The sequence below is a fragment of the Lytechinus pictus genome, chromosome 1 (genome assembly GCF_037042905.1).
Source record: "Lytechinus pictus isolate F3 Inbred chromosome 1, Lp3.0, whole genome shotgun sequence".
Taxonomy (NCBI): Eukaryota; Metazoa; Echinodermata; class Echinoidea; order Temnopleuroida; family Toxopneustidae; genus Lytechinus; species Lytechinus pictus.
In genome coordinates, this window is record NC_087245.1 from 2,543,123 (window position 1) to 2,687,301 (window position 144,179).

The window sequence follows — 144,179 nt, forward strand, 5'->3', positions numbered from 1 at the left end:
CTGTAAAAATCAAGTTTATTTCAGATTTCAGTAAATATAAGATTCATGAATAAATACAAGCTGCCACAAACCTAAGTGATGTTGATATTTTTCATTTTAATCAGACCAATTTGACAAAATTGATCCCTATCTTCCTGGAAATGTGGGCTTTTTTCTTTAGTTCCCCTAGACAGTTCTGATTTGTGAACAAACTAAAATTCCCTCCTTAGTGACCTTGTATCTTGCATAACTTAGGTTTTTTTTACTATTGAGATCAAGAATATCATTGCAAATTTCATTTCTTTGTGGCTTTAAACAATTGCAGTGCTCGGCATATTCCTATAAATAGCTTATGGTATCACCGGTTTTGGATTTGCAATTTTTGAGGTTTAACAACGCAACTGGACTTAAAGCTAAATGAACGTAGTTGCAGTAAAACACTGATTTCGTGAGAAAGTCTGTAAAACCAAGGTAAAGTATTGATATATCATCGTGGATCTAGATCTGGTACAGTTACATAAACTGAACTTTGTGAAATCATAATATCTAGCTAAAAAACGATCACACTGAAGATCGCCGACACAAATAGGCACACGTGGGACAGTGTATTATTATTGCTGGAATAAAGACCCGACGGAAGTGACCGAATCCGCGCTTATTTTGCTTATTTCTCAGCAATTACACAATTTTTTCCAGAATCCTTTGACACATATTTTTTATTCATACAAACAGACACTTTGGTGATCATTATATTCAATTCTGTAAAAAGTCATTTTGAGATCGTTCCCAAAACTGGAATTTACCTTTAAGAACAAAGTGTTTCAAGCACAACAATTTCTTTAATACTTGTAAAAAATATTAGTGAGAGAAGATTGTATGTCAGATGAATTTGATTTCAGTTGACAAGCCAGGAGAATTGGTGATTTAAGGAATACCTCAATTTGTACATTATCATCTACATGTATTACCATATACCAGTCTTGCTGTATACCATATACGCATTTTGCTGCATTCATGTATATAAGCTGCATGATTTTCTGCATTTTAGTTTGTTGATTGCAGCTGGTTCATGCTGATTGTGTCTTATTCTAATTTTCATCATATAATTTCTAAACAAAACTTGAGACCATCAAAAGTTATTACGTTAATTGCCGTATTATCAGGTTATTTGGAGTAAGTTTCATAGATTATGTGACTGAAGTATATCTCTCTGGAAGTTGTATTCAAATTAATATGCAGAATGCTATGGTGTCTCCTATTGATATAAAAGGGAAAAAAATAAGTGCATTTTCACCTACATTGCTCTATTTTTTCCTTTTATACCACCATATGGGTGAAGGTTTTTTTTTGCATTAAAACAAAAGCACTTTGTGGTTAAACACCTCATTGTTTTCATTTTAAACATGGATTCATACTGTTGGAAAACATGTTCACACTGAATTAAAGCACTTTCATTACATCTTGTATGTAAATCACATATAACAGCAAGAATATTATTGTAGCAGTTGTTTTGTAGAATTGCTTGTACATTCTTCATCTTGGTACTACTATTACATAAGGGCATTAACTTTCTTTCCGTCATTTTTCTTTACATGTCATCTGTCAGTACATTGGTAGCTCTTCCTGATCATTTTGTTTCCATCCTTTTGTTTTCTTGGATTCCATATCCTCATATTTTCTTGGCATTAAATGAGAATCTACTGTTGTCTAGTGGATTGTATTTAGGGTAATAGACATTAGTTGTTGTTACATAGTTGCTGTACTGTAGTTGCAATGGTACTCTCATGTAATCACATTTATCATTAGTTTAAGTTAAACAATATCCCCCCCCAACAATCATGGTTTTAACATGAGTTTGAGGGATTAAACAGGCATTTTGAAATCCTTGTTCAAAATGTAGTTTTTGTGTCTCACCTTCATTGAAAACCACCATGGTTCGAAATCCAAAATGATTGTTTTCTAATTCGAAAAGAAAAAAATGAAAAATATTGGAGAATTGTATATCATGGAAATTCTAACTCCCTTGCTTGGAACAACTCATACACCTAGAAAAGTTGGGCATAAATTAAACTTTTTTCAAACTTTATTGTCACTACACACTCTTTGTGTGAGTGTGTGTGAGAAGCAAGGATATAGTGGTGTTTATATTCCATTGCCATGGTAACAAATTAAAATAAACACTAAAGCCCATACATACTGTTCATGGAAGAATAAGAGAACATTGTTCTCTTTAAGTGCGCTCTGCCATTTTTCATGCTGACAGCTTAAAAATTATTATAGAAAATTGTGTGTCTATGCAATAATGTGTTAAGAAAATGTTCATGTATATTTGGTAAGTGAAAGGCCAGTACAATTACACTGTAGCAGTGTTTGCATTCTCAATCATTTTTTGTTTCCAACTTCATCAACCTTCCATACTATCTAGTCGTGCTTCAAGACCACAACAGCTGATGGCATGCTTCATGTTGTATTATTTTGTAATTAAATCTGTATGATAAGCTATGCAAATAATGAGAACATAAGAAATGGTGGTGCCCAAAGGGCAAGAGACTTCTACATTCATTTGATTTGTGCTCTTTACTTTCAATAAGCTCTATGTTTGTACATGGTTCAACATTTAATTCATGCTGATTTGAGCTTTGATTGGCAGGGAAGTTTAAAGTTCTTTATTACCCTCCATGGATGTACTATATCATGAATGTGAAAAAAAACTATTTTCTCAGAAAGTATTGTTGTATGTGGTGTCTTAAACTGCAGCTTACTCTATGTATAGTCAGTCTGGTCAGAGATTAACAAACTAGTTGTGGGTTTAATAACAAATATACTGTCTAACATATTCATTTTCGTCTGATCCATTGTTCTGTCATTGTAGAAAAAATGGGATATATAAATATATATAAATAGACTAAACAATGTTCATTATAACTAGTTATATTTTCTTCAAGTATTTTATAAATGTGTACATATAGTGTACATAGCTGTTTTTATGTGTTCTTTTTAAGCTTGTGCAAAGCACTCATTAGATATCAAACAAAGAAGGGTAATGAAATATAACAAATTTTGAAACTTTTTGTTTTTAAAGATTATCATAGATTTACTCTGTGAGAGACAATATAATAGGTGTATTTGTCATTGCTATGGAGTTAATTTGCCTGTGTGTTATTGAGTTTTTATCAGTTTAAGTAAATCATCTTGCTCATTTTACATTTTGGGGGACATCCAAGTTGTAGATAAGAGATATCAATCTATGTCGGTATTATGCCCTGTCATCACAAGTTATCTAAAATAATTTTCCATAACAAAATTCTGAGGTCTGAATCATGATTATGATTAATGAGCAAGTGAGTTGTAAATCACGAATGATTTTTTAAATTTTTTAAATGAATATGATCTGAAATAATTTTTTTTTAACATATGTTATGCGATGTTAATTTTGATCTTTCCGAATAATAATTATCTGGAGTAAGATATATGCAGGCATGTGAACATTAGAATTCTCCATTTATTACAAATACAATTATTGCCACTAAAATGGTAATTAATTTGGTAAGAAGGATATATAAACAAAATTGATTCCCAGATAACATTTGGTTAATTTTACCATAGTATAAACATAATACGAATGTATTTTTTTGTATTAATTACTAGATCTAGAATTGTAAGGTTTTGCTGATTTATTGATAAATAGTGCATGGTATGTGGACTTTTTTTAATTTAAATCAAAGGCATCTAACAATCATTTGGTTAATGTATAATGGCATTAATGTGGTCTGTTTTAGAAAGATGTATAACTTAAATTATGGCATTCCATATTGTTATAAATAGAGTACTAGTGTAACTGTGCATGCTCATCTTTTGATTGTGCCTTATGTAAAAAAATAAAAATAAAAAATCAATCTACACATGTCTGTATACATGAGGTATATCTTTTGTAAATAGGGGAATATATATATGAATATATATTACAAAATCTTGTGCATATAATTAAACTGACCAACATGAAAACAATCTTTGAGTTTTGTATTTTGTTTGTAATATGGGTCCACAGAATGTGTATGAAATATCAATATACTTGACGCTTATTGAAGGCTGACTTATGTAGATTTAACTGTTCATTTACTTGTCTTTTAGTATTCTCTTTTCCAAATACATGGGTCCGTATTCTGAAGTCAGGTTTAAGTTAGACCACGGTCTAACTCTCTGCTAAAATTACGGGGAGCCAAAACTTCAAAAATTATGTTTATATTGTATATTTCTTATGTTTACTATTTTGTTTCCTTTTGCTTTCATAATGAAGAATACTTCAGTTATCATTCCCAGACAATTATGAACAATTTGGGTGTCATTAGTTAATAAATGGAATGTGTTTTGATAAGGATTTATGCCCCAATTGGCTTTTCATAACCACAACTTTAAACCAGGGTTTAATTTAAACTCAAGTTCAGAATACGGGCCATAGTCTGTTGAGCAAACTCTTCACTGGAGTTCACTTCACTGCAATGACTTATCCAGAAGGTGCTTTCAAACAGCAAGATTTATATGCAATATTCTTTTATGAAAACCCCCGTGTTGATCAAAGTTTCAATCAGGGTCTATCCCTTCAGACCTCCCACCCCCCCCCCCATACCAATAAGTAATTGAGGCATACCATTTCAGACGAGGCTAAAAACTGAGTTTGAGGCCCCTTGGAAATCAACATCTTGTGTGGATGTTTAATATCCATGTTTTCATGTTGAATAATATTATGTGGGACAATAAAGTTTTGCAAAGAGGGTTTTTTTAAGTGGGTCAGGGACCTGAAATGCGCTTAGGATTTTAATGTTTCCATTCAAGTCATCAGATGTACCTTCTTGCATCCAACACTTTTAACACAAAATGGAAATCTGAATTTATGACAGGACCAATAATAAAATGCTCCCCCCCCCCCATTTCTCCTTGAAACCACATCATAAAAGGGCCAGACTGGGAAAAACACAAAATCTTATGTCAATAGATCTTTATACCAGTTTGTATCTGATTTTGAAATTTCAAAATAATCACTCTTCACCGCATTCCTCCATACACATACTCGCATTTCATTTTATCTTAACTACACCCTGTTACTGCACATTTTCAAATGTGTAATTTAACAAAATATGCTTTAATGTGCAGTAACGGGTCCCCTTTTTAAATGTCACACATTGCATCACCGATCATTAAATTCGAGATAAATTTGTTCTTTCTGAGAGGAATGTAAGTTTATAAAGAAATTGATTTCTTCCGATATTATTGGCCTCAATAAATCATTACACTATTCATCATAATATAGTTCGCTTTTGTAATCACTTTTGTGAATTATGATTGTTGTCCTGCTTATTCCATTTCGATGTCTTGGTAATAAGGAATAATGAAATTGTTTCTTACAATGCATTTCCTGTATATAAACCAGGTTCCAAAAGAAAGGGATCCATTTTTACAAGGGCACTGCACAAATTCCACTGAATCAAGCTGAACAATGTTCTTTCACATGCTAGCTTCAATAATCTTTCCTAAGCACATGTCAATAATTAAGAGATTGGCCGGAGATTGGTTAAATCACAGAGAAGATATAGCCTCTCACATCAATTGGTTTCAGAATCCAAAGTGATAGATTGATTGATTTCATTTATTTTCCATTAAAAATATACAAAGTCAAGATATACAAACAAACATTACAAAGTATAAAAATGAGACATTATACATATGACGTATCATACACATACTTTTAGAAAAACACAACAGTTCATTATATGTATATATATATCAGGAAAATTGGATGCCCATGAAAGCAGTATGCTTCTTAAGTTGGGTCACCCCAAAAAATATATTAATCGGTAAATGATAGAATACAAAATACAGTCATTTGAAATACTGAACGGATAAAACTTCCATCAATGATAAAGATATATTGCATTTATATGATACTTACAACTAATAACCCAACCCACCCGCCCCCCCCCCCCCCCCCACCATGCATGTATTTATGTAAGTATGTAAAGAATAGTTATGTACATATTAATAAGCGTCAAGGAGTTGCCTTTTTAACTGTTGTTTGAATGAAGATAATAAAGAAGAGTTTCTAACATTCATTGGTAAAGAATGCCATATGTCATGTATGTCTGGACCAGTGTGGTGAATAGACTTATGTGCTGTGGTTGTGATTGGATTTGCTAAATGAAAATTGAGAGAATTTCTTGTGTCATAGGAATGAATATCACGATTTAGTGTAAACATGGTATGAAAATAATTGGGTAGCATATTCTATGTTAGTTTATACATGAATATTCCGATTTGTAATTTATTAATATCGTGAATTTTTAAAAGACCGAGATTTTTTAATATAGGATTTGTGTGTGCTAGATAATGAGATTTTGTGCATAGTCTAATAGCTTTCTTTTGGAGTAATAATATCGAATCTAGGTGTGTTTTGTTCCCAGCTCCCCAAACGATATTGCCATATGACAAATATGATTAAAATAAATGATTTATATAAAAGTAGTAAAACATTTTGTGGGAGCAAGTCTCTTATTTTATAAAGAATTCTAACAATGCGAGATGCAAGAATCGATATATTATTAACATGGTTATTCCAATTCAAAGTTTCATCGAAGGTAATGCCCAAAAACTTGACATGGTCTTTCCTTTCTATGATTGTATTATTAATGTTGATATTAGGGCAAGAAGTGATCTTCTTATTTTTGGAGTGAAATACAATGAAATTTGTTTTGTTGATGTTAAGAACAAGTTTATTTAATTGAAACCAGTTAACAAGTTTTGGGAGTTCGTGGTTGAATGTGTCTATTGTACGATTTAGATCAGAATGAGAAAATAAATGTGTTGTGTCATCTGCAAATAAGAAGTGGGATAATTTTTTTGAATTGTTCAAAATATCATTAATATATATCAAAAATAAGAGTGGTCCCTGTGGAACACCCGTATTTTGCTTCACGATGTTTGATGATAGATGATGATAAGTTGTTGTCACAAAATGGCCAAAGAAATGGCCAACGAAAGACCAATGAAAATGAGATGGAATTAAACAAACTTCCAAGTTTATTACACATGCCCTTCACGGGCATTTTTAAGTCATTGCATCCATCACAAAGAAGCTATAGGAAGTCTGGGTAAAAGCAGGGGATAACCTGATCACGGTGTGTATCTGTGTGACGCTGACTCGTGGTCCTGGGAAGCGGGGGTGCTGGGGTATTATTCTCCATAGGCAGCACCCCTTGGAATTCATGTAGGTGTTAACAAATGGAGAAATGTTAGCAAAATGACTTGTATTTTGTAGTGAAACTTTGCATCACCACCCCAGTCAAAAAATCGTTCCGAGGGCCCTGGAGACCGTGTGGGATATGATAAACAGCTATTACGTGTAATCAATCGCAACTTCAAACAAGATGATGTCCACCAATCAGAAGCCATACAATAAAAACTTAGTTTTGACATGGACCTGTATGTCCATGGTTTTGATCGCAAACGGCATGTAATTCATCTGTAAGTGCTTAGATATGCAAATAATCAGACTATTATGATTATTATAACACGTTGTCAGAATTTGAAAATGGCTGAATAAGGCTGTAAGCTAAGCTAATATGTGAATGTATAAGGTTTGGAATGATGTTGATTATACATGTATCAAAATAATTACTTTTAACCTGGTGATGAGATTCACAAATGGTTGCAGCTATTATTCCAGCCATTTTTTTTATTCTTGTTTTGTTAATCTTTTTCGCTTACAACTTATGTCATCTCATTTTATGACATATTAATTGCACTTGTAACTTTTTTCTCAACATTTTTTTTTGGAATGGGTTGTCATTGTTCTTACTGAAGCATATGGACCAATATTGTTAGGAGAAAGGGTTATAGATATAGGTCAATGTCTGAAAAGTGTAACACAACAGGATATGCCACACTGACTATGCTTTTCATGTTTTTGCCGAAGAAAAACAATTTGTTTTCTTTTTTCTTTATTACTAGGTGTCACAGAATGTATCTTGTCGAGATAGTACATATAGTTGTAACTTCATTGTAGCTGTCTTGTATTTCTTAATGTACAATCATGTTTTGGCTCCGGATTGGACCTGTGGAATATCCCTTATTATGAATCATTACGTTTCAATCAAAAGCTTCTTTATTACTAAATTTATGAAAACATTAAACATTTCTTATTATGAATTTAATATGTATGTGCACCGTTATTTGTTCTCTTTTTCGCATACATGACTTTGATATGAATATGGAATTAATGTTTTGTGAAAATTAGGTGTTTTTTTTTTTTAACATGCCGTAACTTTCTTTTCGATCTTGATGAAATTTTCAGCGTTGTGTTAATCATTTCATTTTTCATATTGATTCAATTCAACTAATTGTTCAAGCGGTCTTGTATTTCAAAATGAAACATTGCTTAATCCGTAATCACATCCATGTGTATTTCAGTTCTATTGGCATGTTTGATATGTATGCCTAGTAACACTGAAAGGGTGCCCTCTCACTGTGCTATTGGGCAAAGAGAAAAGGAGGGATATAGATTTACTGAGTGGCGAGTGCCTTCAAGCGGAGCAGATTAATGATTTCGCAAGGGTTTGTTATTTGTGGGTCGATATTTGTGGTCGCTTCAGCAACACCATCCCATTACAGTTTCCAAATTAAAAAAAAAATGTTTAAGAACTTTTTAAAACCTGTTACGTGTTACGAACATTGTGATACCTTTTACGCACCTCGGCGAAGTCTCAAATTTGCTACTTTTGCAATCATTTGCCACTCATACACAAGAAAATTATTCAATAAATTTTATTGTCGCAAACAGCTTTCTTTTCACAGAAATTGTTATAACATTTAAAAGTTCAAATGACTCCTACACCGGCTAAATGAGAAAAAAAAATCGGCGAACGTTTGCGACGAAATTATCGTCCGTTGAAAATAAAACACAAATACCTATTAAAATTTTCGTTAGACATTGATTTATCATGCAAGATACTCTTTATATTGATGGATTGGAGCTTAAGTGTGTACTACATAATGTATAGACTATTTTATATGTTTGGAATATACGTGGCTTTCAATCCCGAAGTTTTCTTAAAACGTTCTGAGCTTGTATCATTTTTAGTATGCCCGTCCTAGACGGGACGTATTATGGTATCACGCTTGGTGTCCGTCCGTCCGTTAACTTTTCCTTGTAAACGCGATAACTTCAGTTTGACTTATTCTAGGCTCATGTACTTTGGTGTGTATGATACTAGCATGGATCCAAAGGAAGCCTATTGATTTTGAGGTCAAAAGGTCAAAGTTCAAGGTCACAGTGATTGACATGTTTCATCTTACCCTTCTGCAGTCCTTCAGTTTTACTTAATCTAGGCTCATATAATTTGTTGTGTATGTAACTAGCATGTATCCCAGGAAGCCTATTTATTTTGAGGTCAAAAGGCCAAGGTCACACTGACATGTTTTCATCTTACCCTTCTGAAGTCCTTGTAAACGCGATAACTTTAGTTTAAATTAATCTAGGCTCATATAATTTGTTGTGTATGATACTAGCATGAATCCCAAGAAGCCTATTGATTTTGAGGTCAAAGGTCAAGGTCACAGTTACATTATTTTCATCTTACCCTTCTGCAGTCCTTGTAAACGCGATAACTTCAGTTTAACTTGACCTAGGCTCATATAATTTGGTGTTCATGATACTAGCATAAATCCAGGAAGCCTTCTGATTTTGAGGTCAAAGGTCAAGGTCAGAGTTACATGTTTTCATCTTACCCTTCTGAAGTCCTTGTAAACGCGATTACTTCAGTTGAACCTAATCTAGGCTCATATAATTTGGTGTGCATGATACTAGCATGGATCCCCGGCCTTCTGATTTTGAGGTCAAAAGGTCAAAGGTCAAGGTCACAGTAACATGTTTTCATCTTACCCTTCTAAAGTCCTTGTTGAACTTAACCTAGGCTCATATAATTTGGTGTGTATGATACTAGCATAGATCCTAGCAATTCTTTTGATTTTGAGGTCACAAGGTCAAAGGTGAAGTCGCCATCTTCCACTTTTCTTGCTTGACCAGTAACTCCATTTTCCGCGTTACAGACGGGCGTATTATGTTCTCGCCTTAGCGACACTCTTGTTTTAGTATTTCATTTATTGACTCTGATGAATTTCGAATCCCCAATATAATAATTATATTTTCGAATATATAATTACATTCAATGAGGTATTTCAGGCTCAAAATAATACGAAAATATTGAAATCTTTTCAGTGAAACATTTCTATGTGACTTATAGAAGTGTTTAATATTATGCAAGTATATTGCGAATATGCTTGATCGAACTTTTTTTTCTTATTCTAATTTTGAAATATGAAGCTTTTAATTTTGATTCGTTGTTTTGATCTTACACAATAAAAGACACAATAAATCCGACCATTCGAGAAAAGGGCTCCATAAATTCTCGAAACATCGGATCCAGTTTACCCGACCATTCGATAACTTTGCTATAATTTTCATCGGGTAAACTGGACTCGCTCTTTTAGAATTTAGGGTGCCTTTTTCTCGAATGGTCAGGTTTGATGACACAAGCCCACTACTTATCAATTCAGACCATGATGTGCATACGACTGGTCCGACTCACTTAATCGGACATTTTCTTTTGGTCCGTTGATGACTACTCCTCGTAATATTTACCTTGTTAATTATCATAAACCCGATTCGTCAAGCTTGCAACGACTAAAGCAATGTGGTACTGTGGGAGAACCCTGCGCTTACAATGACGAGGGTCTGGCTTCGAATCACAGCAAGGGCAAGAAATTATTTCCCAAATTACTCTCTTTTTGTTTGAAATTGATGTGAGACTTTGAACAAATACATGTCTTTCTAGTGTGAAGTCTTCAAAACAGATTATCTATGGCATTAAAAGAAAAAAAAAATAATCGCCTCCCGCATAAAACAATGCCGAACTTTAAAATGAAGTATACTTTTTCAGTTTTAGTTGATTCTTCATGCATGGCCATGAGGCCTGTTTGTTATTTGTTCGACATTGATTCTTCTCTACTCATATCTAGATTGGACCTAAAAATAGGATCAGGGATATTGAAATTTCCATGCTCCATCATCAGAAGAATTCTAGAAATAGACTAGATTGACGTCAACAGCCCCTTATCCGGTCGGCCGGCAACAGCCACGCGAATAAAGAAGGCACTTATAATTGATCATGGACCTACTACAATATTGATATACATGTTTTGTTCAATTAACATTTTACGGAATCGTCCCAGAAACCACGACGTGCGACATAAAAATCTGTATACACCAGTCTTAACTGTTCCTTCTTCTAAATTCAGTCAAGTCAGATATCGTCCGCCCAAAACATCCAGTCCGACATCCAGTAGCATTTAAAAGGAAAACGTCTTTCAATCTTCCCCTCTGATACAATGTTGCAGCTGCACTCGACATGGTTTCAACTGACACGAAATCTTCAAGTTCTTGAAGTACCTCTGGAGTTCAGCTCGTGCCTGTCGGTTCATAAAGGTATAAATGGCTGGGTCGAGTAAAACGTTTGTGAAGGCAAACCACATAGTCATCACACCAAACCAGTGATTGTCGGGCAGTGGTATGATATCCAGATGGACAAGAAGGTATGGTATCCAGCAGATGATTGTTGTGATCACTAACACAGCACCTGCAAAATAAAGATGGATTCTTTGAGGTGAATATAGAGTGTGAATCTTATCAAATAATTTTGATTTCTATATGCATGACAATGATACACAGGTCTATAACAGTTTCAAATTGATGAGGCAAATATCAAGACTTTATCAAGTTACTCAAATGGGCTCAAATGTTCTGTAGATTAATTCTAAGATTGGAACAAACCATGTACATCCGGATCGAGGTACGACTGGTACGACTATTGATGAGAAATAGAATATGGTAATATTGTTTCGTTTCTCCCAGCCTCTAGCATGACCGATGAGAGCCCATATGTCATTTCTAACAAAAGTGAAAAGTGGTCCACATTTTCCATTTCATTAAGGTGACGATATCTGAGAAAATCTGCCACAGAGGCAACTACAATAAGAACTCACCAATCGTAGCAACCCTTCTCTGTGCAGACCATTGCCTTTTCCTCGCTCCAAAACTTTTCTGCTTAAAAAGTCGCCTCCCTTTAGTCTTCAAATTTGCTCGTATCTTTCCTCTCGTTGTCTTAGACTCTACTCCACTTGAGGATACAACTGTACCCTCGGTTGAAGAGGTAACATTTGGAATTCCATGAACAGTCTCTGATTCAACCTTAGGATCATCCTCGAGCGGACGTGAGACTGAAGGTGGAGGCGAAGTGGTTTCATCACCTGTGGCGGAACACTCTTTACAGGATTTATCCCCCAGTCCTGTCTTTTTCAGTTTGGTACCAGTTTTCTTGAGATTGTAGATTATGGCGGCATAGAGGAGCAGCAGTAAAGGGATTTCAACTACGAGTAAGCTTATCCCAGCGACGTAGAAGACGGGGTCAAGCCAAGGTGGGGAACAGTGTCTGGTTGTTGGGATATAGGTGTAAGATGATATCCAACCGGTCAGTGGTAGGATTGCCGAGATCAATGATGTCCCCCATGATATCGCGATGAATATGTAAACGCGTCTTCTGTTTGGCGGGAATCTTTGAGAGAGATTGACGACCAGGAATCGTTCTAATGTGATGGTGAGGATGAGTGATGGGATAGCGAATGTGAACAACACAGCAAGGAAACCGTTTACCTGAAACAAGACAAGACAGTAACTGAATTCAAATGGGTGAAATGAAATAAGTAGATCAACTAATCTATTTCAACAAGCCTATATGAGTTTTAGCCAAAGTTTATGGGGATTAACTATGGTAAGATCATTACGCAACTGTTGACCCCCCCCCCCCCCACTCCCGCAAAAAAGTGTTCGCGCACTGTATGAATTGAATTAAAACTTACAGAGAAATACAAAATTAGAGACACACACAAGTAGATGAAAGTTCCACTAATTCTGACGAATAATTAGAAAATTACGAAAGTGGTAATGACTATCGGGAGTTGAAATGGCATAAGAGAATTTATTACGATGTAAGAAAGGGATTACTTCTCTATAGACCCCTCTCTATTTGTTCCAATACATAATTATGATCACGAAATTACATTTTTTTCAAAATATTTTCTCATAATAATTATTTTTTCGTTTACATTATGGTCTTATGAAGATATACTAAGATGAGAACACACCAAATTCCTGATAATTATGTCGGCCCTACACGGGAGATGAGAGATTTTTCTAGTCTTGTCGCAATCTATTTACCAAATCGTTAGACCAAATTAACATTATCGCTGTGATCCATTTTTTTTCAAAAAGACATTCTCATTCCTTGTCCGATTTCTTTGAAAATATTACCATTCTGATTCTCTCATTTCTATCACTTCACGCGAACCAGTTGTCAGAAAAGAAATGTATGGTTTTATTCAAAGTTACATTGGATAATTACCCTTGGAAATGCAGCATATGAATGGGATGAAGGAACTTTAGGTTAATTTACATCAGAGAGAGAGAGTATAGATCAATATGGCTTGATATGTTCTTATGTATGTTTCAGGAAGTATGGTTCATTCGCATAATAGCTAGGTGTCTTGTCTGTTTTCCCAAATAAACATATTCACTTTCTAGTAGTTTCTTTATTTAATCAGGGAATGTAACTTGAGAGCAAGACACAAATCCTGTATGTCCCATTTTATTCGTTAGATTTTCACATGGTGCTCATGAAGTCTGCTATGCAGACTCTGAATGGCTCGTGAATGGCTCGTGAGGTGGGATCTGCTGGTTTGCGAAGCAAACCAGCCTGAAAGGGCGAGCGAAGCGAGCCATTTCTGCAGCCTTAGTAGACCTAGTCTGCTATGCAGACTCGTTGAATCAGCTGTGATACACACACTGCAGATGTGGGTCTACATTTGTAGACTAGTGCTCATGTAGGCCTACATACCTTGCATGCGTTGGTATTTCTCGTGAGATATTTTCCACCATCAAATACAGATATCATCGCGCATGGCATGGTGAAGAGGGCTACTCCTAGGTCCGCAATATTCAGAGAAAGAATGAGAAGATTGTGAGCGTGTTTCCGTAGACTACGTGTGTTGAGAATGACAAACGTGGCCATACCACTCGCCAGAATGGAACCAGGCATGATGATGAAGAGACTGGTGATTGAAAAAAAAAACATTAGAAGGAAAATTGGGTTGCTGCCAAAATGCATTTTGTTCGATATCACTTATGCTTATGTAAATTACAAATAGTAAAGGAATTAAATGTGGGTTAGGCAAGAAACAAAATTTCTTTACACATGTGCACCACCCCCACAAAAAAAAAATCTTATGAAAAAACAAATTCAGAATGGAAATATTTGATTGGATGCTTTGTCGTCCCGCATATCTGCACCAATGTTGTTGAATATTGGTGCAGATCCGCCCATATCCCCGGCCCACACACATACAATGATTTTTTGGATTATATTTTGCCGTTTAAGGGCAGTAATTTCGTGTTTTCACACTACAAAAACGCCGGTGTTAATTTAACACCAGCTTGGTATATATATACCTGTCTACACCAGAGAAGCGTTGAAACAGTTAAGAATCAAACCGATATTGGTTTAACCATGGAGCTAACACAGAAGTAGCTCCATGGCTTAATACTTAACTTGGTGTCGCTTAAATGCCAAATTGGTGTTAGCCTTACACCAAACCGGTGTTGTTTCAACACCTCTCTGGAGCTAACACAGAAGTATCTCCATGGCTTAATACTTAACTTGGTGTTGCTTAAATGCCAAATTGGTGTTAGCCTTACACCAAACCGGTGTTGTTTCAACACCTCTCTGGAGCTAACACAGAAGTAGCTCCATGGCTTAATACTTAACACGGTGTTGCTTAAATGCCAAATTGGTGTTAGCCTTACACCAAACCGGTGTTGTTTCAACACCTCTCTGGTGTGGAACGATACAGATACCAGGCTGGTGTTAAATTAACACCGGCGGATTTGCAGTGCATGGAAATAATTCATCGTAAAATCAAATGTAAAAAAATACGTCACATCATGGACCTATGGTCACATTAATAAGGTTATGCTGAGCAATAGTAACATAACGCGATTGTACTGAACAGTCATGTCACGATTATAAATCATTATTGGTTTTATAAATAGGTTCAAAATAGATTGATATGTAGTACTATACGCCCTTGTAATATTTCCTGGTATCTGGATATCTTCCAATCGGCATCGTATACACGGTATGTGCCATTACGGATATGTGAATATTAATTGCTGGATTTCCTTTTTTCTTCTTTCCAAGCTTGGCTTATTATGGAAAAGGGAGTGAAGAGACCTAGCCGCCAAACACTATCACCATCATCACCAACATCATCATCATCACCATCATCATCATCTTCATCATCAACACCGTCATAATCATCAACATCATCCTCACCATCACCACCATCATCATCATAACCATCATCAACAACACCGTCATAATCATCATCATCACCATCACCATCATCATCTTCATCTTCCTCATTATCATCATCATCACCATCAACATCTTCATCATCATCATCATCATCATCATCATCAACAACAACAATGTCGTGTATAGGATGAAGTTTTTATAATTGCTTCATCTGTATTAATGATTTTTTGTTTTGTTTTCTCATGTACATCGGGTAATGACTTAAATTTGGATTTGACCGTTAATTGGGCATGTTGGGGGCGTGTTGCTAATATGTCTCGTCGTGGGAAAAGTGTTTCCAAGAGTCGTCCTATATTTTGTCTTATTTTCGTGATACAAGCCCAATGACGTAAGTAGAATTATTTATTACTTTCAAATTAATCACCTGTACTGTATTTTAAGCAGAATGGCATGATGAAAAATAAACGTTATAGTAAGTAAATGATGAGTCAAATTTATGGCATGGATGAGTTGTTCAAGTAAGGAGATTACATTACGTGTATACGTGAATGTTATGTAATGAAAGTGTGAAGTCGTACGTAGTCGTGTAAAGCGACATGAACGAGGCGCCTTCGGACATGAGCTTGTAATTTACATAATAAAGAGGTATAAACAAGACACCGTTGTTGAAGATGCATACTCAGACATTTAGGTAAATTGTAGTTTCTTTGACCAAAAGATGAACTAAGGCAACATAATGCATGATTTATGTAGTGTACTTCAGCGGCGTAACAGGGGTCGGTGGCCAGGGGGGGGGGGGGGGGCAAGAGCCAAAAATTTCCCGGTCATATGGTGGAACAGGCAATGGCGTCATAAGGCAAAAATTTTGAGGGGGCGATATAGGCCTATATATATATAAAAACGAGCGAGCGAAGCGAGCGAGCAATAAAAATTGACATTTTTATTGCAAAAATCCAATTTTATGATAGATTTTGACATAATGTTAAAAAGATGATATCATATTTCACCCTCCTCTCTTTCCTTTTTTTCTCTCTTTTTTTGTACGCCACGGTGAACAGGATTTTTGTTATGATTGAGCATCAGGGCGAAGCTCTATATGCTCGAGGGGGCCGAGTATGGCGCTTCTGGCAAAATGTAGCTTAATATAGGTCCCGAGCGAGCGAAGCGAGCGAAATAAAAAAATCACCTTTTCATGAGAATCTAACATGAAGATAGATTTTAACGTGATATTCAGAAAAATATAATACACTTTCCTTTCTTTCCTCATTTTTTTTGTTTGGTTGTAGAACTTTTGGGGGCCATGGTCCAAACTCATCCATATAACAGTGCTTTATGGGTGAGGTCCAGGGCAGAGCCCCGGAACCTCTTGATATCAAAGCCATTTTGAACCTTACAGATGGCCACTTATTTTAATCAAATTGCGTGTATATTTATATAGCTTTAACACAACACATAAATTCAATGCAGTTGTGTATCGTAATCATCCGAATATTGTGAGGGGCACACCATAGCAAATATGTGAAAATTTGTAAAAAGTCGCCAGCGAGCGAAGCGAGCCAGAAAAAAAATGGCCTGTTAAAATGAAATTCTAATTATGTGATAGATTTTTACATCATTATAGCAAATATCATGTCATATATTTTTTTTCATTCATCTCATTTCGCTGCCTCCTTTATTTTCTTTTATTTCCCCTTGGCTGTGGAACCACCCCCCGATACGCCAGTGCTTCAACGTAAAGCTTAATGCAGGAAGGGTCCATAAAGGGGCTCGTTATAGAACCCATTAAAGGTTACAGATGAAGAGCCCCCACTGCACGGGGTCTTGACTCTTGGACAGAGCCTTTGGAGATTTAGCAAGTTTATGATAGACTTTCATACGACATTATGCTATATACCATCCATTTTTCTTCCCGCTCGTTATCTCAATCCTCGGCAGCCCGGTGGTGTACGTTATCTTGTCCCTATTCTTTAATTTCCAAATTAGATTTTGGCTAATTCCATTCTGCATTTATTTCCCGCTTTTGTTTGCCTTTTTAACATCTTTAATTTATTTCCCTGTCTTACTAACATGACTAATCATGCTAATGTATTTGTATATCGGGGCGAATTGTTCTTTCTCACTTGTTCTTTTTTCCTTCCTTTTCCCGTTATCTTTCCGTTTTCCCTTTTTTATGTTTTTTCTTAGTTTTCTTTTCTTTTCTTCCGCCTGTTACGCCACTGGTGTACTTGACCTTAAAGGAAGTCTTCATAATTTACTCGGGGTTTTTAGAACAATATGTTGTAATGGGGGGGGGGTATGAAATCAGGTGCAACGTAACATGTTTATGCTCAAGTCGGGTTATCAAACCATTGTTTATTAAATTGCAGATTGATCTGCATGTTATCTGCATGTTCACTAAATACAACAAACTGTGGTCTGTTGGTTGGTTGGTTGATTGGGTGGGTGGTTGATTGGGTGGGTGGGTGGTTGCTTGCCTTGGTTGGTTGGTTGGTTTGTTGGTTGGTTGGTTGGTTGCATTGGTTGGTTGGTTGGTTGCATTGGTTGGTTGGTTGGTTGGTTGGTTTGTTGGTTGGTTGGTTGGTTGGTTGGTTGCATTGGTTGGTTGGTTGGTTGGTTGGTTTGTTGGTTGGTTGGTTGGTTGGTTGCATTGGTTGGTTGGTTGGTTGGTTGCATTGGTTGGTTGGTTGGTTGGTTGGTTTGTTGGTTGGTTGGTTGGTTGCCTTGGTTGGTTGGTTGGTTGGTTGGTTGGTTGGTTGCCTTGGTTGGTTGGTTTGTTGGTTGGTTGCCTTGGTTGGTTTGTTTGTTGGTTGGTTGCCTTGGTTGGTTGGTTTTAGTGATGATGGCGCTATTCCATCGATATCTCTGATGATCTACGCCAGGCTATGCGAGTGGGATTCCACCCTCCCCTGAATAGCTCTCGCTCGTCATTCGATTCTGCTATTTAATTGCACTATGTGCGAGATACAGATTCGCCTAAAGGCGTATTGTAATATTAAAAATAATTACTTTTTTAAATTTAATAACCATCGGTTGTTAGATTTGACAGTTAGTACTTGTGCTTGTATTTTCCCTTCATGGACATAAGTGTTAGTTAATTGGTTTCAATGATGTCTTTCGAAAGCATTAAGCGCTCCTTGTATAAATAATGTACTCCATAAATTATCTTCGATTTATCAAAGGCCTGAGGTATAAAGAATACAACAGAAGAAGGAAGTAAATCGTGTTATCTACATGAATATTTTTTTTCTTCTATTTACATATAGGAGAGGGTGCACTGTAAAAATATTGGGTAAAATTTTAACCAGCACGAGAGTAATTATGTTTCCAACCAATTATATACAGTATTTTACCCAATGCGGGAAGCATATTGTCCAGTAAGGTTAAAGGGATGGTCCGGGCTGAAACTATTTATATCTAAATAAATAGAGTAAAATTCACAGAGCAAAATGCTGAAAATTTCATCAAAATCGGATAACAAATAACGAAGTTATTGAATTTTAAAGTTTATCAATATTTTGTGAAAACAGTTATAAGCACATTGTCATGAATATTCATTAGTCGGGCTGATGATGTCACATCCCCACTTTCCTCTTTTTTATGTTATTACATGAAATCATAAATGTTTCATTTTTCATGCATGTGTAAATGATGTGTCTCCAGTATGATGAAATAAGTTGCAGCAGTAATCACTTATGCAATAATCACTTATCAATCCAATTGTTTTAGTTCTTGGCAGAATTTTTTTGAATAAACCTAATTTCATATAATAAAATACAAAAGAACAAGTGGGAATGTGAAATCATCAGCCCACCTAATGAATATTCATAAAGACATGCCTAGAACTGTTTCACCGGAATAATGCAAATCTTTAAAATTCAATAACTTCGTTTATTTGTTATTCGGCGATTTTGATCAAATTTTCAGCATTTTGCTTTGTGAATTTTACTCTATTTATTGAGATATAAATATCTCCAGCCTGTACCATCCCTTTAAATATAAGCATCAATTACTTTAGAATGGGCAAAACTTTCATCACACTGGATAAATAGAAATGCCCAATGTTAGTTGGACACATAATTACCCTCATATAGCATTTTTACCCAATATTTTTAGAGTGTGGGGTAAATAAGGCCACCTGTTAGTTTTTAGCTTACTGCTCAAGAATGGTAGGGTCAAATAGATTACTGCATGTTTGGGTAGTATTTGAGACAATTCTTTAGCATAGATCTTGAGCATAGAGAAAGTACCACAGCGCAGTGCACATGGCCAGGAGGAGCACAAACCAAGCAGGTTGAAAGTAGCATTGCCACTTTAGAGATGCGAGTACTGTACATACCCAGTAATGTGTATTAATTTTTATCTTAGCTTACTTGTGTAAGGTATTATTGTGCATGCCAGAACTGTATGAACTCAACATGTCTGATTGGGCAAATGAGGCCACCTGGATTAATACACAATTAAAACTCTATGGTTACATCTGTTAAAACTTAAAAATGCAGTGTAGACATCACCACACTTGATTATACTCCGCCACACTTGTGGAGGAGCCGTGGTGTAGTGGTTCTGACTCTCGCCTTGTAAACAGAGGGTCTCGTATTGTTCGAATACCAGTGCCACGGTCTGGCGTCCTTTGGCAAGGCGTTAATCCACACTTTGCCATTCTCGACCCATGCTATATGGGTACCCGGTAGGATGTGAAAGTCGTTGTAGCTTGTCCAGTACTGTGTGCGCCTCACCGGCGACTGACTGGAATACTCCTCAGGGAGTGGAGGATGTGCACACATTGTGTGAGGGAATGATTGATTGAATCCGATGACTGGGGTAATAATATATCTGTATAAGCGTAAAGCATTCCGATGTATTTAGCGCTATATAAAAGCGGATTATTATTATTATTATTATTATCATTATTATTATTATTATTATCATTATCATTATTATTATGTATGTGTCTACTGCCAATAAAACACGTAGATACACAATAATATAACTGTGATAGTAGAAAACACAATCTGATAATCTTTTTCCCATATTATTGGAAAGGATTAATAAATTAATCCTAATATGGGGTGTTTTGGTAAAAAACTAAATGTTAATAATATGATTGTTACTAGTAAATGTTTAGTGATTGTATTAAGCCAACTAAACTATTTTTACTTCGAAAACAGCAACATAAAATCGGTTTTGATCAGGAGGCCTCATTTGCCCCATTTAGGTGGGGAAAATATGGCCACCCGACAGAAAATATTAATGGCTCATTAATATGCAAATTAGGCTGATTAGTTCTAACATGTCTAATGGATAATGTAAGTCTATTTATTCTAGATCTAGACAAGTAATAGACATCTAATCATGTTTCTACTGCTCTACATTAAAAAGATATATATAATTGGAATTATAAAAAAGGCGGCCTTATTTACCCCTCTATCCCCAATACATATCACGCAACATACAACTATAAAATAATGTAAAAGTAACCAGCCTAATAAGAAGACCTGAATATGAATATATACAAAATATATAAGTAACCAGCCTCAAATATAGGTACACATATATAAATGCATGCACACATTATATAATTGGTTAAATTTTCCACTGCGGCCTTTTATAAAAGCTGTATATTTAAAAATTTATTTCTCGTTTGTCATATTTTGAGGAGCCCACTATATACAAGATTTGCTTTTTAGTGGGATCCTCCATTTTCACAAATTATAAATCACAAATCCTTTACACATGATTATTTTGTATGTAACTTTCTTATAACATGTCTTTTTCAAGTTGATTTAATGACCCTGGTATATTTCTTATGATGTTGACAGTGACTTGTTATAATTGTATTTATTTGATTTATATTTTGTTGAAAATTAAATAAATGAAGTGAATGAAATTAAATTAAAGCTAAAATGGCTGAAAAATGTTGTTCTTTAGCAAATAACGTAGTTATGTTCGGATCAATAACTTTCAATTTGAGAATGATGAAGTCGATCCCTTTGTCTTGCATATAAAGGAGATAATAACATAACATGCTTTATAAGTCTGACAGTTATTACAAAGTCTTGTATCATGTTTTTATTCAAATAATCATAATAGTTTAACCTGTATTTATCAAGACGGAATTGATGACAAATTGTTTCATCTTTCCTGCCAAAACTTTTTATGATGCATTTGTATTTCACCTCTTGGGTCAGAATGTAGTTCACCGCATCACATGCCACAAACATCATCATCATCATCAACGTCATCATCATCACCATCATCCTCGCCACAATCATCATCATCATCATCATCACCTACTTCGATTATATCATTTTTTGAACGGAAATCTATCAATCTAAATTACTAACATCATCATAATTCATCAAAGCTGTGTGCGCTATGAACGCCTAGCTTAGCCGGGTAATATAGGAGCGCCTTGAGCACCTAACAAGGTGGATATGTGCGCAATATAAATACCCTATATTATTATTATTATTATTATAATTATTTATATTTTGTTCATTTGATAATATTGATGATTGCGGGGGTGACTGTATGCTGCGTTTGATCTGTCGTTTCCTTTTTCGAAACATGGACTGTGCTCCGGTTTGCTCGGCCAAATACATGTATAACATATCATGATAATTAAAAGAATGAACATTATATGATCTTGAGCCAATATAAACAAAAGACAAACGCATTTTATAACGTACGAGAATCGTCTTCCTCCTTCTCAGCCAAAAATAGAATATCAAAATTATTATTATGCCTAGACCGATAAAAAAGTTCAACTCAACTTATTTGAATGCACGAATATGACTAATACATGAATGAATATGTTCATTTTTGTTCTCTCTTTTTTTTTGGGGGGGTGTCTATATCTATTTCCCCAATCCGAAATATTTAAAACGCAAAAAAGGGGAAATTTCAGATATCATACCAGACAGCGTAATTGTGGAAAGCATAAATTATTTAGTTCAAATGATATTAGAATATTTCCCTTGCTTGTGAAATCAAGAAGGTGTTATAGTTTGGGAGAGTAATCATTAACAAGTCAGGGTCACATCACATGGAGACCAGATGATTCTTGTCTTGTATTTCGTCGAAATTTTATTTACCATAATTTATCGGCCTGCGAAGCCCTTGTCTTTGTTCTTTGAAACTTTTGTTAGATATAAAGTACGGAGATGATCCGGTGGAAAAAAAAAGAGACCAGTCACTGATAGCTAATTACAGGTAAGATGTGCTTTGCAGATGAAAGTAATATGTAAATGTCTCTCCAAAAATATCAATATTCTCTCTGAATTTCGGATAGAGCCATTAACATGTCCAAAAGACTATCTAATTTTCACACCCCCTTTTCCTATCAACGATGACCTGCTATATCAAAATATGAAATTCCATCGACAATTTAGAAATAACATCCTTACCTTAGCGATTCCAGGGCGACATTGGCTGCACTGTTAGAAGACTGATTATACATGGTCATGATGTTTTCTGATATCCTTTCCATGCAGGAATTAATTATCCCAAATTATTCCCCTTTTGAGAACTTAGGATGATTTTTGACCTGATAAACAGCGTCCAGTTCATAATTACATATACAATTCTTTAACTATACCACGCAAATTACCGCGATGTTTATCGATGCGTATGTGACTAGTCCAACCAGTAAAATGAAAGTTATACCCCATACTTTCTACTCCTCCGCGATCAATAACCTTTCAATATTAGCGCGTTCACACAATGGTTTTATTTTTTGGCTGACATTCAATAAGCTAAAGTAACACACTCATTCAAATTAAATAATTCTAGTCGGTCCTTTTAGAAGTTTCAATAAAAACGGGAAGGTGAAAATTACAAAATTTATATCCGAGTAATAAAAAAAGAACGTATATATATATATATATACAATATATATACATATATATATGTATATATGTATATACATATATGTATACATATATATATATATTATATATATATATATACATATATATATATATATATATAGTATTTTCTTTACCCATTTCTTTCATAACATTTAAATAAAAAAGAGTTGATAAAGATGTTGTACATGTACAGTATAATTTTTCACACTATTTTATAATATATGAATATAGCGCACAATATATTGGCTTTAATCACAAAATGCAGATAAATACACAATAATAAAATAAGAAAGTTGAGTGTGCTGGTTTTAGGAAGTAGTTTGTTTTTTTAACTGAGTGTCGCATGACATCAAATCACTGCCACTATTGTCTTACATACTACATGATATACTTGAAGAACCTCAAACCAAATTAAATATCGATACAAATGTTACACGAAACTCGCTAGTGTAAATGGACACATCGTCACGATAACTGTTATTTGAAACCCGAAACAAGTTTTTATGTGCATTCATAAAGCAAAAACATCGAAACCAGATACAAGGATTTGTAAAAAATAAAACCTGCCATACTTCAAGTTACTGGTATTAGCAAGTAGTGAATCAGAATACTATTATGTTTTAACAATCAAAAGATAGAGTGGTTGATAATGCTCCCCACCCTTTTTACCAACAACGAACTTAAGGAACGTATTGAAAAAGACAGAGATCGCACGATGGATAGCATAATTAATATGAAAGTACTTGTAAGTAGTGATCTACGCAATCAGAAATCAGTCGTAATATAAATTGATAAAATTATTGGTAATTGGTGAATATCAAATTGATAATCTTTGCGCTTCAATTAGTAATTGAATTCAAAGAATCCAGAATGTCGAATCCATTAAATTTGTTCGTTTAATAGCATTATAAAAACTTGTTTTGCTTTCGAACAAACAAGACCATGAATAGACATCATGCCTTTCCCCATGACTATGGTTAATAGTGAATTTCAAGAAATATACGCTTTGTCTACATAATTATTTATAATCCCCTTTTATTATACTAATGGTCTAAGCAGCGGGGTAGACAGCCCGAAAATCTTGAAGGGGCCAAAATGGCGTATGGGACAACATTTCTAAAATGGTGTGAGTGAGCGAAGCGAGCGAGCAATTTGGTGACCTATTTAATCCAAAATTATAATTGTGATAAATTCTTTACAAAATATTCAGAAAACATTTCACCCCTTTCCCGCACCTTTATCTTATTTCTCTGCCTTTCTTGGTCGTGACAAAATGTAACGTGAGTAACCGTAACGTGAGTAACCACTTTATCTGCACCCCTAGTAAAAACCATGTGTTCTTTATTTTTTGAATTATATACAAAGTTTGTATCCCTAATATACTTCTTTGAAATGGATATAATCAACTTTCATAAAAGCCTTATATGTAGACACTTTTCACTTATGTCGACTTTTCATTTTATGCATGTCCAAATCATGTAACGTGAGTAACCGACACATTTCAAAGATTTGCCAGGAGCATAATAAAATTTCCCAAGTTTTGTTTTTATACAAAGGATAGTCAGACTGCGTACTGTGTTGTGATAAAGAGATGTTTAGTTCCTATCAATAATAATGGAGTTACAGCTCCAAGTATGAGTCAAGGTGTCTCCAAATGTAACGTGGGTAACCGTGGAATAGCCCATATGCATATCTGAGTTTATTCTTCATATAAAGAAACGTGTGAAAATGTTATGTTTTCAAGTCAAAATATCAAAAGTTCTCTGATCGCGCTTCTGTACCGACAGTGATAAGAATGTCCTGGTTTAAAGTCTAAACCTCAACAAAAATTTCAGGTCGCGCTTCGCGCTCGCATTAAATATTTAGTGAGATCAATATTCTCTCCACACTTTTCCTTCATATTGATGTTGGAGAGTGATTAAAATTTTCCTTTCTGGTCAGTACTTTACCAAAAATTTCAGCTCGCGCTTTGCACTCGCATTATGTTTATTGAGATATACAGCTTGTTTAATTACAGATCCAGAAACTGAGTTTGTTTTAATGTAGAAACATGTAAAAACGTTTAGTTTTCAAGTCAAAATATAAAAAAAAATCAGCTCGCGCTTCGCGCTCGCATGAATGTTTATTGAGATACACACCTTGTTCATTTACATATGTGGAATCTAAGTCTGTTCCTTATACAAAAACGTGTGAAAATGTTAAGTTTTTAAGTCAAAGTTGTCAGCTCGTACTTCTGTACCGACATTGAACCATTTTCCTTCATGTTTAACAGTGCTTAAAATGTTCCATTTCGGGTCAATAAACTAAAATTTGCGCTCGGTCTATTTGAATAGTGAGAAATGTATTATATTCATGAGTCCCTGTAAACAGTTGATAAACACGTTTTTTTTCTTCAAAAGGTTAATTAAAAGTATCAACTCGAGCTCATATAATTTGCCATATATGCATTTTATTCATGCAAAAAGTGCTTACAATGCCCAGTTTTCTTGTCGGAGATAAAAATTTCAGCTCGCGCTTCCCGCTCGCATTTGGTTGTTTGGTTGATATGTCTATATTACAATCAAATTTTCAGGTCGAAATATAAAATTATTTAGCAAGCGCTTCGCGCTCACATTTTGGGATTGGAGAGAAATGTATTAATTCATGGATCACTACAAACAGTCTTTAACAGGTCTTTGTGCTGGCCAGTATATTAAGATTTTCAGCTCGCGCTTTGCGCTCGCATGGATCGTTTAGTTAAATACCCATGATGATTACAAACGCTACTCACAATGTTCAATTTTCAGGGCTAAATGTATAAATTCTCCAAAAATATGAGCTCGCGCTTCGCGCTCGCGTATTCAGGTCACATGAATTACCTTGTGAAAATTTAGTTAGGACTGACCCCTTAAAAAAAATAAAAAGAAAATCAGATTTCGGCGGCCAAGACGGGAAAATGTTGATGAAAATATCCCCCCCCCATCGATAAAAGCTGAAACTGATCCTGGGTATGACGAAAGAAAATGTGACTAAGGAGAATGTAGAACACTTCCAAGATTCATGGTTGCCGGACGTCGGTAATCGCTACCGATATTTGTCGGTTATCAGGGCCTCCACACCCCCCTACTGGAAAAGGCCTAGCGACGCCCCTGCACGTGAACATAATGCTATTAACGACTGTTCTTTCATTTTCATATCATCGTATTAACGGTGGATCAACAATACTCTGTTTCCTGAGAGTGAACAACATGAAAGTATCGATAATCACTTTCATATCGCATGCTTCCTCAGTCCAATGCCCTTTGTCTGAAAATAATGTTGAAAATGGCTTCAAATGCAAGATTAGATTTTTTTTTCTTTGCCATCTCCTAACTATCCTTTCTATTTATTGTTATATTTCATTCATCTTGGAGTTGTCGACCATTTTGTATACATGAACCTTTTCGCTCCTATCAGAGCAAAAGAAAATGAATAGATTGTTTATTATTTTCTTACAATGGTTACGAAGAAAAATGCCTTAAAAATAGAAGTTTGGATCAGGGAACTATCAGCGAAGCAATCAATAATGTGTTTTACATTTTTTATGTTTTTATATTTCATATATTCTCCAAAACTGCTTAACATGTAACATGTGTAAGAAAAAAAAAAACAAGAGAGCATAATATGATGAACTACGTACATTAAAATACAATAAATTGTAAAATAATGACGATTTATCTTTTTATGTTATACCTGACATCACGATAAATTTTAAGCTCGAAATTATCCTTTTAATCATTCGTGTAACTTTGGTTATTATTGTCGCATTTTTATAAGAGGAATAAAGTTGTTGGTCATCTGATTACTTACTTCCAAACATGTTATAACGGTGTCATGTGGGTAAAATTTTGGGTAACATGGTACACCCCGGGGTGAAACTGGACATAGTAGAACTTCAACGTGCTGGTGATAAAATGGACAGCGTGAGGAGAATGTCTCCTTTCTCCTTTTGGCAAAAATAAATAAATAAATAAAAGAAATGGCTGCCACTATGTTTAACCTGTATGTTTTTGTTTTGTTTTCAGGACTTTGCAAACTAAGTTAACAGCTAGCATAATATATGATCTACCAGATCTTTAAAGTTTACTTAATATTTTTACCTACTAGAAATATCGAAAAAGTATCAAAAGGGATTTTAAAAAAACACATGTAACTTTCGCCGGATATTTGTGGAGAAATTGAAAACTATACATTTTTGGAAGCGTTATGGTATGAGCTATCAGAAAAACAATGTTTTCATTTGCACCGAACCTATTATGGCCGCCATCTTGGATTTTTTTTAAATGGCCGCCGTGAAAGGGGTTTTCGGCAATATCTCGGCTTTTAAATAACCTAGAATCATAATGCTTGCATCTTAACCACCATTTCTGAGGTCAATGAATGCAGTGGTATAAAAATAATCGAAACATTTTTTTACTATCATTTTGATAAATTTTTTGGTCTTTTCTACGAATTACGAGAATCAAACTTACGTCAAATTTCAAATTATGTGTTGCAAATGATGTGACAAAAAAATCACAATCATAATATGGTCATTTTCATGTTTTGTACATGGTTTTTTTAAAAAAGTAGGGGGCTAAAGCCCCCCCCCCCGCCCCCCACTTCCGCGGCCCCTGATTTCAGTATTTAAAGTAACACCAGGATGTCGTACACGCTTTCAATTTATTTAGCATGTTTTTCTGTTCATAATTATGATCAAGTTCAAAGGTCAGTTAGGATCAATAACCTGTGAAAATATCATGGTATCAATCTTATCAAGAATACTTTTTTGTATGGATCTATTTCATGAAACTTGGACATGAAATATCAAGTATCGCTGATCATCTTGTATGAAATTCGGGTTATAGCATCAAAATCAAAGGTCATTTAGGATCAATTAAATTTGACCATGTTGGGGGCATCAATATTAAAATCTTAACCAAGGTTAAGTTTTTGAAATGTCAATAGGTTTATATATACGGACCTATATCATGAAACCAGGACACAAGGATATTCAAGTATCAATGATCATGTACAATCTCATTTTAATTAAATTGAGATTTTAAATACTAAAAAGGTGTTTTAAAAAACATTCCATATGTTACTTAAGATATACGTGATTAAATATATAGCAGCAGTGCTGACTTTGAAAAAAGCTATTGAATAACTATTCACACACACAAAAAAAATCATATGATAATAAAATACTATGTCCATTGACCGAAAATGAGCTTTGACAATGATCATGTGCATGACCTAATTAAGACGTGTGCAAAACAATCATTCATACTTGATTACCCTTATGTTTCATGAACTAGGGCCAACACTATGACGTGCAAAGTTCATTGGCCGTTAATAAATGACCTTTGACCTTGATTATGTGACCTGAATCTCGCGCAGGATGTTCAGAGATACTTGATTGCTCTTATGTCCAAGTTTCATGAACTAGATCCATACAATTTGTAAGTTATGATGACATTTCCACAAATACCCTCAACATGGCCAAAGTTCTTTGACCTAAGTGACCTTTGACCTTGGTCATGTGACCTGGAATTCGGGCAGGATCTTTAGTAATACACCATCAACTCTTATGTCAAAGTTTTATGAACGAGATCTATATACTTAGTTATGCATGACGACATTTCAAAAACCTTAGTTAAGATTTCGATATTGATTCCCCCAACATAACATGGTCTAAGTTCATTGACCCTAAATGACCTTTGACCTTGGTCATGTGACATGAAGCTCAGGCAAAATGTCTAAAAATACTTGATCACCCTTATGTCAAAGTTTCATGAACTAGGTTTTTACTTCCTAAGTTATGATGACTTTTCAAAAACCTAACCTTGGTTAAGATTTCAGTGTTGACAACGCTGCCGCCGTCGCCGACGTCTGAAAAGCGGCGCCTATATAGTCTCGCTCTGCTATGCAGGCGAGACAGAAATGCAATGACTTTAACTTTTGTATGATTAGGATGTTGTTGAAATATGGATTCAAAACTTAAGAACTGGTGTAAAATACAAAACATTACACTAAACAACAACAGAAACTAGGAAATTTATGATTAAAAAAGTTAAGTTGTACTCATAGGAAGATGAGGAAAATGAAAGATGGAGAGAGAAAGAGAGGGAGAGAGATGTGTTTGTTTTAAAATCGAAAGTTAAAATGGAGATAAATGAGATCATATTAGTTTTGAAAATGAAATGATAAAATATTTGCAGAAAAGCAGACAAGACAATTTGTTGGCGCTGCGTTATTTTTGTACCATCATGCACTTTGTATATACATGTATAGTGTCCTATTTACACGGTAAGTTAAACACAATTATTTTTTGTTCAGTCGCAGATACTTTGAAAGAGTTTGCTCGAACCCCCCCCCCCCCCTTTACAAGACAGTGTATTGTTCATCCAAGCATATGAACAATATTTAGTACAACATTAATGAAAGTTCAGTATTCTTTTAGATAAGACCTTTGTAATGCAAATCCATGCCTTTAATGGGAGGGAAAATAATCCGATCATCGCATTCGAGAAGAAATGTTGTAAGCTTAAACGGATCCAGGAGGGGTCGAATAGGCCGCCTAATTTGTATGACTAATTTTGACAACCATCATCAATATGCAAAGTCATAAACATTAAAGGAGAAAGAAACCTCTAGAACAAGAAAGCTTGTGTGAAAACAGAAAAATCGAAGAAATAGATCAACGAAAGTTTGAGAAAAATCGGACAAATAATGAGAAGGTTATGAGCATTTGAATATTGCGATCACTAATGCAGCTATGGAGATCCTCACATTGGCAATGCGACAAAGATGTGTGATGCATAGAGATATATACTAAGTATATATCTCTATCATAGAGATAAATACTAATAACATCTATATGATCTCTATGGTCAGATGGTGTGATGTCACTTGTGAACAACTCTCCCCATTATCACATCTGTCAGTAGATCATATGTTCTTTCTATAGGAGGGCATGTAATACAGATTTTGAAAGAATACATCATGGATAAAGAGTTTGTATCACCATAAGAGCATGGACCTATTACGTAATAGGTCCATGATAAGAGAAAGCAAAAGAGACAATAGGTGGTTTCAGACCGCCTCGAAGTTCGCCAGTTCCAGGTATTCTCTGATCGGGAAATTTACCCCGATCAGAAAATACCAGGTATTTTGGCGGTCTGAAAGCAAACTACGCGTAATATCCCCGAAAGAAAATACCCGATAAATAGTAGGTACTTGGCGAAATTACGAGAACTTTCGCGGGGATTTTTCCAAGGTCGTGGGTATTTTGGCGGTCTGAAAGCAAATTACGGGAACTTTTAGCCCAGCGTGTCGTTGGGTGCGGCGCCGTGCATGGGTTGCTGCTGGGCTAGTGATTTTGAATTTCGCGCCTTGCTGCTTATCAGACCATACTGCGCATGCTCGTAACTTCAGGAACTTATCCAGAAGGGTATGTTTCAGGGCGGTGTGAATGCAGGAATAATTAATGGGTATTTTTCAGCCTAAAAAAGTTCTCGTAATTTAACGGGGATTCTTGTGATCGAGGCGGTTTGAAACCACCTATTTTGGGGGTATTCTATAGTCCATCAAAGGGAAAGTTGTTCACATGTGACATCACACATCCTTGCAATATTCAAATGCTGATAACTTTCTCATTGTTTGCCCGATTTTTCTCAAACTTTCGTTGATCTGTTTCTTTGATTTTTCTGTTTCGACACAAGCCTACTTATTCCAAAGGTTAACTTAATAATTAACATCATTTATATAGCGCTTATCACAAAGAATGTCTCTAAGCGCTTAAAGGGGAATCCAGCCTTGGCCATTAAATGTTGTGTTGGGAAGGAGAAAAATAAATTAAACAGAATGGTGAAAGTTTGAAAGAAATCGGACAAGCAATAAGAAAGTTATAGCTGCTTTAAAATTGAGACCACTAATACTATGTACATTTCAAATTGGCAACTGGGTAAGTAAATTATGACAAGGGGCAAGGACAACTTTCCCATAGGCCATGTACTTTATTATCAGGGATTTGTGGTTTTCTCCTAAGTACCCATTCCCCTGGGGCAGTAATCTAAATATAACCCAGGTAGTATATTGTCTTATAAACCTCTCTTTAAGAATGTCGAATAATCCGTTCCTCTGATTGGTCAAAACTGAGGTCATGTAAACGACCATGCCTTCAAAACAACAAATTAAGGTGGTAACCAAGGGCAACGGGCATAGTTAACAAGATTTCTGCCCGTTGCCCCCTGACCCACCCCTTAACGACGGGCATGGCAAAATTTGGCCGAGATCCCCATTTGATTGCATGCAAAATGTTGCTTTCTGCGGTGATTGCGGATACCATAAATATCCGCGCGATTTGATCGGAAGTTTTAGACAATTCGCGCATTTACGCGCTTATAGCGCTAGTGCGCGCAACGGATATGTCACATCGATGAAAAGATGCCGATCTTTGTCTTTTGCTTGTTGATTCCTGTTAAAATATATGGCATTATTTAAAAGAAGACTAACTTATTAAGGACATAACGGATGTATCAATCATCAAGTCTTGTTGCAGTTTTTCATTGAAATGCATGCTCGCAAAAGGTGAGTCGAATGAAAAGATAATACCGTACGGTCACTGCACTTTCTAATTAAAGTTAGATTTATAAGTAACGTTAGAGTCTAACGTTAGACTACTCGTTAGGTATGACAAACGACAACGTTAGGTCGTGAAATCTACCGTTAGCTTTTATATATAGATTATAGGAGTTAAGAGTAGATTCAAGATCTAAGTTAGATCTAATTAACGTTAGGCCTAATGTTCCGTTTAATCTTACTTTGGATTTGACGTAGGCCTAGCCGAGATCTAACGTTCATGACGTCGGTTAGGCCTAGATCTAACTTAGAGTGGCACTTAGACTGTACCGTAAGGGCACTAGTATTCAACCCGTTTGGAGAGTTTCCTCAAATAAAAAGAAATATAAAATTCACCTGAATTTCAGACCCGTCTTATTTCCAAGAGCAAATGCTGGTTATTCTTTTTCCGTTATTTTTTTCTTCAACCAGTTGACTGTGTGCGCGGGCGATCGAATTATACGGCGACGGATTTTGGTACTAGTATTCAACCCGTCGGCACTAGTATTCAACCTAGCGATGAAAGATGGCCCTGTCTCTCAATCTGCCCTTGTCCCATCCGACTATGGACTAGACCATTTGAGATGAGACCAAACAGGGAATTAATCAAAGCCAGAGATTTACATAGATCTAGATCTAATTTAGCAATCTAAACCCTTTTGAGATTTGCTATCAATCCTCACTAGGTTGAATACTAGTACCATTCAGTGCAAAAGGCCATCGCCGCATAATTCGATCCTCCGCGCATACGGTCGACAGATTGACAAAAAAAATATCGACAACAGATTACCCTGGAAATAACAAAGGTGTGAAATTAAGATAAATTCCCTATTTCTAAATATTTTGGGGAATATGTCAAAATCTTTGAATTATGCCGGGTTGAATACTAGTACCCATACGGTAAGTGTAAGTAACGTTAATGGAGATTTAACGTTAAGTTAAGTTAAGTCAGTAAACTTAACTTGGAAGTTGGGGTAGCCTAGTTCAGACCCTAATTTGGTTCCTAAATAGGCCTAGTGGCAGTACTCAGTAGATCTAATTGGTATGGAATGCTTTAGTATTCGACTTCGAGACCTAACGTCAGGGGCAGGGCTAAGACCAAGTTAGGGCCTAATGTTAGCCTGTGGCTTAGGGCTTTTAGGCCTAAAACTTGTTTAAGATCTAGATCTAGCGTTAATTCGGTTCATAAAATATATATGGACTGCTTTTATATTCGAGACATGGTTGTTTCTTTCGGCTCGCGGGTACCGCATCGGCCAGACCATGCCCTCGGGCAAAGCCCTCGGGCATAGTCGCGCTGCGGCCCCCTTGAGCCTCTAGAAACAACCATGCCTCTCAAAGCAGTCCATATATCTATATTATGTCCTCATGAAAGAAAAATATAATTTGAAATAAAACTTTTGGGGAAAATGACATTTTAGCCATAATATGTATTGGAGTACATGGAAGAGTAGTCCTTGCCTTACATCACTATGACATCCCATATGCGGCCAATTTGAAGTCTCCATGGGTATAGTGATTACCAATATTTACAACTTTTAAAAATTCATAACTTTCTTGTTGTTTGTCCAATATTGATCAAACTTTCACCGATCAACTTGTCTGATTTTTCTTTTCCTTATAAAATCAAGTTTTTATTTGGGTTGGATTCCCCTTTAAGGAAAATACATAGGAAGACAAGAAATTTCAGCTAAAATCAAATTATACATGTTAACAGTTGAAAGTAGACAGTTGAAGCCGCATATGCTATGGACGATCTATTTAACGAAAATATGAGTTTTTAACATAGATTTGAATTTGTCAGTTGAGTCTGCTTGTTTTATGCTATGAGGAAGGTTGTTCCAAAGTTGAGGGGATGCTGAACAAAAAGATCGGGAACCATAAGACTGGGTGTTGATGGCAGGAACTTTTAAGAGTGATTTTTTGCATGAGCGCAAGTTGCGGGAGGGTGAGTATTCTGATATTAACTGTTGAAGATAGACTGGAGCTGATTTTATCAAACATTGGAAAGTAAGCAAGATATTTATCTCATAATCAGTGGTCAGCTTAAAATGAGCAGATCGTTATTATCTTCGGGGTATGAGGCCGGGGCATGAGTAGCTAACAGACGGATCATTAGACCGGTGTGTTGGCTCACTTGAAAGAGCGTCTGCCTCACAACTGGGAGGTTGGGAGTTCAAACCCCGGCCGTGTCAGACCAAAAGGCATTAAAATATGGAAGTTGCTGCTACCCTGTTTGGCGTTCAACGGTTCATGGGATAGAGCTACGTCGATCTGCCGCTGCGAAGTGGCTGCCGGGCACACGATAAATTTGGCAAAACGAATTTTTGGAGTATTTCTGTTTCATAATTCTATTTCGAACAATAGGGCCTAATTTTCATTTTTGCATCAGATATTTTCAATATTGTTTTTATAATCGATCAATGAGTTTAGTTCGCCCCCTTCATACCGGGTACCCGATATAACAATGTTACACTGATTTGGATATTGATCAGACAGAAATTGTGGGAATTGTGGGATGAATTGTGTCATCTTTGGTTAACATGCCATTGCTTCTATCGTGTTATTCGGATCATGGACCCTTCCATGTGCTAAATCAAGGGGTGGTGCCTGGGTATTTTGACATGGTGTGGGACAAGACAACCTAAACCTGAATTAAGTCTAGAAATATTTATGACTAAAGCCTTTCTTTTTTTAAACCGGTCCTCATTTCCTTTCTTTCGTCCTCTGTCTTTTTTTTCTATCCTTCTGTTTAACTACATGAAAATTGCAGGCCCCCAGTAGCCATGGCGGCGCTGTCCCTTGCACTCATGTTAAAAGCTGGCTTTTTTTTTTTTTTCATTTTACCAATTTATGTGAGGCCATCCTGTCGAAAATCACTTATAACTTAAAGGAATTGTCCGGGCTGAAAATATTCATATTTAAATAAATAAAGTAAAATTCACAAAGCAAACTGCTGAAAATTTCATCAAAATCGGATAACAAATAACAAAGTTATTGAATTTTTAATCAATATTTTGTTCAATCTTGTTCAATTTTTCTGCGCAACCTGATTTTTACATTGAAATTTCAAACTCGTCTTGCTCATTAACGCGTGAAGTGTTCGTCACATGGGTCTATTAGGTATCAGAATGTAGAGGAATCATTGAATTGTATGATAATGTTAAAGAAATAACATAATTAATTTGCCTTTAAAAAGGTGTGGGAATCCCGGTTTCCTTTTTTTCTGGGACGCACTGTAAAGCGATCCCTTGTCAATGTTATTTTCACATTTGGTCGCTCTTCATCCAGGTGCTAAATTCATGAAATGGGTACTGATGTCGTTTGCTTTTAACAAGTATTATTAGAGTGTTAATTGAATGCTCTTTGTTTGAATACACAGGGAGTTTGGATTATGAATTAAATGTTCCTTGATTAATTAGATCATTTGTTGATCACTTGGATTTTGTCAAGTTATATTCTCGTCTGCTATGATGTTGGTTTAACTGGGGAACAAAAGTTACACAAACAGCTTTCATTCCTTACAACCACGCCTATAATAACATGAATAACTCATATCAAATTGTTATCTGTGGAAAAGGGGAAGCTCCAGGTCAAAACAATATACAATGTACTCTTCAAGGAAATGTCTGAAAAAGTCTCCGGCACTCGTCAAAACTAAAACAAGTTGAATCCTTGACCCCCCCCCAAAAAAAAAAAACCAACCTTTTAATTGACAAGGTATACTTTTCGTGATATATTATGTATATAAGAATCGTTGGTAAAGATTTTTGTTAGTTTTCGTTTCTGTCGTTCAGTGTTTATTCTAGTTCTGGGGAGCCTTTCATGAAATGACTTGGCAGATATTGTTTTTATCAAACAGTATGAACAGATAACTGTAGGCGTACTTCTTAGCCAATCAAAACCAAAGGAAAGTTCCAGTACTCTAAGTTCCCATTCCCCTACATTTACTTAAAAGTTTTGGAGAGTCACATGGAATTTTAGTTGTAATTCTACTATTGGCATTGTGTTTTGTTCTTCTCACTCTCAACTTTTTGTAGGATGATACGATATCTAGCAAAAATAGACGAGTAACCAATTGAAATATTAATTTTTCCTTGTTTAAGTATATCTTGCCCTTCATTTTTTCTTATCAAAGTAGTTCATGCTGCATCCAACCCTTTTGAATAATGTATAATGTCATGCTGACAGTCGGGAAGTTTTCTTCACGGAAATGGGATCTGATGGTCAAGATATTGTTACGTCATTGTATTCCGATAGCATGAGCTGAACTGCAGAAGCACGGATGAATGAAATGATAGAGAAAGAGAGGGGGGAGCGCCAAATTCTCCCGTAAAAAAGCTCGATCTGAAGCAGAAATCACCCGAAACGTGATGAGACGATGTTAAAAATAAAGAAAGGAATTCTTCTATGATGTATTGGAAACACATACTGCATCTCCAACATGTTGATGGAGGATGAACTACCTGAATCATTATGTTGATGTGTCCAAATCTATTCACGTATTTTATCTCCGCCGACAGGTCCATGAATAACTTATTATATCATCACAATTTTATCGAAAACTTAATTGCTCTAGGGAGAGAAAGAAATCTTAATTTTGCTGTGAATGACGTACAAAAATAAATCATTATCATAATTTTTTTCAATATTGGAAGAGTGATCAGAAAATGTAATAAAAGGGATACCAATGTCTACAGAATTATGAAAAAATGTATCAAAGCCTTATGTCCCAATCAATCGGTTTGGATTAATCACATGTGTGTCGACTGTCCAGTTCGGTCCAGTTGGACAAGAGTCGCAACGGACGGTTATGACGAAAAGACAAGTGTTTCTGTCAGAGCGAGGCAAAAATTGATCAGTCCGAGTTTTCCCCTCATATTGAAAGACTACTTATTTACGATCTTTCGATGCACAGAAGTTTTTATTTTGTCCCAACAATCTAAAGTAAGCGGGGAAAGCATTGAATTTGCAGAATTTGAGAGAAGGATATTGGAATTTTATGTGGAGGACGCTGCTTGAAACGACTTAAAATGAATTTGGATTCGGGTTTCATTTCTTTACCATAGTTTTCAGAGTCGACTTATTTCAAGAGAAATTAATTACTCTGCACATTCTCACTGGGGCGTTTGGTGCAAATAATCCGGTAAGTCAATGTTTCTTTTTTTAATTATATGTAGCTATAAGCTTATAGTATTGTGCATGAAACAATAATTGTCAGCTGCCTATCGTTTTGTTCAGCAATCCATTCTTTTGTCTTCCTTTTTATTATTATTTTCATTATACATTACCAAATATTCCTTGCTTGGTGTAAATCAGTTTAATGTCTTAAGAGCACATGGGTTTGCCAACAAGTTAAATCTCGACAGAAATGAATACTTCAAGCACTATCTATAAAAAATTATTATAAACTCATTATCTTTGTAAAATGACTCAGATACATGACTTTGAGAACAAAATGATGTGTACTGGTTACATGTATTTCAAATTAGATTTTAAAAAAAAAACTGTCAATCAGTCAAAGTGATTTATTTCCAGCTTTAAATCCAGCATATCGGAACATTCTGTTTACACTTTACTTTCTTCTTCTTTTTTCTCTCCCCCTTTCCTTTTATTTTCTTCCACATATTCAGTTCATCTCTGTTTTACTTCCTTAACAACATTATACTAATAGAAGTTTATTTGTAACATCGATAGGTTACATTCCTCTCGCTTCTTTTCCAATGAAAACATCTTCATATATTTTTAGGTCAACTAGTTTTGATAGGTTTTTATGATATGATTTGATGCAGTTTATTCCCTTGATTTTGTTTTCTTAATAAGTATAAAATAAAATTCAGTGTGAATCTGAAATAAAATCTAAAATAGTAAATAGCTAATTAATGATCAAAATACCAGTGATCATATACAGAAGGAAAGAATGGAAGATAAACAGATAGGAAGATAGACAGATAGAAAGAAACAATTATGTATAGGAATTTGAAAATGATAAGAAGAAAGAGGTTGAAGGATGAAATAGAATGATTCAGGCAGGTGCTCGTTCTCGTAAACCGACGGGGAGATGGCGGCTAGGAAGGAAGGGAGGATGATGCCTCAATCAGGCCACTGTCATTTCATAACATTCTCAATACTGCTCTGGGCAACCGTGCTACCTGTCACAAGAAAAGGAAATGTCAGAAACTAAGATATCTCGGATTAAACTAATGTCGCATCGATCGAACCAGTCACGAAAAGGATAGAGCCAAAGCAGGGGATACAGATTCATATGCTCCAAAACATCACAAGAATACTATTTAGGGTTCATGGTGTATTTTCCTTATCCAGTGAATATGGAAATGTTTGAATAATTTTTCTCTCTCTCTTTCTCTCTCACCCCCGCGCACAATCCCCCCCCCCCCCACACACACACACCACTGGCGGATCCAGGTGGGGGCACATCCGGCCCGGCCCTTTGGGTGACACCAAAAAAAAAAAGGGGATAGGGGAATGTGTCATGCAATCGGAAGTGATTACATTTTTTTAATTCCTTTGTTGTTGTTGTTGTTTTTTGCTTGTCAAAGTTTTCCTTGGACAAATTAACCTCCATTTTGTAGTGACTTTTTTTTTTTGGGGGGGGGGGGGCGGGTTGTCAAAATTTTCCTGTACAAAAATGCCCCCCCCCCCCTTTTGGAAAATCCTGGATCCGCCCCGACACACACCATCCATCCGTCTATCTGACTTTCTCTCTGCGTGTCTGTTGTCTGTCTGTCTGTCTGTCTGTCCGTCTGTCTATCTGTCTCCTTTATCTTTATGTGTTTCCCGATATATCTCTATTCTATCACTATAGATGATTGAGCATCACGCTGAAAGTATTGTATGAGAAGAACCACTGTAATGTGAACATGACTTCAAGAATGTTCCATAACCATGGCAACCAGACTCATTATGAAGAAGAGAATGATGCCCTTTCTCAGCAAAACAAGTGGCTTCTAATGTGTGAGAGTATCAGGTACAAACATTGTTACCAGTCGAAATCAAAATTTTGAATTTAGTAAAAAAAACAAAAACAATTTTTCACGAACTAATTATTCCTCATTTGAGCTGGAACATTTAAGTTTACAGAAAAAAATAAAAATTATCCTTTTTTTCTAGCTTTTTAGCATTGGGCTAAATTATCTGGATAACACATTGGATGTACGAAAACGAAAAGAATCAGAAAATGGAATAGAAAATACATGAAGCAATCATAAAGATGATACAAGGAATTGGAATTCCAAATTTGATGAGTTCCCCAAAACTCACAAGACACAGTTTACATTTTTTTCTCTAAAGTCCGACTATTACAAGTAGGCTATGAAGTACTAGAAAGGACGAGAATATCACATTTATTTTTATGATTTTTCTTAAAATGATTTAAATGCTAATTGGGGTAAAGTAGAACTTGATAGTTCGGTTCATCGTCTGTTTTCCGATATTTGAATCAGATTATTAGGTTTGATTAATTTTCATCCTGCTTTTCAAAATTAAATATCCGTCTTAAGGAAGTCGTCAAAGGATAATTGAGACATCAACGTCAAAATACTCAACAAAGATAGTTGATGGATATAATCTTCAAATTCCTTGTAGAATAATGGATTTCTTAGAAATGAGTTACGACTGAAATAGTGAATGAGAATAATTCATTATATAAAGATGACGTCCGAAAGACTAATATTAATTGAAATTTCACTTATGAATTATAAAATTTTGTACGACTGAAAGTGATTTATTACATTGGTTTGTAAACGTATTAAAAAAGATAGTGTGGATGCTTTTATTGTTTCAGATGGGATTAGTATCTCGATAACTATTTTTATCCCATGCACGTTCATTTTCTGTTATTCTTTCAATATTTATTGAATATAAAATAACATCAATAGTTACAAAATAAGTTTTGATGACGAGATAATCAGAAAACATTTTCGTTCGAAATTTGAGATTGCAATTGCTCAAATTTTAGTTGTACATAATTATTACCTTGTCTTTTTTTACTCCCACAATAGTCTTGGGATCATTATCATCACATCTCTTGTTGCCAATATGGTTGCCATAGGAACGATTATGCGCCTGCGCAGTCTTAGGAACGTCCCTCATCACCTTCTTGTCTTGAATCTCAGTATTGCCGATTTAGGAATCACACTAACCAGCATGCCTTTCGCCCTTTATTCTATCTTCGATGGTGGGGTTCTTTTGAGAAGCAACGCAATACTTTGCAAGGTATGTCGAATTAACCATGTAATGTATCATACTATGAATATCATCTGTATTCATGGTAACACACACAAAATTAAAGTCTTGAGAATTATTACAAAAGCCTTGCACATCATATATCACATAGAATATACAAAAACATAATTAAACAAGAATCGTGTGAAGCAAATAAGTTAATGGGGGATATTGACACTAAGCTTGTGATTACTTGTTAACTTGACATTTCTCTCGTTCTCTATCGCGGGTTATATTAATTTGAATATTAAAGGGGTACTCCGAGTTGAAAATAATTGAATCTAAATAAATAAACTCGCCGAGCAGAATGCTGAAAATTTCATCAAAATCTGATAACAAATGAATAAGTTATTGAATTTTCAAAATTTTGCAGCATTTTGCGAAAACAGTTATATGCATTTTGTCATGAATATCCATTAGGTGGGCTGATGATGTAATGTCCACTCTTTCTTATGTTATTATATTAAATCGTATATATTTCATATTTTCATTCACAAGTGTGTTTGATATGTCTCCCTTAATAAGATGCACCAGTGGATATTATAATACATTAAATTGGTTGTCAATCCATTTTGTTTTATTATTGAAGGATAAAATTTGAATAAACAATTTCATATGATAAAATACAAAAGAACAAGTGGGGACATGATATCATCAGCTTGCTAATTGAATATTCATGAAGACATGCATAGAACTGTTTTATCGAACTAATGCAGATCTCTAAAATGCCATAAATTCGTTATTCTTTTTCCGATTTTGATCTTTTTCTTTATTATTTTTAGCCTGGAGTACCCCTTCAATCGAATAAAACAGTCGGGTTAATAATAGTTTTGATGTTCTGTATCTTCTGTGATTAAGCAAGTAGTGAAAAAAGAGAGAAAACAATTAAATGAAAAGAAAGGTCAAGAAAGAACAGACGTCACCTTTAGTTCGTCTTTTTGTCCCCACCTATATCAACATATCCGATTGACAAATCATGAATCTAGTTATGAGGGGTAATAATGATCCACCCGGGACCAGCTGAGACCCATCTCACTGTCACATCTACGGAAATAGTCTGGGTCATCTCGGTTGATAAGGAATCATTTACTGTTTTATGTTTTAAATATGAAATAGGAAGATGGAAATATAACATTTAAATAAACCTTTGTTATTCAGTCCACATTTCAGTGAATATAGATTATCTCCAACTAACATGAATAATAATGATTCATTATTTCGTTTTCTGGTCATTTCTAAAATAGAATTTGTGATTATGCTTAACTTGTTTTGTTTTCTTATATTTCCACTCCATTTCTTGACAGTAATCATTTCACATTATTTTACTTAAGTCTCTTTCTATTGGTCTTTATTCTTGGTTCAATACTGCATTTTACAGAATATGAATATGTTATTTTGTGGATGGTATGTGATAGAAATGTATTTGATGATTGTATTGTGCGGGTAACAAGGAAATTGCTATGATTTTATTGGTTCGTGATACTAGTCAATATAATTATCTGGTTTTGGTTTTTGTTTTTGTCTAAGACCATTTCCGCGGCGAGCGTCAGATGTGCTGAATAAATCAGAATATAGGCCTAATCTTCGTTAGAAGCTGCCTGATATGCAGCACTATATTTTAAGGATTTTTTTTCGAATGGCCATCTTTAAAAAGAAACTAAAACTACCACCGAGTGAGGGTACTGAATGTTCTAAAATGTAAAATTCAATTTATCGTTCAACGATTTTTTACCATACATGTTTCTAGACATGAGGTCATTTTCCTATAAAACAAAACACCAACGGTAATACAATTATTCTTGCTCTTTCAACATTAATTACAATGTATCAAGGTTATTTTCAAAAGAATGATGTTGCGAAATCATGATCACTAAACATAATCACAAAGTAGACTAAAAAGAAACGACCAAGGGATGCTTTGTCATATTGGCATACTATCAACATGGTCAATGAAACTCTGAGTTCAATAGGTGGTTTCAGACCGCCTCGAAGTTCGCCAGTTCCAGGTATTCTCTGATCGGGAAATTTACCCCCGATCAGAAAATACCAGGTATTTTGGCGGTGTGAAAGCAAACTACGCGTAATATCCCCGAAAGAAAATACCCGATAAATAGTAGGTACTTGGCGAAATTACGAGAACTTTCGCGGGGATTTTTCCAAGGTCGTGGGTATTTTGGCGGTCTGAAAGCAAATTACGGGAACTTTAAGCCCAGCGTGTCGTTGGGTGCGGCGCCGTGCATGGGTTGCTGCTGGGCTAGTGATTTTGAATTTCGCGCCTTGCTGCTTATCAGACCATACTGCGCATGCTCGTAACTTCAGGAACTTATCCCGAAGGGTATGTTTCAGGGCGGTGTGAATGCAGGAATAATTAATGGGTATTTTTCAGCCTAAAAAAGTTCTCGTAATTTAACGGGGATTCTTGTGATCGAGGCGGTTTGAAACCACCTAATGTTTCTTCTGAAGTTATGGTTTCAGACCGCCTCGAAGTTCGCCAGTTCCAGGTATTCTCTGATCGGGAAATTTACCCCCGATCAGAAAATACCAGGTATTTTGGCGGTCTGAAAGCAAACTACGCGTAATATCCCCGAAAGAAAATACCCGATAAGTTTCAAACCGCCTCGATCACAAGAATCCCCGTTAAATTACGAGAACTTTTTTTAAGCTGAAAAATACCCATTAATTATTCCTGCATTCACACCGCCCTGAAACATACCCTTCGGGATAAGTTCCTGAAGTTACGAGCATGCGCAGTATGGTCTGATAAGCAGCAAGGCGCGAAATTCAAAATCACTAGCCCAGCAGCAACCCATGCACGGCGCCGCACCCAACGACACGCTGGGCTAAAAGTTCCCGTAATTTGCTTTCAGACCGCCAAAATACCCACGACCTTGGAAAAATCCCCGCGAAAGTTCTCGTAATTTCGCCAAGTACCTACTATTTATCGGGTATTTTCTTTCGGGGATATTACGCGTAGTTTGCTTTCACACCGCCAAAATACCTGGTATTTTCTGATCGGGGTAAATTTCCCGATCAGAGAATACCTGGAACTGGCGAACTTCGAGGCGGTCTGAAACCACCTACTTGGCGAAATTACGAGAACTTTCGCGGGGATTTTTCCAAGGTCGTGGGTATTTTGGCGGTCTGAAAGCAAATTACGGGAACTTTTAGCCCAGCGTGTCGTTGGGTGCGGCGCCGTGCATGGGTTGCTGCTGGGCTAGTGATTTTGAATTTCGCGCCTTGCTGCTTATCAGACCATACTGCGCATGCTCGTAACTTCAGGAACTTATCCCGAAGGGTATGTTTCAGGGCGGTGTGAATGCAGGAATAATTAATGGGTATTTTTCAGCCTTAAAAAGTTCTCGTAATTTAACGGGGATTCTTGTGATCGAGGCGGTTTGAAACCACAAGTTGTTTACCGAAAACACTAGGCTCATTATTCAAGCCGGTATCAAAGGCAGAAGAAATATAAACAAATCTGCTATGTCATTGATTATTGGACCGGATGTGTGGTTACAATGCATAAAGCGAAGGAGGAAATATTATGCATTAGTGGATATTACAAGAAAAAGCAGAGGTCACATTATCCGTCAGAATTAATGTCATTACATTGTATCATTCATATTTTAGGTCAACGGTTTCTTTGCAACAATGTTCACCCTTGCCAACTTTCCAACAGTGCTTGCCATAGCCATCGATCGATTCTTGATAGTCGTCTATTCCAGTCGTTTCCCACCAAACACCTTCCGGATATTCCTCATGATCACCGTTTCATGGTGTTCAGCTTTTATCATGGCCTTCATGCCCAGTGTTCATGTCCTCTCCAAGTATTCCTACTCACCAAACACATGGCATTGCTCTCCTAGGTGGGGTCACAATATCTTCCGTATCGCTTGTGCCATTTTAATCTTTGGGCTGGCGATTCCGATGGTTGCTGTCTGCTACGCGGCGATTGTGTACTTCATCTGGAACAAGCAAAAGCTTCTAAGGTCATACAGCAAGAGGGAACAACAAGTTTTCAAGGATCGCAAAAGGATGTCACGAGATCAAAGACCGTTCGTGCCAAGATGCTACAAATCGACAGTGACCTCGCATCAGCTATCCCCATCACCTGTATCCTGTGATGGTGATGAAGATGGTGAGTTATGCAGTTTAGAACATCAATCCGGATGTCAACCAGATGATCTACAGGATGCTCAGATGAAACTCAATCAAGAGAACAAGATCATACCTTATCTCACAAAACTGCAGAATCCAACCTGTGAGGAGGATTTCAAAGAAAAAGCTTTAAATACCGAGGCTCCATTTGAATCACGCAATATTGATAAGTTGGATAAGAGATCTTTTCGCAGTGCTGCCGTAGTTACAGAATCATCGAAGACATCGGCTATTGTGAACAAGTCCCTGACACAATTTACTGCCTTGTCTGAACCAAGCTGGGAGGAATCTGATGTCGTTGATCAAGATCGTGATCAAAAGAGGCAACATGAATCCAGACAGAGACAACTCTCTGCAGACAAGAGGGTTGCAATAATGGGTATGAAAATCAACAGCAAAGCTTAATTAGTAGTATTGTCAAACACCTGTCTTTGAAGAAAATTAGGATTGAGACACGACTTTTTATGGATGTTTGTAGAAAAAAAACGCCTAGCTATCAGAGTGTTGCTATCAATGTGACGAAAACAACACTTCTTTGTTTTGTCAAACATATAAGGTTATAGGTTGTAACAAAAAGTTAAGTCTTCATTCGGGTGGTCAAAAGATCATAAATTTCAGATCTTTTTTTTTCCAAAATAAGCTCGTTTCCAGTGCCCATTAAAAATATTATTATTAACCCCCACCCCTTGCCACCATCTTTCAGAAAGTGACTACCGTGTCGTGTCTTGTTCTACAATAAGGTAATATTTGCTATTACCGATAATTACAATTTAAGTTAACAGATATAAGCTTTGCTGTTCCTGTCATGAAAAAAACCCCGAATAATTTCAACTTCTTTTATTTTTTCCAGGTGCCCTCCTCGTCTTTACCACACTTATCTGCTGGATGCCCTATCTCCTTGTCCATTCAAACTACATCCGGGTCAACGAAGGTCATTGGTTTGGTGTCTTTACCATGTTACTAGGATACACAAATGCCATTTGGGATCCGCTTATTTATACTTTTATCAACAAGCAAGCCAGGAAGGAATGTAAGAAATACTTCCGGTTCATCGCAACATCCTCGAGAAGCCTTCGCGGATCGGTCGTCAAACAAAACTGAGGGAACTTTCTATCTTCGTTGGATTTCATACGATATAGGCTTTTATATGATTATGTACTTAACTTTATTCAATGAATATACTCTGAAAGAAGTTTTCTTGCAGAGAGCGTCAGGTATCATCAACGGGATAAGTTGTGCTTATTCACTTCAAATTGTGATTAATAAGTCCGTTGTTGACCCCGGGATAGATGAGGGGTGGGGGCACTACCATTACAAGTTGTCATTTTTTCAAGCAATCTGATTATGATGACAAACCTTCTCCTGCTATTTTTTGTTAATAGTTTTAATACATTCATTCTATGATTCATGCCAAAAATAGTTAACGATTTTATGTTTGTTATGTTATGATTTTTTTTTTATACGAATCATAATAAAATGTATGCAGAAGAGAACATTAAATCAAATCAAACCAATCGTATAAAGGTAGAATACTCGTATGCACAAAAGCACTTGGGGTTGATTTTTACGGCCAAGGGGTGTACGTACGTGCAAGGACTAATGATCATTAGGAATGTGTCGTTGCCATGCTTGTATTCGGGGGGGGGGGGTTGGGCTCGTGGCCCGGCCCCCCGAGTAGGCGAAAAATGGGGCGTCAAAAAGGAAGAAAAGAAAATGGGGGAGAAAAAAGAAGGGAAAGAAGAAGAGAAAGAGAAAAAAGGAGGAGAAAGAGAAGGGGGAAAAAAGAAGAGAAAGGGGGGGGGGGGCGCCAAATTGATATTCGACTTTATTAGGGGGCGCCGAGTTGATGTTCGACATAGGGGCGCCAAATTCATGTTCAACCTAGGGAGGGGGTGCCAAATTCCGCATACATTCGTAATTACGACGCTTCGTTATTCCGAAGGTTCGTTATTCCGAAGGTTCGTTAGTCCGAAAACGAAATGAGGTTCGTAATTCCGAAGGTTCGTTAGTCCGAAACGAAATGAGGTTCGTAATTCCGAAGGTTTGTTAGTTCGAAAAACGAAATGAGGTCCGTTAATCCGAAAATGTAAAAAAAAAGCCAAAAAATGGGGTCTTTATCACCCCTATTCTGGTCCAAACAATCAACCCCCCCTCGCGCAGAGCAATTTTTTATTAAGTTTATAAGTGGTAAACATTTAATCAAGAATTGATTTTTTTAATAGACAGTTTGAACTTTGACAAAACAATTTCAAAATGCATCAACGCGCCCCTATCGATATTTGATTTGATAACTTCTATCTGCTCTTACACTGGATTTCGTTAATAGGTTAATAGTAGTTTTCTCGTTGAATGCATTTATATTTTATTTGATGTTCTGTAGTCTGTGTTTTAAGTTGTACTTATTGTAAACTCAGTTTGGTCCTTGCGCCTTTGTATCATGTACCTTTATTTACGTTTAATCCGGATAAATAAAATGAACAATCAAATAAATTTGCAGGTCTGGCAATGAGAGAAAAACATGAACTAGCCTCATAAGCCTATGATTGTTTAGATATACATATACCCACACTAGCGTACCTACGGGGGGGGGCAGGGGGGGCACCCTGCCCCCCCTGACGAGTCACAACCCATGCAAGAACGTATCTTTGCCCCCCCTGACGGGCTTGAAAAACCTTTTTTGCCCCCCCTGACGAGCTGAAGACCTTCAATGCCCCCCTGACGAGCTTGAAGACCTTTTTTTTTTTTTTTTTTTTTTTTTTTTTTTTTTTTGCTTGTCAAATTTTTTCTGGTACGAAATCCTTAATTTGTGATCGAAGACCTTTTTTTTTTTTTTTTTTTTTTTTTTTTTGCTTGTCAAATTTTTTGGTGGACGGTTTTGCCCCCCCCCTGTGAAAAATCCTAGGTACGCCACTGTATACCCATCATGTTCACGGTTGAAAAGGTGCTTACAATGTCCGAAGCATAATTATAGATGAAAATATCCCCCCCTCCCTATTGGCGAAAGTTGGATCCGGCCATGGTAAAGAAATTACACCTCCAGCACACCTAATTTTAGTAGGGCCTACCACGCTGATGAGAAGTTAATCTAAATTGAAACCCTAAAGTGCTTAAAATTCTATGCTTTTTGGCCGCATTTATTCCTTTCAAAAAGTTGTATTACAAAATATTCACATGGAATCGATATTTTTTTCATGAACACATTAAAAAAGTGGTCTTCGATTGCCTTTTTTCACGTAATAATGAAATAAGATAATTCAACATGCATTTAAGGCACCTATGATTGACTAGCGGGGGGGGGGGCACCAAAATTAGGTCGGGCCCCCGGGATGCAAAATCCTTGATACGCGCCTGGTTACATAGATGTGATCTTGAACCTTTGGAGCTTAAGGAGCATGAAAGACCAAATCATTTAATATTTTCGAAAATATCTAGATCTGTAAATAAAAGGTTATTCACTTACACCAATAAGGCACATTTTTATTTGGATTGCATTTCAGTCAGTTGGTCAATTCCTCAGAGAGAGTTGCGAGATGGTGACCTTCACGAATTAATTGCCTATTCTAATATCATGAAAAAAGCCACTGACTATTTTGTTTTCGCATTTTCTCTTCATCAATAAATTTAGTTAGAATGTTAATAATTGTCGTTCATAATATAGTAACAATTCTTCATCTTTTCCTATTCTGTTATATTTTGTATTTGTTTAGCCAAATAATATGATAACATGTAATACCATGCTCCCACCTTTCCCCCGCATACCAGGTAATATAACATAGGATCCTGGATAAAACGAAATGAAATGTGAAGCTATAAGACTTCCCCATATGTAACGGCGGTCTCCGATTCCATGCAGCATCAACTGATGGGCCAAACGTCAAAATGTCCAGGATAAGACCCCCCCAAAAAAAACCAAAGGTTTCAAAATGGACTTTGGGAGTTGGTGTTTGGAGACAGGACGAGAGAAACTCAGAGTGGTGGGGAGAGGGAGGGGGGCGGGTGTAGGGAGAGGTGGAGGGTTGATAAGGCCAAATTAACTTCAGAAAATATAGATCGAGACATGCATTTATTGTATATACATAATTATTAATGCATTTCATTTTGGAATATCTTACTTCATTTTTACAAACTCAATTAGTTTCAGCATCTCATCTCCAGTGGGAGATTATGCCACTACAAAATCAGTATTTTCTTGATATGAAATGCTATTATTCAAGGGCCAATACCCGGAGGGGCCACTTCCATTGACGGGTGGATACCATGCGCGACCACGGGGTCTTGAAAAGCACCCTAAACACGTATTTTCCATATTCTGAAAATGCACCCCTTAACAAATATTGGCGTGTGAAACCCTACCCTTAACAAGTATTGGCAAGTATTCCCAGAATTGAGCCCCTAAACAAGTACAGCGATGTATTTTCAATATTCTAAAAATGCACCCCTTAACAAGTATTGGGAACAAAACGATACTCTTGGCAAGTATTCCCTGAAATGAACCCCTAAACAAGTACAGCGATATTTTATTGTTATGTCACGGGTCCGTCCGATCGTCGGTTTTACGTTACACACCATTATTTTGGTTCAGTAAGGCCCGACCTTCCACACCTCGCGCAAATCGGACTCTAAACACGTAGTGTTGGGGCAAAAAGGACATCCTTTATGAAACATTTTGATTTTGTTTTATCATCCCTGCATATTTGACCCTAAACACGTATATTTTCCGAGCGAAATAGATACCCTTTTTTCAATATTTTTGTGTTTTTGACACCCTTATCACGTTACGTACGTAACGTGCCCTATCTTGAAAAAGACATCCTTTTTACGTGTTTTTTTGGTCGCGCATGGTATCCACTCGTCAATGTAAGTGGCCCCCCCGGGGGCCAATATGAATAGATCGTTGACAAAAGATTTAAACCTTTGAACCCGAAAAGCCGGAACAACACCGGCTTCAAGTTATGTGATTCGAAAAGCAAGGTTTCATCAATGGCTTCATTTTAGAGATATTATGTCGATGTCTTCAATTTATAATTTCGTTGACGATTAGCTTTCATGTAGGTTTTAGCATAAAAAATGGCCAAAATATCCAACCCTACCAAGAAGGCAGGTGCGATAATACACCACGATTCGTACACGGACCATATGTAAGCTATTGTTGAATTTTCTTCCGTCATAAGTAGTGATATTGAGATAAAATTTGAGATTATCGTTTGTACGGGTAGCTAAACGACATCAGCCTGGCCAGGCTGGGTATCAGCGGAGTAACGTGCCGCTGACATGGCTGGGCTAGAATCGTGACAATATGAGATCATTTGATTTATTTCAAACGTCATGTATTCCTTCATTTTGCCGATAAGCTTGATATCTGATCATAATTTAGGGTGCATGGTCATGACCGTCCCCATTAATTCAGGGTAACAAAGGGTATATAAATATGGGCGCAGTAAAAATTTGTATATCGTACGACGTACTCTGAAATATGAGATTTAGTCATGAACAGAGTTGGATAAAGCTAATTAAGCTAATGTATCTTCGGTATTTGTAGGGTCATTCTAAAAAAACGTTACAATTTACTAAGAACGTGTCTCGACTATCTTATGGCCGCTAGCTTCACACCCGTGAATATTTTCTACAAAAATATTATCAAGATAATGACATTAATAGCCTAGCTCCACAAAGCATATGCGACCAGCATGACCAGTGACTAGTAAAGCTCTAATTTATTACAAAAGCCTTTTATTTTTGCCTTTTGTTAGAATCGACAGTGTCTCTGGTCAGTTTTAGGTTTTACTATCATTCTCTTTTATAAGTAGTCTGTTTTTCTTAATTAAATTTATGTCTGGTGAGGGCAGCTTGGTCTAACCGTCTGACATATTGCGCTTATCCTAGTATTTGATGATCGCTTTGTGATTATTTTCACTTTTAACTTTGTCCAAAATTAATTTTAACCTCCGTAACGAATACTGCCACAAGTTTTTTTCTCCCTTTCAAACTGACTGATATTATATGATAACGTGTCTGCAAGTAGAGTGATATTCATTAATAAATAATTGATAGGGAATTATCATATGTGTTTCCTGTATTACACGGAAATGAAGGACTATTCTTAAAAAATTAAATGCAGGAGTAAACAGCTTTAACATCCGCAACGCACTTTAAAAGAATATGCACTTTGGCAGTTCTGTTAAGGATTCAGTATTATATAAGATGAGAGACACCTATCATAATAAATGCAGTTTTCAAAGGTAGGGCTTCTAAATAAGGACTACGTTGGACCGTAAAGCATAAAGACATTAACTTCCGTAACGCATTAACTTCCGTAACATTTTTTCTTGAATATGCTACGAATTTGTGCTTTACTGAATCACTCCGGATCATACAGATATAAATCATATAAGGTACCCTCCACCTAGGTACCCATAAATCATAGCTATTCATCCTTGTCAAATTATTATTACACAACTTATTTTCAACATCACTTTGAAAAGAGGGAAAATTGCCAACGAAAATAATCTCCCGATAACTATATACGATATTTAATGCTTTTGGAATTTTGAATAATTCATACTACAAATGATGATTATTAGCATCTTATTTAGAACTTAAAATTTTTAATTTCCTTTGCTATATAAGTTATTTCAGTAATTGTTACGGAAGTTAATACATTTCTTTGCTGAGATTGATAGTACGAATCTAGTTCCACAACAGGTGTCATGGCTTTGTCTAAATGCTGAAGTCGGCAGAAACAATGGAGAGAAAGGGGAAGGAGGAGAAACAATTAAGCTTTCATGGCCAAGGAAAGAGAAAGAAAAACTATTTGCAATGATACATGAGGATTAATATCTCACCAATCAAAAATGCAAGCGCGAAGCGCGAGCTAAAACTTTTGAATAGTATAACCTGAAAACTTGACATTCTAAGCATTAAAAAAAAAATTATCAGGATGTTATATCTGAATAAACTATTAATGCGAGTGCAAAGTGCGAGCTGATTTTTATTTTCGTATTCTGGCTGAAAGCTTGACATTCTAAAACTCTTTGTACCAATTACAAGGATGGGTATCTTAATTGATGCGACTGAAATTTTTATATTTTGATCTTAAAAAATAATTTATGGACGTTTTGACTTGAGAACGAGATATATGTCCAATAAACAATTATTGCAAATGTGAAACGCGCGCTTTTTGAGGTTTAGACCCCAAAACGGGACATTCTATTGACTTTTTGTAATCATAAAAAAGATGGATGTCTTGCTAAGGAAATGATGCGCAGCGAGTGAGAAGCGCGAGCTGAAAATATGTGTCATTCTAATATGAGAACCATACATTTTAAGCGCGCTTTCAAATAAAGAGGATATAAATCGAATAAAAAAAAACAATTTCATGCAATAAAATACAAAAGAACAAGTGGGGATTGCATGTATGTACACCATCAATTAACTCTTTTAATATTCATGAAGATATGCATAGAACTGTTTCACTAAAATAATGCAAATCTTTAAAATGGCATAACTTCATTATTCCTTGTCCGATTTTGATCATATTTGCAGTGTTTACTGTTTTGTTTGTCTGATTATTATCTGTTTAGATCATATATTTTTCAGCCTGGATGACCTCTTTAATGCGCATTAAAAGCGCTGAAATAATTGATATAGGCCTACTGACCATGAAAACATGAAAAGTGATATTTCAAACACTCACGGTTTGTTGGAATTTAGGAATGAAATACGTATCTCGCTAATCAAACATTTTGGCTATTCATCATTTTTTAAATCACGAACAGGATGCGAATTGCGTATCTCGATGAAACAAAATAATGAAGAAAAAAATTGCAATTAGATCATATAGATTCTAGTAATAATTTGTGCATATTAACTTACAAACGTGAATTTTGAGCCTCTTGTTTCATTCACCTTCCTTCTTTATTATTCATTTCCCCGTGTCCTTTTTTATTTTGAAATGTTTTCCCCCCTTTTTTCTCTATCTTTTTGGCTATTGGCAAGCGGCGGGATTCCTCTTAACCCAGAGAACTCATCCTGGTTGCGGGCATGCATGCGATTGTTATATTTTGTTTATTGCCAGAAACTTTTAAGATGAACTACAATTTTGTGGCCCGGTTATTCGGTTTTCTCATTCCAACTGTGAACAACAACGACAACAAATATTACAGTAATCCGTTTCCTGTTCTGTTTTTAACTCTTTTTTTTTTTGGGGGGGGGCAAAATTAAGCAGTGCGTTCCACATTTATCTTTAATTATTAAAAAAATGTTATACGAATACCTAAATATGGATGTTCCTAAGCTAACAAAATAAGTATTGCAATTCGTAACTTGAATTAACTTCCGTAACGAAGATTGACAGGGGTAAATGCCATCGAGAGGATTTGATGGTAAAGTATCTTGGGATTCCCAGAATTGGTAATGCATTGCTTAGGATCTCAGGTTATAGATGAAAAGTTATTTTAAGGTTGCCTCATTCAAATTATGAACATTAAACTGAACGAAAGATGTGCAATGATTTTTATGGTACTTTTTGTTATATGTTATTTGGTAAAATCCTGCTTCTCAAAAACAATATTGAATATTTTTTCTATCTTGCAAACATTTTGGCTTCAGTAAATAAAATTGTTGATACCACACTTAAACTGAATTGTGTGCATTTCTATTTCATTCATTTCAAAAGTGATATAATTTAGTAACATAAGTGGGCTATGGTAACGATTTACCTCCGTAACATTGATATACAATGCTTGAGTTAATCCGGTCAGTACTTCAAATTGACGCAACAGCGACTTGCCTTTTTTCTGTTACCACGTTCTCATACATGGTACGTTCACAGTATGCATCTTTCAACCCATTTTCGATTTCCCCCCCATCAATTGGTGCCTGTTTCTGAGAATGACCCTGTACTGAAATGCCCGGGTTGCTTATACAGACGACAGAAAGTGCGCCGTTTAAAAAAAAAATCTGCTAGCCGTTGCATTAGTCCTACATATGTTTCTCCTTTATTATTTCCAGGATAATTATAACTTAAAACATTCTATTTGATACACAAAGGAATATACCCCATCCATGGCTAAGTCAGAGCATGTTTAAATAACCCGGGGTTATAGATTTAAAGGACCGAGTTCTGGATAAGATGCATCCAAGAAGTATTTGCGAGCGAGTAAATCGAGTCAGCTAAAAAAAAAACTAATGGATTTAAAATTGCATTTGGCATGTAAAACGTCAATGAAAGTGCGATGAGTAGTGATGTATTTTTATTTTTCTTTTACAAAAATTAATCAATTTGGAAACAAAGTGGGGTGAGAGAGCTTTTTAAAGCTATACTTTTAACAGTTTGCTCCTTATGTAATAATTCATCCGAGAGTTCTTGTATTTGTTTATTTCATGTCCTTGAATACAGCTTTATGGCAAAAAAAATGACTGATTTAATCAATCAGAAGGAAAATAAAAAATATTTTCTTTTCGGATTTTGAAAGAATGTTTGGTGTTCACGGAGACTCTCTTATCTCATACATTTTTCTATCGTTAAATTATTTTATCTATCTCTGCAAATTTCAAAATAATATCCCTGACATTGCTTGATTTGTACCTTACTTAATGAGTAACAAAGAAATAATTTTGAATACAACATCGCTAAAAAGAAAGGAAACTTTCTGCTTATTTTTTGTAAATGGAGGTTTCATTTTTTTAACATTCTCTGTTCTATACTCTTTATATACTGTAAACATGTAAATTACTATGTTTGGTCGTAATTCTCTTGCTTTATTTGTAATTTTGTGATGAATGATTATGTTTCTTGATAAATACGTTATTATAAAACATCCTTGAACAGTATTTGTATTGAATCGTAATAGCAAAAATAAAACTAAAAATAATAGCAATAAAACACACCCTAAACCATTTTGTACAGGTAATCGAACTGATAATTTAATTACTTTGCATCGTTAATTCATTCATGTGTTGATTTATCGTTCGTAAATTCGTTATCAAGAACATTCATTCATAATAACGATTTAAGCGAAACAAACAAGTTTATACCCATAAAATCAAAAGATTAGTACATCGTATATCACCCAAATAAAGTTAGAGGCATTTGAAGGAAGGGAATAACTAATTATACGGTTTTATGATATCTATAATTCACGACATGGGCATGAATCAATGCCAAATCATTTCTTGAGATGTAAGACGTCATTCATTGATGTTTGGCACGTCTTTATTGAACGGTTCGCTGAAAAGCACAGATTAATTAAAGTTATCAAGATTCATTTAAAGGACAAGTCCACCCCAATTAAGAGTTAATTAGAATAAAAAGAGAAAAAATCCAACAAGCATAACGCTGAAAATTTCATCAAAATCGGATGTAAAATTAAAAAGTTATGACATTATGAAGTTTCTTAAGAGTTATACTCACATCCAGGGGCCCCTAACACAAAGCTTAGCAATGATCGTAGAGCATTTTACTACGATTGATTGCATTGACTACAATGTACAATCAATCGTGATAGTGAAGCGTACGATTAATCGCTAACCTTTGTGTTTATACGGGACCCTGGTATGTATGCAAGAGAGGGGACTGATGACGTCAATCACTCGCTATTCATTTTTTATTTTATCATCTGAAATATGAAATATTCTAATTTTCTCCTCATTGTCCGATGAAATTTTTTTTATTCCTCCCTGACCATTGCTCAAACACTTGATGGTTCAGTCAAGTCGGTCCTTATTGTCAAATCTGTAAAAATTGAAATATTGTATAACAAAACAAAAAAGAGTGAGTGATGGACATCATTGACCGTCTCATTTGCATGTCACTGAGTTGTGCATGTAACTGTAATGTGAAAAATAATCGAAACTTTGAAATATTATGAATTTATTTTTACACATCCGATTTTGATGAAATTTACAGCATTAATCTTGTTTGATTTTTCTATATTGATTGATTGGAGTGGACTTGACCTTTAATGTCGTTATCAGTGGCGCAACTACGGGGGGGAGCATGGGGGGGGGGGGGCACGTGCCCCCCCCCCCCAATCGGCTGGCAAAAAAAAAAAACGGGGAAAAAGATTAAAAAGAGGGAGAAACTGAGAGCAACGTAGTGGGAAGGAAGAAATTATTGTTAATTATGTTATATTATATTATAATTATGTCATGTTATATTAAATAGAAATGAAAAAAATATCATAACTTTATGAAACATAATTTGCTCAGGGCCTATGTCTTCATTGTCCCTGATGCTCGCATCGTCTGTTTAACGAGATATGTAATCCTGTTGTACTAAAACCTCCCGTTTTCAAGTCAATACACCAAATATATTTCCTCGCACTTCGAATTATAATTGTTTTATGTAGTGACATATCATTTTAAGGTCTTAATATAAAACATTTCACGTCCGTGCTTATGTTCGCATTAGTGGATTGGTGAGATATGTCTGCTCTTCATGAATTCCTAAAATCAGTCCTTAAAATTTCCCTTTTTCTGATCTGAATATCAAAAATTTCAGCTTGCGCTCGCTTCATTTGGTTAGTGAAATACGCATGGTCTACGTGAATTCCTACAAACAAGCCTTAGAATGCCCCTCTTCAGGTGTGAATTTCCTAATTTTTCAGCTCGCGCTTCGCGCTCGCAATATTTGACTAGTGAGATGCGTATGATAATCATGACTACAATGACTACAAAAAGTATGTCTTTAGGTGTAATTCTAACAAAATCAGCATGCGCTTGGCACCCGCATTAGAAGACTATGGTGAGATATATGTACTCTTAATGGATTCTTTTTAAAAATAGACCTTAAAATATCCATGTTTGGGGTCAATATATAAAAAAATTTCAGCTCGCGCTTCGCGCTCGCTTCATTTGGTTAGTGAAATACGTATGGTCTTCGTGAATTCCTACAAACAAGCCTTAAAATGACCCTCTTCAGGTCTGAATTTCCTAAATTTTCAGCTCGCGCTCGCAATATTTGATTAGTGAGATGCGCATGTTAGTCATGATTACAATGACTACAAGTGATTTATGTGTTTGGATGCATAAAATTCTAACAAAATCAGCTAGCGCTTGGCACTCTTTAAAATTTCCATTTTTCTGATCTGAATATCAAAAATTTCAGCTTGCGCTCACTTCATTTGGTTAGTGAAATACGCATGGTCTACGTGAATTCCTACAAACAAGCCTTAGAATGCCCCTCTTCAGGTGTGAATTTCCTAATTTTTCAGCTCGCGCTTCGCGCTCGCATTATGTGACCAGTGACATACATATCTGTTTAATGACACTGTCCTTAAAATGTCTCCATTAGGTCAGCATACCTAGCAACTGAGCGCGCTTCGCGCGCTCACTAAGTGACTCAAAATTTTTGCTAGTGCCCCCCCCCCCCATGCCATGACCCACGGTACGCCACTGGTCGTTATATTGGTTAGAGTGTCACAAGTAATCTCGTCCACACACCTTCGAATCACTCAAAACAATTAATATAGAGAACTAGACTGTCACACCCCAAACAATTGAAATTTTACGGTTTACATCAACCCACCAGTTGGTCAGTTATTTGACAGAAGGACTTTGGAATCCAATACTTATATCTGAGAGGTAAATCAGTTATCATGTGTTTATTTTTATATCCTGGTAATACGGTGAGTACAGTACTTCACTGTTGACCTGGATCTGGTTTTACCCTAAAGTCAGTGTAGCTTGTTTTGACGTTATCATCGGATCAGACGTACATGTATATAGGTCTAAAAACCTGCGACTTGGAGTCACTTGAATTTTCTTTCTTGTTAGCATGAAGGTTATTTTAGAAGGAAATCGCACTTTTCTGGACGATTTGCTTTGGATGAAAGCTGAGCACAGGTCATTATGATAGTTCGACTTGTGAAATTTAAGTGGATTTAGCGAATTTAAGCGATATTATAATTATGAAATTTACTTTCTGCTGGTACCTTAGGATGCAATGCAATCCACATAGCTTGTAGATGTCTGTCATAAAAGAATACGCTCCAAAAACATTATTCTCTTCTATAACCTAGGGGTTCGTCCGACACCACCATCACCTTCGTTCTCGGTATCATCGTCGTATCCAATGTGATCATGGCCGCATTCACTGTCAGGGTCGGTGTGTTGATGGTCTTTGTGTGTGGAGTCGTGTTCACATCGTGGAATTTGGACGTTTTAGTAACCAAGCAAGACTCTAATCATGGCAGGTAATGTCTTCGTTAATTACTTTGTGTATAGGAGTCGGTCAATCAATTTGAATTTAAGACGGGTGATATTTCCCATCTCTTGTATTTTTGAATTTCGTAAAAGCCATGGGAGTAAACATTTATTTTATTTTATGAAATGCTTGAATCCATTATGGACCAATAAAGTTATCTTGTACGATGTATACGTGATTTCATTTGATGTCCAACAAATACGAATATCAAGTAAATACAGGTCGGTCAAGTATAGGGCCTATACAATAAACAGGATTATTTATACTTTATATAAAGTTGAAGCTGTATGACAGTTATGATGAAGAACAAGCATCTAGGCTAATATGAATATAATCAATGACTAGAACTATAGCATATAATAGCCTTGCGATAATGTGATTTATATTTTGTGTAAAGCGTCGAGTTCAAAGGGCCGAATTCAATATGTAGGGCCTACATTAATTAGATAGTCATTTCTATCATACAACAGGCCTAACAGTATATGATATAAGTATGCATGGAAAACCAAGAAGGTGGTGGCAGGGGCGACCAATCCCGTAATTTATCAGGGAAAATGCCGTGGCCGATTGGTCTAGGCCCCTGTTTATGTGTCGGCACAGCCCCCAAATTTTGGAGTCGCCTTCACGCCTGCAATCTGAAAAAGCTGAAAGCTGAAAAGAAGATAGAAGAGGATTAAGAAGAAAGAGTATATTGTGTCGTTATACATAATATCATATAGGCTACCCTTTTTATTTAGAAAGAACACATTAATACCCAGGGTCCTTTTCTAAATGAATAATTGACAAAATGAAACTTTAATAAAAACGTAAACCTGTTGTGGCTTTTCTTTGCGTAGGCTAAGGTTGTGTTTGATGGATTGTTATATCACCGTCAGTGCTTGGGTATAACATAAAAAGTCAACCCTTTACATGATTTATAAAAAGATTTCAAGTACATTATCAGTGGCGGATCTACGATGTGGGAGGGTTTAGGAGGTTTAACCCCCCCCCCCTCCCCCTCTTTGGCTGCCAAGGAAAAAAAGGTAATGACCTACATTTTGGAGCCAACCCAAAATTACCTTCATTTGGTAGTGACACCCTTTTTTTTGCTTGAAAAACAAAATTCTTGGTACCATAATGACATTCATTTTGTAGTGAAACCCTTTTTCGCTTGTCATATTTGTCGGTCAAACCCCTGTTTCAACCGATCATGTCGCATCAACGCATAATGTCACACCAACGCATAATGTCGCAGATTGCGACATTATGCCAAGAGCGTCCAACGCATAATGTCACAGTCAACGCATAATGTCGTAGCTTTTCTACTAACGCATAACGTCGCAAGTCTTAACGCATAATGTCGCAGTGGTGTTCGATTCAGGACTCGAGTTAAATATAAGACATAAAATATGTTTTCACTGAGTAATGTGTGCAAGCTCTGTCATCTGAACGTTTTTTAAGAGCGTGTTTGGTGGGGCAGGTGCGGATGCAGGGGAGGGGTCAGTATCGAATTCATTGTCAGGAGAAAGGGGTATACTTTGAAAAATTAGAATGTGTGGACTATAGTGTGAAACGCAAGTATACGCATATCACCATTCATCTGTGCATATCGCTATACATGCAATTCAACTTATTTTGCAGGAGAGTAAAGTCATCTAGCTGAAAATTAAATACAAATTTAGTTACATTTCAATTGTTGTTCATGACATTTTAATAAAGAAATCATATTTCGTATTGTTACTCGGAATGTGCCATCAATATATTAAAAATTTAGCGCGCGATTCGCACTCGCATAATTATCTTATACTGCCAAAAACTGCTCAGAATGTTCATTGCTTTGGTCTAAATGCAAATCCAAAACATTAAGCTTGCGCTTCGCGCTCTCATTATCTATTTAGGCAATGTTTGTTAGAATAAAGCTAATTATATGCATTTGAAACTTCATTCTTTGGTTGGGACTGCTCTCTCTATAAACCAACAGCAAGATTGGCTTTTAGCGGCTCATCGGGGAAACATGAATGAAAACATGCGCCCCACCCCCTTTTGGCGAAATCCCGCGTAATATACTGTATTAGAAACAAGTACATGCGTGCTCTGACCTTGGACTCCAGCAGGCATGGGCGGAAATCCCAGGGGGGACGGGGGACGCGCCCCCCTACCATTTTGGAAAGGGGGGCATAATATCAAATGTCCCCCTACTATTTGTGGTATTTTATTATGGAAAAATTCATAATTCAAAATCGAAATTATACACATGTATCCTCGAATTTCGAAATATACATAAACAGATAGTTTTTCATAAAAACTTGAATAGGAAAAGAAAAGGCATACCGGCCCGACTATTCTCGAACTCGCATCTAGCCCTATATGCCAGCCAAAGAGTGATCACAATGATGACATCGATGGCCATTGTTAATTTCATAACTAATAAAAATGACAAAAAAAAAAGAAAATCGCCTCTGGATACTTATAAGTAAATTTAGTGCATAGATGGTAGACGAGAATGTTCCATACCCAGTAAAAACATACCTTTGTTAAACCAATTTATTTTCCCTTTATTCCAAATTTACTTGGAATATTAGAATATTTTCATTGTTCGCGTACTCAGTAAAAAGAATAGTTTTCATGAGTTATGATTTATCCTTCACAGTGAATTTTAACTATGTTTAATTCCCCAAAATTTGTTTTTAAATACGCTATTAACGAGACTTTTATATTCCATTTTTACACAAAATTCCTGCCGTGGGAAATGTCATCATAGGTAGATCAAGGGGGCGAAGCGGCGGCCCGCCCCCTATTGGCGGCGCAAAATAGGAAGATGAGGAGAAAAATAAGAAGAAAAATAGAACCAGGAAGAAAATTACATGATGGAGGGGAATAATTGGAAAAAATAAAATTTCAGGTCATAGTATAAAAATAAAAAATTCTCTCGCGCTTTGCATTAATATACAGCCATCTCTTTATTTCAAAACGCGCTTAATTTTTTTTTTTCACTTTTTAGATCGAAATATATAAAATACAAATAATTTATTTAGGAAGATATCCATCTTTTTCATAATTTGTTGGTTTAAATCTAAAAAAAAAAAGAATTTAGCTCGCGCTTTGCGCTCGCATTGCTTATTGAGATAAACTGCTTGTTCTTCATTTCAAAAGAGTTGAAAGATCCAGTTTTCTGATCTGAAAATTAAAAAAATCATTTCGCGCTTCGCGCTCGCATTAGTAATATGGTTGAGTCAGATACTATCCTGTTTATTGCTATAAGGTGAAAAGAAGATGACTTTTTGGTCGGAAAATAAGAAAAATCAGGATACGCTTCGCCACATTAATTATAATTTAGTTAAATAGCTACCCTGTCCTTGATTTTAAAATATGCTAATAATACCAATTTTTAGGCCGGAAATGACACTTCACACACTTCGCGCTCGAATCTAATACTGTTTAGTAAATTCCTATGCTGTTCATGATTTGAAAAAGTGTTACGATTGTCCAGTTTTTAGGTTGGAAAATACAAACTTTCAGCTCGCTTCGCGTCCGCATTAATTGTTTAGATTACTATCCTGTTCATATATATTTTTTAAAGTACTATAGAATGTCCAGTATTTAGGTTGGAAAATAAAAAACTTTCAGCTCGCGCGATTACTTGATTATTTCTACCCCGTTCATATTCTTTTTTAAGGTGCTATGAGTGTCCAGTTTTTAGGTTGGAAAATAAAAAAATTTCAGCTCCCGCTTCTAGCTCGCATTCATTGTTTAGATTCCTATTCCGTTCATTATCAAGTGGTAAGAATGTCCAGATTTTAGGTTGGAAAATCAAAAACTGGCTCGCGCTTCACGCTCGCATTAATTGTTTAGATTCATATCCTGGTCATATTCTTTTTAAAGTGCTATGAATGTCCAGTATTTAGGTTGGAATATCAAAAATTTTCAGCTCACGCCCGCATCTATTTAGTTAAATTCTTATCCTGTTGGTGATTTGAAAAAGTGTTAAGAATGTCCAGTTTTTAGGTTGGGAAATCAAAAACTTTCAGCTCGCGCTCGCATCTATCATTAAGTTGAATTCCTATTCTGTTCATGATTTTAAAAGGTGTTACGAATGTTGAGTTTTTAGGTAATTCCTATCCTGTTCATGATTTGAAAAAGTGTCTTTTTTATTTGAAAAAGTGTTACGAATGCATTTATGGTTTAGGTAGGTTCGAATCTAGTTCATGATCACAAAAAATGTTCAGAATGTTCAATTTACAGGTCACAAATTATGAAATATCAACATATTTGGGCTCGCGCTTCGTGCTCGCATTACGTATTGAGGCCTTTTAGGAATACCTCCCCTCTTCGAAATATGTATATACACTGTTGGTCATAAAGGTGGAATATTTTTTTTTCACCAAATTTTCACAGCGTAATTATTATAACATGATTTGAATATGGCATTTATGGTGCATGATAACCACTTTACTTTCTTATTCTGCCTTTTACACACGTTTGACAGTGATATTTTACAAGTTTATGTCCTAAGCGATTGATGTCATGAGCATAGAACAACAATGACGACAGTAAATCAAAGGATCATGAGATATTTATTTTCAATCTCTCTCAGTTTTCCAGATGACTTCTTTTTGTGATTTCATGGACAAATTTGCATCAAACTTGAGTCATTGTTCTTACTCAGTCACTAGTATCGGGTATGTCCACCCCTGGCACGAACCAGCGCATGCAGACGTCGTGGCATGCTGTCCACTAGCTTGTTGATGACGTCAACAGGCATAGCGTCCCATTCTTCCCTCAGAGCATCTGCCAACTCCTGCAGATTTTGAGAAATTACCTCTCTGTCGTTGATAGCTCGACCTGCGCATCCCATGCATGCTCTATGGGGTTCATATCCGGCGAACAAGCTGGCCATGGCAACTGTACGACGCCCTCTGCCTCCTGGAATTCCGTTACTGCAGCGGCCCTGTGCGGTCTAGCGTTGTCATCCTGCAGTCAGAAATTGTACCCATACACTCGTCTTGCATATGGAAGACAGTGGAACTCCAAGATATCCCTCTAGGCGGCGGCGTTGACGTTTCCGTCCGGAACGACCAGTGGCGTTTTCCCTCCATAATGGATGCCGGCCCATATCATCACTGAGCCACCTCCGCCTTGAGTCGTCTCGTGGATACATTCATCGCGAAGGTTTTCCCCGGCTAATCGACGAACTCGTTGTCTCCCAACCTTTCGGTCAAGGATGAACCGGCTCTCGTCCGTGAAGACCACATGTTGCCAATGTCCTGGATGAAGCCTTCTGTGCTCCCTAGCCCAAAGAAGACGAGCTACTCTGTGGCGAACAGACAGGCGTGGACATTTGGTCAACCGTCGTGCTCGGTAACCATGTTGGAGCAATCTGCGATCAACGGTTGACCGGGAAACGTTGATCCCATGATATCTCCTCCACAAGCGACGAAGACGGCTCTAGGGCAATTTCCGGTTTCTGCGGCTGAAATTCAACAGTTGGCGATCATCTCTTCTTGTGGTCAATCTGGGACGTCCTGGAGATTTCCGTGGCCGCACATTCCCCGCCTCACGTTGACGTTTCATGATCTTAGAGACTGCACTCTGTGATATCCCTAGGACTTCTGCGATATCAGTCTGCTTGTAGCCCTCCTGTCGCAGGGCTACCACTCTCTCGCGTGTTGCTGTTGCCGTTGGACCAGGCATAGTCCAGGGAACGTCTCTACCGATTTTTATTTCAAACGGTACAAGGAACTCGAAAAAAATTCAACCTTCTTATACACAGTGCTAAATCAGGGAAAGTGACAGAACATCATATGCATAGGCTTTTATAGTCTACAACAAAATAATTTATTACGTAATACAAATTTCTCATGTTATAAATGTCACCTGTGTAATGGGGAAACATTATGTAATCACTCAAATACCATTTTGTCTACGCGTAGCCTTTCAACTACCAACAAAACTGTCGATTTTTATTCAAAAATATTTTATTCCACCTTTATGACCAACAGTGTATATATATATGTTTGAGTTAGTAATTCTGTAGAAAATAAACACGGAAAACTCAATTGTGTCCCCCCTATATACCTTCAAGGAGAGATTTCCGCCCATGCCAGCAGGGACCCAAAAGTTGGATCCAGCGCCCTAGTCGCGCTTCACACTCCATTTTGCATGTTTTGTGAAACATACAAAATAATTTTAGTCCCCCTCTGCCCCTTTTCCTTTGCCACCCACCAGTTTTAAAATCCTGGTGTCGCCACTGCTCGGGGGCTCGCGTTATTTAGAAGAGACACGAAAACAGGTTGTCAATGCTTGTAAAACATTGTAATGCCCGGTTATTATTATTTTTTTTTTTTAAATACATACACAGATTTTTCCTGTGAGGAGGGGATGTGATCATTTGTAAAAACGAATCTAAAGTGATGTTTAAGGGTCAAGTCCACCCGAGGAAAATGCTGACCTGAATAAATAGAGAAAAATCAAACTAGCATAGTGCTGAAAATTTCATAAAAATCGGATGTAAAATAAGAAAGTTATGACATTTTAAAGTTTCATTTTTTTTCTTCACAAAACAGTGATATGCACAACAAGGTGATTCAGTCGATGATGTCCATCACTCACTATTTCTTTTTTTTTATTGTTTGAATTATACAATATTTCATTTTTTATAGATTTGACAATAAAGACCAACTTGACTGAACCATATAGTATTAAACAATGCTAATTCCACATGTTCAGGGAGGAATTAATCGTTGTATCACTTGAGAAGGAGAAAATTAGAATATTTCATATTTCATATCATATAATACAAAAGAAATAGTGAGTGGATGACGTCACAGTCTCCTCATTTGCATACCAGCCAGGATGTGCATAATGACTGTTTTGTGAAATTAAGCGAATCTTTAAAATGTCATAACTTTCTTATTTTACATCCGATTTTGGTGAAATTTTCAGTGTTATGCTTGTTGGATTTTTCTCTTTTTATTCAAATCAACTTTTTGTTGGAGTGGACTTGTCCTTTAATGATTTCGTGCACATTTTAATGAAGTTTGTAAAACTCTTCAGTAAGAAAGGAAGATTTTCACTTTTTTCCGGGGGGCATTAATTCTGCCCCCTCCCGCTACGTACCAACATGTTACTAATTTATCACGTTCTCCCCTCTCCCCCACGGGAGATTTGTATAGGACTTATCGCTTTAAAATTATTGTTCATACGGTACATTTCGAGTTACAATACGAAATATAATTTCTTTCTTAAAATGTCATGAACAACGATAAAATATTAAATTTTAAAAAAGTGACCACTTTTCATCATAATAAAGTCAATACTGCCCCCCCCCCGCATTCGCGCCTGTCCCACCAAACACACTTTCAAAAACTTTCAGATGACAGAGCTTGATTGAATTACTGAGTGAAAACATAAATTATATCTTATCTGCAACTTGATTCCTGAATAAAATACCGCTGCGACATTATGCGTTCGGACTTTAAGATACGACATTATGCGTTGACTGTGACATTATGCAAAAATCATCCAACGCATAATGTCACAATCAACGCATAATGTCGCAATTGCGACATTATGCGTCGCTGCGACATTATCGGTTGTAACCCCCTCTCTGGCAAAAAGCAAGATCCGCCCCTGATTACCATCATGTCGGACACAGTCATCGATTTCCAAACGTCCCCATCTGATACTAGGGTCCCGTAACACAAAACTTAGCAATGATCGTAGCACATTTTTCTACGATTGATTCCATAGACTACAATGTACAATCAATCGTAAAAATCAAACATACGATCAATCGCTAACCTTTGTGTTACGGAACCTAGGCCTATTTATTTTCTTCGCACATTGGATCTTGACTTATTATATTTCAATTAATGGCAGAAAACAAAACATCAACAGTGTCATCGACGACCACCTGACAACTAGCAATGGCGATAAAACGGAAAATGCGATTGGCGGAGAGAATCTTCAAAGCAGAAATCTAACCAATAGGAAACTTGGACAAAGAATGGTGATATCTGATAAAGTTCAAGGATATGTTGGAGACCCGGTCTATCCGTTCGAGGAAGAAAGCACTGGTGAAGAAAGTGAGAATGATGATGATGGAGATGAATCAAGATCAGATCATGTGAAAACAAACAATTCCTCTCATCCAGATGTAAAGACATTCTTCACGGCGGTTGAGACAACGTGAGTAAAAATGATTTATTTTTATTGTAATCAAATACTATAAAGAACCAACTAAACCACACAAGAGACTTTATCAGATTTACTGAAAATAGGCAATGAATTTGATTAATGGTTACGATCATAGCTGTTGAAATCTCTTCTTCCGAATGTTCAAAAGTAAATAAAGCAAATAAAATTTACTAAATGTAACCGATGAGTTGGCAAATAATGTGTCGGACAGAAAATATGGAAACAAAAATTATGGTGCGTCTTTTCTGAAAATGCCAATTACTTTGATCACACTTTATCTGTCAGACACATTTTCACAAACAATATCTTATTATGTATACAATGTTTATGTTGGACCCTCATTTAAATTACTATTCTTGTCACAATCTAGAGTTGAACCAAAATGGTATCATCTCAGTTCTAAAAGGAGCGTTGTGGCCCAGTGGATTAGTCTTCGGACTTTGAAACAGAGGGTCGTGGGTTCGAATCCCAGCCATGGCGTAATTTCCTTCAGCAAGAAACTGATCCACATTGTGCTGCACTCAACCCAGGTGAGGTAAATGGGTACCGGTAGGAAGTAATTCCTTAAAAAGCTGTGTGCGCTATGAACGCCTAGCTTAGCCGGGTAATATAGGAGCGCCTTGAGCACCTAACAAGGTGGATATGTGCGCAATATAAATACCCTATATTATTATTATTAAAATGAAATAAATGGCTTAGTGATGGAGATTGGAATGGATCAATCAATCAGTGACGATGTTTAATAGATCCCCTCTCATCTTCGTATGTCATCCAGGTTCAAAGATGTTCCAATTTTACCAAACCGGTCTATTCCGACGCTTGAATTTCTTGATGCCTGTCTCAATGCAGTTCAGATACTCAGTAAGTGTTAGGCCTATACTTAGATGATAGGAGAGCAAAATAAATGAGTAAATCGGTTCATGGCTCGAACCCCAAAGCCCATGCCCCAATGTTGCTTCTGACATTACCAACAGATCATTTCACTGAAACCAGAATATTTTTCCTTCGTAATAACACCGATAAGGGACAGTAAAGACTCAATCTTTGTTCAGGTCTATTATGATTCGATAGACAAATAATAATCATGGCAGATGTCTCACATGGTAATACAGGATCACAGCTAGCAAAGAATATGGTGCTATCATTTTTGTCTCACCTGCATAGCAGAGTGAGACTAAATGCGCCGCTTTTCCGACGGCGACGGCGGCGGCGTCAACATCAAATCGTCACCGAATGTTAAGTTTTTGAAATGACAGCATAACTTAGAAAGTATATGGACCTAGTTCATGAAACTTGGACATAAGATTAATCAAGTATAATGTATTACTGAACATCCTACTTGAGTGACAGGTCACATGACCAAGGTCAAAGGTCATTTAGGGTCAATGGACTTCAACCATGTTGGGGAATCAACATAAAAATCTTACCTAAGGTTAAGTTTTTGAAATGTTATCATAACTTCTAAAGTATATGGACCTAGTTCATGAAACTAGGCCATAAGGGTAATCAAATATTACTAAACATCCTGCCTGAGATTTAAGTCACATGACCAAGGTCAAAGGTCATTTAGGTTCAATGATCTTTGGCCGAGTTGGGGGTATTTGTTGAATTACCATCACAACTTTAAAAGTTTATTGATCTGATTCATATGACTTGGACATACGAGTACTCAAGTATCACTGAACATCATGTGCGAGTTTCAGGTCTCATGACCAAAGTCAAAGGTCATTTAAGGTCAATGAACTTTGGCCATGTTAGAGGTAATTATTAAATTGCTGTCATAACTTTCTTATGGATATATAGTTTTCGAAATGTGGACATAGGGGTAATCAAGTATCACTGACAAGTCATAGATCTCATGATCAAGGTCAAATGTAATTTAGGGTCTTTTATTATGAATGGTGTTTTTTGTGAATAATTATTTCATTATAGTTTTTAATGTCAACACTGCTGCTATATTGAATCGCGTAATGTAGGGGAGACTGCCAGAGGCGCTCCACTTGTTAGGAACATGTATTACTTTTTTTTTAATTGCTTGAAACCTTGTCGAATATTACAGTAAGTAAAACGGAACGTGCATTATTTGCTTGTTAACTCTCTGTGCCATTTATGTATTATTGATATATCTTGAATAAAAAATACATAATATTTGGTAGAATTATTCCCAACGAGTGTTTCCCTTTTTACCGAATGGGACAAGCTGTTTTCGAGTTGTAGAGCCTAAATTCGTTTCAATATTATTACCAGATGACCCTCAAATGTCAATTTACTCTATTAAGTTTAGTTTATTAGTTTACTCTATAAGTGTTTTGAATTATACATATGAGTAAAGTGACCGTTTGATTGAAAACAATAGAACAATGACAATCTTAACCACACTGATTTAATAACAGTTTAGAGTTTAGAATTTAGAGTTCGTTGACCCAATTTCCGTTTTATAACGGAAATCAATTACAGGAATTAATTTACTGCTCAACCAATAGCACCCTACTTCCCATGAATTCTTCATCATAACACTTTGCAAACTTTTAGCTAGTGCGATAATTTCATTTCTGACCCATTAGCTATGTTACTTCAAAACAGTGTGCTGCACTTTTATATTGAATGTTCTAGGTGTAGTAGTTTTACATTGTTAATCAAAATAATAAAAGAGTATGTAAGGTATTCCCTGAGGTATAGTTATAATGTAATCAGCACTGGTGATTTATTTTCGATGGGTATTGGAAAGGGCTCAACAAACCCTCATGATCTTGGATAGTTTTTATTTCTTTCTGTATCTACATGCTCTGGGCCATTTAATTGTATTTTCCATCCTCATATCAAAGTTGATACTATTTCTTTGAATATCCGGGGCCCATTTTATTTATTGTTTTGCGCCTCTCCTCCTTTGAAAAATATAAGCCTATATACCCACCAACGTTATGTATGAAAACATTTATAATTTATCCGAAATATCGATTGCGGGCTTTGTTTGGATAACTTACTGGTAAAAAAAATGAGCAAAGCGTTTAAAGCCCTCACCTGATGGTACTACTGGTCAGCAGAAAGCTCCAAGTATCATAATCAATCATGATTATATTTTATTTTACACTCCCTCCCCATGTAGCTGATCAAAGAACAGCACAGCAAGTAACCCTCGTCTTCTGATATATACAGTGCGTCCCACAATAAACGAAACCGAGATTTATCGATTATTTATCATAACTTAATCACAAATACAATAGACAAATGACCTACCATTGTAAAGCTTAGAATCTCCTCTTTCATCTGAAATTACTTAGATTATTTCTCATTTACGCATGAGTGAGCAAAAACAATTTGAAGAGGGGATACCAAAAAGTCATTTGGCGGGCTGTATCTGCGGTTCAAAATGAAAACCACATTTTTAAAAAGTTCAATATCTGCTCTTTAATTTGATACGTCAATTACAGAAATGGTCAAGAAATGGCAAAGTTCTGGATATATGACATAAGGCTTGAATTTCAATAATTTCATAAAATTAAGAGGTTCTATATACAGGCTAGCGTTCAAACTCACTTGACACTCCGTTTTGTTGACGATCAGCCATGCATTAAGTCTTTTGTTAACCATACGATAGCTTATGTGGGAAACCGATGAAAACACGTTTATTTAATGAAATTATGGAAATACAAGCATTGTTTCGAGGGAACATTTTTTGTGATTAAGGTATCAAATAAAAAAGCAGATATTGAACTTTTTAGGCATGTGATTTTCTTTTTGAAATTCAGATACCCCCCGCCAAATGAGTTTTTGGTATCCTTTCTTCAAATTGTTTTTGCTTACTCATGCGTGAATGGGGCATAATCTAAGTAATATCAGATGAAAGAGGAGATTCTAAGCTTTACTTTGGTAGGTCATTTGTCTATTGTATTTGTTATTAAGTTATGATAAATCATCGCTTAATCCCGGTTTCGTTTTTTCTGGGACGCACTTTACAGTGTTTGCAGTGACTTAACCATTCTGCATGGTATTTATTGCATAATTACTAAGAACACATTCATACACATCCACATCGTACTGAGTATCTACCTGGGTGGAGTGTGGCAATCGGAGAGTAATACCTTGCCTAAAGAACATAAGTTTAGGATTTTAGCCAATGCAGAGCATCATAATTTACATTTGATTGAAAGTAATCAACGACCTTTAGACCTGATGCAATCCATGATAAAGCTTATGGAATTATACGGGATGTCCGGAGTACAATGATAGAAATAACGGGTTAGAATAATTGTTCATTCAATTATTTTTCGTCATCAATAAATATTATCAAGTTTCTATATTTTCTTTAAATTCCAGAAAATATGAGAAGAGCAATATTTGATCGGGTGGAGGCTGATATACAAGGAAATATAAAGGTAATAATAAATATTTTGTGTTTTTTTACATTTAATTTTTGTATAGTCGATTTCATATGTCAATGAACGTTTCTTTATAATTGTGTGAACGCCATGATGTCATAATGGAACTAATGTATGCAAAGTGTGAATGGGGACGGGGTGTCTCTGTTTTTGTTATCATTTTTATTATCTTCCCAATGCATAATTTATCTGTGAAGATCCGAATGGGTGGTTCAGAGTTATATGCAGAAAACAAACGAAATCTTTACTTTTGCTTAATATTAATATCATTCACTGGCGTAAATCCGTGTTGATGGGTGGGGGGGATGACTGAAATATTTTGGCTTTTTTTTGCAATCATGTTTTTAGATATGCAAGGAATTGTCATTGATATGTCCACAGTGGCGTACCGTGGTTCATGGCATTGGGGAGGGGGGCACCAGTAAAATTTTTGAATCACCAAGTGAGTGCGCGAAGCGCGCTAAGTGGCCAGTTATACTGACCTAATAGAGACATTTTAAGGACAATGTCAATAAACGGATATGTACTTCACTGATGAAATAATGCGAGCGCGAAGCGCGAGCTGAAATTTTTTATATTCACACCTAAAAAGGGACAATATAATCAAATTTGTGTAATCATGATAGGTACCTGTCTCGCTAAACAATGCGCGCGCGAAGCGCGATCTGAAAACTTAGATAATTCAGACCTGAAGTGGGGCATTCTAAGGTTTCTTTTTAGGAATTAACTAGGACCATACGTATTTCATTAACCAAATGATGCGAGCGCGAAGCGCGAGCTGAAAATTTTTGATATTCAGATCAGAAGGGACATTTTAAGGACTGATTTTAGGAATTCATGAAGAGCAGACATATCTCACCAATCCACTAGTGCAAACGTAATCACGGACAGGAAATGTTTCATATATAAGAAGACCTTAACATGGGGCAATCACTTTTGAGTCATGAAAAAGAAGCATATGTCACTACATAAAACAATGATAACTCAAGTGCTAGGAAATATATTTGGTTTATATTGACTTGAAAACGGGATGTTTTAGTACAACAGGATTATATATCTCGTTAAACAGACAATGCGAGCACCAGGAACAATAAAAAAAGACGTAGGCCCTGGGCAAATTATGTTTCATAAAGTTGTAATGTAACATAACATAATTATAATATAATATAACATTATAATGAATATTTTCTTCTTTCCCACTACGTTTCTCTTCCTTTCTCCCTTTTTTCTCCTTTCCCCCTTTCCCCGTTTTTTTTGTCAGCCGATGGGGGGGGGGGGGGGGATGTGCCCCCCATGCCCCCCGTAGTTACGCCACTGTATGTCCATATGGCAAATACCCCTCCAATATTATTATCTTTTTTTACCCCATGATGGTTTAATGGTTTTATTAGAGATTACATTAAAAAAAATTTGACATTCCATCTTAATCCCTTCCCAAAGACCCCAACATTGATGAATTGGAAGAAACAGGGGTTTATCTTCAATGTTATAATAAGGACATAAGTATTTCGTTTGGAAATGGTGAAATGGCTCTTTATTTGCATTTTATGATTCAATAATATTGTTTTATTTGTTAAGCGGTATTTTAGGAAGAATTTTCACCAATAAAACAATTATCTCTTGTGATTTTTTTTTCATTTCTTTCGTAAAAAGTGGGGGGGGGGGGGATGTTTGTACAGGCCATCCCCCCCTCCTCGAAAAGTGGGGGGGGGGGGATGTATCCCCCCCATCCCCCCCCCCGGGATTTACGCCAGTGATATCATTACAATACTCATCCAGATGAATGTTCTATCAGGCCTATATACATATGCATTTTGTGAATAACATTTGTTTACGTATTGGCAGTCAGTTCACAGCCAAGACGAAGGCGCTGTAAAGTGCTTAGAGACACCATGCATTAAGCGCTATGTAAATACAATGTATTGTTTTATTATAAGGGGCTGGGGCTGTCCCTAGCTCTTATGCGGCTAATAATAGGCAATAACGATTTTTTTTTTAATATGCCAGGATATCGTAATACAGCTCCAAATCCTGCAATAACATTGACCAGTTATCAAACCCAAACGAAATATCATATTCAAATGGGGATTTATTTTCTTTCTTTTTTACCAAGAAAATTCGTGATAACTACAATAGTCATCCAGATGAAAGCTATACTCTTCAGTCTATGGTCATACATGATGTAGAAGAGTTAGATATACTAAACAACGATCCAGACTATTATGCAACATCAACCATTCTTGCCCTGAAATGGCTCGTCAGGTATTATATCACATTCTAGTGACTTTCATTTACAGTCAGAATTTTTTTTAGGGCAATAGGGCAATTTACATTTTCGTATTATAATTATGTAAGTTATATACTGTCTCAACGAATCATTATATTTTAGTCCGAAGTTTACCATAATCATGTGGGGAATACACCATTCCATTTTTTTTCTTCAAAAATTAGCCAATTCGCAACGAACAAGTATACGAATAGAAAAAAAATAAAGAGAGAAAAAGATTTCGTACAGGAATAAATAATAATGTAATCATCCTCACTAAGTCGGTTAATTTGTTTCTTTAAAAAGCGTATTTTCCATAGAGATATATACTAATAACGCAAAGTAGCAAACTAGTAATATATCTATATGGTATTTTCACATCTTCAGATTACCTTTTAATCTTACTAAAATCATGTCTTTGGTGGGGTGACATGTTGAACCGATATCGCTTGTTTGCCATCACAGGCGTTTAGATGGGGGCGTTGTTGGCACTGAGCCCTCTAAAAGTTTGACAACCTACCAAAATAAGGAGATAAGAATTGAAAGGAAGATTGGTTATGACTTGTGATGTTTATTATAAACATGATAAAGTGTATAGATTTTTGGTTTTATACTCACTTTACTCACAAGCAGAATTTTATAATTCATCGGATAATAGAAAATAAAAACATCAGCTTTCCTCTTTTTTCTTTAGTTTTATTTTGCTCTCTATTGATTTTCCGCAGAGCATTTCGATTTATATCAAGGTTCATGAAATATATCATCGAGGGAGGAGATCAGATTCAGAGCGCTAGTGAGTTACATTGTGATTCTGATGGGAAGTTATCAAATAAATTGATTATCTTGTGATAGGTCGAATGTGTGTGCTATTTTTTTGTTTCAGTATTAAAGTCTGTGAACACATTGTAAAGTACTCTAAAGTTGATTCAAGATGTTTTATTCATAATTTTTATAGCATAGTTTAATAGTACACTACAATTTTCTCACATCTATATGAGATTTTATGAAAGAGACCGCGGGGGGGGGGGGAACGAGCAGCCCCTAGTTATAACATCAAATATTTCGGTACCGGTATATGAATAATAATGTACTCTCTAGGTAAATTTATTTACTTATTTGCTTTCTTTCCACATTATGATTATCATAATTATGCGTTCAGCATATCTCCTTATGAACATATCGGTAAACCTTAAATATTATCTTTGTAATTATGACAATAATAATTGGATCTAGGTAGCATTCTTTCTTTTCATATGTAGCATAATTATCATAATTTGAAGGTACATTGTAAATGAAACCTTGAAATAATATTTTTGTTTTGGATTTTTCAACACGTGTAGATAAAGCTTATGATGAGACGCTGAAAATGCATCATGGGTTTATCGCCAGGGCGTTTTTTAAGGTGAGACCTCACACTTGATTAGAATCTTAGTATACGCACAGTGTCCTTATAGCATAAGCAACACGATATGGTCTGATAATCGTTTACATAGTTTAGAAATACATAATTCTTGAAAGTCTTTGCATAACTATATTTTCCTTATACGGTAGCATAGGCCATTCTTGTGCATCGTTTTGCTACGGGAAAAGTAGACCCCTGTGATGACAAATCATCTTTCCGCTTTTCTTAGACGCCCGATATTAGAGTGGAAAAAATCGGATCGAGCGTATAAGAGGTGGATTGAGCATTTACTTGGGCATCATTTAGCCTAGGACAAGGCAATGTATTATTCTTAACCAATAACCACACAAAACAATTGTCCTTTCAAAAGCCTGGGTCACAATTATTCGGGTTCATGAATGATCTTCGGGGGGGGGGGGGGGGTACGTGCCCCCTTTGCCCCTTAAATCCGTGCCTGCAATAATAATGTCAGTGTTGTTGTTGATGGCGTCGTTGGGTCATTAACTCGTTATTATTAGCCTGAACTTTTAACACGAGATGTCGAGTCCGCTGATCATCCGATTGCTTTTTTTTTTACAAGAATTATTATGTTTGTTTTATCTGATAAAGGTAAATCCAACACTAAACAACGTAATAATATCAGCATGGTCCCCAGTATAGGCCTGTTTATAGTCCATTTCCAAAAACCTTCCAATTTGAGTGGAAGATAAGAGAAGATGGACCGGGGGATAGGGTGGTGTAACTAGTATATGACCAGTTTTTGAACCAGCTTACAAGGGGTCTATATATTTTTTTTCCTACAGGCTCTATTTGTATGTACGCAATGCGTTTTTTCATGTTTTTTGCATGTAGTTACCCTTATTACTAATCAAAGATGTGAAGTTGATAAGCTGACAGTATTGAATGTGATTTTGATTAATTTTGTGAATTTTACACGATGCACAAAATTCACTCACGTTTTATTGATGCATGATACGTCTATGTTTTTTGATGCGTCGAATTAGATTATTCACGGACTTTGAAATTATATCAAGTTATGATAAATTGGTAAGAATAAGCAAAGTGACATGTTTTATACCATAAAAAATGAAACAAAGGTATATAATTTCATTGTTCATACAAAAAGAAAACAAATGTTTCTTTCAGACTGCATTCTTGACACTTTCAACTCGACTTGACTTCCTGAAAGAATTGTCATTGAACGAGGCTGACTTCGCTAGACCCGATTTTGAAGAAAAAGTCATCGCAGATTCCCGGGATTATTTCATCGCCTTAGATCAGAGATTGGAAATCATCGAAGGATTCTTTTTACAGCATGATATAAAACTTTAATCATCTTGAATATTATTTTATGCGCTCTTTTTATACTGAATGAATTGCTGCTTTTGAAGTATATGATGCTCATGTTTTTTTACGATGTGTTCTGATTTTTTTTTTTCAACATAAAAATGTGTTTTAAACTTGTAATCTGTATTCGTAAATATAGCCTGTTAAGAAGAACATTGAACTAACATATTTGAAAAGAGAAGGTACATACAGATAGATGGATGCGTGGAACCGGGGAGTGGACGGATTGATGGGTGGATAGATATATGGATAAAGTTTATTACATGTTGAACATTACTACTGCATTTTTTTCTGATCATGTTAGTCTATTTGCATTTATGAAAAAATCTTCCACTGCATGTTTCGGACATTTTTTTCTCTCTCACGCCTTTTGTTATTGTATACTGTTTATAGCATTTACTCATCTTTTCTGCAACTCTTATGTCATAATATTGTATACCTCTTACTTTTTTCAATGTTGTGTTTTACTAATATGTTGATTTGTGTTTTGTTTTGGCGGTGAATACATGTTGATAATGTATCCGCAAGGCCACATCGAATACCATATCTTTTCAAAGGGATACCGAGGAAAAAACAAATAATATAAATATACATGTAGATAGATCAGATTAGATAGATATGCAGATAGATATGCAGGTAGATAGAAAGATAGATAGATAACCGAAGGATCATGTTTCCTATCTAACTTTAATAAGTATTATTACGCATATGATATACAGACGTAAAAACATTCACTACAGACCTTTTTTTTTCATTTCAGGTGGAGATTGTGTAAATGTTTTACATAGAGCCCTATACACTTGCCATATGTATATATTTTTAAATATACTGCATTAAACTCATAATCACTATTAATACTGAATTTTTATAAAGTTATATCAATATTCCTATCATCTCTGTATTTAAAAATAAAGTTGGGTACCCCATGTTCTGAAATATGACTATTATTAGCCCAAGAATGTACCAACCATAATGGCAATTATTTTATGTGCCAAAACATACATTTACCAAATAATGGATAATTAATAAAATAAAAAAATGACATTGATGTAAGGAAAAGTGTTATTTATAACTTTTAAATTCATATTCCAATAATATATCATCTAAGTCACTAAAGAAGAAGGGAATAAGTGAAGAGTGAGAAACAAAGTGTGTGTGCAAGAGAGAGATATGAGAAATAAAGACAGATAATAATAATAGTATTGCACCTAAAAAAATTTGTCAAATGTTTACTCTTAATAAATCTATCCATTCCCATAATACCCGCTCATGTATAAAATACCATTACCCAAAGGTTTCGTCTCAGTCCTTACTCAACTCTCTTAGACACAACGGTCCCCGTATTTGGAACAATTTACCTAATAATTTTATGTCATGCACTACATTGTCATCTTTTAAGGTCTTATTGAAGAGACAGCTCGTCTCTTCCTATTCCTTGTAACTCTATTTTAAGTACCTATGTATCATGCGTGTGATGGTGTGTGTGTGTTTATATTATATCGTAACATGTGTTTCTTTTCCCTGTTTTGGGGGACTATGACTCACAAGTTTTTTAAACTTTCATATTAGTCTCCAATTTCATTCATTAGATTAAATCTCGATTGTTGCATGTTACTTTGTATATATGTTATGATTTTATGATTGAAATAAAATTGAAATTGAATTGAAAAATAGCGATGGAGAGTGAGATATAGTGGAAGACGGTGGATGAGAGAATGCAAGTAAAAACAAGTATGAGATTTGTTGAATTGATGAAAATGATAAAACTTTGGAGACTAGTCATTATTTTAAGGACAAAAAAAAATGGGGCTAGGTCTAGTGAGATATAAATAACATCAAGATAACTTCATGATGCTTGCAGGCACTGATTAGTTGATAGTTACCATAGTAAAAGTCATAAACTAGTCCTTCTCAGCCAATCAAAACAAAGGTCTTTATATGAAACACTCCATGGACTCAAGAAATTGTATTTTTAAGTGAATAATTGAGCAGAGTTAACTCTGCAATTCAATCAATTTTGGAGGAGTTTTTCAAAAGAAGATTGTTAATGCTAGTCGCATGTTTTCAATGGGACAACAAGAATTCAATGACAACGATCATACTTTCCTCAATTCACACTCCAAGAACAAATGCGATATTAGAATTATTAATATTTCAAAATACAAGAAAGAAATAGTTAAACAAAATACTTGCAATGAGAATGATTGTTATTCATAACTTCACACACACAAACAATGCAACACAAGAAACGAATCACACAACATGCAAGGCAACGGACACAAGAAGTAACTTAAGAATTTTTTTAGGTGTATTTTTTCTTCTGTTTTCATCTCCCCAGCATTTCACGAACCCCAAATGCACATTTTTGTTATATACGTACAAATAACAGCAGAACAATAACACTACATTCATCTCAGAGTACACAGCTTGAAATGAAAGAACATTATAACAGAAAATAAAGGCAATATATCCTGCTATGATTTTGGCATTGGATAACACAAAATAATAAAAATATGCAAGTATTGTTACTTGATACTAGCTGATCACATTATACAATGCATTTTCTTCTACACTGCAAAATACATGTTGGCATCATATAAATAAGCAATTACATTTTCACTTAATAATCTTTCATGTCTACATTCATGCATGCATCTTCTTTATTTAAAAAAATCCTCACCTCCGTTTTGGTAGAAAGTATAACCAGTTTTTCAACACTATTTTCAAATTTTACATCAATGTCCTCCATATAAATCAACAATTCCGGCACTCTAACCAAGATCTATGTGAATAATATAAAATCTGCTTGCTACTATACTCAATTTTACAAACGTGTGGAAGATAAAGATATATGATCATATATAATAGTCTGTCTTTACATGTCATTGCAAGATATTTATAAACACACAATACTAGAGTACATAACAATTTCCATACAAAATATTCACAGAAAATATACAGGGAGCGATGGATATAATATGTGGTTACAACTATACAAATTGCAGACTTCAAATGAACTAGTTATGGGCAGTAGCAATAGTAATAATCTACAACATGGGATTGTTATACACAAGATATTATAATAGTGCTTGCAAGAAAGCTCACCACTAACTAAACAATACATGCCCCAATTTTACTAACACAAATAGTTTAAGTTTACTTCAAATATTACAAGTTCAATTAACAGGGCTGTTCCAAGCAAAGGTGCAATATACTCTCAAAATATCTCAAAGTTCTTTGACAATGTTACTTTCAAAACGGATTCTCCTGATACAGCACAATAAAGCAAATAAAATACAGAAATAAATACATTTCACATGGATTAAACCTAAAAAATAATATATTTGTTTTTATTGGCCAAAGAACTTAATAAAGAATCTCAAAAATTTTTAACAAATATTTCTGTTTGAGGCAATTTCAATAACCCAATATATCATAATGATTAATGCTTTCTTTCTTCTTCTTTTTTTTTTTTTTGGGGGGGGGGGGTGTCATTTTCATGGAAAGAAAATCTTTCCTGTGTCATTCAAGTATAGTGCTGAAAGCAACAGTTGAAATGCAAATATACACAACTCCATAAAATTTGAAGAAAATTTTGTGTCATAGCATCAAAGCAGGGTCAAACAATATAAAGTTCATTTTTAAAAACAAAATTTATGTAAGACTCAATCATTGTAAAATGTATGCATTGTATGAAAACATATCAGTTATCAGAGAGAAAGAGGTCCTGAAATAAAATCATCTCTGCATACAAATATATGCAGATATTATTATTTTACTTGCTTGCATACAAATGACAAATGATATAATAATACTTCTAGAATTCAAATAGATAATACCCATCTGTGATTCTTATCATCTTCATGTCTCATGTTAAAATCTTAGTATAAAACTTCCTCTGGGTCACTTAACAATGTTCATAAGGAGATTTTTACAATTTGAAATACTTCAAATATAAAGAGGCATATAAAAAGATTTCAAAGTATAGACATCCATTTTGTTTCATAGTAGTATTAATACTTATTGACATGACTTAGTGTGCTCTAACACTTACAACGTGAATGGGTGATGATCATTATATAAATACTTTCATAGTTTAACATAGTAATTGGGAGCTTCTTAAACGTTTACAATTTAACATGATCAAGCTGCAACGACACAGTTACTAAGCAACAAATCAAGGCACATATCATTAAAGCAAAATAGATCAAGAATAAATCATAAAAATAATATGAGGTGCTCTGAGAATAATGATAAAATAACATCAGTTACAGAAAAGACTCTGTTCACATTACTTAGACAAAATGGCACAATAAAAACTGAATGATGAGCAACTGTGAACAAGTCTTCTTTTCCATTTGAACATCAATACATCAAGACTGACTGAGTTAAGACAGTGAGGTTGCAAGCCAAGATTTGTAACAGGGTCTAAGTAATGTGAACATAGCCTTACATACACACTTCATACCATATCTTATATTTCATAATTATAATTATCTTTTTCCGATCGTACTAACTACAATTGCACAAGAAACTACCGCACCACATGGTATATAATTCTTCAGACAATGAAACTGCTTTCCAAAGGTAAATCTACAGGATTAGACTTAATTGCAATATATATAGATAATGTACATATTTCAACAGGTTATACAAGAGTTACAAATAAGCATACCATCCGATAATCTTCATTGCAAATCATTGTTTTTTGTACAAAATTTACCATGTGATTGTAAAATTATACAAAAATATCACATCCAATAGCAACCAAGTCCAAGAAGTGGAAACTTCCAAACTTTGTTTCTGTACAGGTCCTTTTAAGTTTAACAAGAAATAAACCTAAATTAATGATGATCCATCATGTATCTCATCTTCTGAGCAACAAGGAAGAGATGGTACATGTAATAAGTTAAACAGATATTTCTTTCATTTTAAAATCATCATCGGTAATAATTACATAAACAACTGGAATAGCTCCACCTCACCTGTCTAACAAAGAAATATCGTATTGTAAAAACAAAGGATAGTTGAATGAAGTAATTTGTGTCTGGGGAACTGCCATATGAAAAGGGAGGGGGGGTAGACAAGAAAGAGAGAGTAAGAAAGATAATAAGAGAGATAGGGCAGAAAGAGTACAAAGAAAAAGAGAGATTCTCTGACTGATTATTACAGTGAGTATGTACATATATTGAGAATAAGATCATTATCTCTACATATTCAAGAACATTCTTCAGCTAATGTACAAATATACACAAATGAAATTAAGTAATATGAAATATATTACCGATACCTCCATAAAGCCACAAACAACCTTATATATTAAGTGATGTGCAGCAGAGTATTGTTTAACTTCATAGTTAAGGCTCCATTGTGAATTGTGCATTTTCTTGCTATAACAAAATAGGCTGAAGTACACAAGATTGATTTGGCTGTGGTAGACCAAAGAATTGCAGTGTCCTTCCTGTACTTATTTCATTCTAGCAAGATAGCGCAAAAGAGGCTTATGCGTCCTCTTCCATTAATTTCTTGTTTTAACAACTTATCCATGCTCCTGTAACATGTCGCAGGCAACACAGCCATGCGGCCTCAACACGCTACAAGTTCTTCAACAGAGAATGGGGGCACAATCCACCAGCACAGAACACGGTCCAGCCGCATGCAAGGATGTCACTTGCAAATAACAGTTCCACATGAAGCCTGATGTGAACATCAATTCTTAAACCAGTCCATAAATGAATAAAATGATTGATTGGAATTCATGATGTCAGATTCATGATAATAAGACCTTGATGATTAGACTTTGACTTCCAATGAAATCTACATTGGTAATAATTCATCTAGTAATCCCATCAAAGCATTACATAATGCAAGATATCTACATTCATTATAAACAAGAATTATATCTACAGAGTACACAATACAAGTTGATTTCAGATACACTACTGAACATACAATATATTTTGGTACTACAGTCAAACTTCAGATTTAAAAAACATTGCTCTTGGTGGTCAATGAAAGGTATTACAGCCGTCAATATAATAGACCCTATATCATCTTGATAGATCACATGGTATAAGAGAATACTCAGCCTTAATCATTCCAGTTGGGATACATGGTATAGTATGCTCCATCAAAGACTTGTATCTAATGGATAATGACAGTAGATGCTCACCTACATATAGATCTTAATAGATAGCACGTACTACAGACTACTGTGATTGTCACATTGTAAGGGCATTTCTTACAGAGATCAACCTTACTCACAGACCAATCCTGTGCCACACCACGGAGTGTACCCACCATTCTCCTTAAGTTGTTACCACACGAGGCAGGCAACGCAGGACGTGTTGCCTCTACATGTTGTAGGCCACATAGATGGGATCAAGTTGATCAGCGAGGAAACCATCCCTGAGATGCATACGTTGTTTCTCACCCCTTGAGTTAATAGGAATGACAGCAGGGTCCACCATCACCACTACACCAACGATCAGGTAATGCTCCTCCAGGACAGCGTTGGTGACCAAGGGGACAAGGTCAAGGGCTTCTGATTCCTTCCCATCCAGTTCCACGACCACCACCAATAAGTTGGTCCATGTGAAGACAGCACTGTGGAAAGAAGGCACAAGCAAAATTATTTACTGATCCTAAAAGAAAAAGCTGCCCTTATCGCATTTACTGCTTACTATAATTTCACAACTTGTATAAATCCATTACTGTAATTCTTGAACTTATTCCTATTCTTCAGCATGGATACTTATATGAATAAGTCAATAATACATAATTTATATCCTTTATATCATCATCATTCGAATTATATAACACATCAATGCTTAACACGACATATTTTCTTCGTTATCATAAGTGGATGATTTAATATTTGAATATTTTTATTCATTTCAATTTATATTAACTTTTCTCTAAGAGGATGATTTAATATTTGAATACTTTGATTCAATTCAATTCATATTAACTTTTCTCTAATGAAAAGGATCATTACAAAGCAATCACCACAATGAAATTAATCCATTAAAAGTAAAAACAAATTTGCAAAATAAAATGGATACAAAGCCTTTGATTAATTCTTATGATTGGGGAGACACATCCCTTCTTAAAGTCATTGCTGTCCATCTAACAATATTTCAAAATCATATTTGTACTTACCACTCACACACGTTCTTATGACATCTTAGTACAGTGTTTTCAATGTCTATAGGATGGTATCTCATTCCTCTCATCATCAATGTCTCATCCAATGACCCAACAACAAACAGAGCATCATGGCGATCTGAAACAAAAACAACACATTTGTTGGTTATAATTAAAAGGATGGTTTAGGTAATTTTCCCAATAAGACCTTATGTGTAATTGAAAACTACCTCTTCCTGTAATTTGCAAATTGTCAAATCCATCCTGTTATGTGATCTTGTAAGTACATTGGTCCTGGCATATAGCTTTTTTGGGATTATCCTGGCTTCATTGTTCAATCTATAATCTGATTTTATATCAGAGAATTTTTTACAACACCAATTTATGCTAGCCTTGTCTAAATTGGAGGTGATACTTAAAGAGACTTAAAGTTACACATTATTTGGTACATGAAAGAGAATTTCTCTCAGATTATCTCCTTTAATATGAATATGATCTCTTAATATTAATCATTATTATGAACACGTTTGTAAGTCTAACCCTAGTTTCACATGAAATATTGTGATGTTCTCAAATCATCATATCTTCAGCATTTTAATGGAGTGAAGTTAGATCAGAGAGACAAAAATTTTGAAATTTTTTATGGAATTGACATTATATGAAAGTGTGACAGACACTGGAACCTACCCCCATCCGCTTGCGTTAGATCAGTCCTCTTGAGGAATCCAAGATAACCTGTCCTGGCAAACGTGCCATGCGTCTCACCGGTCCTTAGCTGAGCAGTGAAGTGATCATTATGAAGGGATTCATCTCCATAGATAGTGAAGTATCCACATGAGTTGTGCGGTGATGAGACCCAGATCTATGTGAAAGAATAGAACATTGAATAAGTATTCATATATCAAAATCATGTAGTCACTTGTGCACTATGAGAGACATAGTAGTCAAGACCATTCCCAAAGCTGGATACAAGTTTTTGGATGCAATAATCATCTTTCCATTAGAAAATGTCTGTATGACACATTTGGGTAACAAATGAGCTCTTGGCAAGCACACATGAATATATTTCATATAGAGTGGTATGATACAAATTAGTATTCATTTTTATTATTGCTGTTATTACACTATATACTGGCACAATATGATTACTCATTGTTCCTATGTGGGTGAGGAACATATATATATTACATAGGTTATGTAGTTTCGAATCAGTGATAGGTCAATACGCCATCACGTGACCATAGCTGCAAGGATCACATTTGTTATATTCTGGGTTTTGACGTCACCTCAGTGAATATAACTGCGTTGTATTGTCAATTGCGGCGTTATATACACTAATGTGACGTCACTCGCTGCTTAGGAGTTGCGTAATCAGGTAGTTTATTTGATGTACGCGCTAGTGTTAACGCGTTGATTGCATGAAGAACGCGCTTGATGTATTTAAAAAAAAAAATCTACTATGACGTAGATGGATCAGAGCTGTAGCAAGAATTTTAGGTTTGAGCCAGATGATGAATGCAATCTCTGCTGGCGAATCCACATAGACTATATCATATAACAGATATTGCCTGGTCTATCGTTTTAATAAATAACATTTCAACTCCCCTCCGAAGCTATATTTTCCCTCAGCGCTGTGCGCTTCGGGCAAAATCATGAAATCCCTTGGGAAAAATATAACTCCGTCGGGGAGAGGAAATGTTATATTCAAACTCTAGGTAGGCAATATCTGTATAATATCCACTCTTATATTATCAGCACACTCATTTCGATACAGCCCATGTATGAAACTTCATGACATCATGTGAAACTAGAACATAACACTTTTCATTTTCGGTATGAGTTTGATAAAGTTTTCAGTTGAGCTTGTGTCTCTTTTGTTCAAATCAGACTGATATTAGGGTGAACCTCAGGCCCGTAACATAAAGCTTAGCAATGATCACAGAACTTTTTTCTACAAAAGATTGCATTGACTTCAATGTACAATCAATCATGAAAATCAAGCTTACAATTAATTGCTACAGTGTAAGCTTTGTGTTACGGTTTCCTGATCTTTATAAAATGGCTTTAAAAGTCTGGCAATAGTTACCTCTCCGAGGTGAGAGTCTGCACACTGGCCCATGGTCTCAGGGTGAGCTATTACAACCTTCACTCCAGGTAAGATCTACAAAGATCAATACCAAGACAAAGAAAAGCACGATTGAAGAGCAATAATCATCACAATCACAATAATTGTCATAATTATAGCCATTAACATAATCAATCATAGTCATAACAATAGCAGGAATAACAATCATAGCTATAACCTTGTTCAAAATCCTAACTACAATCAGTCAATTTAGAAGAGTCCATACCATCCTGTCGCCTTGCATTACAGAAGATTGCATGTCCTTGTAGCTCTTTAGCAAATTGACTGTCACCTTATAATTGGTTTCAGATGATAAGTTTCGAAAAAACAAAAACTTTTATAACTGAACTGCTCTCTTAATTATTCCGCTTTCATTTAACCTTACAGTACTGTCATCTTTCATTCATTAAAAGGAAAAAAATGAATAGGCACAACCCTCTCATGAGAGATTCCTAATCTAAACAGTTTGTGGTGGGCATCCTCAATGATTGAACATTAATCAGGAGGAGTAACACTACCATATGACCAACGTGCATGTAATTGTCTCTTACTCACTATTTATAAATGAAATATACCCCCCAAAAAGGATGTGAGGGTTATAATTTTCCTGTTGTAAAGAAAGTGACAAAAAAAAAAAATTGTGAGGATTTGTGTGAGTACCTTGCCCGATTCCATGACACAGAGACTGTGAGGGCTTCCTTTCTCTACAATGGTAACCCTGTCATTCCTCAGAGCTCTCGTATCAACGTAGACGGTGGTAGGATCTGGACTCGATGCACCCTGGTTAAAGAAATCATAGATAACACAGGCTTAATCTCCAGACAGGATGACAACCTTGATACAGAAATGCACTTTTGATGTAGGCAGAGTATAATGTAATATATAATAAAACAGCTGTAACCTGAGCTCAGCTAGAATATACCCAAATACTCTAGTTTATTCAGGACTTAGAATTATTTGTATTTGCACTTTATGAATGTTGAATATCATTTTTAGTTAGATTTTATGCAAATTTGTTAAAAACAACTCCAGCTGTAATGGCAGCTAGGTCAATAAGATTACTCTGTAGACTTCAAAAGAGTTGCAGTATTGATCATACCTGTAATGCAATAGCCATATTGACCCTGCAGCCAAAGGACGTACTGACGGCTCTAGGTGATAAACCAAGACTTGAGAATAGCTTAGAGAAGGAGTTTGTAAGAGCTACTCTCGGCCTCTCTTCAGCCACTACCACACAGTACCTTACAGCTGACAATAAGATGCCTCGAGTCTGGAAATGAAAAGAAATTCAAATTCAATTACATGGCTTGAAATTCAGAGTTCACTTTTGAATTCTAGGCAAGAGAGAAAAAAAATTGTTCACAATGGATTTTATTAAAGTTATAGATACCACCATTGTAGAATAAATTTTTAGCCTAAAAAATTACTACACTGCATGAATTATTTATTTGTAGTCTCAATTTGCTTAAATTGTATTTTAAAAATACATCTACAATATATTTTAATGAACATCCAACTTCTAATGGATTTTCAAGTAAAATACATAAAAGAGTATCAGCGTATAGTCTTATCCAAGGTTGGTTCCCTACACACAAGTGAAAGTCTTCTATACCGTAAACTAACAGCTGATGCAAAAGATTAAAGTATGGATTATGTTCATGAGTGTGAGTGATATTTCTGTAGTCCAGTCAATTTTTCATCCTGACATGAACTCCTACTACCAGTACTTAAAGACAGGCAATGGAAACCCATTTACCAAGAGAAGAATAAATGTACATAATGTAAGTTACCTTGAGGGTAGAGACGCTCTGACCGAGTCCTTTAGTACAGATCTCCATGACGGAGTAGGAGCAGAAAGTGTCACGAACTGCATGGTAGAAGATAGAAGAAGTATATATAATAATATAAATATAATCAAAGAAAGGTTGCCTTGAGAAAAAGACATTTGTTGGAAATATTGAAGAGGAAAGAAGAGATTATGGGATAATAGAGTTGCATAAGGATATCAGCTGAAAGTTTTCACCTTTATGTTGACTAAGAGCTGTCAACCAGAGTGCTGGGTTGGTCTCTATTTCAGTTGGTGGAATCAGGATTGACTGATGACCAGAGTACACACTGAAAGAACAAGAGGGAGAGCATTAACACGTATAGGGGCTACAGTTACAATTGATGCCTGCATATGCACAATGTGTAAGGCAATTTGCTCAATGCTCAACGCAAAGACATCAAATTTTTATTATACATGAATGTGAATTACTTTCTTCTGGCAATACAGGTAAATTTCAGAATGACGCTTATTGTCCAGCCTTAATTTTGCCTTCATTTGTTTATTATTCATCTTAATGGGAAAAACAGTATCTTAATCTTGACTGTTTCTTGCTAATTCATTTGATTTTGGAGATGGTATTTTAACACATCCATGTTGATATTGTTTCCAGCTGTAATACAATCATCACAGACCAAAGGCTACCAAGATAAAGAGTAGTGTTAGGTTGAGAGATCAGATTAAGAGATTTTTTTTTATATATACCTGCTGAGTACCCAAAGGACAAATCCTAGTCCACAGTAAGGATCCAGACAAAGACATACCACCCTAGAAGGGTAGAGTTCACAGGCAAGCTTCTGGGCTCGGCACACTGCACTCGCTGCTGCATGAGACATCTAAACATACAAGAGGAGAATGAACATCATATCATAATGAATGCATTATTATTAGACCTTGACATTCTTACAATACAAGATCTGAAAACAGATCATCCTCATTGCCACTTATCTTTCATAATTCTACCTTTATACATCTTTGCTGTGCTCTTTAAGCTCATACCTCCAATAATGAACATTTAATCCAATTTTAAAGTCAAATTTATAACTATTGGGGCATTGCAAGAAACTTGTGTTCAATTGCAAAACCAAGCGTACGTTTCATAATCTAGCACCATGGGGCATTATTACAAATTTGAGTTACTATTGAAGGCAAATCAACTACAGAGTTGTAATTAATCAAAGAACATCAACATGATTTTGTTACAGACGCTTGACTTAGGATTGTATAAAGATTTCTTGAAATGCCCCAAATGAGAATAACCAAAATATCTTTGAGCTACTTAAGTGTTTGTCAACAATTCTTGTTGATGTTTCATAGACACAAAGGAACATCACCCATACTGATTCTTTCCCCAGAGCTACACTGTAGGTATGCTACAGTGATGTCATAGGCAAGCTAGCAAACAGAATAGTTCATGAGTATTTGTAAAATAACCACCAACATACGATGATGGTGAAGATGAAGAACAGCATCTGTATATTGCCATTTATCTATAAAAGCATTAAAAGGTGCAGTTCAAATACAGTGTATGATACATTTCTTGAGCATCTTTTCCATGACAATGCCCATTATAGAATGGCAACCATGCATAAATAATTACCAGATGCATGGCCAGCTATGCATCTGGTAATTACTTAGGCATGTCTAGTCATGCGTCCGGAATTACTTATGCATGGTTGTTGAAAAAAAGAAAGATTTTTAGCCAAAAAATTCCACCATATTATAAAAAAAATGATACATAGGTTTGTTCGTGCATCGGTAGGACTAGTGAGCATGTGGTAACTATGGAAACTAGTCTAAACCCACTCGACTGCACCTTGTGGGTTTTTGACAGTTCCATATTTACCGTACCCTCACAAAACCAACCGATGCACTAACATCTGTGTATCATTTTTATACTAGGGGACACCCTGACCATACAATCTTGCCTACCTTGACCCCAGCAAGCATGCCTGTAGTTGAGACACTGAAGTCTAGGAAGCATAACATCTCAGGGGTAGGGGCTCGATAGATACCAGATAGCTTCTTCTTTGGAAGGTCATCGGTGTCCAGGAGAGGGGGCCATGTCTTGATATCTACTGTTCCCATTGCCTCCTGTGAAAACAATATACGAGGAAAAAAAGCTGAAGTTCTTATCTGGGTTTTCATAGTTTACTGTATTAGCTGATATTTTCTCATTGGTATTATTTTCAAAAATGTTGTGAGTCAAAATCACTAAACATTTCTACTTTGCTGACATTGTTCTATATGAAAATAAAATCATAATTGTAAAAATAACTTGTGATCATGTTGAACCATTTCAAAGTGTGAAATTATCTGTATGCTAACGTATTGGCCAATCCAACATGTGTACAAACTCAAATTCTATTCTCAATTTCTTGTCAAGAATGAAATATCATTTAATCACACTTGAAGCTTTACAGAGGGTGTTTATCAGATCGGCTCAGTGATGAGATTCCATTTAGCTCTTATTTTTAATCATGAAAAATTGTTTTATTGTACAATCAGTAACGATGTATAAAAGAGTCAGATAAAAGCTGATAAAACAATAGCAAGCAAAATGCCCCATGACAGTTTCTGTAAAAAGTTTCATAAAGCTTCATAAGATTGTTAGGATTCCTGACTGACCTTTGACTTGAGAAGTTTAATGATGGTTGCCGTTGAGAGAACAACCACCGACTTGCTGACCTCAACCACCATACGAACAGTAGGCAACGTTGTTACAAGGCTCTGGGCATGGGGAGGACGTACAGTCACTGGAACAGCACCTAATTTGAAAGAAACACAGGGAATAGAGTGAGAGATCCATGTACATCCTGATGGACAAAAAAAAATGGATGAGAAATACCTTTCCAGTGGAGCATTTCATTAGAAACTTGTCTGATGTTTTATCTTACAAAGTGTGTTTGATCTGATCTGTTATAATACAAACAGTCAGAAACATGTGCTTCTAAGCAAATCAAAACCAAGGAAAGTTGTAAGATCTTTCTTGTCAGACAAAAATGTAGATTAAATAATCTCCAGGATACTTTTATGTGTAATAAAATCATTGGCTTTTTACATTATAGTGAGGAAGGAAGTAATGGTGAAGATCTCCCCCAAAGAAAGAAAGAAAAAAAGGATTGTTGAAGGTGAAAATACTATAAAGGGGTTGCTACAGGTAGAGTTAAATGGAAACTTGAAACAAGACCCGTCTCTCAAGGGAATGTAAGGAGAGATGGCATACCAGAACAGAAAGGTAAAGAGGGTACTTACCAACATAAAGACATCCATAGAAGGCTACAATGAGATCCAGACCAGGAGGATAGATAAGAGCTACATGGTCACCAGAGTTAACCCGACCCTTCTCCTGAAGAAGCAATGCCACTCTCTCAGCTCGCTTATGAAGCTGGCTACAGTTCAGTGTCATGCCAACCTGGCCCTGAAAACAATACAAGGTACAAGGTCAAAGGTCACCTATGAATTATTCTTACTGACATCATAAGATGTATGAATATATTCCAAATGTTGAAACAGTGAACACTCTCTGTATGAATCACTAAAGAATTAGATTTTTTGTTTCCTTTAGAAGGCAAGTAATATGTACAAAGTACACGTCATTTCCATGAGAAAAAAAAAACTGGAGGTTAATCTCAGACACATCAAATAAACATAACATAAAATCATGTGATCAATAATCATTGCAATTATTACATAGCACATTTTTCCCTCTGATAATAAAATGGGAGCAATATATAATATCATCAATTATTGTTGATATGTTTGATGAAACAGGGTTAGGTCAAAATAAACATACCTTGTTATTTAGGAGTGAGAAGAGGACATGGTCTGGTGTACTCTGAGCTCTCCACTGTAACACTTCAGCTAAGAACTGATTCTATATATTGTAAAAAGGAATAAAGAACATACATATTCATGTAAACATCCATGATTATGTAATAAACTTTGGTGAGGTTGCAATTCTCATTTTAGGGGGAGGGGAGGAATTGATCGTCCCATTTTATGCTGGCCATTGCAATAGAAGAAACTTCCACAAGACATCCTTTCTTGGCACCTTCATTAGTTCACTAAAAACTGGCTATTCAGAAAGGATTTCCAGCAAATGCAACTCTTAACCACATTTTACATAGCATATCTATTTACTTCCTTTCTTTACTGTATCATAGGAATCTTCTCATGATGAATACAGATGCATTACAAATGTTATCATCACCATCATCATCATCATCATCACCATCATCGTCGTAGTCATTGTCATCAACATCGCCATAATCATCATCTTCATCATCATCACCCTAATCATCAGCATCATCCTCATCATCATCATCATCATCATCATCATCATCATCATCATCATCATCATCGTCGTCATCATCATCATCATCATCATCACCATCACCATCATAATTATTATCTGACCTTTCTTGATGTTTCTGTATCTTCATCCCATGTTCCAATCTCTCTCCCTGATGCTCCTGCTATCCTTGATCCTGCTACCAGGTTTCCCATCATCACTGATGCAGGACCAACATCTGTAGGTTTTATCCTTGGCTTGGGAAGGTTGGTCACACACCTATATTAAAAAATAAAATCATTTGATAACACATGCAATCACGGACCAGTACATGGAGATTTGATGTATTTAACCAGTCAATTCCGACATTCTGTAATTCCCATGGCTCTGTACATGGACAATCCAGTAAGCTTAATGAAAAATTTAAAAAAGAATTATGGGGTGGGGTTTCTTCTTATCTTCATCAGCAGTATTCTGCAGGTGATCCATCCATCCATCTATCTAAGCCTCCATCAATCTATCCTGCCACCCATTAATCCTTTACCAACCATCTTCCTATCAACATAACTATCTTTCATTCTATTTCTTTCATAAGATTGATTCCTCTATCTATCTGTCTACCATTCTCTCTCATAAACTATGATGTTAGCTATCCATTTAATGCTCAATACACACAAACTTACTTATAAAAGCTATCAAGAATTGAAAAAGATAGGTCTAGATACATGTACTTAAATTTCAACCAGATTGTCACAAATTTCTTGAAGATTTGTATGAATGAAAGAAATTGAAACCAAATCAAACGTTAGATATATACGACACGATGGATAAATTCATCTACTTACGTATGAGGGCACATGAGTACATTGGTAGGATGAAGTGTTCCATTGATGAATCTCTGTTTGGTCTCTGACAGGTGGATTCCTCCAAGAGGAGTCTAAAACAAAATAAAATACATAAACAATCAAGAGACATAGACTCTTATATCATATTTTAAATCCACTGTAAAACATATGGACCTTGGCAATGAGGATATCATCATATGACACAAGTAAAAAATAATGAACAAAATATGACTTTTTAATAAACGGAACATGCTTCAAAGTAAACATGCCTCATAATCTGCCTGAAAATTATACACAGAGACACTGGTATTATAAACCTTATTAATTCATTTGGTATCCCAAGTGTAGGTGACAGTGTGTGTTTTTCTATCTAGGATATTATCAATGCCACGATCCTATCATCATTATGCTAAGAGACATTCATAATATCTCATTTTGGGAGCTGAGATGATTTCAGTTGCAAAGCTCCACACCAATTTGTGATATACTTTATTAGGAAATTGAAACAATTATTGATATAGATGTGATCTTACCTTGGGGAGTGAGTTTGGAGGAACTAAGGCCAGACAGTACACTCCAACTTGATGAATGCTATCCACAGCCTGTAGTACTCTACTCATCCATTGGAAACACTAGGAAGGAAGGAAGGAGGGAGGACAAGTGGTGCATTATCATTTTTTATATAGAAATATAGCCCTAATATTATGATGTATTCTTTAATCTAAATATCTGATAAACATATTTTGGAATCAAACAATTTTTATGGTTTGTGAGTTAATAAATTAAACAGTGATTAATTGAGACTAACTCTTATCATAATGAATGAATGAATTGGTCCATATCAAAGATATTACCATAAGACTTGGGTTTAACAAAACATACAAATCAATATCAATACTTCATGTCAATCATTTGAATCAGAATTGCCAGACTTACAATTACACTTATTTCAATCATTTATTTCCAAGTTACAGCACCAAAGAATGTACAATTGATATAGTGAGGGGAGTTAGGGGGGGTGTATTACCTCTTCCTCTGATGCTTCTGGTCTTTGTTCTGCAATGATGATTATCCTATCATCCTTTAGGACTTTTATCGAGAACACTGCAATTCTGTTGGAAGAAACAAGTCAACTTGTAAAGAATACATATTGTAACAGAAAAATATCAATTTTTTTGTCATAAATAATTCAAGATATGTAAGGAGCAATAATGATAAACTATCCCTCATTTGGTGTCCCTTCATGTGCTCCTACAGCAATTGATCTTGTCTTAATTTCTCTGGATGTTTTTGGTTCAGAATATTGTCCAGATTGGGAATTATGGCTATGGTTAGGTTTGGGGTTACTTATTTATTTAATTTTGGCTTAATGAGAAGTTTATGCATAAGGGTTGTTATCACTGGAACTTATTTCATTGAATCCCCTTTAAATACAACAATTCTTAGATCTACATTAAATAATGACCACTAACCCATTTGACACAAGAGGATATGATAAACAAAAATGACCCCAAAGTGAATGAGTTGAACGTACCTCCCTCTGTAGATGAATTTGAGTGGTTCAACAGCCAGTACAGTAGCTATGATGTCATCCATATTATGCCTTCTACCACTGATGATCATCAAACCATCTACCTTACCACAAACAAACACTAGTCCACCCTGAAAATAAGAAAAAAGAGATAAACATGTGTTTGTGGAGTGCTGATATGGCAGAAGTATATTTCTACATTTTTAATATTTTCCCTTGAATTTCTAGGACAGCTGTCTAGTCAATTCTAGTTGGAAACCTTTATAACATCTTCTTTGCTGATTCTCCAACCAACACTTTACAACGTTCCTAATCATGAATCCCAGGAAAATACCATAAAATTGATGATATCAAGTTAAGGATGGAAGAAATATACAAGGAAAACATCAATCATGGACAATGAATTCTATCCTTTGAATTAAGATCATGAAATAAACGGGAAAAATCAACAAGAAAAATTTCGAAAAACAATATTCCAGTTCCAAACATTGAAAAAAGAAAAATGAAGAAGGAAGTAAGAACTTACAGGTCCAAGGAAACCAAGCAGTCCTGTCCTAACAAAGTGCTGATCACTGATTGGCTGCTCATAGTCCGTTAATGCTGTCACCTGATATTCATAAAACAAATGAAACATACTTGATAAACTAACATAATCTCACATGGTTCAATTATGCCAAAACAGAATGTATTGAATGCCACATTACAAATTGGCATACCTGCTTTTTCCAGCATTAATGATATAAGTTCATTACATATACATACGGAGAGGACCTTAAGCCGTCAGCCTTCTAGTTGCTTGCTTACAAGCATTCATGCTCTCTTAGCAGTCAAGTAAAAATCACCACCATTCATCCGTGTAAGAACATGATCACTTACATTAAATGTAGCATTAGTCTTTCCCTTCAGACCCCAGAATGATCCTCCGACTGATTCTGATGAGACACACAGTTCTCCAATCTCATCTGTCTTACACAGGACTGGTGGACCATCAATCTTCACTACAACCATAGCAGCTATATCAAACAAACAAATGTATGGTACAAATGAAAATGGAAACCAAAATGATGACATGAATTTGCCACTTCTCTCACTGGTAGTATCTCGATGTAAAATATGTAGAATTGTAATCATAATTTAAATAGCAATTTCAAGCATGATGGTGACATCAATCAATGAAGAAAATGCCTTCCATAGCTAAAAGTTATTTCAATCAAGTTATAGTCTTTGTGAAGACCACAACCGTTATAGAGAACTCTACTTCACTCTTAGAGATTTGTTTCTGGTTTAGAATTAATTAAAGGTGCATGCACATACAAAAAGGCTTAAATTCATGCTACTTACACCACAAAATCTGTATTAAATGAGGTTCTAATGTAAATCTTAATAATAGTATCGTGTTTCGGAATAGGTTATGTCTAGATAGATGCACTATTAAGATGCCTATTATTATTTTTGTGAATTCAAGCTCACCTCCTGGCATGACTACTCCAACATCTTGCAGCGTTAATGATGTGAGTTTGTCATCTGTATCCACCCTGACAACACCATACGACAGACCAGCCATCGATAACACCCCTCGACCTGATGCTGTCATACCGGTCTTACCAGGCCTGTTACCATGACAACACAGAATACATAGATGTGATGAAAAATTATGGTAGAGAATATTGGAGGGAAAATGTAGTAAGAAAGACAGCCGATGATACAGACAAAAATAAGTAGACAGCATCAATGGAGACCTGTTATTAATCCTTTTTCCTTCTAATATCCCCCGTTTTCAATCCCAGAAACAATTTCCCCCTTGCTTGATGCATTATAGGGCAATACTTGATTTCAACTGGTTATGACTGATGTATACTTAAATATGGATAGAAATAAGCTTCTCTCTTTTGTTTCATTATCTTCTTTTATTAGCACCAAATATGTTTTATTCAGGAAATGAATGAAAGAGGGGGGGGGGGGGTAAATCATAGTTGAAAAACACCATCAACTCAAATCGAATAACATTGAAACAAATTTTCATGCTTTGCCAAATTTGACCAGGCAAATATAGAATGCAATTTTAGATTTTGATATACTACATGTATGATGTTCTTTGAAGTGTTAGTCTGTGCTCATATTTATCTGGTGAGATATCACATTCAAAACCACATACCCATGTTACCCAATCACAAATATCAGTATTGTAAATAGGAAGTGCTGTGCTTAAGATGTTTAGTACCAAGTGACAGAGTATATACATTCTGATATGTGTGCAAATGTAGGACAATCCTTTGTTTTAATTTTCCTGTGTCAATTTCAAATAATTAGTAAATAGTAGTAATCCTTTCTACAATAAACTGTATAGATTCCTTCCATGCTCAATTTATGGGTAAGTCAACTATCACACAGCTTTCTCTTCATAATTCCTATTATGAGATTGAAATAGTAAACATCAAACATGTCATCCTGCCGAATCCATTTTCTATCAACATCTCAAGTAATATAGCATGTTCAATGTGAAATATGTTCAACAATATCAATGTTCAAACTATGTATGTCAATGTGTAACCTGTATTCAATAAAAGCATTCTATAACATGAGCTTGGGTTTAACTCAAAGCATGCACACTGGCATATCTTTTGAGTAGCAGACAAACTTTTGTTATTGTCTCTTATCAAAGGAATTTCATTGGGTTTAATAATTAATTTTGCCAGGGGCATAACTACATGCCTTCAATAACATCTCAACATGGAAGAAAGTATGAATCAGGATTTCAGGAAAGAAAAACATGCCTTTCTTTAAAGAGCTTGAGGAATAATGGTTAACCTAATGTCCAAATGAGTAAAATATATTAATTTTAGAGGAATATAGACAGGAATCACAAATTTTCATACTTGTACAGGCCTTGGCCATGTCTGCATTGTAACAGAAGATGCATGGGTTTTAATGTTATGACAAACACACAAACAAATAGTTAAATCAAGTTCAGAGCTCACACAGAAGAATTTGCTTACCAAAATTTACCACTGTTGACAAACAAATGAAAACAAAGAGAATGAGACTGACTGTCTAAACATGGTTTCAGAATTCATTAACGAACTAGCAAAGAAAGGTCATGAACAATGACCTATAAATATCAAACCAAAATTCAGATTTTATGACTACAGTATCAATACTGTCTGGGTTTTAATTCTCTGTGAAAGATATATTATTAAAAGGTATTGAGATGCCAATTGTGATGAAACAATCTTTTGGGGGTATCAAAAATATTTGAAAATATTTTGATATTGATTTTAATTGAAAATATCAAGAAAAAGGTAAAAGATTAATATATAATGAAGTGAAATAAAAGTAGACAGACTACACAAGGAAGAAAAAGTGAAAATGTGACTTTTATACATTTATACATGAATCAGCCAAAAAGTTTGATTGTAAAAATGGAACAAGAAGAGGAAAAGAAGAAAAAGCTTATGAGATTGAGAAGGAAATTATCACCAGTTTGATATGAGCTAAAAGGGTGAGATAGAAACCGATATTCAATAGGAAACATTTGACACCCATTTTCACTATCATTTGATGTGAGCTAAGAGGGTGTTATAGAAACCAATGTTCACTAGGAAATAGTTGACACCAAATCTCTCAGCAGCAACTATTTATTCTCAATTTGTTTTGGAGGGAGGGTTTGACTTACCTTCGTATTGAGACTGTGAGAGCCTCTGCAGCACAAGCACACGGACATAACACTTCAGGTTTGAGACCTTTACTCTGGAAAGTACTCAAGAATGCATCGCATGATGACAGGGACCCTAAAAAGAGGAGAAACAAAGGAATAAAAAGGGTTTAATCTGTCCAAATTACTCTGCCAATAGCACAGCCCAACACATCCTTATCATGACCCATATCTTCCTTCTTTTCAGAAGTGTTATATGACTTGTAACCTTTCATGTTTGATAATGTCATTATTTTCAAATAAGTCTGATTTTCCGCAAGTTGTAGTATTACAAATAATTCTATCCAGCAAGGTCAAAGATCTTCATTTATTTCTGGAGAAAAGAGGAAAAAAATTGAAATGGGCACATTGCATTGTTTTTCTTTTCAAAGCATTTCTTAAACCCCCTCTCCCCTGTTTCCCTATTTCTGTACTTTTGTTCAGTTCCAACATCGTCATTTGATTTTTTGATTCTTCATGTACCAAAAGCATGTTGACAAGTGATTGATATGAGACTTACAAGGGTTAGCTCCATCAGCAACCAGAAGCATTCTTAATGAGTTCAGGTTGATTCCTTTGTGTTCTTTCTGGGCCATCAGACCCCAGTGCATGTCTCTTGATTTCACAATGGCAAGGGTGGCTGTAGAAAACAAAACAGAAAAAAAAAAGGATTCCAATAATTGGTTGATTATGTGTCAAATTAGCCAATGCGTGAAGAAAGGTGATAGCTCTGAGTAAAAATCAATTTCTAAATTTGGATTTACTCCTATTACAACTGAAGGGCCTTCTTCATTTATTTTCTTTAAAATTTCCAATCATCAGTCTGGATTTGAGAGCAAATTCTGATACAGAAACAAAGAAGGTTTGAACAAGTCAAATAGAAAACCTCAGTTAAAACTTTGAAGAGGTAATGATAAGCGTGATACTATTATATATGTGAAATCCCTTTTTTTGTATTGGACATTATAATGCACCCTGCTATATGCGCACATTATAGTTTTATCATTTGACTTATAAAATGAAAAAAACAGTATGAGATGTTCTTGGATAAAGGATTTCATGTAAAAAAAAATATTTTAAAAAAAACATTAAAAAATAGAAGGAAAAAAAAAAAAAATCATGACAAGAAAAGTCGTAATTCTGATTTTAGTCTGGAGAATATCATGCCTGAATAAATAAAGATAGAATTGAATTGAATGAATTCTTACCTTTGTACTTGGTTACAATGTGCATCCATGATGCTGGATTTACTTTCATGAGTGAGTAAGGAACAAAATATACTTGCATCCCATTGAAGACACTCTGGATGAAAACAAAAAGAGATAATTGTGATGAAGTCAATCATTACATTGACATATTCTGTGTCTTGAACACAACTGACAGAAAAGAAACAGCAGCCTTTGTTTATTGACGGTGATCAAAGGAGACAAAGAAGGTCATCGTAATAGACATGGTCTGTCCTACATACAGGCAATGTATTTTTTTTAATAGTGTACCCCCTCCAATTCTTTAGATGTTCAGACTTTCATTTGATAATGTCTGCTTTACCTCAAATTTATTTGAAAAAACAAAATCTGAATATTCATTTCATCTGTCCAGTAATTACATGCATGCTGGGACTATAGTAATGCCTTTGTATTTCATCCGTTAGATATGGATGAGTATTATGCAAATAGTGACTTTATTTCATTCATTGCTTGCCACACCTCTGTGTTTGATTTATGTTTTCCCTTCAAGGAAAAAAAAGTACTGTTGAAGAAGCACAATTAAATGCAGTCTTTCTGTGCAGGTACCTGAAGCAGATCAGATTGTACAATGGCTCTTCAAGATAAACGAGTGTTGTCTATACTTACAGCTTGTACACTATGCCATAATCCTACATCTCTCTTGAAATCCAGGACGTTCACCATGGTCTCTCCTTCTCCATAGCTACAAGCAACTGTCAACGTCCGACAGTGGTAAACCATCGACCGTCTTGGAATCGTCACACCCATCACACTGCCCTCGTTGTCCGTTGTGTACTGAGAGATGAAAAGAAAGGCATTTTTTTTATATCTCTAGAATCATACAAGGTATAATATTGTCTTATTTTGACTTGTATCAAGACAACCATGATCAAGGCCGCTTCACAATGGACATCTGCAACTGATGTATGTCAGTATACACACTCTACAGAATTCTATCTGAAATCTCACAGAATCTCATATTGTTTGTAATAAAAAATGCTCACATACAAACATCTTCTAAGGTAAAAATGCATTCCATATCACTGTCACATATTTGAGCAGCCAGCCTATTGTTGAAAGGGGAAGTGAATCTATTAAAAAACATAAGACCATATATCTAAACCCATGTTCCATGCAAGTGACTTTCTAAAAAGCAATGACTGGACAGAAGGTTGAACTGTTCAATCAACAGAACCTGACATCTCTCATATCTTACCTCAATATATGCAGCCATATCATCTGCAGGACGGGGTGGGATCTGCCAATCCTTGGGAGGTTTTGAGAGGTGTTCTGTTACATGCCATGCAAGCTTCGGCCAACCTAGAGAAGAAACAGTGAAATTTGATTATTTGATAATGGTTCATCAATAGTGCATGGAAGCAGCAGTCTATAAATGAATAAGTATTTGATAATTATAATGCTGTTGATGGCAATATATCTCTGAAATTGCCTCAAATTAAAAAGCCTAAATGTAGAATGTGGTAACAACAATCATGAGAATGTGGTAACAGTGGAGATGGACAAATTGCAACCAATGTAGAAAGATCCCCAAAATGGATCACCTTATCAGAAACACACTTATCCTACAGTCCTATATTCCTGAAGAATCTGAAGTGCTTTCTCTTAAAATTCTCTTCAAATACCTGAAACATTTACCTTTGAATCTGGACACCTCCCCTGATTGTGTCTTCGGTAGCTCCTTGAGACAGGCACTGGTTGTCAAGGCAACAGAGATGCCACAACCTCCTAGTAGGAAACCAATCTGTTGACTACCAGCATCCTAGAAGAGATAGACACAGTCCAAGAAGTGAAGAAACAAGTAAACACAACAAATGTTATTCATGGATGGCCAAAATTCACAAAGATTATTTGAAATCACAATTTATGCAGATACCATGCATCAATTATACTTGATTTAAAAAGTACCATTAGAAAAGGTCCAATATGTGTATTTGTCAGAGAACTTTATTTGTGCTTGTTGTGCACGAATCCATAGTTTATTTTAGGTGACTTAGATCAATAGTCAAGAGGCATATTTAAACAAAAGATTGATTCATTCCTATGACTTTGAGGTGATCTAAAATCATTCATTACAATAATAATAGTAGTTACATTTATATAGAGCTTACTACATTATGCTTCTAAGTGCTTTTAACATGAAAGATATTTACTCTATATACTTACTCCCTCAGCATATTTTATAACTCATTAAAAATATCATACTTTCCAATCATAGAGGTAAATAATATCGTTATTTGTGAGCACTTACCTTTTTAGTGACTGGTACGTCTATTGCAACTGGTACAATCCCTGCAAAGAGACAGCCATAAAATGCACAAACGTATGCTGCTGGGTCTGAGTTGGGATATACAAGCGCCACCTAAAACAAAGAAAAGAAAAATATGGATGAATATTCAGAGAAAGATGGATAACTCAAAAGAAAATTTTAATTTTGTTTTGCTGCAGAAACTGGGAAATAAATTTTAAATGCATTTGTTATGCTCACTCAACAACAGCAATGTTTGTGAAGAAAGTAACTTATCAACCTACATTTCATGCAATATAATTGAAATGCCTGAATATCATTCAATATCATTTGCCTTTAACTAGTGCAATTACCATTCTACCTCATTTGAAACAAGTTTGGATGCTCAAATTTGTTCTCTACTCTTTCCAGTTTTTACATGATTTTAATTCAGTTTGTGTTACTACGATAGATGTTGATATGCAGGTTACAAAAACAAAATCAATAATTGATGAATCAAGTGTGTATACATGTAGGTTCAAACAATATCTTAGATTTGTTTTAAGAAGGTAGAACTTACTCTGTCCCCAGATTTCAGTATGGGTTCTTTTCCACCTAATTTGTTCAGCAAGAAATAAGCAATTTTGTTTGCTCGGCTGAGAAGTTTTCCTGTAGAAAAATAAAATCAGAGTAGGGAAAAATAAAACAGAATGATTGATAATCACAAGCATTTTTTCTTATGCAATATCAAAATATGGCCATGGAAGTATTACCCATTGCCACCCCCCACCAATCTATTCTAATCAAGTAACTAGTTTTTACTTATCAATCACTAGCATGATTATTTAAAACTGTTCAGTAAGATACTTGAATAATCAAGATATCATAAGTAGTATATTTTTCAATTAAATATATGCATTTGAAGATGAAAAACATTCAAATATAAAATAAAGATGTATTAGAAAACATATTATTTTTTTCTCTAGTTTTACACTTACAAATCATGGGAAATGGTTATAACTTTTTCATTTGAACAGATCAACACATTCCGCAAATTTTATCATAACAATGCATTAAGTTCTTCACCTAACATTCAAAACAAATAAATCAGATTATCCTAATTACATGTGGCTTACCATAAGTGAGCTGGAAATGTACTTTGCCATTGGCATCTAGTGATGAGATGATAGGAACCTTGGGGGTTGCAGTGCCGTATCTCTGGACTGCCGCCTCTAAATTCCTGGGTAAGCCTGTCGGTACCTGTATCAAGGATGAAGTTAATGAAAGATGATAGATTCAGATGAGGGCAAATAATTGTGTTTATAGATAGGTGATGACTGGTGAGAAAGATTGGTGGAGTGTTATTGTATAGATGAATTAGGATTCCCAAATATTGATATAGATCTACTTTATTCATGTGCAAAATTTACAGTCTCAAAAATGTATCATTTTAGGGTTAATTAATACCCAATCAATGTATTTTTTTCAGGTGGAAACGGTATTATTTTCATTGTCACCACCATTTTTGCCATTTCCGGGTATCACCACCATATCATATCATGACCAGGACTTTAATAATTGTTTTTATCATGATTAGGAATTTAATAATTGGTGTCATAGTTGCCATCAAAATCTTTATAATCATCATGACCTTCATGACCACCATCACCACCATCATCAGCATCATCGTTGTCATCATTGTCATCACCACCAACACCGCCACGACCCCATCACTGTTTGCATATTTACGGCTATGCTTATCATCTACTAATTGCAATGTCATTTCCACTTACATTTAGCTGTTCTCCAATGGCAGGTGTGATTGTATTACCCTCGGGCTGGGGTGCGTTGGGATCCATCTCGCTTGCAGCTGATGAAGAATAAAAACCCCAAAAATACAATATGAATATTAAGTTTTGTTCATGGTTGCTAATGTACCTTTAAAAATATATGCTTATCACACAGGTGATGGCCCAGTATATAACAATCACCATGTAGAATAGAAATGAATGTTTACCTTCTAATTCTTCTTCTTCATCTTGGAAGAATTCTTGTAGTGGTTTTCTCTTAGGTCTCTTCAGTGTGTTTAGAAGCTGCTGAATCTTTGCAGACACCTTACTGTTCACCATCGACCCTGTAGAGGATGAGAGAGGATATTGGGGAGGGGGAAGTAAGCGTAAATGAAGATGATTAAGTACTTATTGTTGTAGAAATGGCACTTTAACCTCTAAGATCCTGTGAGCCAGGTACCTTGTTGTTAGGCACTTCTATTTGCTTTTCAACCAAGATTTATAATTTTTTGTTATCAAACAGTAGAAATAAGCATGCTCATTTCAATATCAATAGTTTGTTCTACCATATCAAATGTGAATTTAATACTTATTAAAATTGAACTAAAACTAGGACTATTTCACGCCTTGTCCCACCTCCAAGATATCTTAATATTTTCAACAAGAACTTCCAGAATGTCAAATATATTATCTGTTGTCCATGAAACTTGATTTTATTCACTCTCATTTGTGTATTTCAAACCCACAAAAAGATGAATATAACTGGTTACAATATGTACACCACTACATGTACATACATGGATGTGTATATGATAATATATTGATACATTGTATGAGTCACACTACCAAGTGCACCTGGGACCATCAATGATAATTTATTCAATGCAGCCTACATGACAGGTATTGAAGAGATTTACAATTGTTTGGATGATTACCAGGCATAACTTACTGGTACATCACCTGAATATCATGCATATGATCAACTATAACAAAAGGCAGATTCATATTCAGTTTTAAAGTACTGTTGTATAACAGCAACAATGCATGTTTAATATTTGCTCCTAATTCTCGATATCAGTCAATCAAAATTCAAACATTTCTCTCATATCACTTATTAATATCAATATTACTAATTAAAAAAAAGACACAAATGAATGAAACAAAATTAAAATTATGACAAACTGCTGTTTTTATAATCATAATCCAAAGATAACACCTTAACAGTAATATCTGATTCTACATAATGCAATGTTTTCTGGGTTGATGAAATGGAACTATTAAAAATATTGTCATACTGCATCTAATATGATTCTTGCATTATCTTAAATAAACATTCTTTAATAAGAAAAAAATCTTAATCTTACCAAAGCTTTAAAGAAACGTAAGACACACCTTGCTATCTGCACTCCTCAATTCAATATGAGCTGATATATGAATTTACTGTTTATTCAACAATCATAATACATGTAATCTGTAACCTTGAATGTGGTAAACTTGCCCTGTTCACATTTTCACTTGGTCATGCCAATTTGATCAATCAAACACTAGGGATCATTCTATTTGTAACATCTCAATTGTAAAAATTTGAAGGGCCTGTTAGGATCAGTCCACAAAATTATTTAAATTCCAAGTGAGAAAACAAGATGATTTACAGCATCCAATTTAAAAGAGATTGTTCTGTTAACTACAGGTTTATTCTGAAAAGGATGTAAGTAAAAGTTTAAAGCCAAAGATTACTTAAAGGGATGCTCCGGGCTGAAAAATTTGATAAAAAAAAGAAATAGAGTATAATTCAAAGAGCAAAATGCTGAAAATTGTCTTCAAAATCTGAAAACAAATAGCGAAGTTATTACATTATATAGTTTAGCAATATATTGTGAAAACAGTTATATGTACGATGTCATGAATATTCATTAGATGGACTAATGATGTCACATCCCCACTTTCCCTTTTCTTATGTTATTACATGAAATCATAAATGTTTCATTTTTTCATACATGTGTGAAGGATATGTCTCCCCTGTAATGAAATTAAGGTTGCAGTGCATATCTAATGCAAATAATCAGTTATTCCAATATTTTTGGTTCTAGAAGGAAAAAATTAAATTAACCTACATGAAATATCATATAATAAAATACAAAATAACAAGTGGGGATATGACATCATCAGTTTGGTCATTGAATATTCATGAAGACATGCCTAGAACTGTTTCACCGGAATAATGCAAATCTTTAAAATGCCATATTAAAAACTTTGTCATTCCTTGTCCGATTTTGATCAAATTTTCCATGCTTGTTTGTCTGATTTTTCTTAACCTGTTCAAGTCATATTATTTTCAGCCTGGAGTACCTCTTTAAAACAAGGTAACAAAACAAAATATATTCTTACCACAAACACTAAAATTTCACAGTAATGGCAAAATTTTAATAGCAAAATCAATCAATTATCCTCAAAAACAAAATCAGTTTCCCCGCAAAGGCTAATTTTCTTGTTTTAAGTTATTGTCAGTTTTAAGGTTTGTAATAGAATCCAGATGAGCTGGGTCCATTTTTATGTGAAAGGGGTATCTGAATAAATTCCTTCATCCAACAGCTCCTTCCTCCATGAGGCTGTTACTAATCTTTAATAGATCCATAGACAATTATAGATGAATTCCACTGATTCTCCGGACCTTGATTGCAGGAAATTCATTGTAATTTTAGAAACAAGTACAACAGAATATTTCATTAAATGTCATCAATAATTCTTGAGAATCTGTAGTTCATAATATGATCTTCAAAATCCTTACGGAGACCGATTTCATGATATAAGTGAGACCAATGGTATATCTGGGGAAAAACAGTATTTTTGGGCTTTATGCAAATACCAACTACAGTACATGTATATCAGACTAGTGGAATATTATGATGCCATGGTTAGCATTGAAATCACACCCCTTGCTTTTTCATCACATTACAACTTTCATTTTTTTTACTAGTTGCTTTTGCTCTTTTTTTTGTGCCCAGGGCAAATGTCTCCTTGCCCCTCCCTAGATATGCCACTGAGAGAGACCTTGTTCTTTATTCATTTACGCACAAAGAAACAGACATTTTTTTATGTATATATTACTGGCAAACTTTTTTATTGTGTTCAGCTTAGAGAGTATAGGTTATTACTTCAATGTGTGTGTGTGCATGGACTTTGCAGCGATAACCTCATAACAAAATATTAGACCAAAGACAATTTTATCTTACCTGTATATAAATGTTTGTGTTAACTTCCATTTTATTAGAAATGACCTGACCACTTTGAATGGGTTTGCATGTTTGAGTGTGTGTCTGTGTGCCATAATAAAATAAAAACAATACACCCCTTTCAACAAAGGAGGGAAGGGGGGGGGGGGGGGGGGTAGAGACACACTGGTATCGATTATGCTCCAAGCATCTCAAAGTTGATTTAAATTTTGAAACACAAAAAGTTGCCATGATATATCAGCACAAACCCAAACAATGAAGAAAGGGCCTTGATTAAATTTTTTTACATTAATTGGAATTCAAAATCATCTTTTAATATCTCCAAATACAAGCCTCTAAAATCTGAGTCATCATTTTAGAGTGTGACAAACTGCCAGCAACAATCCTAAAGAGGTCTCTCTCCTATGAGAAAAGAAGATTAATGCAGGTTATTCATTCTCTTAACCTTGGACAATGAAATCCCTAGAAAATCGCCCCTTCCTGTACTTTTTCTCACTAAGCAGTATGCTTCCCTACATACATGTAACAAGTATCCGATATCAGCACACACCAAAATGCTCATAAAAACAACTTGAATTACATGCAAATTCAAAGGTAGATATCCTGAAAAGTAATATGGAAAGCGAGCTTCATACATAGTTGTTTACTCTTTATTTTCTTCACATACCTGTTGTAAACCATTCAAGCGGCTTTAGCCCAAAATTTACAATACTGGATAAAGTTACCATGACCTAACAACTTCAGAAAATAATATTTCAAGAATAATGTATTCTTCTATACTCACATTATTCTACGATAATTACAAGCACAGAAAATTCATACACAGAAGAAAAGTCTTATAAATAAACCTCTAAGGAGCCTGTTGCAGAAAGCGTTGTGTTTGAACACAACTCAAATAATCAAACGTAAGTCAGAAATGTGCACTTCTGATTGGTTGTAGATCAAGTCTCATTCGATCTCAACCCTTCATGCAACAGGCCCTTGGTGCGATATACATATATTAACCTTGCCTAGAGTATAGTAACTGCACTATATATATATGGACATTATTATTTTGCTGAAATTCCATGAACTTACATAAATGCACAAGAACACTCCATAATGAATAGCAATGTATTTATCCTCCTCAAAGAGAGAACGTCAATTAATGAATACCGTTGGCACCTTCCTGAAATGTTCAAACAGCATTCACACACCACTGTACACATTCATCGCTCTGTGTCTTCCCTTTGAACATCCAGTATCCGTGACAACGTGGGGATCCTGAGCCGGATGGCAGCCCACCTCGCTCAGGAAACACAGGGCGAACTAAAACTCTCTTTAGAGGCTCTTTGACTTGTTCTTAAAGACACTGCATGAACACTTCATCGACTCCATGCATAATTTGGTGCAACAATGTGTAGTCCCACCAAATCAAATCTGTGTCTCATCCATGGTGAATGCTAATCTTTTAACAATTCTCAATGCCTTTGTACATGTATCTCTCAGACAAAAAGCATGGCATTTATTCTCCAGCCTACATATGCATCCAGTTTGTTACTACTGTCCTTGGTGCAGTGTTTTAGGTGGAAAAGAGGGTTCTCTGCAAACATGTATTTGTTTATGAATCATCTGGGCCATTCTTAAATGGTCTAGGAAATTACTAATTTCTTCTCTGTACTTCAGGGCCTTTCAACAAATCATTTACCCTGTAGGGCCTGTACTTGTAGTCAATCATTTAAACAATATTCACACTATAGTCTGTGTAATATACAAATATCTACATAAAAATAAGGAATACCCAGGCCCGAATTCTTGCATGTTTATTTGGTCTTGTTGACATCTCTGAAAACTGATAAATTATTCAAATTTTAAACTTATCAAATAATAAACAGAAACTGATTTTAAAAAAATCTTATATAAAATAACCTCAACAATTTCTCCATGAACATAACAGGATATTGCTGTCCACATGCCGACAGGTGCATATGCAAAACAATAGCACTTTGATTGATAAAAGGTTAAGTGCATTTTTGCAGTCATACCATAAAACATCATGAAGCATGATAGTTCTTAAGTGTACCTCATATTGGAATAATTCATTCCACAGACATGAAGCTTTCTTATGCTAAAATAGAATTTGTAAGTTCCACTCAACGCTGAAACTTCCAAACTGCTTATCAGTGATATGCAGCCCCCAGTTATTATTTTCCTAATGACAACTTCAAACACATGTTGTTATAGTGATAGCACACTGGATTACTCATCTTAGCTGAGAGAGATTCCTTGTTGCTACTCAAGTAATCTAAGAGAGGAAGGAGAGCAATAGGAGAAATCATGGGAAAAAAAAGAAAGGAAGTCAAGGCAACTCACCTGAATCGTCTGCGTGCTTGCTTGTTCCCTGAACGTACGCGATGTGACCCGAGCTTGCCGTCACGTCAGGAGGCGGCTGCACAGCGCCACCAGACCCTGTGATTTAACGTAATCAGGACAGAGGAATCGTAGAGTGATGATACCTGAACCTGCTTTGCTTTGTCTCAAACAGTGGGATGCACATAGCATATCACAGATGTAGCTTGCCTCAAGGGCATTTCAAACCCCTTATTACCTCATAGATATTATTACACAAAGGAATGCGCTATGTAGGGTATGAAATGACAATTAAATAGGATCTTCTTTGTTTAAGATGAAGAAAGAGAAGTTGATGAAATCTATCCTGTTAAAGTCCTCTACTAGACCTGAATGGAATCACTGATACTGAATACCAGCGGGAATGTCTTACGTGTAATATAGCCATGAGCAATGGCCTGCTTCTTTCAACATTCAGCAGAAACTATGACAGATGTGGAGGTGGGGGAAAAGATTTGCTTAGATCTTCATTTTCCAAATATATTGCTGAATAACCTTGACAGAGTTTGGTAAAGACCTAATGATTCAATGGTTATATTTTCTTTCTAATACTAATTTCAACTTGAGGGGGATATGTGAAGAATCAAAGGAGGCTAGAGGTTGACCAATGTGGGATGTCTTCTCCTACAGGAAATGTTCAAGGATAGGCACTGAGGAGTTGCCGAAGCACTTTATTGGGTGGGTGTGCGGCTCAGTATATGCGACCCCCAAGGCAATTGAGAGAGGAAAAGATCATTTAAGACAAACACAAATGTAATTTCTTTCCATTCTGTCTGTCTGCTTTGTCTCCTGTTTTCAAAGAAAGCATTTATGGCATCATAGTCACAAATGAATTATGAAGTACACAAAGCACTCATGGTCTTTGAACTAAGAGCTCTCACATATCCCATGGATGAGAAAGTACCTTAAGTTACCTCCTTGGAATAAAGAAAAGTAATGTTTAATATTTTGATATCAGAAATCCTTGTCTGCTCTTAGGATAGTTTGGCACCTACTAAAGAAGCAAAAACAAATGTTGTTTGATAACATTTCTTGACATCTATCTTTATGTAACAGAAATATAAGTCTGTCAAAACAGAAATGGGATATATCACTTGTAATTGAGCATAACTTCTCAATGTTCAATTCATGGTTCAGTTTAAAAAAAGACGGAAGAAAAATACAATCAGTATAAACAGGAGAATATTAAATGCACTATTGTAGCAGTATATTTTTAAACTAAAATATAATATTGAGAATAAAAATACATTGTTTTTTCTATTGTGTGCTGTTGTCTGGATTTGTACAATATATGGGAATGTAACATCCACATTTGTATATAACAAAGTGCACCTTGATGGACTATTTGTGTGTGTGTGTGTTAGATGGCAAAAGTGTAAACCCAACAGGCTTTGCCCCAGATTTTGAGTCATGTATATGTACAAGCACTTTGAAACACCCAAAGTTGTTTGTTTCTACTAGTTTGAAAGGGAGTAGACATTCTTGAACTCAAAAGCATTATCCAATGAATCATACGCTTGGGATGATAATAGAGGAAGAAACAGATTTTGGTCTTAGAATGTAGATACAATTTTCTGATCTCTTTAACTAAAGAAGTTCTATACAGGTGGAAGATAATCTGAATGAATGTAAATTCATTCTCGAAGATGACTGTCCCCCCCCCCCCCAAAGTTTTTTTTTCCCCTTTGGCACAGATTTCTAAATGACGTAGTGCTGAATCATAATATTTTCTCCACTCCTCAAATTTAAAGTGGATGAGCCCCTCTTACTGTGTTATAACCAATGTCTTAAATTTTTATGCTCTCTTGAAATATCCATAACTTTCTCCTTTTTTGGTCTAATTTCATTAAAGATCCAACCAATCAATTTCTGTTAATCAATTTGATTCGTCTTAAAGTGATTGTCTGTTGTAGTCTGCTGATTGGACATAAGAAAATCCTGACTTACAGCTGCTTGCAATATCAAGACCCCTCGTACCGGACACAGCCCCTCGTCCACCAGTAACGTGTCCATTGGCTGGCTGTAGTCTATGGTAATGTGGATTAAGACCAGGTTCACCACTACCCACATAATGGAAGCTGGAAGACCCTGCCCCAATGTCATGTGTGTGATGAGAGGAGGAAGAGGAGATGGAGTCATCATCGTCTGTCTCAGATTCTAAAGATGAAAATGGAGAAGAAACATTTTAAATGAACAGAGCATGTACTACAATTGAATCAGAGTGATTCACAAAATAAAAATCATGTTTTTCAAAATCAAGTTCAAATTAATACCACTAATATAGAAAGGCAGTATAATTGTCTGTATTTAAATAGAGTGTATTGAAGTAGAGGATATGAATACTAACAAATGTAAAATGAAAGTAAGAGAGATTTATGATCAATGCATACATAATGTAATGGACAACCTTCAAAGAGATTGAAACCTAAATTAGTTATTCATTACTGATTGTCTTCATTATTCTAAGTGCAATAAAATCATGTTATTATTGAGCAATTTAGTGCGGCAGTTCAACAGAAAACAGAACTATGGAAAGGAAAGAGATCATGTTAATTAAAACAAAAGTATCATATCAGTGCTAAAAATATTGTAAACTAATATCTTAAGAACTAGCTTCCTGTTTCATGAGAATAAAATACACAGAAAAGTTCACTGACCTGGTGGTGTTTCTATGGGAACAATGTTGGCATGCAACGAATGTCTTTTGGAAGGTAGGGGCATCTGAAGGTCATTGTGTTTGGCAAGGGCTGCTTTCACCGCCTCCTCCCGAATATCTACAAGATGTACAGGATGAAATACAATGAGAAGACACAAGCAAAGCTTATTAGGGATTAAACAAGATAATCCAACAGTTCCTAATCATATCATAACAGTTCATCAGTTATAATTAGAAGATAAATTTAGTGTTGACTTGCAGTTGACCTGGCAGACTTCCACATTCCAACACTACATACATACATTACATGTAGGCCTATGTACTTTTCACTTCTCTTCATATGGCCTCAGAAGGTATACCAACCAGGAAAGCATCCACTTCTTCATCTACTAACGGATGGTATTATTCTCCTAGTATCATCTAAACACTTTCATTGCTAAAACCACTTTGTGCACAACAAATTGGGTCCAATTCGGTGGATTCACAATACGGTGCGCCACTTATAGATTGCAGCAGACAGGCCGAAATTCGCAATGCCACATGGGAAAAAGTTGACGTCTGTTGTGCACGCTTTAAGTGCATGCATGCAATTATGCTGCGCTTGCCAGGGTTTACCAGAGTCCAGGAGGTGGGTGAGGAATTTGCCGCATATTTCTTAGCGAAATTTGGAAAATTTTCAGTGAATTCTTCCTCCGCTTTGGCAATATGGTTTCCATTTTTGAAGCGTCAGTCATATTACAGTCCACCATAGAGGTGGATAAAATAAGTTTATCCACCTCTATGCAGTACACAAGCACTCTGCGCTGCCCTCCGCGCGATGTCGACCCCGAAGTTATTAATTGGCCTGTCTATTGCAGCCCAGGGGGGGGGGGGGGAGGGGGCACTTCCATTGACGAGTGAATGGGGTCTCGAAAAGCACCCTAAACAAGTATTTTCCATATTCTGAAAATGCACCCCTTAACAAATATTGGCATGTGAAACCCTACCCTTAACAAGTATTGGAAACAAAACGTTACCCTTGGCAAGTATTCCCTGAACTGAACCCCTAAACAAGTACAGCAATATTTTAATTGTTATATGTCACGGACGTCGGTCGTCAGTTTTACCTTTACCTACATCATTGGGTTTAGTACACTCCCACGCCTCGCGCAAATTGGAACACTGTGTAGTGTTAAAACTTGGTTCATAGACATATCATTTAATCATGCAGATATTAGACCAAATAACTGTTTGCAAAAAGAAAGCATGGATTTGACATACAACTTGAAATACATTCTTTTTTAATCATCAGGGATGGACTTTCTCTTACAAAGATGTGTTTTCTACAGCCTAAAATATATTAAGTAGTAGGAATCTAAATTTCTAAGGTCACTCAAACTTTAAAATCCAATGAAACTATTATTTTCAAAAAAAAATCATTTTTTTTTCAAAATCAAATTTGATAAAAATACATCATCAAAACAGAAGCAAACAGTTACAAAATTGTACTTTTTTACAATTGGAAATTTGAGTCTTTCTATAAGGTATGAGTTCAGTCTGCAAATGAAAAGATGGGAACAAACCTGATCTGAAGCAAACGGTAACAAAATTATACTCTTTTACAATTGGATATTTGAGTCTTTCTATAGGGTATAAGTTCGGTCAGCAAATTAAAAGATGAGGACAAACCTGATCTATATCTTGTTTCCGGTTCATGATGTTCTCTCCTCCTACTCCTTGAACTTCTGCGCCCCACCCCTCCTGAACCAGCACCTTGATCTGGGGGTCCTCCTGCAGAATGAAAAAAAAAGAAAAGAAAATCAAGAGATGTAATGAAATTATTGCTTTATACGCTTTCAGACAACATACAAACATACTCTGTCAACAATGGCCAAATCACAATCATCCACATATAACAATGGTTGCAGATGTGAAAGAAACTTTATTCTGTTAAAATTATCACAGAAGTACTGGAGATATAAGCAACCAAAAATATAGATGGTAATGGGCATTTGCCAATTCTAATCACTTATGAATTGAATTTAACACAAGCAAGAATCAATGGCTAAGTCACAAACTATTTGTAATGAACTTGCACCTAAAGCATTAATTAGAACAAACAATTTACCAATTTGTCAAGAGTTTGTTTCCTTTAAGATGAAAATAGAAAGCAATATTTATCAATGAAATATATAACTAGCAAAAGATATAAAATCATATAAATTTCCCAGATTTGACAATTCGATTTCTTGAGGATGCTGCTATACCTGGTTGAAAGATGTATTCATCATTGCCTTCCAACAGGAAATGAGATAGTCGCGATCTGGCGACTTGATAATCCATGACTTCTACACTGAAATCCTCAATTAATGACTTGGTCCAAGAAATCAGTTTTCACTATGCTTTCACCAAAAACACAAATCCAGTCTGGTAGTTATCAATTAGAGGTTGATTTTTTAAATGTTTTTATGAAGCAGTTCTGTTATGGTCTCTTGCTTTGATTTCCAAAGAATAAATTCAATAGAGAAAAGTTTCATGTACACTGACAAAAAACTCCAAATAGTTGGGTACAAGAATGATTTTGCAAAATGAATTAAACCTTCCAATGTTGAAAATGTTGTGAAGCACAAACTTGCCTCTAATAAACAGGACAAATGCCTTCAATGGCAAAATCACTTTCAATTCCTTGGTGATAGATTAATGAACCAGGGTGTCCTCTCAATAGCAAACATGACAGAATTGAATAACTTGAAAACCCAAAGTCCTGAAAACAAATCCTATTTCATTAAAATTTGATCATCTGAAAGGAAACTCTTCCGTCATAGTCAGCAAAGAGTGAAGGTATTCCAAAACAAAGAAACAGCAAGGTAGTGCAGTCTGCAACTTTCATGTATATTGATGCCGCCTGGCCATACCCCCAACATACATGAGCAATAGGGCATGACGGTAAATATGATACATGAATTTCTCTGAAGCAAAGTTCAAGCTATGACTAATAGGAATATCCACATTGTTGAATGCACACCGGCATTGGAAAATGAATGCACAAATGAAAATAACAATAGATACGAAACCAACCATGGTTAGAACCACAATATAGACATTCTCCTTTCACTCTCAAACAAGTCTTAAGAGCTCACAGGAAAAAAAATAATAAAAATTGTTATGTACCTCATATCCAGTTGATACATACTGTAAATGGTATTTCATTTAACCAACTATAATATTCTTGTATAATGATCTTCCTTGAATTAACAAATGAGAGGATTTTTTTATCATTCTCGTAGTCCATTTTTAATTATGGCAAATCTCCCAAAAGCATGTTTAGCCATTCCAATTCATTACCAGACTTACGTGAAGTATACCCCAAATGAGTTATGGTGTAAAGGACATCAATGCGTTTTACTTAAATAATTTTGAGTAATATGTTATCAATTATCATGAGGCCTACCCTTCATTAATCTAACTGCTGAGTGACTTGTCACTTGATATACATGCAGGGCAGCAGATCCCATCTTCTAAAGTCACTAGGGTCGAACCCATAACCTATTTTCAAGGCACGCTACCAGTGTACTACTCAGCCACCATGCCCATATCAGCAGGTTTATGGATTATGACATGATATTACCCCCCCCCCCCCCAAAGCAAAAAAAAAAAACTATCAAAAAAATACATCATCATCATAATAATTTTTCAAAATATGGACTGAAAACCAAAGTTACATAAAAAGGGAATTCCCAAGGATAGAAGTAATTTCCTTACAATGACACAGGGTATCCTAACTCTAGGTGGTTTCAGACCGCCTCGAAGTTCGTCAGTTCCAGGTATTCTCTGATCGGGAAATTTACCCCGATCAGAAAAAACCACTATTTTTTTTCGTAATGTGAAAGCAAACTACGCGTAATATCCCCGAAAGAAAATACCCGCTAAAAAGTAGGTACTTGGCGAAATTACGAGAACTTTCGCGGGGATTTTTCCAAGGTCGTGGGTATTTTGGCAACCTGAAAGCAAACTACGGGAACTTGTATCCCATCGATCACCGCGATAAGTGAATTTCCGGTTCATAGCCCGCGCTGTTCGATATGCATGGATATGCGAGGCTTACTAGCTGATGCGAGGCCTACCGAGCGAGCAAGCCAGCGCCAGTGCATGCATGCAGCGATAAACATACGTACACTTTTCATGCCACGTGACTCGGGGTTCGACTTTGACTAGGCGGTTGATTCTTCTTCTTAAAAAGATAGTTTTACGAATTAAGGGTGATATTTACAGGTATTCTAAATTTTCATACCAGATGACATCGCACTGGAGTGAGGAGGCCACCAAGGCCTTAATTTCAATGTGGAGAGAAATCTAGTGCAATTGCAGATGATCAAGGGAACAAATGATTTGCGCATACGATCGAGTATAGTTTGTACGTGCTAGAGCTAGGCCGGCCGCAGGTGGATTTCCCTCCCCGTCCGTCCCCCAATCGTACCGCTAAAAGCGCGCGCTTCTTCGTCTGCTACCAGACAGTACTGCGCATGCACATAACTTCGAGAAATTTCCCCAAAGAGTGTGTTTCGGGGCGGTCTGAATTCGGGCATAATTATCTGGTATTTTTTAGCATGTAATGTTCTCGTAATTTAACGGGGATTCTTGTGATCGAGGCGGTTTGAAACCACCTTCTAAGATTTAATCATAACATAACCATAATCAAATCCAAGCCCCTGGAGTTGTTTTATTATATGCAATTCCACTTTCACTCTCAACAGCTTCATTCACATCAGGGCAATTCATAACAGGTCCATTCACATAAAAGAAACATATAGTTTTTTTTAATCAATATTAGGAAAGTCAAACTTATCACAAAGAATAGAATTGAATGAATGATCAAGATGTACCTGCCACAAATAGATCAAATAATTGATGGCAAAAATATTTCCTAATCCACATATTAAAGCCTACATCTATTTGCTGCAGTGCAAAATACTTGTCATATCCTTTTATAAATCCACACCCTAGCAAGATGCATTGGAAGAGGAAGAAGCAAACACTGGCAAAAGACTGATTTTAAGATGAAACAAAATTCGTTTTTCAACAACTGCATATCAAACCATCTAAAACTTGTCAAGGGTGCTCTCCTCAGCTGCACAATAAAACAGGATATATTTGCCAATGTTTCTATATCAAAAGTAGAAGTAATCCGCAATGAAATTGATTCATGATCAATCTAGAATCCTAGAGCAGTGTTGGCACAGAAACTGAAACGATTTGCTCCTTCACAGACCGATGGATACATTTTCTAGAGAATTGTTAGCAGAGTTCCCTGCATTTTGCGAACAGCAACACGTTGTGGTCTGCTGTCTGCAGGTCTTCCGCAATCCACAGCCAGCCAGCTAACGAGATCGAGGTCTGTGTGACCCTTAGCATGATTGATCCATTCTGCTCAGACAAGCAGACACAACAACAAAGGTCACCCACAAATTCCTCTCCACTTCAAGTTGATTGGCAAAAGACGAAGAAAGGGGGAGGAGGAGGAGGTTGGAAGAATAAAGATGGACAGACCTAGAAATAATATGAATAAGATGGAGAGAGGGAGGACAGGAGGTACATGTAGGAGAGACTACTGAAGAGAAATTCAAAGGTGAAACATTTTAAAATATTTTCCATCTACCAAAGCATCGTAGTCTGGACTTAACAAATCATACAACTTGCATGCTTCTATTTAAAGCTCTACATGAATCCTGCAAAGTACCATCATATGACCAGAAATAAATGCAATAAAATTTATAAAAATCACACAAAAATATATTAAACCTGCTGCATGCTGCACAATTCACTGTGTATATGGTTCAGTCATTTAATGACTAGTAGATGACATTTCAATTTTCAAGTAAAAGCTCAATACCAATTACAATGTATCTATATCAAATGTATTTGCGTGTGAAGGAAGAACCGCAAGCATCAGCTGCTTGTAATGATTTTATCTTAAAACAAGGCAAATTAATCAAGTTAATTCACAATGTTCACCTGATACAAGGAAACTTTTATCTTTCCATACCACACCGATTTTGAATTTCATGGCAAAATGATTGGCAAACATCAGCTGCGCAACTGCTAGAAGGAAAATGTGGAATTATCCAGGTCAATGGTTCACCAGTTAAAGCCAAGAAATATTTCTCTCTTATAAATATTGTCTGGGACGGAGATGTTAAAAGTACAGCTGTGTCCTCCTTTCTACATCAAGCTTGCTGATCCCTAGCGTCTATCTAAATCTCTTCCCTTTGCTTTTTAGTTGATAGTATAATACAAACCACAGTAATAGGGTCATGCAAATTCATAATTTCACAAAAAATCTCAAATTATGATATGACAGGATGGAAACAAGGAAGAAACTGGCAAAATGCCACATTTAGAAATATTAAAGGGAATTTCTTTTCGAAATAGCCATATCTTTGTGTTCAATTTAATTTTTGTAAGCCACTAGGACTTAATAGAAATTCTTGCGATTTAGATGATGTTGCCCTTAAAGATGAAATTCAATATTCATCTTGAAAAAAAAGATGACTCATTCTACATCTCTGTCACACTTTCAGAATCCCCCCCCCTCCTACTTTTTGAGGGGGTGTCAACATACATGTGTATAAAGTGCATGGGTATCATATTAAATACAAACTCACAATATGATGTATGAAATACAAAACATTCACTTTTACATGTAGAAGTGAATCAGAGATGGGGAGGGAGGGGGGGGGGAGGGTGCTAGGGAAGCATGACAATCCTTCATTCTCCTTTGTATCTTGATTCTTGTTTTTCAGACACTATGGCCCGTATTCTGAAGTAGGGTTTAACTTACACTCAGGTTTAAAGTTGTGGTTGAAGTACATGTATGGATAGCCAATTGCTACATAAATCACTAATGGTAGAGATATCATATTTCAGCTCATTTGGCTCTCAAATCATTCATAATTGTCTAGGAAGTACAAAAAGATGATTGTCTCCACCATCGATGAATCAGGAAAGAGCACAGCAAACATAAGAAACATACAACTTAATAAAAATTTTGACACTTTTAGCTTCCCATAATTTTAGAATTTAGCACAGATTTAGACCGTGGTCTAAGTTAAACCTGACTTCAGAATAAGGGCCTATAAACCCAGAGTACATATTGTGGTATAGGTGGTATTTGAGTCATTTAAAGGAGAATGAAACCCTTGAAACCAGCTGAATCAATATCAAAGAGAAAAATCAAAGAAACATATTGTTGAAAGTTTGAGGAAGATTGAATGAATAATAAGAAAGTTATGAGCATTTGAATATTGAGATCACTAGTGCCATGTAGATCCTCCCATCGGCAATGCGACCAAGATCTGTGATGTCACACACGTGCAACTCCCTCATTACTTTAGTACTTATTTCACTTATATTCTCACTTTTATAGAGTCTATCACAAGGTGAGGTGTTCTCTTTATGAGATGACAAGTTCAGAGGTTTCACAACATTATATCATTGATGAATCATTTGTCATATGATTACAATGAGCAAAAAGAGATGTTTTGGGGTATATTTTCAGAGTCCAAATGGGAGAGTTGTACGTGTGTGACATCACAGATCTTGGTCGCATTGCCAATGGGAGGATCTCCATAGCATTAGTGATCTCGACATTCAAATGCTCATAACTCTTTTATTGCTAGTCCTATTTTACTCAAACTTTTGTTGATCTTATTCTTTGATTTTTCTGCTTTCACAAAAGCTAACTTGCTCCAAGAGTTTCATTCTCCTTTAATGACTCAAGGGAGTTGAACAGCATAATGGTAAGGGCAGAGGATGGTTTCAGACCAGAAGATTTAAAGTTCAAATGTAAGGCATGAACCTGCTCTTTTAATATTGATCTGTATCATATAAATTTTGGCCTATAGAACAATTCTGATTTTTTTAATGTAAAATTTCCCAAGCTCATCCAGTTCTACAAAATAATTTCCACAGTACACATTGCTTCATCCACGATCCAATAATGTGTTTGAATTGAAGCACAGCAAAACAGAACAAAACTTGTTTTTTCATAACATTGCGTGATACATGTAGTAAGCCTACCATACCTGACTGTCTGCATACAAGCAATGGATAACCACATAATCTAGACTAACCAGACCCTTTCATTTCATTTCAAAGTAAGACCTTACAGATGGCATATAGTGTAATTTGTATAGCCTTCAACAAGTACAATTTATCAAACTAAAATTCGTTTTACGGTGAAAGATTACAATGATATAGCAGTATTATCAAATGAAATGCATAGGCCTATAACATGTATTCCCTTGGGCATTTTGTCAGTGATTATGAACCAGCATAAACCTCAGCTTGTCACATTTGCTCTGTGCATATCTAAGATATTGAGACAGTAGAACACCACATGGATCCAGCAACATCTCAACTCAATGATTTAAATCCGATGAAATAAAAACAGAATACAAAAATATTATAAATTTACTATTTCCAAGAGCAGCAAATATATTATTGATCAATCACAAACATGGCATCTTCCGAGTAATATCTTCTACATTCCACTTGAGCCTATGACAGGTAGGCCTATAGATAGCAAGATGATCAAAGAAGGTCACTTCCAAGAAATATCCAAAATAAAGATGGTTACGAAATAGTCATCTTTGTGATTACAGCAAATACACAAAAACTGAAGATAAATTATTGTTCCGATGCAATGGATGAAGATGTATTAACACAATGAAAAGGAAAACGTCTGATGAAATCCAATGGTACACAAGTTGGTATGAACACATCTATGATGCCAAACATCCATCCATCCTTCCAAGCAAAGTAACAACTTCAGACTCAAGATATGAATTAATCATAATACGAGTAGGCAAAAAGCCTGCCAATACTCCAATTGAGACTTCACAGCAAATGTCATAATAAAGATACAGGAAGTATCTGTATGTATACTTCAACAGAAGAATTTGATAAAGTTTTCAATAAGACATACGGTAATCACACTGCATTTACGCCTACATTGTACGCTCTCCCCTAACATACATGTTTCCTACGTGGAATCCAATGCTAAATGGAAATCCACTTCTCCACTTGACGGCCAGGCAGGATGTACTAGCCTAGTTGTAGCTGGTTAAAGGGAGATGTTAATTAGATTGATAGTAAAAAATGTCTCCTCTCTGCACCCATAACAATTAAGTGGGTGACCAAATGCCTTAAATTCAAAACAAATATTATTTCACTTGTTTACAATACACACACTACACACATACACATTAAAAAAAAAGAAATTGAGGAAAAACAAAATCAATTTTTAATAGTCAAATGAGATAATTGGGTTTATACTCTGATTGCAATAACCCATATGACACTAAATACAAAATAAAACTGAGAAAAAATTGTGATTTAAATGAGAAAGAAGGATGTTGCTCTATAATAAGATTAAATTCTGATTTTTTTTAAACGGTGTCTAATACTTTTAAAGATAACCAAAGATCTATAAAAAGCACAGGATGATCGAGGACATCAGTCAGTCCGCAAGCCCTGAAAAAGTAGCTTCTTTTATCCAAGTGATATTCATGACTAGAGGGTTTTTGCATAGTTAATGAGCTTGGTGCGAACCAAAATACCTCTTTTTATTCGGCCATTGCTGCTCTAAATATTGACCAAATTTCATGTTTTTGGTATCTTTGTAAAGAAGAAGAATCATTCTTTCAGGTCATGTGTTTGGATTTTTAAAAGAATGTTGTAATATAGGTAGAACTTTTGATCTAAAACATGACACCAAATATTTTTTTTCATGCAACAAAAGTTGTTGTTTTTACACTTAATTTCTGTTTGGGCACAAATGATTTTTAAATCATGATAAAGCTGAAGATCTAAGCTTTAATATGATATAATTTTTATAAGAAGATGTATTTTAGATGGGTCAGCAGCCAGCTTTTCATAGGCCAAGTACAATTTGCAGCTCAAAAAAAAAAAATACTGCGCTCTGATTGGTCATAGATACCACACACCCACGCAAATTCCAATGTTCCCCACACTGGGCCTCTGCAAGGTCACACTCACCATGTGGTAATCTCTTCAAATTACCCGCGCCTGTTTGTTTTGAAAACAGTATTCAGCCAATCAGAACTCTGGATTGTATGTTACTCAGAAATTTCAGAAATCTCGTCTTGCATCTTGATGGAACAAGCTGGCTGCTGACCCATCTAAAAGATGCCACATATCAAGAGTGACATTGTAAGAAAGTATAGAGTTTGAGCTTTCTGATGATATAAATAATGTTGGTGCCTAAAACACAAAATGATGCACAATTTGCAAGTGAAGACAGAGGAAGAAAATTCTGTTTGATGCATCTTTTCAGGTAAAAAATTCACTTATTTATTAAGATATTTCATTCAAAAGAAATGACCAATATAAAAGAGTAACATTTACTCTTGCCCATGGTACAAAAATAATCAATATTACTCAAGGAGAAAGTGGTTAAATTCTTTGAGAAAGAAAGTCTCACAATTCACGAGATTTTGCAGGGACATGAATTCAGCCACGAGAGGACTTGGATAAATCTTGCTCATTTGCTCATTAACACAGGGGCTTGCGGACTGACTGACATACATGTATTCAACCATGTTTACTTGCATCTATCCATGGTCCATGGTCTATCCAAGGGTGCGTTTATCCGCCACTTTTTTACCCTATAATCATGATCTGAATCATGATTCAAATCATGATTCTGCAGAATCACGATTGCGTTTAGTCGAAATTGAATATAATCATGATTAGAATCACAAACATGAAACACGAAAAAAGGGGCGTTTGGAAAGACGTTTCTGCAGAATCACGTACGAAAATGTTCGAATAAACGATATCGTGATTACAATCATGATTATATGACCTCACTGTTGTGTCGGGCTACTTTCGGTTTGACTCTTGCCAAGCTCAAGGCGCTCTATATGCTCATTGTATGTACATGACTATGTACTATGAATTCATTTCTTGTCATGTTCAAGTTCTGTGTTGGTCATCGCATCGTCCACTACTTTTCATTTTTTGGTCATGTCTTCAACGTATATCTTCAAGTTCTAGTAAATGAATTAACTGGACAGACAATGATCTCAGTTGTTGTTGAGTATACAGTATCAATATCAAATTGGATCTACGCTGAAATTCACTTCCGAACACCATTTTGGATAAACTAACAAGATGAATAGAAGCATATGGACCCTTTATGATAGAAGTAAACCAAATGAGGTATAGACTGAATTCTGATGGAAGCAAAAGAATTTTCGAGAGCCGAAACACGTGCGAAAAACTTCCTCTGTCAAACTGCGCACTAGTGATGCGCACTGGATTGGCCCGAATCTGAGGAGAAACAGCATCGGAATGAAGGTCGTCTAAACGCTGATTCTGTGATATTGTGATTCATGTTTGTGTTTTGAATCATGATTCAAATCATGATTCAAATCATGATTCTGGCTTGAGGTCGCATAAACGCAGCCCAAGTTTAATAGTGATTTGATCTCTACTTTCACTTATCATGTTGTAGTGCTCAAGGATACCTGGCAATAAATGTGAACTCTGAAAGTAAGAAACTTTTACAGATACACGTACACATAATTAATTTGTTGAATACTATGTGCATTAGCATCCAATTTATCAGTTGCTTTCTTTCATCTTTTAATTCCTTTTAATAAAACAGGATATGGTATACCACATAACCGCTACCCTACAATACAAAGCGTGTGAAATATTCATAGCATAACCTTCAAGACAGACTTGAGTATTTGAAATGAGAAATAATTTCAAAGGATAGATTTTAATAATCAATTCGGGCTATCATCTTTTTGATATATGTTTCGGGGAGGGGGAGTCAACATCAAGAGATACGATCGTTATTTTTACAACTGGTTGTAATATTTGTACACGGTTTGCCATAGACTTTGACAGATTGATGCTTACATTCCACTGAACAATTGATTAGTAATATCGTTTGTGTCACATCATCCATATTAGACAGTAAGGCCCGTATTCTGAAGTCAGGTTTAACTTAGACCATGGTCTAACTCTGCTAAAATTATGGGAAGCCAAAAGTGTCACAATTTTTTATTAAGTTGTATGTTTCTTATGTTTACTGTGCTCTTTCCTGATTCATCGATGGTGAAGACATCTTTTTGTACTTCCTAGACAATTATGAATGATTTGAGGCAAAAGAGCTGAAATTTATATGATATCTCTACTGTTAGTGATTTATGTAACAATTGGCTATCCATATTTAAACCCCAAACTTTAAACCTGGGTTTAAGTTAAACCCAACTTCAGAATACGGGCATATAGGTCAACTACGCGTAAACCAAAATAATTAAGAACGTAATTACACAAAAAGGGATATTGATCCATGTACATTTTGATCTGGTTTCTCTCTTCAGATATGAATCACTACGTGTGTAAGACCAACAACATCTCATTACTTGGAACTTCTAGTACATGTACAGTATATGCAAATGGACATGGTTTTGTATTTGAACGTTTATAAGAAGATTTCTCCCTTCAACGCTGAATATCAAATGTTATTTCCTGCAAAATATTTCTAGTCTGCACATGCAGACACTGTTGCTTCCAAACTTCTCTTATCCAGATGTTAGCATGACTGTATATTGAAATATTAACCAAAATGTGGAATAAGGCATGTGGCTTTATTAGTATAATGGTTACAAAAATTGGGGCAAACGAAACCAAGTAAGATAGAGATAAGGGAGGTTCTAAAGAGGCAGGATATGGACCCCCTTCCTTGCTAATTACCAATGAACTTTCCATCCGACCCCATATACCCATCTAAACATCACCCAATAGAATAACTCAAAAACATCACCAGAGCCAGCTGGATATAAAGTAATATCATCCTGTTTCACCACTACTGCTTCCGTTTATTACCATAAAAATTCTCATGAAAATAAGTAAACTATGAGGCTGTTCTCACTACGTTCCTAAGACTAGTTTACTGGAAACTACTTTAACTCGTAGTGAGAACGGTCTAAGCAGTCTTGGAAGCGATCTTCCAAACCAGTTTGGAAAACCACCTTGCGATGTAGTTTTCAAGATCACTCTGCCTCGTTAAACTGGTTTTAGCTTAAGTGAGGACACAACCGTTCTTCGGGAACGATCTTCGCACATTTTGAGCGCGCTTCTCCACACAACAGGTGTAGAATGCCTATGCTGCAGTTTCGAATTTCGCGCGAAACATGTCACTCCACTGAGAGCATTTCCATAGCAACAAGAGCGCTTTACGTGAAGTGATTAAGAAAACCACTTTCGTGTGATCAAGTGGGAACGCTAGCAAAGCGATCTTCCAAACTAGTTTCCTGAATCGGTTTCCAGTAAACTAGTTTAGAAAGCATAATGAGAACGGCCTCTATCTTGAAGTTTATAGGTTAAAGGGGCAGTTCACCCTGATAATAAGTTGATTTTAATAACAGCATAATTTTTTATTTAAAAAAATATCGGCAAAAATTTGATGAAAATCGATCAAAGGATGACACAGTTATAAATGTTTTTAAAAATTCATTTTGTGATGTCATAGACAAAGAGCTTTTCCATATATCATGCAAACTTCCCGAAAATGCATTTCTCAAAAAATTGAAATTGATGTTATTTGTGCAGGGGATAATCAGACATGTCATTACTTACCCAATTCTATAATAAATATATTTTTATGTTCCTTTAAAGAATGAATTTTATTTAAGTTATAGTATATGGTAATGTGAGGGAACTGCTCACATATGACATCACAAATTCAAAATTAAAAAAAAATAAAAGCTCTTATATTCTTTGGTGGATTCCCATCAAAACTTCTGTTTTTTTTTCTTCTATTTTTTTGCTGTTAATAAAACAATGTATTGTCATGGTGAACTTCCCCTGCAAGCTTAACCCTTTGTTGATGTTGCAATTTTGCACATTCATACAATTAAATTCAACAATTGTAATAATTAGTTTTCTCCCCTACCTTCCAATTAGATAAGCTAATAAAAGGCAATAGTTCTTGGATGACATATATATAATAATAATAAGTAACAATGGTGTAATATGGATATCTTGAATTAAACAAAATAACATGGAAAAAAATTGTCATTATTAACCCCCAAAATTAATTCAGCATGCAAAGAGTTAAAGAGACGTGATAAGTTCCTGGGCAACGCTTCCATATGCATACAAAAACAAATTTTTGAATAAATAAGAAAGTACATACCTGTCATGTAAAAAATTAATTTAGTTTCGGATGCTACATTTCAATACCAACTTTTTAAACGTGCAACATTGGAATTTAAGCTTTCACATTGCAGTGGACAGATATTTTTTAGGGGTCTGCATTCATTTTCCATGGTTCGTTTGATCATTTAGGAATGAAATTGCCCTGAGCCTTGTCTATTTTTTCCCCCTAATACATGTAGAAAATATAAAATAAGAAAATTGCAGACAGATAATTACCCACCTTCATCTATGCTGATAACACTATCATCAAGGGCCCACTCAGAAAACATTGTCAAATATTTTCACTAATCCTGGTCAAAATCAGTCTTCTGATATTCTAAAGTCAAATAATGTTCTAAAAATGAATTTTCAATCAAATCCAAGCTAAGAACTCATGGTCACTGATCAAATACTTGTTCCTAATGTAAAAAAATATCAGTCCTATGATATCTTCCAATAAAAAATCAGTAAAATCCTTCTTAGTTTATTGTAAAACTTTGTTTAGTATCAGTACAGGTGTATACGGACAAAATCTGCTTAAAAAGAAAGCAACTCATGCAGTTGTCTTTCTTTAGATTGAATGCGTCAACAAATTACAGTAAAATTTATATGACCATATCATGTACAAACTACCTAGCGCATGCTAAAAACGATACATGCCTGTTAAGCTTACTCCAAGTCTCCAATATTTATTTGCTATAAATGATAAGAGACTTACCATTACTCTAGAGGAATTCAATCATTCAAACCAATACACCTAAAGTACTATCGGTACATTAAACCGAGATCTCTTTTGACCTAATAAAATTTCCACTATTTTTATTTCAAATTATAGGAAGTACAAATTTTCTTCTTTTAAAATATATAAGAAATTTCATGTATTTCCTTAAATGATACTAATTTGGAAAATAATGAGCCTGCCATCATTATTGACGTGTAGACCTCATCCTATACCCTCATATTGGAATTAAATAACAATTTCTGCAAGAGTTAAGTACCGTTACGACCTTTCACACATCAACAGGACATTGTAATATGATCTACATTGGATGAGGCTATAACTGATGGTAATTCGTACAGGAAAAAGAAAAAGACATGCAATCCTCCAAATGTAATTGCTAGCAGTATATTTGTGTTTATGAATTTGAAACTAGACAATTATTTCATGAATGTCCCAGAACAGAAAATATTTTCTGAAAGGGCGAGGGGTAAATGTGCCTATAAAAAGGACAATGTCACTGTCTGCCTTTCATATTTTGTCTGATAAAAATACAGTGTACTTGTACACTTACTCTGTAGTCTGTATGTTCATTTTCATTTTTGAAGTTGAACAACGATAATTGGTCAAGGTTAGATCTCAAATGTTGAATTTCATTTTGACATTTAAGTCTAAAAATCTAAACTAGAAGACATTGAATACACACTTTGTTTCTCATTATAATGTCATAACTTTCTTATTTTACATCCAATGTTGATGAAATTTTCATTGCTATGCTTGTTAGAATTTTTTGTTGGGTGGACGTGTCCTTTTTAATAACCTAACAATCCATACAAAAGAGAATGATGACAACGATAATGAAGTAATTCACCTGTAACAAATGTCTGACTGACCTTTAAATAAAAAATGGGCTCTGTTGCATAAAATTTACCATTATGGTAACTTACCCACCAAATGGTAACTTATCTGGAATCCTTGATTTTGATTGGCTGTTGATTATCGTTACCATGGTAGTTACCATTGGATGGCAAAATTATTATAATAGTAACTTTTATGCAACGGCCCCCCCCCCCCCCGGTCATGTAAACAACTTTATGTATGTTTACATGCAAACACAGTGTATGGAAGGGTATCTTTAATGGTCACATTTTCAAAATAAAGGTTTCCAACCAGGACAATATTTGATCTTTCTCTTCATCATTAATTTTGTCTAAAAGCAAATTTAATCATCAATACCCACATTTACATAGAAGTTTATGAATGAAATTTTTTTTTTAGAAACATACATTACACAATACATTTACTTACAAAAAAAGTGTCAAAAGTGACATATCCAGTCTATACAAAGAAGCCAGAGAACCTATTATTTCTCAAAAGATTGAATATATTCTGATATCAAAATACGCATAAAAGGTTACCCCCTCCCTCACTAATAAAAAAAAAGTATCATCTTGGGACCATCATAAAGGAACAACTATATGGGTGAAAGTTTTATTCATGGTTTAATAAGTGAATATTCCTGGGATTATTTATTGTATTTGAAGTAATGTTACATATTTCGACGTGCAGATATATTTCAGAAGATTTTATCTAGTTAAAAAAAAATTATGTTTAAAAAAAGTGGTATCATTCTTGTCTTTAGATTGTCTAAATTTAAAGCCAACTGGACTAATTTAGATTTGATTATCTAGAATTTGTTGCTTCCTTTCTTTTAATGTATATTTTTAATTTCATGTTATTTTGTAAAAGAATCTCTGATATAAATTTGTTTGATTAGCGAATTGAATCAACCTTTTTCCCCCTTCAAATTAATAAAGAAGTTAACTTACCAATTTCTGAATCGTACATAATCATGTAAGTTCCAGAAAGATATTGATTTGGGGCTGGCCATCTTTTGGAATGACTGTCTTTCATCATTTTGAGTATAGTTCCAATGTAATGTTCAGCAGTTCCTTTAAATTAGCTCACATAGCGTATGTGGAGATATCCAGTAGGCATAGGCTTTATCCAATTTATAACAATGTTTTGATAGATATAATCCATAGTTCATCTTGAATTTTGATCCAATTTATCACAACTTCAGATTCTTATATTCCTTTAGATTGTCTGTCCTGGATGATGAAGATATCCACAGTAAACATTTATTCATAAATCTTCATCTTGAGAAGAGCAGCAATCAGAAATAAACATAAACACCTGGCACCTAAGACTACATGTAGTATTGAATGCAAAACACAAAGGAGACTTGGAATACAACTAACTTTACAAATGGTCTATAATAAACATTGAAGAAAGGCTAGAATACACACTTTGATGGAGTTCAAACTTAGGCATATATAGATTACAAACTTAGGTGTAAATATTCACAATCGAATGGTACATGCCTCAAAATCCAAAACAACAACAACAACAATAATGTAGAACTTTCAGACAAAAGTGGTGCCAATGCCAGGAAGCCCCCTCACACTAAAGGTAGGAGGAAAAAGCTCTCAGAAATTTCCTTATCTGCATCCTGGATGCATTCTCTATCTCTTGGCAACTTTATATTCAATCAAATTGATCCAATAAAAATGAAGAATTCAAGAGACACACTACAAAGGAGAAAGGGATTGAATAGAAGTAAGTTAATGTTCATAAAACTGGAAGAGCAAAGCATTACCAATGATCAACAAAACAAAATGGCAAGGGGCATGGATAACAATGTTTATGACAGATAATGAAAAGAGACATGTTCTCTTGTATTATATTAGTATTATACAGCCATGGTCTGACTGAGCAACAACAAAAGTAGATTAGTCTATAATATTCATATTGCTCATCTCATTGTGATGGACAAGTTAATCCCAGAAGGCCAGAATGCTTTGCTTGAACTCTTCAGTTCAGTACCAGCATACCAGAGGGCTGGTCACATACCAATTTATCCTCAGATGAGATGTCACTCACGTAGAAATTATCCTCATAATTAGCTCCAGTCGGTCAGCTCGACTAGCCATTATTCCTCCAGTATATTGCAAAGAGGCACCAGAGTTGGGTTCTTGAAGAAGACAGCAGAAGTCTACATCAATCAAACACTGCTTTACGTGACAACGACTCAGGGAACTTGGCAAACAATTGGAAAATCATTTTATCAATGTCTTCAAAATGTTCTCCTCTGTGACATAAATAAAATATTCATAGACCACACAAAAGGCATTGGATTTAAATACACAAACAGCAATCATATTTTTGTTGCAAAATAACAAAAAGTAGACATCTAAAAAACAATGTCTCTTTGAGAATAGATCTACTGCACAACTACTTCCCTTTATTTCAAGTATCCATTAAATCATCTACCTGTTATCTGAATGCTGTTTACAGGTAACCTGTCATAAAGTAGGCTAATATCTTCAAGTGCCTTTCAAAACCAAAGGCACATGAAAACAAAAATCATGTTACTTTGCTAGGTGAATCACTGTTGAGAGTCATAGATTGAAGCCACTCTAGACACAAAGTTTATTGTTTCCCAGAAATACTGTAACCACAATGAACCAGACCCAGGGATGGACATCAACTTTTCATTTTCATTCACCATGGTCCCATGCACCTAAACTCTGGTAATGTTTGTCACTCTATTAAATTCAGAAGCATATCGGTCTGAAACACAAAGATCCACTGATTGCCTTGCCATTTTTCCCTCTTTGACAAATCGTGATAAAAAGTCAAAGTGAGAACTGTTTTCAAACATGTATGATCCAAACTTGAGAAGTACAGATGTGACCATGGGAATATCAAGCATAGCATGCCATTATGATTCTATGCAGCGTTATTCAACTGCATTTGACAAGCATGGTGCACTCAAAATATGGAATGAGAAAATGTTAAGTTCAAAGATCATATAGTTGTGTCTCCTCTCCTGATAGTGCAAGACATGGCTATCTATAAACAATGCATGGTTCCTTAAAAAAAAGCAAGAATGATATAGAGCAGAAATGATAACTTGGAAGATACACTATTCAACAAACAGGTTTTAATGTGTGCCTTTGCAGCCTACAAGTTACAAACTGCCAGTCTCCAATGCAAAAAGTCCTTTGGTACCATATGGGATCCTAATGAATAAGATTTCACATTCAATATTAACCTCCAACAATGAAACATCAGCAATATGGAGGACTATAGGACCAAATTTGATGACAATGTCAGAGCACAGAACTGACCTACAAATGGCTCCAACAGGCAACAACCAACCTGTTTCTGAAGTACAGATGCAAATAGGCCATAGTAGGTATTTGACAGACCCACCATGTAACCAACAAATTAAATTGTCATGCTTTCTCAATATGCTTCTTTCAGTCTGCACAAATAGTAATCATTAGTTTCTCAATTAAATTCAGTTGAGTCCAAGTGATCAATAAAATGGGGCCTCACCTCTGCAACAGTGTTCTCCTCATACCATCCAAATGGATGCCACAACATAAGACTATAACTATGTCCAGTAGAACGCGAACAGAATATCATCAACGAAACATGACGTAGAAGTAGATTTAATCCCTCTACAACATGATCTCTACTCATTCCAACCCAGTACCAGGACAGAGCCCATTTCACAAGGCAACACCCATGATAAGCTCACCTGATACAACAATCCTCTTCCAATTCACTTGAAAAACCACTGCACCATACAGATCACTAATTCATTTGTGGACAGTTAGAGTTCTGTGAGCTAACCAAAAATCCCGGCTTTATTTTGAATGGGAAGAAAAGAAATGAATAGGAGAGAATCTGAGGATCTTTTGTTGTCTCTAGAAAAACCACAGATTATAGAAGCCCATGGTGCATACGAAAGACCACTGTATGTATACATTTAATAAGCTCTTCCTTATATGATCTTCCTTTTCACTATGATTTGAGATTAGGAATAAAATCTCATAAAAAGATAGTGACAATGAGGGTGAAAACACATCCATATGTACTATAATACACACTGGCAGTGGAAAAAACAAATACTGGTACAGCCTCTATTAAACCTACCACTGAACTGGACATAAGTGTCTAGACATTGGCACCTGACATTGGAATATTGAATCTTGGATGCGATCAAGGCAAAATGAGTTCACACTAAGCGAAAATAAATGGAAAAAAAACCCCAACTAATTAATGAAATTTTGAAGAAAATAAAAATCATTATGAGTAGGCCTAAAAAAATACAAAATCTATCAGTACAAATATCAGGAAAATCTCATCAATTAATACCTTAGTGCATGGTGTCACGAGAAAGAAATACCTCTAGAATCATAAACACCCCACAACTCAAGTACTTTTCTGCCACTTTGTGTCTTGATGACTTTGCGTACATTCTTTTATAATAGACTGGCCATAACAAGCAACTAATCATTAATCAGGAATTCAGATATAAAGCTCTCTCACCAACAAGCAGCATAATTCCAATGAAGTCATTGACCTTGAATTTCCCAAAGGTAGTCCCTTAAGACAGGGAATAGTAGTAGTAAACAATTAATCATGTTTGTTTTGTAACTGAACCTTTATCAAGCTCAACAAACATTGCTACCATATACTCCGGTGGTTTAAGAATCATTACATGTAAAGCAATAAGATAATGGCAAAATAGATGCAAACAAAACTATCCAATATAATTCTGTAAGAAAAAATTTAGGAGGAACATTAGTAGTGCTGGGGAAAAAGTATAAGGTCCGGTTAACTCATTGTATATCAATCAAGATGGAAAAGTCACAATTCGTCCTACCAAAGAATTGAAGTGGATTAATAACTCATACCTGTACAAAAAAAAAATCTGATGAAACATATGGCATTGTTTTTAGCACTCTGAAAGTTCTATGAATTGAACAAATATTATATTTCAGCAGTGTTATGGAAATTAATGTTGAACCAGAGTACATGTAGCAGACAAAGACCTGTATGAGTCATTAATATTTATTCTTTCAAACCTGAGAGCGTATATTAAAAAAAAATGTAATTCATCAAAGGAGCTAACTCATTAAGAACAGCTGGTTAAGAACCAAATGCATGTGGCACATAGCGTGTGTTTATGCTTCCATTTCTCAGGCCAAAATCAGCGTTTCCACACATGATTAGCTCAAAACATGGTTGCATCAATGCTTATTTTCATTTAAACAGCAAAAAGAAAAAGGAACGTTTCAAAATGCCCTTTGACCAGGATCAGGTTTCTGGGGAAGTATGAACAAGAAAATTATTGTAAACGTGTTTCTAGAGCAATGAAAATCTGCGTGCAAATATAGTCGCATTGCTTTAACAGCGAGTTCTCTAAGCTCCCTGGTTCTAATCATGGCCAATAATATGCATGAGTGTCACTGTTAATACTCCAAGAATCAAACTAACGAAACATGCATAGCACAAACAAAAACTGTAACTGATGTCTTATCATTTTTCTACATGTATAGGCCTACTCATATACTTTATTTTGTCTTACTATTATCCTCACCATGGTGGAAATTTTATGGCTATGCCAAGTAGCTCCATGTAATTTAGTAAAAATCGGAAGTTGTTCGAGGCAAAAAAAAAAGGACCAAACAACCTTCGGGGGGGGGGGGGGAGGGGGGGTTAAAAAAAATGCGCACCCAGTATTACCTAACACTCTTGCTCAAGCCAGCTCAAGCCGATGCCAGCTGCAGATAGTGATTTCGCTCTGAAAAATTAAGTAAACAGTATTCCTAGAACCACATTTCGGCATTCTGAAACGATGTTTGAAAACGCTGATTCTGTCTTCGCTATGTACTAACATCACCTCATCTATAATCAGTTGTAATTCAAATGATAGTTTTTTCCCAAGTTTCTAAATTTCCCACTTTTTCGTCCACCCATCCACAAAGCATATCTATAATCAGTTGTAATTCAAATGATAGTTTTTCCCCAAGTTTCTAAATTTCCCACTTTTTCGTCCACCATCCACAAAGCATTTGGTTTACAGTATTAAAGGTCAAGTCCACCCCAGGAAAATGCTGACTTGAATAAATAGAGAAAATCAAACTAGCATAGTACTGAAAATTTCATCAAAATCGGATATAAAATAAGAAAGTTATGACATTTTAGAGTTTCGCTTATTATTCACAAAACAGTGATATGCACAACTAGGTGAGTCAGTCGATGATGTCCATCACTCACTATTTCTTTTGTTTTTTATTGTTTGAATTATACAATATTTTATTTTTTATAGATTTGACAATAAGGACCAACTTGACTGTACCATATAGAATTAAACAATGCTAATTCCACATGTTCAGGGAGGAATTAATCGTTGTATCACTTGACAATAAGGAGAAAATTAGAATATTTCATATTTCAGATAATAAAATACAAAAGAAATAGTGAGTAGATGACGTCATAGTCTCCTCATTTGCATACCAGCCAGGAGGTGCATATAACTGTTTTGTGAAATTAAGCGAAACTTTAAAATGTCATACCTTTCTTATTTTACATCCGATTTTGATGAAATTGTCAGTGTTATGCTTGTTACATTTTTCTCTTTTTATTCAAATCAACTTTTTGTTGCGGTGGACTTGTCCTTTAAGGCATTGTTCAAAATGTAGACTTCTTCAACAATGCATCATATTTTGAAGAAAAAAAACACACACCTTTAGTTTCTGCAAGTGATAATCCTAGCTCAATGAAAAAAATTACTTTAGTTCAAGTTTAAAGTTAACTATAGGTTAACTTTCTTGGCTTGTTCACAACGCTCAAGACAGAAGGGCAATCAAATAGCCAGAGACAACTAAATGGGACTTTGTCTACATCCTTACTAGCATACATTCTTCACCATGACTCATCAAACTGAATGGACTTTCCTCTTCCAAATATAGAATTATCTTTTGGCATACCATCCATATGACAGTATCAAAAACAAAAACAAACAACACCACCTTCTAAAGTGAAGTAAAATACATTGCTGAATTTCCTCAGTCAACCATAACTAAATGTACAACTTTAAAGACAACATGGTAATAGTAACTGCCAAGAGCAGGGAATTGTAGAGCTCTGTAAAAACACCAACATTAGTATCAAGAAGAGCTGAGTTGAATACTAGATGATTTTGCAAACATTATTTTCAGGGCAAGGTGATATTTGATACTTTATTAAATCAGTTTTCAGAATTCATATCGGTTGTCCCCCCGCCAGAGTATGTAGAAGCTTCAGAACTTAACCCATCATGGAAAAAATTATAAAATGATTAAATAGACTCACTTATTAGTACCAATTATCAAATTACCCTTAAAAAAAAAATACCCTCAAATAATTACTCTTAAAACAAGACCATGAACACTGGCCAAAATAAAATAAGGATATAAATAACACAAATTATCCATGTTGTACACTCTTTATTTTTTTGCTTGAACAAAATTGGAATACATAGAATTGTCACCTCCTGAGTCACTCAATCATTCCATGAATGCATCCTCCAGGAGCTCAAAAGGTAAACAATTTGTTCTTGACCAGCTTCTAAGCTAAACAATGGATCAAGGATGACACATTTGAATGTCCAGTGTCTCAAGAGAGTTTCAAAGTCCTGATGTCTATTTTTATAGAACTAATCCTTGCAAAATAACCGATGACTACCCAAGGTTTGTGAGACAAGTAGAAACAATGAAGAAAGATGATGGCTTTCTACAAAAAAGTAGAGATTATTCAGACAAGCTGATAGCTATGACAAGCATCAAAAACATATTTTTCAAATAAAATTTTAGTCAATAATAATCTGATAATTTAAGAGAATAATAGGTGAAACAGGAGAATATATCAAATACTTTGAAAGACTTGAGGAGATGGTGGTATGACTATTGATATCAGTGTATTCCAATGTATTCCAAAGACATCCAAAATGGATCAGAAAGTGATATGTTGTCATCGATGGAATCACCATAATCATCATCACTGACAACAAAGGCGCACAACTGAAGCATTCAGAGCAATATCTTTAACTAGTCCGATGGCTAGTGCATGTAAGAACAAAACCTTTAAAAATTCCCAAACAAGACAGAATCAATGAAAATAAAACAATATTTTCTTCACAAAACATACACAAGAGCCAGCAAGAAATTGCTACATGTATGGACCGATTACTGTCCAGATGCCGTTTGACACAACAACGTATGAAATATGATAGCTCATCTAGGAAAGATGATTCTGTTCACTTGAGCAGAACCGCAATAACCCTATCATCTTCCAGGATTGAATGAAAGACTGGGAGGAGATGATGGTAACGAGAAAGGCCATGTGACTACAGGTATAACTATGGGTATTGTCTCTCTGGTCTGGTGTTCCCCATTCTGATTTGGTTTTTAAAAGTGTTCCATCTGACTGTTTACTAATGTCTACATCTGTAGGTTTAATCATACAGGAAGTCAATGTATGCGCTCTGTCTCAAATTCCTATTCCATATGAGGATGCTCCATCATTCTCTTTCGCTTTCATCTATTCTCCATCCTCCTTTACGTCTGACCCATTCTTCCGTTTCATTCTCAATTCATTTTTCTCTCCTCGACCTTTAACCTTCTTAAAGTGAGAAATTGGATATGTATTTACAACAATTGTTAATTGCATTTTCATACATTCGTAATAGTTCTAACAAACATTGTGAACTTCATCACCTCTGTTCTGGGGTGATTGTTAATTCTGCTTCTTTCTTCCTGTTTTTCTACCATATAACTCTGCATGTAAATCAGTCTGCCAAAGTCATTACCCTTCCCATTAACCCATCAGTCCATTCTTCATCCACCCCTATTCCTTCTTCCTCTATTCCCTGATCAGTCAGTTTCTAGGAAGTTAGAAAACAATTTAAAAAAAAAATGACAGGAGTATATCTGATGAGCTTAAAGATAAATTCCAGTTTTGGTAACGATCTAAAAATGACTTTTTACAGAATCTAATATAATGACCACCTAAGTGTCTGTTTGTATGAATAAAAAATATGTGCCAAAGGATTCTGGAAGAAATTGTGTAATTGCTGAGAAATAAGCAAAATAAGCGCGGATTCGGTCACTTCCGTCGGGTCTTTATTTTAGCAATAATAATACACTGTCCCACGTGTGCCTATCTGTGTTGGTGATCTTCAGTGTGAACATTTTTCAGCGTAGATTTCAAGATTTCACAAAGTTCAGTTTATGTAACTGTACCAGATCTAGATCCTCGATGATATACTGACAATTAAGCCTTGTTTTACAGACTTTCTCATGAAATCAGTGTTTACTGCAAATACTGGAATTTCTCTTTAACTAGTTTTAATTCAGGAAATAACCTTCCCCTCCTTATTTTCATAATCAAGTATAAATCGAAAGAATAAAACAACATCAGACATTCAGACGATGGCTTCATAGTTATTAAAGAACATCATTCAATTAAGAAAGCCAAGACATACTAGTAACATGAGCTCCCATGTGTCATCTGCATTTGATAACATCATTAGAATGCAGAATGAAACTAATTTTCCTTAGAACAAGGCTAATTGAGGCATTATAGTTGAGATGTATGTACTAGGGCATCTGGGTCTTTATTGGTTATCCCTCAATGCCCTCCATCTCATCCATGTCTGTCTCTTTCGGTTTGTGATTGCTGCTGATGCATGCAACGTCTCAGTTTACTTGCATTCAGATGTGGTCACACAACCTTTTTTCATTTCAAGATCCTATAGATATTTGCCTTGGACTTTCAATTTGAACTGATCTAGAGCACCATGCTACATTGTTGGGTTGCTTGTGGGAGGGTATCATGTTGAATAAAGTAGGGGCTGGCAGAAGTGTAGGCCTATGGGGCATGCACTAATAATTTCATACGGAGCACATGTATGTGAACTAAAAAGCACTTTTGTGAGATACAAACATGGCATTCTTTGTTTTTTTTTCCTTTAGCAGAGAATAGTCTACTGCATATTGAGTATGGAGCACTTGACCCTTTTGACCAGGGTAGTTCTGGGTTGTGAGATGCTCTCTGGTGCAATCAGAGCCTTATTTTCTAGTAGATGAGATGTTTAGAAATAAAACAGCTTTAAAAACTATTTCAACATAAATACTACAGAAACTTGTAAAATATGCAGATTTTACCAATTTTCTTTAAAACAAAATGATTGTGTTTTTTTCAAAGCCTAAAGAAAGTAATAGTAAATTGGGAAGTGGAACCATTATTCAGGAGCCTTGGCATCTTTCTGAAAACTTTGATGAAGAGATATTTCCCATAATTTCAACAAAGCAGGCGGAGGGAAAAAAATGCCTCAAATTTGCTATGGATTTAAAGTAAATTGCTCTTTCTTTCTTTTCTGTTGTTTTTCTCTTTCTGATGCTTGGATTTTAGTGGAAAAAGTTTCATTCTCCCCACTCCCACTCCACCCAGTATATAAATGTCCTTTTAAATCTGGAGGAAGAAACAAGTATCATATGCAAATTATTTTAGCAGTGGACATGAAAACCTGTTTGTAAAGGCCTAGTTTTACTTGTCTATACACACAGTCACGCACCACACGCTTACATTTGTTTTTAAAAACATGATGTGATTTCCATCTTGCCCCAAACACTATAGAGGATATGTCAATTTTCATAGAAGCTAAGGGAGTGTTCAATGTCGGTTTTCAAATTTAAATGGCAACATGGATCATGATTGAAAACGAGATTACAAAACATGAATATAATGAGAAACAAAGGGTGTGTTCAATGTCCTCTATTTCCGGTCGTAAAAGTAAACGTCTTTCAAATCACGATTCGGAGGAAAATTTAAATATAAAAAAGTGCGTTTGTAAACACGATCAGCTCAAATTTACGTCATCGAGCATCGCGAATGCGACATTGAACACAATTGTGTATTGAAACATCTTTAAATTTGTTCTTGCAGTGCAAGCCTACACAAACAGGGGCAAGAACTGACCTTTCTTGTGATGGGTCAAAGCTGCGCTAACGAAAGCTGGAAATTTAAAGACGATCAAAATATAAACGGCTTTATATTTTCGACACTGAACGGTGCACCGCTGATTTGTGTTTGTTGTTTTGGAATTGAGTTTTCAATCATGATTCATGTTGCTGTTTAAATTTGAAAATCGACATTGAACACACCCTAAGGTTCATTGGGTGAACTGATAAACTAATCATGAATATTCTGTGGCAGTAGCAGAACAAAAACTCCCATTGTGATTTCTTTCATGTGGTTATGAAGCATTTACAAAAGAGACATCCTCCTTTGGATTGCTGGAGGTACAGTACACTAATTTCTTTACCTCTCTTTGAAAACACCAATAAGGGATGTCACTTTAAAGGGAAGGTCACCCTGACAAAAAGTTTATTGTAAAAATTAGCAGGAAATATAAAAAAAATATTGCCTAAGGTTTGAGAAAAATCCATCAAAGAATTAAAAAAGTTATCAGCATCTTAATCATTTGATTTCTGACATCATATGCGAGCAGCATTCCTACATAGCGAATGGTAAAAAATCGATGAAATGTCATTTTCTCCGAAAATTGAAAATGTTTTTTACTGTACATTTTGTATATCAATAGACAAATTATTTCACACCCGATAATGAAAAAAAAAATGTCATCAGGAACCATCAAAAAATTGAAATTCATTCATTTTATTTTACATAACATATGGGGCAGCTGCTCGTTTATGACGTCACAAATCCAAAACTTAAAATTCTAATAACTTTCTTAATCTATAACGTATTTTCCTCAAACCTTCACAAATACTTTTTATTATTTTTTCTGCTATTTTTACAACAAACTTTTCTTCATGCAGGGTGAACTTCCCCTCTAAGCCAGGGTTACACCAATCCAAATTCTTAAGAACAATTTCGGACCGATTCTGCCAGAATATGGCCTGACGCAGATGGATTCGGAACCTATTCATATCTGTTTCGGGGAGCTCCTCGAATCAGAGTATACATATTCCCGAGTATTCTGTTCTCCCTCCCCGAATGCAAGAAAATCCGGGAGGGATTCGGCACGTGTCCAGGTCCCCAGGATCATTGGGAGAATTTGAAGAATACAGGAATCATTGGGAGTTGTTTAATTATATTGTGCAAATACAAGTTTGTCACAAAAATTACATTGCAAATTATAGCTACAATGTATCTTTTGTTCAGAAGTGATACATGTAAGCTCTTAGATAATGTAAAGTGTGTATGTTAATAGAAAACTGATGGGTGTAAAAAAATTCAATGGATTATTACTTTACTCAATAAGCAAGGAACACTTGAAAGCCCTTCCTTAAAATCTCATACAAAATGTACCTAACAGTACAATGAATTTACATTATATAAATTTTGATTTTAGTGCTGATGACATCATCGTTTGGACAAGAAGCATTCAAGAAATTGTGGCAGTTGACTTCTCGTTGAACTTGGTTCTGTGGTGACATGTCAAAGGTCAACCCAAACCTTCTTTCTGGGGTAAATATTACTCATGAAAATTTTACCACAATGGTATAGAGAGCATTTACTGTCTAAACTATTCTGCCATTGTCTAGACATTCATGACAATTTCTGAAAAATATATTAAATCACAAGGTTGGGCAATATATGAATATAATCCCAAACTTAAATCTAAAATTCAACAGAGTAATACTGAATAAGCCAACCCCCTCTTTCACTTAACCTAAAACAAACAACTTTCATGTCTCAATTCAGTTACAACAATAATAACTTGAGCAAATTAATGTTCCGAATATTTTGAGAAGCCTATTATATGTCTGCACTACTCATGTTTCAAAATGACCCAATTAACACTTATTTTTTAACATAAGCAATATACAATGTTTTTTTTTTTTACAGCACATTTATCCGTTTAGTATAATCAAAGTTTGTTTGTTACTTGGATGTATTCTCAGTATGTACAAGAAACGTAGAAGTCACAACAGGATATCCTTTAGAGGGTGTGGCATAATGGAGTAACAAAGAATTCTAGTTTTTGAAACATGATGAATCTTTATATTGAAAAAGGTCAAGTAGTGTCAAACAGCTCAAACAAGGGAAGAGATATTGTACATGTAGCTACATGTAGGTGGTACAGTCATAATTTTATTTTAATACACAACAAAATTCAATCATTAAGATTTCATTACAGGGTAAAACAGATATTTTTAAAAATGACAAACTCGATGTCACATAGAGCTGGAAAGTGGAAACCATCAAATGTGGAGATACTTAACTTCATATCTGCTACATGTATGGACCCTGAAATTATTATCTGTACATAAATCATCAGTGTGTCTACTCACCAAAGCAAAGCTTGAAAATGTAAATGTGTAAAAAATTAAACTTTCATTGTTTTGTAAGTGTCAAACAAAGAGAAAATTACAGGTCGAAGGCTATGGTATCAAATACCAGACATATGAGTGTTTGTATTGATGATGTCATCAGTATGGGTATCAAGCTCAGGACAGATAGACAACGTGGAAGGCATGACATCATCTTTATTTAAAACACATATGCACAGCAGTGGTGGGTAGGAGTTCCCTCAGAAACACGTAGCAAAGAAACAGAGGGAGGAGGTAGGTTGGATTAGGGAATGAGAGAGTGGGAAAGGGGGTCTGGCAGAAATGATTGGAAGAGGCAAAAAGTCAGGGATAATAATTGGAAAGAAACAAATTGGATACTAAGAACAGCATTGGATGGTGAGAAAAAGTAAAAAAAATATTCAACAGAGGTAGATGACATCATTGGAGAACACATTACATTCAATTCATAACACAGACTCAGTCTTGTATATCCTACAGATATTTCTCCAATAGAGTCAGAAAATAATTTCTGGAGGAAGTTTGGGAAAGTCATTTTTACAATTTCTATGATTTTATCAAACTGTGCTGCTGGTATGTACTTTGAGTAAAAATGATGATAAATAACTCAAAATTGGTGAAAATAAATGTATGAACTGCTTCATCAAAGACTGTAGGATCTTCAAACTTTCATCATCAATGTAAAGTGAAATTTCCAATGAATACAAAGAATAAATCATAATAATCCACCAATGCCTGAGATCAAAACATCCTGTTTGTAAGAACACCACCACCCATCTCAACACAAGAGGGCAGTATGTACATTTAGAAATGACAACCCGAGAAAAAACAAATCTAACAACTGAACAAAAGAGGGTGCTATTCATAGAAAGCTCCTATACATGATTGCATTTAAGAGACACATTAAGAAATTCATTACAATGCTACTTGACAAGGTGGGTTGGAACATGCCATCATGACCCACATTTATCCTCAAGGTTTCATGGCAAAGCTGTGAATGATTGAATTATCATTAGGTGATTAACGGCTTAACTGGCCAGTGACCGACTTATGAAGATCACTTGGCTTGCCCATTCAGCCATCACTACAAGACACAAGAGTTTTCTCCATGGAAGATTTATCCAGGGTTTGTGGTTTGGAGAGGTCCATTTATCTATTAAAAATAAATAACTTTATGAAAAATAAATAAATAATGAGATGTGAAAAATTAATGCTATCTACATATTACAAGAGTAATAGTGTTGAGTAAAAGAGTTGAGGCAGTGTAGCTCTGTCAGAGGCAGCGTAGCTCAGTCAGTTAGAGCGCATGTTTTGGATAAGATCGTAGATCTCAACGTGAGGGGTTTGAGACTTTGAGTCCCGCTCATGCCGAAACGCGTCTAAAAAGTCTGATGCTATAGTATTGTGAGTTAGTGTGCCTCACCACTGTATTCAGTGCAGGTGTGAATGCAGTTGGAAATCAGAAAGGACGTTGGTCCCGTGTATAGGAGAGTCATGACCTATGCACGTTAAAACTAATACACTATTCATCAAAGAGTAGGGTGTTCACCCGGTGTATTGCACCTGCCGGCCCCGGCAAACTTCAGGTCAAGTACCCGATGCCTTTACGCCGAGGGCCCTCCATCGTATACACCCAGATCCAGATCATTCATGATGTTACCTCCTGTTTAATGGTAAATATTTTTATAACAAAATATTTACTCTCTATTCCATATGATTTAATTTACTATTTGAATTTCTAACATGAAGTACTTTCAGATGTGTATTTTCATCCTCTATAAAGTTACAAACATGCATAAATTTTATTTTGATCCAAATCGTGAATGACGAAACTTCTTTAAAAGTATAGCTGCGCTTTGATTATTGTGGTGCTAGAAAGCATTGGAATTATATAGTTATTTCAATTTCCACATTTACATGTAGCATTACTTAGTGAACTCACTTTTTTTTTTTATCTACAAATATTTTATTATCAAAACTAGGAGTACATGTAGGATACTTCTCTGGCCATAATAAATTCTCTTAACCATTTTGAATGAAGAAGTATTACACTTCATTTATTAGCCATCAGTAAACAGAAAAACCTAACAAAAGAGTATATAACTCACTCTACTGATTCCAGGTTCTCATATTTAATGAAATAATCATAACACTCCCAGGGATGACCCCAACATGTTTAAGTTTCATATTAAATTATAATTACCATTCCATCATTGAAGTCATTACTAGCCAATAATAACAGGCTATCATCTTTCTCTCTGGCTATCCAACCATGGACCTATTACATCTAACCAAGCCGATTAATGTATTGAAACGTGACATGAGGGAATATAGGATCTCACAGTATGAATATACAATCCAGGTTGATATTCAATTAATTGGGAAGAACAGTATAACAGCTATGGTGATCGAAAGTGCTACAGGAGTGGAATGGCTCATGGTAGATCAAAGAGGACAAGCGGACCGGACCACAATCCCATTCAGATCATTCCCAGGCTTGTCATCACTCAAAGGTTGAGAGTTTGGTTGTCATTCTCACTGCATTGACAGGCAGGCATTCACTATCAGGTCACCCTAACACAGATTTCAGTACATGGGACAATGACTGAACGACAAGTGCGTTAGTGTGTGGCCCTGTATGAGAGGTGGCACTTGTGTCTGTCATATCACTCCTGTGTTATCACACCCACAACATTCATCACATTGAAGCACAACAATGTGTAATAGGTCCTCAATCGTTTAAGAATAAATATGTATTGACAGAAATAGCAATCAATAATTGCTGTTCAAATGCACGACACACACTGTAGGCCTATTTCCTTCAACAACAAAAAACACAAACAAAAGGAGGTAAATAAAACATGTATAGAAAATGCCAGTGTGCAATCATTAGGCCCCTATTTGTAGTAAGGAGAACATTACTTGACAATGACAATAAAGTTTTAAAATAAATTTGACTTTTATACTATCCATTTTCTTGTGTTTGGACATTCTAAGAAGGCATATTTCTTCTATCATCAAAAAAAGAAGTATGTGTGGTACCATGACAAACATCACATCTCTCCATGATTTTTAATTTTTAAGATGGTGAAAAGGCATACAATGTACTAGGTCTTAACAGACAAAAGATATCCTAAAATGATTGTGTGATTGTAAGAATCCATATATCTCCTTACATGAAATGTGAGAATCTAAACTATTCATTTGTCTCCACATGACGTTTTTGGCACAGATGGAATCGCTCCTAAAATACACAGGATGTATCCATGCAATAAAGGTTTCTATGTAACGAGTTTGACGAGCAATAAGGCTATAAATATAGCAACGGGGAGTAAGATAGTTTGATGACCTCTGCTTGTTTCAGCAATGTAGAGAGACGGGACAAAGATTCATAACAAATTGAAAAACAAAAATTATATCAAGGATATTTCATGTACATGTATTGACATGGCTCCAAATTGAATAAAAATTTGACTGCACTGCAACTGATTGTGCAAATGAAACATAGAAACAATATATTGATTTGTTGCTTTCAATTCTAATTTTTTAACAAGCAGTATTGAGTACAATCCAAATAAGTTTTCTTTGAAAGGTATACTACCAAATATATACTCTTGGCCCTGTAACATACATGTAAATACAATCAAGATACATGATTGATTATCATTTTCAGAACATGATTTATTCATGACAGACTTATAGGGTGTTGTAGGAAATATGAGTTTTTAATGAATGCAAATCAACAACAAATCAGCATAAAAGAAATAATGGTTGACTTTGGAACTTTTGCTTTATTTAGAATGGAACATAAGTTTCTGTCAACAGCCCCTTAGAATTACAATAAATCATGAAATTGATTTATCTTCTACATTGCAGGTACGGAAGGTATTATGGAACGACACATGCTAGCATGACTTACAAATGATTTCAAACACATTCAGGGTAATACTTAGGTGTTTGTTTTATTTTATTAATGTATGACCTTTTTGTAGGCAGGTGTCAAGCAATCCTTAAACCATGAATGTCCTTTGATTCTAAAGGGATGAAATAAACACATTCTACAACCATGTGATAACTGGGTACGGCAGGTCACATTGAAAGCTTTGAACCTTGAAGAACTTTAATGTGAAGGAAGCTACAATTTTCAAATCAATGGAGAGGAAGGAAGAAGCCTAAAAGCTATCTGGAAGTTTCTAGGGAAATAAGTGCTTTTCCCATGATGGTTTTCCATCGAGAAAAGGTCCCCTTTGATACATTGTAGTTATATATTATGTGATACAAAGTCATGGCCCAGTTAAAGCGGTGAAGTTAACTAGACTATTTTGATATTTTCAAATTATCTCATTCTTTAGTCTAGATTAAACTATCCATCCTATGGTAAAGCAGAATTTGCATTTCAATATTCCTATCATCATTCTGAACTACACAATGTACAAGATCAATTTTAATGTTATGAGTTTTGATTCTTGTGATGTAGTTAGACTGCATTTGCAGTTGGCTTAAAGAGGTCAAATGCAAACTCCTACCTTGAGGTGTGATGATCTGAGGTGGTCTGAGGTATGGTTCCAAGAGCTTAGCTTTCTTCTTTTCAAATCCTTTTCTTGTGATATCACCTACAAACACAGATAAAAGAAAAGGTTGTCATTTGCATTATAAAATTTGCTTATTTGAAGCTTCCAATCAATACACAAGAAACAACAAATGGAAACAGGAAATAAGCTAAGGAAAGCCTGTACTAGTAGTGGGACAAAGCCCCCCCCCCCCCACACACTCAACCAATAATGTGGGAGTACACAAAGAAAATATGGTGTAATATAGGTTCTTCATAGACATTCGCTATATGAGTAGAATCTTAGATAAAGAAGAAACTGCATTTCAACCTTCCATAACTGCCAAACTCG

The 144,179-nt window shown here is 35.4% G+C and overlaps 4 protein-coding genes across 8 annotated transcripts; 2 read left to right on the forward strand and 2 right to left on the reverse strand.

Moving 5' to 3' along the window:
• Positions 1-7,804: 7,804 nt before the first annotated feature.
• LOC129269714 (probable G-protein coupled receptor No18) lies at positions 7,805-23,106 on the reverse strand. The gene is made up of 4 exons (XM_054907504.2): positions 22,859-23,106; positions 13,977-14,190; positions 12,070-12,736; positions 7,805-11,663 (listed from the first exon to the last, which is right to left on the reverse strand). Exons 1-4 carry the CDS (start codon positions 22,939-22,941, stop codon positions 11,395-11,397), a joined length of 1,233 nt encoding a protein of 410 aa, XP_054763479.2. The 5' UTR covers positions 22,942-23,106; the 3' UTR covers positions 7,805-11,394.
• LOC129254149 (uncharacterized) lies at positions 15,743-46,850 on the forward strand. Of its 2 annotated transcripts, XM_064105569.1 has the most exons (6): positions 15,743-15,840; positions 37,009-37,085; positions 38,766-38,927; positions 39,961-40,174; positions 43,811-44,717; positions 45,189-46,060. In XM_064105569.1, exons 3-6 carry the CDS (start codon positions 38,821-38,823, stop codon positions 45,437-45,439), a joined length of 1,479 nt encoding a protein of 492 aa, XP_063961639.1. In that variant the 5' UTR covers positions 15,743-15,840; positions 37,009-37,085; positions 38,766-38,820; the 3' UTR covers positions 45,440-46,060. The 2 variants fall into 2 exon arrangements, with proteins under 2 accessions (XP_063961639.1, XP_063961598.1); XM_064105528.1 differs by lacking the exons at positions 15,743-15,840; positions 37,009-37,085 and adding an exon at positions 36,692-36,886 and having other exon boundaries at positions 45,189-46,850.
• A 2,442-nt stretch (positions 46,851-49,292) lies between these two features.
• LOC129270796 (pleckstrin homology domain-containing family A member 8-like) lies at positions 49,293-76,730 on the forward strand. Of its 3 annotated transcripts, none has more exons than XM_064105724.1 (9): positions 49,293-49,476; positions 57,358-57,531; positions 65,400-65,708; positions 66,493-66,578; positions 70,035-70,093; positions 72,210-72,358; positions 73,088-73,155; positions 73,703-73,764; positions 74,911-76,730. In XM_064105724.1, the coding sequence occupies exons 1-9, from the start codon at positions 49,406-49,408 to the stop codon at positions 75,094-75,096; spliced, it is 1,164 nt and encodes a 387-aa protein (XP_063961794.1). In that variant the 5' UTR covers positions 49,293-49,405; the 3' UTR covers positions 75,097-76,730. The 3 variants fall into 3 exon arrangements, with proteins under 3 accessions (XP_063961794.1, XP_063961883.1, XP_063961836.1); XM_064105813.1 differs by lacking the exon at positions 49,293-49,476 and adding an exon at positions 56,749-56,920; XM_064105766.1 differs by lacking the exon at positions 49,293-49,476 and adding an exon at positions 57,018-57,181.
• Positions 76,731-77,434: 704 nt separating this feature from the next.
• On the reverse strand, positions 77,435-112,449 carry LOC129255758 (disco-interacting protein 2 homolog C-like). 2 transcript variants are annotated; one of them, XM_054894090.2, is made up of 38 exons: positions 112,353-112,449; positions 111,775-111,876; positions 110,108-110,224; positions 109,398-109,607; positions 107,415-107,510; positions 102,057-102,173; positions 101,833-101,909; positions 101,176-101,299; positions 100,620-100,708; positions 100,064-100,174; positions 99,451-99,574; positions 99,011-99,114; positions 98,422-98,589; positions 97,777-97,870; positions 97,089-97,208; positions 96,551-96,665; positions 95,874-95,885; positions 94,348-94,487; positions 93,754-93,890; positions 93,404-93,484; positions 92,881-93,008; positions 92,374-92,458; positions 91,880-91,978; positions 91,347-91,438; positions 90,627-90,780; positions 90,004-90,084; positions 89,463-89,628; positions 88,836-88,975; positions 88,140-88,301; positions 86,913-87,043; positions 86,406-86,497; positions 86,173-86,249; positions 85,482-85,652; positions 85,043-85,162; positions 84,344-84,418; positions 82,945-83,119; positions 82,273-82,396; positions 77,435-81,717 (listed from the first exon to the last, which is right to left on the reverse strand). In XM_054894090.2, exons 1-38 carry the CDS (start codon positions 112,426-112,428, stop codon positions 81,465-81,467), a joined length of 4,539 nt encoding a protein of 1,512 aa, XP_054750065.1. In that variant the 5' UTR covers positions 112,429-112,449; the 3' UTR covers positions 77,435-81,464. The 2 variants fall into 2 exon arrangements, with proteins under 2 accessions (XP_054750065.1, XP_054750069.1); XM_054894094.2 differs by lacking the exon at positions 95,874-95,885.
• Between the last annotated feature and the right edge of the window lie 31,730 nt (positions 112,450-144,179).

Excerpts from the sequence above, each read along its gene's own strand:
- LOC129269714 (XM_054907504.2), bottom strand. The coding sequence starts at position 22,941 with ATGGAAAGGATATCAGAAAACATCATGACCATGTATAATCAGTCTTCT. Across the intron at positions 12,737-13,976 it reads GAAATACCAACGCATGCAAG|GTAAACGGTTTCCTTGCTGT; the intron begins GTATGTAGGCCT and ends GTCTTGTTTCAG. Across the intron at positions 11,664-12,069 it reads GAGAAGGGTTGCTACGATTG|GTGCTGTGTTAGTGATCACA; the intron begins GTGAGTTCTTAT and ends TTTATTTTGCAG.
- LOC129254149 (XM_064105569.1), top strand. The coding sequence starts at position 38,821 with ATGACTTCAAGAATGTTCCATAACCATGGCAACCAGACTCATTATGAA. Across the intron at positions 38,928-39,960 it reads CTAATGTGTGAGAGTATCAG|TCTTGGGATCATTATCATCA; the intron begins GTACAAACATTG and ends CTCCCACAATAG. Across the intron at positions 44,718-45,188 it reads CAAGAGGGTTGCAATAATGG|GTGCCCTCCTCGTCTTTACC; the intron begins GTATGAAAATCA and ends TATTTTTTCCAG.
- LOC129270796 (XM_064105724.1), top strand. The coding sequence starts at position 49,406 with ATGGCCAAAATATCCAACCCTACCAAGAAGGCAGGTGCGATAATACAC. Across the intron at positions 49,477-57,357 it reads GATTCGTACACGGACCATAT|GGGTTCGTCCGACACCACCA; the intron begins GTAAGCTATTGT and ends TCTATAACCTAG. Across the intron at positions 66,579-70,034 it reads CAATGCAGTTCAGATACTCA|AAAATATGAGAAGAGCAATA; the intron begins GTAAGTGTTAGG and ends TTTAAATTCCAG.
- LOC129255758 (XM_054894090.2), bottom strand. The coding sequence starts at position 112,428 with ATGGATTATCAAGTCGCCAGATCGCGACTATCTCATTTCCTGTTGGAA. Across the intron at positions 93,485-93,753 it reads AGACTAATGCTACATTTAAT|GTGACAGCATTAACGGACTA; the intron begins GTAAGTGATCAT and ends TATGAATATCAG. Across the intron at positions 84,419-85,042 it reads GTGTCATGGAATCGGGCAAG|ATCTTACCTGGAGTGAAGGT; the intron begins GTACTCACACAA and ends TGATCTTTGTAG.